Source organism: Mesoplodon bidens (genome assembly GCF_964165515.1).
Source record: "Mesoplodon bidens genome assembly, chromosome: 5".
Taxonomy (NCBI): Eukaryota; Metazoa; Chordata; class Mammalia; order Artiodactyla; family Ziphiidae; genus Mesoplodon; species Mesoplodon bidens.
Window position 1 is genome coordinate 89,251,025 of NC_138161.1, and position 138,193 is coordinate 89,389,217.

At 38.5% G+C, this 138,193-nt stretch overlaps 1 protein-coding gene across 7 annotated transcripts; it reads left to right on the plus strand.

Moving 5' to 3' along the window:
- The first annotated feature begins 363 nt into the window (after nucleotides 1-363).
- Nucleotides 364-63,735, plus strand: ECT2 (epithelial cell transforming 2). 7 transcript variants are annotated; one of them, XM_081234165.1, is made up of 26 exons: nucleotides 364-482; nucleotides 3,717-3,868; nucleotides 4,498-4,577; nucleotides 4,685-4,777; nucleotides 6,321-6,503; nucleotides 7,972-8,061; nucleotides 8,913-9,020; nucleotides 9,975-10,048; nucleotides 10,760-10,890; nucleotides 11,034-11,149; nucleotides 11,250-11,312; nucleotides 12,674-12,809; nucleotides 17,043-17,179; nucleotides 22,469-22,588; nucleotides 30,874-30,942; nucleotides 32,088-32,198; nucleotides 32,846-32,942; nucleotides 34,554-34,635; nucleotides 37,146-37,224; nucleotides 37,619-37,738; nucleotides 46,940-47,078; nucleotides 48,599-48,753; nucleotides 58,198-58,305; nucleotides 59,270-59,416; nucleotides 60,889-61,156; nucleotides 62,416-63,735. In XM_081234165.1, the coding sequence occupies exons 2-25, from the start codon at nucleotides 3,739-3,741 to the stop codon at nucleotides 61,153-61,155; spliced, it is 2,835 nt and encodes a 944-aa protein (XP_081090291.1). In that variant the 5' UTR covers nucleotides 364-482; nucleotides 3,717-3,738; the 3' UTR covers nucleotide 61,156; nucleotides 62,416-63,735. The 7 variants fall into 7 exon arrangements, with proteins under 7 accessions (XP_081090291.1, XP_081090289.1, XP_081090292.1 ...); XM_081234163.1 differs by having other exon boundaries at nucleotides 12,674-12,896; nucleotides 62,416-63,734; XM_081234164.1 differs by lacking the exon at nucleotides 364-482 and adding an exon at nucleotides 508-715 and having other exon boundaries at nucleotides 12,674-12,896; nucleotides 62,416-63,734.
- Nucleotides 63,736-138,193: the final 74,458 nt, after the last annotated feature.

Genomic DNA, 138,193 nt, shown 5'->3' on the forward strand with positions numbered 1-138,193 from the left:
AAGCTCAGGCAGAAAAATCTTACAGCTCACAGGAAGCACTGGGGAAAAATTCATGTCAAGGCACTGATTACGTTTAAAGGATTTGGTGGCGGGGGAAAAAAAAAAGCCAAAGGGACGGAGAATCCTCTCAAACCTTCCTTAGGAAACGGGATGTTTACTGAGTAAACAAACGGTAATCACAGACACACCTGCTACTCCCACAGAAGCCCAGGAGCCATTACTACCACCTCCTGGTCACATCCGGGCACTTCTCTACAAATTCGGGACGTTCTGACGTCGGAGCCGTTGGGTTTATTTGAAACACACGCACAACCAATCGGTTGGCACCTGCGGGGAGGTGGGCGGAGAGCAGCGGCCAATCACCGCCCCTCTGCGGGTAACTTTTTGAATTGGCTGCGGCCGCCGGCGGCGAGGAATGGCGGTAAAAGTGAGAAGGGTCGGTTCTTGAAAAGGTGGAACTTCCAGGGCGTCTTTTGAGAGTGGTGAGGCTCTGTGGGTGCGGGTGGCGGAGGTGGGAGTGGGCCGGCGTCCCTGGAGCAGTGGGCCGCTCTGCTTGTGTCCCACGGCCCCGCCCCGGTGACCGCGAATTCCGGAGCTCCCAGCCTTGGCTTCCCGGCTCTGGGAACCACACCGCCGCGTTCCCAGCAGCGGGGCCGGGATGCGGAGTGGGAGCCCGAGGTCCGCCTGGCTGCTGTGCGTCGTCACCGCTCACCTGGTTGAGTATTTCTTCCGACAGAGTTTCTGGGCAAAGTGGGGAGTTGTCGGGAAGGGGGTCTTGGCAAACCGCAGTGGGCTCTGCGGCTCTGGGGGCCGGCAGCTGCGCCCTTTGGGGGCTTATCTCAGATTACTTAGTGGTTTCACCCTTGGATTCTTCTTGGCGTCTTCTCTTTAGTTTTTAGTATTTAAGGTAAAACGCCAGCTCGTTCCGGCGCCCCACCCCGCGTACAGTGCAGCCTCTGGAATCAGACCGGATTTGAACCCTTGTTTTGCCACTAACACTCTGATCTGGGGGGAATTAATCTCTCCGCTCTAGGTTTCTTTACCTGTAAGAGGAATATGATAATAGTACCTGCCTCTTAGGATTGTTGCAAAGATTAAGTGAATACAAGTAAAAGGTTTAGAACAATGTCTAAACGTTTAGAATAATGCCGCATATTAAGCGTTAAATAAATATTGTTAGTCACAGTGTTATGTAATGTTAACAATGTTATTGTAACACCACCAACATATCCAGGAAGGCATTCAGCTCCTCCACCCTGAAAGATGATTGCCTACAAAAATAAGTAAGAGGAAACTTGTTTAAATGACAAATTTTATCTTTGTGATGAAAAAAAGGCATGAGTTGTATTTAGTTAGAAGCTCCTTGAGTATGTTCTCAGATGAGAAGTAATCTGTATGGGTTTATGAACACTGATCCTTTTGTGTTTGTTATAAAAGCTTACAGAATACATAAATGTGAAAAAGTGATTAGTGTATTTCAGTTTGTAATCAGACTGTTGATATGTGATGGGTTTAGCATGCAGCTTTTTTCTAAATTTTAAAACTGTTTTGGCAGTAAATTGATGACATACAGTGTCATCAGTCAATTTTAATTTTTAATCACCTACCTTTTTTTTTTTTTGGCTGCGTGGGATCTTAGTTATGGCATGCAGGATATTCGTTGCCCTGTGCAGGATCTTCGTTGGGGCCACATGGGATCTTCAGTTGCGGCATGCGAACTTTTAGCTGCAACATGGGATCTAGTTCCCTGACCAGGGATCGAACCTGGGCCCCCTGCATTGGGAGCGCAGAGTCTTAGCCCCTGGACCACCAGGGAAGTCCCAATCACCTACCTGTTTTGATGGTCTTTAAACAGAGAGGCATAGGTGAAAGATGTAAACTCATGGTGTTTTTGATTTATTAAACTCTCCCTCCTCCTACATTCCTTAAGGCAGGTTAATTCATCTCTTGGTTTTTCTTTTTAACATTCTTTTAAGGGGACTTTAAATGAAAGCCTGATTAGATAGAGCCTTTCTTTTTCACTGGAAACATTTAAGTGTGAGACTTAACAAAAAAATAAGGGCTGGATAGAATTTATCATTGATTCTAAGTAAAGGCTCTTATTAACAACTATTGGAGCACTCCCTTGGAGAGCCTTAGAATAATGATTGCCGTGGATATTTGGTAGGACAATGAGAAATGTCCACATTGTGAGTATATATGAGAATGAATAATCGTCACTCATTTAGAGACATCATCTATTCAGTTTTTATCACAATTGGATTTGAGCTGTACTATTATTTCTTTTCCTGATGTAGAAGCTGAGGCTTAACCTACTAAGTGCAGAGCTGAGACAGGAAGCTGAGTTGCTTGTCTTTGAAGTGTGCACCTAATAATTGGGCTTAGGTCTGTTGTTATTAGTATGTACATATTCACACTATTTGACATCACCATGCCGAAATGATGCTAATGATACCTGAAACTATTACTTTGCTAAAAATCTGATGGAAGTTATTTGTATATTTTATTATTCTGAAAAAGTAGGCAAGAGATCAGGCATAGACCTCCAGATAAGATTGGGCTTCCTCTATATATTTGCCCAATATTCTGGAAATTTACTTCAAGATAATAAACTTACGTAAAAACCCCAATTTAAATTGATGAAGATCTATTCAACTTTTTCTTTATTCCCTGCTTGCTTAACTTTTCAACTCTGTAAGTCCTGGAAATTTAAAAACAGATTTTCTTTCATAGTCCAGAGTCTTATTGACACGTGTTAATTGTCTCGTGAAACTTTTGGACATTTGTAAAGTAATATAAAAGTACAGGTAAGGGAGCAGTCCAGTTATACATGAGAGGTTTGGAGAAATCTACAGAGGATAAGTCAAGAGTGGTGGGTCAGGGGTTGAAAGACATGATAGGTGGAGAATTGAGCACTATTAAATACAAGTAGGTGTGGAGTAAATTGTGATCTGTATTTGAAAAATGCTGGGAAATGCTTTGTGGCTGCAGCATACAGTCGATGTGGACTGGGGGAAATACAGGAGATGAGGCTAAATAGGTAGGCTAGGACTAAAGTGTAAAGTGGATGGTGAATTTGAACTTGATCGTATAGGGAGCAGTGCTCATGGAAGTTCTAAGTAGCGAAATAATATGGTCACATTTGTTGTTAGGAGAATACCCTGAAAACCATGTGGAAAGTGACCTCTGAAGAAACTGGTGATAAAGTTGTTTGGAACTGTATTTGACCAAGTGGCCACTGTGGCATTGGCCACAAAAAGGGGGGCTGGGTCCCAGAGATACAGAGATGCTTTGGGGCAGGGCAAATGAGGCAGATGAAAGAGTATGGCTGGATCGTGTTTTTGACTGGAATTATTTGGGGGATGGTGGTATTATAAATGAATACAGGAAGAGAAATAGTTTGGTTGAGGGCAAAGGTATGGAGTGGGGAGGTAGCATAGTATTTATGAGTACCTTTGTGAGTACTTTTTGACTGTCAGGTAATATCTTAGTACTTTTGGTACATTGTTATTTTTACTGTATCCCTGTGAGTCAGTTATTAGTATCTTTATTTTACAGAAGAGCAAACTGAGGCTCAGAGAAGTTGAGTGACTTTGTTTGGTTCAGTATTAAAAAAAAAAGGTAGTGATACTTTTTATAAGTTCTAGGTATAATGCTTGTTTTTGCCCAGTAATTGTTAGTTTCATGTAATTTTATTCATATTTTGTTTTTTTCAGCCATTGCAGAAGAGTACAAATAATGGCTGAAAATAGTGCATTAACATCCACTACTGGGAGTACAAGCTTGGCAGACTCTTCCATTTTTGATTCTAAAGTTACCGAAACTTCTAAGGAAAACTTATTTATTGGATCTACTTCATATGTTGAAGGTAAACATGTTATCTGCTTTAAAATATCAAATCACTATTTTAATCCTAAACTTACTGACTAGTGACTTTCTTATGATTTAACTGTAATACTGTTGAGCTAGGCTACAGGTGTTCAGTAAAAATTTGTTAACAGAAACTCTTTACACTAGATTTTTTATTATTTTTTGGATAATGCTTCCCAACTTTGAAGGTGAAAGCATCTTGTTGGATATTGCTTTTTCCGTACGTGAGGGCAGTCTACCTGCAACATTGTTAGCTAGAATATGGTCATTTATGACTGGTCAGGAGAAGAGCCACTTCTTGCTTTTTCACTGTATAAATGGATCTTTCCTAAAGTTGCATGTGCTGTTGAAGAGGATGACTGTGCAAGTAGGCGAATGCTTTCTTTGGTTAGGAGGAGTGCTGATGTTTGAATACTTTGCTACAATACAATATGTTTCTCTTCTTCTAACATGATACATGATCAAAGTTTTAAAATAAGCTGGGAATTAAGTCATTTTAATTTCAGGGAATGTTATGATCTCAAACATGGAAAACATTCCAGATATAGCCAAAAAAGGGGTTAGGAACTACTGATTTTGATGTTAGTGAATAAAAATGTTTTACTTAAACATTTTTAATTTTAATAGAAGAAATGCCTCAGATTGAAACAAGAATAATACTGGTTCAAGAAGCTGGAAAACAAGAAGAACTTATAAAAGCCTTAAAGGTATGGGAATTTAATTTTTAGGGTTTTTTTTTTTATATTTTTCTTCCATCCGTGTATAAATAAATTTATAGTTTTCTTAACCTCATACTTAAGTCTCTTTTCCACAGACTATTAAAATAATGGAAGTCCCTGTTATAAAGATAAAAGAAAGTTGTCCTGGAAAAACGGATGAAAAATTAATAAAAAGTATTGTTAATATGGTAGGTCAAGCATTTCATTGCATGTGGCATGCTGCACTTCCTTTGATTGTATTTGTAGAGTCCACTTATGGTGATTGGACCTAAATTAGGCACAAGTTATACCCTGAGCACTCTGAAGCTAGATTAATAGAAACTGTTACATTTATTTTAAAATTTGGGTGTTTCTGAAACCCCAAAATATAATGTTTCATAAATAATGAAATCCTTATAAAGTAATTTGGCATTGTTAGATTTAAATGACATTACATTTATGTATTTATGAAGATGACACTTTAAACTCTTTAGCCTCTTTTTTCTCAATAATTTTATATTTATTCTAAATTCTTGCTTTATTTCCAGAATTACAAATCACAATAATTGACAGTCATCAGGGAATTTACCTCAGCATGTGAAATATATCTAACTCTCTATACCAGTTATACTAGATTGTGAGGGCCTCCATGTCAAAATACCACAGACTGGGCAACTTAAACAACAGAAATTTATGTTCTCACTTTCCTGGAGGCTAAAAGTCCAAGATCAAGGTGTCAGCAGGTTTGATTTCTCTTGAGGCCCCCTTGGCTTGTAGATGGCTGCCACCTTCTTGATACATCTTCACACAGCCTTCTGTGCATGCACATCTCTGCTATCTCTTTCATGTGTCCAAATTTCCCCCTCTTATAAGGACACCAAGCCACCACTAATCCAATCTGACTAGGATCCACCCTTATGACTTCATTTAACCTTAATTACATGTTGAAAGGCCATATCTCCATATAGTCACATTCTGAGGCATAGGGGGTTAGGACTTCAGCATGAGTTTTGGATATACACAATTCAGCCCTTCACGTCAGCCTAGCAAATAAATCCCAAATAATTCACTGACCCATTTGAATTTTCTTTTAAATGGTTCTGTTCTTTAAAAACAGGAGTCATATAGATACCGAAATATCTTCATTCTTTTTCATAGATCTACAGTATAAAGTGTTAAACACTAACTTGCCTTTTTATATCCTGTGTTTGCCATGCTGCAACTGCCTACATATTTCATATCTTTCTCTTACTTCCCTTGTAGATAATGAAATGATTAACTGCATCCTTTTTGTAGATGTTGCATGTCATAGTATTTTTTCTATTTTTCTGAAAACAATTTGTGCAGGAAGAACTATATGCGTGGCATCATTTTCTTGATCAGAATAAAGAGCAGTAGTGGATATCTTTCTAATGCATCTTACTATCAAAATAACGTGTACTTAAAAAATTCATCGTCTTTATTTTATATGCATACTAGATGCTTTATAATGACTACCAAGTCATGTCAGAAACTTATGCCTTTATAATCTTCAAAATTTAAGATCTTCATATGGATGGAGATATGTTTATATAAAAACATAAGTAAAGAAATATGATTGTTCACTATTAAGTATAATGCTTATTGTATGATGTAAAACTTATACAAATATGAAAATAAAAATATTGAGTTGATTTTTAGGTCTTATTTAGAGAGACACATGAATTAATTTTATAATATTTTATTTCTAATAACTCTGTGAAAAAAATCAAGGAAATTAAAGTGCCATTTGTAAAGATGGAATCAGTTGAAGAATTTAAAAGTTTGGATTCTCCAGAATTTGAAAATGTATTCATAGTCATGGATTTCCAGGATTCTGTCTTTAATGAGTTATACAAGACTGACTGTAGAGTTATTGGACCACCAGTTGTATTAAACTGTGCACAAAAAGGAGAGGTAAGAAAGAATATATGCTTATTATAACTTCTCAAGGTTAAATTTTTATTAAAGAATTTTTATGCAGAAAAATTTCATTAATTGTTGAGAATATGAATATTTAGGATAGGAATAGTAGTGGCTACTCTAATATAGTCCTTTAATTCTAAACAATATTATTTACATATATTTAGTCTCAATACCTGCAGTATCTTGGGAAGTAGTAGTTTGCTTAAACTTGAGTTCTAAAGATGTGTACATATACATAAACTTTAATTTTCCTCCACAGAGAACTGGTACCACAGTTCCATTTTTATCAGTTTCTGCATGATTTAAAATTAGGGAAATTACTTTAGCTATTTATTTATTCATTCATTCATTTATTTATGGCTGTGTTGGGTCTTCGTTGCCACGTGCAGGCTTCCTCTATCTGCGGCAAGAGGGGGCTACTCTTCGTTGTGGCGCGCAGGCTTTTCATTGTAGTGGCTCCTCTTGTTGCGGAGCACAGGCTCTAGGCGCACGGGCTTCAGTAGTTGTGGCACGTGGGCTCAGTAGTTGTGGCTCGCCAGCTCTAGAGCACAGGCTCAGTAGTTGTGGTGCACGGGCTTAGCTGCTCTGCAGCATGTGGGATCTTCCCGGACCAGGGCTTGAACCCATGTCCCCTGCATTGGCAGGCGGATTCTTAACCACTGCGCCACTAGGGAAGTCCTACTTTAGCTTTTTGTTTTTAAATAGCATTGTAGTGTAAGAGTTGTAGTAGAGTTAATACCTATTCTTTGGTTTTTATTGGTCTGTTTTGGCATTCTTAAGCTTGCCTTAACTTTAAATTGCTTGGGTCTTTGTGCTTCTTTTGTTATAGATACTAGTAATGAGCACATGATAATCTTTAATTCTCTGTTTTGATTCAGAAGTGTTGCTTTCAGAAACCACAAACTTTTTAAAGGCCAAAATTATGGAAAATAACATTCCTGCATAATAGTGGGAATTAAATTTTTAACCATTCTCTTTCATGGATAGATAGATAGATAGATAAAACCATTTGTTAAATTATTTACTATCTCCATTTTTTAGCTCAAAAATTGGAATCATATTTGGTTCAAGTGTGTGTATTATTAGTATTTATTAGAAAATATTTTTGACCTCCTTTAATTTGAAGCATTTACAGTAGTGTATGGAAATCTTTCCTTATAATACTTCATCTGTGTCAAAGTACATTTTGGAAATAAAGGTTTGGGTATGAATATTTATGTTTTATTTGCCAGTAGTAAAGTGTGTTTAGGTGATATGTATCAAACACGATATGGGAATCATGGGAAATTTTTATTGTGAAACTGGGTTTTTGCTATTTGTTGCATATTGAAAGATGGAAGTATATCTTTGGATTGGGAAAGTTAATTGGCAAGAGAGGGAAATACGTTTAGCTTGAGAAAGATGTGTTCTATTTTTACTGTAAAGAAGCTCACAGATTTAAAATTGTTGTATCCTTTAGCCTTTGCCATTTTCATGTCGCCCACTCTATTGTACAAGCATGATGAATCTAGTACTATGTTTTACTGGATTCAGGAAGAAAGAAGAACTAGTAAGTATTTTAAAACATTCTATTCAAAGAATATTTTTTCTAGCAAAATAAATTTAAATTAGCTTTTCTTTTTTTGATAGTTATATCATGGTTTTATTTTTAAAATATTGAAGGAGAAAGTACTATGAATATACTAGGTCTTAAACTTTGTGAAGAAATACTCTGAAGAGCCTTGTAAAGAAACAAATATTTCATCTAGGATAGCTGGTATGTGAATTAGAAAAATTTCATGACTATCTAATCTGTTTAAACTGTCTTTTTGTTAAGTATCACATCAGCCACATTATTTGAAGTTTTTGTTTACGCATTGAGATTTTTTGTTCTGCAGGTCCAGCCTTAAAGCATTCTCATTGCTCTAGAGAATTCATAGAAACTTCTTTCTTTGATCCATAAAATTTTTTATGTTGGAGCTAATGGGGTATTACTCTAATTTTGTGGGAAGAATCTTGGTGTGATGGCAACCTGGTTTTAAAAAAATAATGTACCGGGACACACAGTTTTTCCAGGCATGAGCCCGATGTGTCCCCCTTTGCTTGGCAAAGCAATAATGCTATTTTCTACTTCACCCCCCTCCAAAAAGTAATATATTTACTTTTTTACTTGTGTGAAAGCCAGTTGTTAATTAACTTAGTTTTGTGTGATCATCTTTACTAGCTTATCTCTGTATAATTTTGCCTGTGCCAATAAGGCAAATGAACCTTTAATTTTTTTGACATAAAATTTATCTTTATAAAAATTCTCATATGTACCTTATAAATAGAAAGTATTCAGTAAATGCTAAATGCATTATAAACATAGTTTAAATTTTGTTCAAATTAATCATAAAGTCAATGTTTACATTTTCTTTTGAGGTCAGATTGGTGACATTGGTTCATCACATGGGTGGAGTTATTCGAAAAGACTTTAATTCAAAAGTTACACATTTGGTGGCAAATTGTACACAAGGAGAAAAATTCAGGGTATGTAAACTTTGGTATTTTTGTATATTTCAATATAGCACTGTTTGAGGATGGATTTAATAATAGTGTTCTTATCCTGTCTATTGCCCCCATAATTTATTGAGGATCAGAAATTCAATTTTTGCTATATGTACATTTAGTAAAAATTTTAAATCATAGGAGTGTGGCCGCTGAGGTTTGAAGGAGGCAGTGGAACTTGAGTTAGGTCTTGAAAGATGATTGGGATTGTGGAGGTTGGTAGGTGGATAACAGTTTAGGCAGATGAATAATATTAGCAAAGATTACTATGAGCAGTGGTGAATAAGGAGGTCAGAAGGTGATGAGAGCAGATATCTCTCTCTTATCTAAGAGCAGAATTTTGTTCTTATAAAATGGTTCCAAGATTTAACTTGTGAAAATTGTAAAAGAACAGGAGAAAATACTTTTATTGGGATTAAAGTTTTAGTTTAAGATTGCACTTGAATACGTTAGGAAGAGTTTATCACTTTGTTCCCACCCTCCATCAGTGTATTTATGTAGCAAATGGTAATTTTAGGGTATTGTTGAATTCCTGGGAGGTATACTTACAATTCATATCTAAGGTTTTAGTGACTTAATGAGAAATTTTCTCTTACTGCTGTCTTGGGGGTTAGTACTTCCAAGGAGGTAAACACAAAGAGAAATAGAAATGTAATAAAGATGAACTTAATTAACTTCACAGATGTATTTTTTAAAAATACAGTGAAACAGTTTGGACATCATGGAACTTGTTTCAAAGTTATTTTAACCTAAATTGTATGATGGAAAGAGAGTTTTTTCTGTTAATTTTTCTTTATATTTTGTTACAAAGCAGATGAACAATGATCTAAGACTGTGCAAAATGTATGTATGTAATTGCTTATAACTTGCATGAATGCAGTTATTTAAGGTAAAAATTCACCATATAATTAATGATAAACATGTTTATGTTTTTAGATAGCTGTGAGCCTGGGTACTCCAATTATGAAACCAGAATGGATATATAAAGCTTGGGAAAGGCGGAATGAACAGTAAGTGTTTAGAAATTCAGTAGTTAATTATGTGAATCAGTCACGTTGTGTCATGAAGATAAACCCACGTGCCCAAAATTCATAGATTAGTATATAAAAAATTAATTCAGTCTTTGTGAAGCTTAGGGAATAAAGTCTAGGAGGAGCAAAGTTTTGTTTATAAAAAATTGAAAATGGCAAGACATCTATGATATCTTTGAACTTCACTTTGTGAAATAATTTAATAACCATTAAGAACATTCTAAAATTATCAGGTAATAGCTTAATGCATCTGGATGTTTGGATTGTGCCGTATTTTTTCTTATTTTCTGTTTGTCTGGTTACATTTTAAGTGGTGATTGCATTTCGTAACCTTGTTAAGCTTTACAATCTCATAATTCCTTGCTATTGTACTTCATTATTACTTAAGATTTTATGAAACTATAGAACTCCTGGAATGCATATAAAATTTCATGTACAGAGCAGAGATTTGCATCTTGTAAAGATTACCCGTGATTAAACTTTGTGAGATGTTACTTCTGGGATGACTGAGGACACGTCAATTTTTTTTTTAACTGACATTTTTATGAACATTTCAGGACCAAATGTAAAATATTTTCAGTAAATAGGTTATGCTAAAACCTTGAAAATTACCGTAGATTTATAAATTAATCTGCCTGACTTATTGAATTTCAGTTAAGCTGGCTTTAGAAGAGTGTGTTTTGTTTTTAGGGATTTCTGTGCATCATTTGATGAATTTAGAAATGAATTTAAAGTTCCTCCATTTCAAGATTGCATTTTAAGTTTCCTGGGATTTTCAGATGAAGAGAAAACCAATATGGAAGAAATGACTGAAATGCAAGGTAGAATTTAGCATAATTTAGAAGTTATATGTATTTTATTCCTTACTCCTGTTGATCACTTCCTGGTGAATATGCCTCTTTAAAAATTTGGGCCTGGGGCTAAATAGTTGGGCTTATGTATGCTTGTATGCTTTTCTCTTTAGGAGGAAACTATTTACCTGTTGGAGATGAAAGATGCACTCACCTTATAGTTGAAGAGAATATAGTAAAAGAACTTCCATTTGAACCTTCAAAGAAACTTTATGTTGTCAAGCAAGAGGCAAGTAATTCTAGAATGAGATTGATTTTTAAAAAACATTGGTAATATTGATAGCTTATCTGATGAGATAAATTCTTAATTAAAATGTTCTTTCCCCTAGTGGTTCTGGGGAAGCATTCAGATGGATGCCCGAGCTGGAGAAACTATGTATTTATATGAAAAGGTATGCTTTTTGTCCCTTTTGTCATTTGTTCTGTGAACTTGATTGTATAAAGATGACACTTTTTTTTAATCCCAAAAGAGCATAGTATAATTAGCACACAGGTCATCTTTTTTTTGTCATATTTAGGGGTTTCAGAATAATTATAAACAGTTGGATATTGAGTAATAGTCTATGTAGACTTAATGTATTGGATCTTATTTTAATCTAATACATTTCATTCTGTGCAAATTCTTGATAATACCATTATGAACAGTAACATCCCTATCTTCAAAAACTTAGAACCTTAAAGGAAAGAGAGATGTGCAAACAGTTATAGTGCTGAATGAAATGTGCTATAATGGAGTAATGTATGTATTTTAACTAGCTTCACTCTGAGAGACTCAGGCACGATTGAAAGAGCAAATAAATATTGAGCCAGCTTCCTAGGCTAGCCTGGTAAGGACATTTGTGTGAGATAGCAGGTGGGAGAGGGTATGAAAACTTGAAAGTACATTAAAATAGCAAGTAGTTTAGTATGACTTTGGAAAAGAGTGTGGGAAAGAAGGCCAACAGATAAAGCTGACTAGATAGGCAGAATCAAGTTTTTAATATGTTAAAGGGTTTGGATTTGTCCTGTAAGTATTGGAATCACTGAAGAATATTAAGGGGAGAGATGGCATTTTAAAAATTACTGTAGTAGAAGGAATATAGGCAAGGAAAAATCCAGCCTTCATGCTGGATCTTGGTGAAAAGTAGTGTCATTCACCAAAATGTGACATAAAGGTATAGAAGCAGGCTTTAAGGAAAATTTACTTCAGTTCGAGATTTAATAATTTTGAATGGAATATTTGAAAGTGAAGATGTGGATTTATTGTGTTTCTATAGAATCTGAATATGTACTCTGTTGTGTTCTCTTTGGACTCTTTTATTCTCAATGTAAGGTTCCTGACATAAAGTTTAAAAAATATGCCTTAGATTTCAGAAGAGAACCCCTAAAATCAAGTGGTATTCGACAAATATTGGAGAGCACTATGTACAAGCACCGTGCTAAATGCCAGAGATATGGTGAATGAAATATGAATGGTCTCTGTCTTCCTGGAGTTTATGGCCTAATAGGGAGTAGACAATAAAGAAGCTTACAGACGAATATGTAATAGTAATAGTGCTATGGAGAAAAAGCATTAGGTGTTAAGGGTTAGATAATTACAATGGTCCTTTGATTATTATGTTTCATGAAGCTTCTGAATTACATGGAAGATATAGATGTACAGTTGTTGTGCAAAATCCCGATTTTGTCAGACTCGTAAATATATTTTTCTTTTGTTCCTGTCTCAGTAAAGAACCACGGAAGTAAAATTGAGCTTTTGTGCTTTTGATTGCAGGCTAATACACCTGAGCTCAAGAAATCAGTATCACTGCTTTCTCTAAGTACCCCAAACAGCAATCGCAAAAGACGTCGTTTAAAAGAGACACTTGCTCAGCTTTCAAGAGAGACAGACATGTCACCTTTCCCTCCCCGTAAGCGCCCGTCAGCTGAACATTCCCTTTCTATAGGGTCACTCCTAGATATCTCCAACACACCAGAATCTAGCATTAACTACGGAGGTAATTCACATTTTAAAAAATTGATCTTTAAATTTAGTGGAATAGAATAATTATTAGAATATAGATAAATCCCTACTACAGTGAATATGAAAGGCTCTTTGTTTTACATTAATTTATTTATTTATTTTTGGCTGCGTTGGGTCTTCGTTGCTGCACGTGGGCTTTCTCTACTTGCGGCAAGTGGAGGCTACTCTTCGTTTCGGTGTGCGGGCTTCTCCTTGCAGTGGCTTCTCTTGTTGCGGAGCAGGGGCTCTAGGCACGCGGGCTTCAGTAGTTGTGGCACGTGGGCTCAGTAGTTGTGGCTCTCGGGCTCTAGAGCGCAGACTCAGTAGTTGTGGCGCACAGGCTTAGTTGCTCCACGGCATGTGGGATCTTCCCGGACCAGGGCTCGAACCTGTCTCCCCTGCATTGGCAGGCGGATTCTTAACCACTGAGCCACCAGGGAAGTCCCAGAAAGGCTCTGTTTTTAATGACCTTTGTTCTGTCTGAGGAGAAGGGCACATGAAAATGCTTACATTTAATAGTTGCTTGCTATATACTAACTGTTTATGTGTTTTGTGTACTTATAAGATAGGTTTTATTGTCCCTGTTTTACAGATGACTAGATTGAGGTTAGAGAAGTAAAACTTGTCTGGGGTCACACAGCTAGAAAGTGATAGAACTGTTCAAAGAGCAGGTTCTTAACACAAAGGAACCATAGAAGTTGTCACATAGATTATGGAGAAAATAGGTATAGTGAAGTCAGAGGAAGGTGAATTTACTTTGTTCTCAGCTGATACAGGAAGCTACCTATAATTAGCTCTTCTCCCTTGATCTTCAGTTTTTCCCCTCTGTTTTTTTTAGTCTGCACACAAATTTGTTGTGTTTTCTAATATATGAAACAATCAAAACCTTCCCTGGTCTCTGTAATACTTTCCACTTACTATCCCATTTCCCCCTTCCCTTTCATATAGGTACTCTTGAAGGAATCACCTTGATCCATTGTCTCATTTCCTTGCTTTTTATTTTCCTCTCAATTCATTCCAATTGAATTTCATTCATTCCAGTTGCTCTTGCTGGGGGTGCTGACAGTTTTTGTGTAATCAGCAGCATTCAACACATTAGCAGCTACTCCTTCCTGGACACATTTTTTAAGTTTGGCTTCTGCATATCACTCGTTTCACATTCTCCTTGACCTAACTTCTCTAACTCTAAATGTGGAATATTATTCCTGAGTCGTTTCTTCTCCATTGAATTCTTCCTAAATGATATCATTTAATTCCATGGCTTTTCTATATGCTGTTGACTCCCAAATTTGAGGTTTTCCCTGTCCAACTATATACTTGACACCTCCTTGTTCATGTCTAATACACATCCTAAACTTAACATAATCAAATTAGAACTCTTGATTCTCTCTGCCACTCCAACTCTGTTCCTTTGTTACCCTTCCTTTATCAATGTTTTCTGTAAAAATGGTCTCTCTTAGACAATTGCAGTGGTCCCCAAGGTGGTCTCCCTGTACTCATTTTTGCCTTTCTACATGCAGACTAAGCAGTCTCTAAAAACGTATAAATTAGTTCATGCCATTCCTCTGCATGAAATCATTCAATGGCTTTGTATTACCGTAGCTTTCAGGTTCCTGTGTAATCTTCACCTACTTCTGACCTCATGTGCTTTTGTCCTCCACTAAGCCTCTCTGGGTGTCAGTCATAATATCTTTATTATTCTTCAGATTTTTCTACTACAACCATACCTCAGGAACTTTATATTTGCTCTCCCTGTCTTAAAGAAATCTTATCGGGGTTCTCTTTAGAGTTAAGTCTCTGTCCCACCACTCCTTCCTACCAACCCGTTACCTGGTTGTTGTCTTCAGTAGTAGTTATCACTGTTAGAAATTGTTTGTTTACTGCTTTATTTTACTTGCTTTACCAGAATGTAAGCTGGAAGAGAACAAGAACCTTGTCTAGCTTCTCTGCTTTATTCCCAGTGCCTAGTAGAGAGTAGGTACTCACTAAATATTCATGGAAGGAATTGAAAGTCAATTTAAGGTAGGTCCAGAAAACTGAGGTGGATTTGAGATTATAGGAGGAGCAAGAATACAGGTAACAGCGTACAAAATGAGTTTTTAGGGAATAGTGAGTAGGTCAGTTTGCTTGGAGGATGGAGGAGTAAGAGTCAAATTAGAAAGGTTAATTGGGGCCTAATATTAGAGAACTTTGAAATGAGACTGACATGTCTGATCTGTATATTGTCATCAGCAAGGAACTTTAGAAACTTGAGCAGCAGAGTGATTCATTGAGTAAGTAATTTGTAGTGGATTATTCTGAAGCATGATTAGAAGTTAGGCAGTTTAGAGATAGCCTGACCATGAAGTAATCTCTAGAGACTTGGGCCACAAGGTAATAAGGCCCTAAACCAGGGTTGATGATGTTTGGAAAGAAAAGTGAAAAGCACTGGGGAAATATTGATAGAATGGAGTGATAGGGAGGAAGAGGAGAAGATGGCAAAGTATTAAATGGAAGAAATTCCACCTTAGCAAAAATAGAAAGTTTATATTTTGGAGGAAGGAGTGTAGTTTGAGAGAAAATCCAGGTTAAATTGAGGTAGAAATGTCCAGTAGGCATTTGGAAAAGCTGAACCAGGTGCTTGGGCGGGAGATTATGATTAGATATGTAGATCTAAGAATTTACTGGTTCTATGATCATGGTGGACATAATGGGCATGAGATGGTAAGATATGAACATAAAGGACTGAAGTTTGAATATGAAGTTGAGGGGACAGAAGAAAATGAACCACTAAAGAAAACAGACATGACAACTGTTATATATTAGGTATTCTGAATAATAGAATACCCAGTTTGTAGATCGCTGCCTAGACACAATAATTAAATTAGATCAGTGTATGTCATTTTTTTCCCCCTAAAGTATACCGTAATGGCAGAGGCTCCTGGGTCTGGTGAGTGTAGCCCAAAATAATAAATGGCAAGTGGGAAATTCTTTGAAGCCTGTGTTTTTGTTTTTTGTTTTTTTTAAACATTCAGAACTCCACAGTATGCATGATTGTTTAAATTAATGCTTATGATTATTTATCATTGAGTAAATTTGATATGCTGGGACTATATATTGTCTTCTTTCATGTCATTCTATTATGTGTTATACATTCCTTTTCCTATTGAGAAACTTGCTTTTAGGAGATTCTGTATATAATGTTTAAGTATTCTAACCATATTGATAGTAAGAAAATATATTTTAAGCTTTTATGAAATTTCATTAAAATTTTTTTCTTGAGGTACATATAAAATATACTAATGCATCCTCCCTCCAATTTGGGTTAGACTGAATGTCTTATGTTAAGATACTTTAACAGAGAATTTAGTTAATGTTGTTGGGGGGGGGGGTTTGGTTTTTTTTTTTAAGGGAGTCTTTCTCCATATATATATGAAAAGTTTTCCATTATTGTGACTGTGTAATCGTAACAACCTTTTCCTCCTTTTTTAACTTAAATATCTTTATATATTGCTGTAAAGATTCCTGTACTCAGATTTCCTAAATGGAAATATTCTGCCATATTTGCTTTAGTGTTCATTCATTCATTCTCTCTCTCTCTCTTTTTTTTACATACACGTGTATTTTTTATATCTGTGCTGTTTTGAGAGTAAGTTGGAGATATGATGTGCCTCTACCTCTAAATACTTAATTGTGTATTTCCCAAAATACAGGAATATTTCTTACATAAGTACAGTATAAGTATTGTAATTAGGAAATTAAGATTTAATACTATGATCTACTCTATAGACCTTCAAATTTTACCAGTTATTCCACTAATGTCCTAATGTGCTTTTAAGCAAAAGAAAAAAGTTTTTTCTGGCTTAGGATCCAATCCACGATCACAGGTTGTTGAGTTATCTTTCTCTAGTCTCTTCTTATCTGGAACAGTTCTTTTTTTTAATTAATCTTTGTTTTTAATGACCTCGATATTTTTGAAGAGTATATGACCATTATTTTTTTCTGGCCTTATTGTAGGAGGAAATTCTACTTTAATGAAAATGTGTATGGTGGTATATTTGTAAGAGTAGATATCGTTCCCTTTTTTCCTGTTAAATTTGTACAGTGTTTGGTACTTACATCTGACTTCCATTTTAAATCTTTCCTCCTTTTTACCTTTTAGAAACACCAAAGTCTTGTACTAAGTCATCTAAAAATTCTACTCCAGTTCCTTCAAAGCAGTCAGCCAGGTGGCAAGTTGCAAGAGAGCTCTATCAGACTGAAAGTAATTACGTAAATATATTGGCCACAATTATTCAGGTAAGAGTTTGGAAAAATGATCTCTGTTCCAGTGTTTATAAGTAAAAAAATCTAAGTGGTATTATTTTTTATAAGAAAATTATATAGCATAGAATTTGAACATAGATATTAAAAATGAAAATGTATGACAAAAACTGCTCTTAGGGAAATGGCATAACTGTAAGAGTAGCGTTTTATTCATGCAGAAATAGCATTTTTTTAAAAATAGTGACTTTAAAGAGAGAAGGATCCTCAGTAGACAATCTTAGAGGGGACTGAGTTTAACTCAGAATTTAGCAGCTTCCATGTCAAGATACTGCATTTATATTTGGAAGTGGTAGCTTTTTCTGATAATGTGTATTCTAGAGTCACTGCTTTATTTAGTACTGTATATATATGGAAAAGCAATTAGCAATGAAGCATAACAATATGGTTGTCAGTAATTTTTTTTAGTAATCCTTTACTGTGTCGAGTTTTCTTAAATTACGCAGTGGTCAAATGTTCACTCATTGCTTACTAATATTAAAATGTACTATGGGGGCTTCCCTGGTGGCGCAGTGGTTGAGAGTCCGCCTGCCAATGCAGGGGACACGGGTTCGTGCCCCGGTCCGGGAAGATCCCACATGCCGCGGAGCGGCTGGGCCCGTGAGCCATGGCCACTGGGCCTGAGCGTCCGGAGCCTGTGCTCCGCAACGGGAGAGGCCACAACAGTAAGAGGCCCGCGTAACGCAAAAAAAAAAAAAAAAATGTACTATGAAGTTATTTCTGAAGGAAAACAATTCTAATGAATCCTTGTAGGTTGAGATTGAAGAAGATATTAGGGAATAAATCAAAATTCAAGGTTCTGAAATACACAATAATAGGACATTATTTTGGAATCTGTAGAAAGAAGGAATAACTTTGTTTGTGGTAATGAAGGAAATAGTTTGCCAGGAAAATAAGGTTGATACCACCAAGCTTGACTTTGAATAGAAAAATGATAGTGAGTTTCTGATTTGGGTTTAATTTTTAACTGATCTCTATTTGAAATCTTAATATGTCTCATTAAGGTCGAATATAATGGCCTTTAGTTGCTTGTACCATTGATAAAATGCATGAATAAGAAATGAAAAGACTTCTTTCTTGGTATTCACAGAGAGATTATTCTTCACAGTTAATTTTTTTAGCAGTAGTCAGGGTTTTATGAGGCCCTCTGCCATATTAAACTTCACTTGTTTTAAGTCAGCTCTGCTCTTATGCCTCAAGGGAAATCATCCTAGATGAGTTTCTTGTTGAAGTTTTTATAGTCAGCCAAAATGTGGTTGAGTAGCAGAAAATCCCTTTGGCATAAACTGTTCATGTACTTTGGTAGTATTTATTACCTAGAAATATAAATCCTTTCAGCCCGTGGTAAAGGCACTGGAGTTTCAGAATTTTAATTTGCATATCAATTAAATCCACTACAACTTCTTTTTTAAAAGCACTTGTAATTATTACACTGTAGACAGACTTTCATACCACTGTGCTTTGTATAAACTCACCTAAGTTTACTTAAAAGATTGTGGTCTAAATTCATGATAGTGTTCTTTTTAAGCTTTTTTTTTTTTTTAGTTTGGATTTGGAATAGCTTAATTTTAACTTAGCCCCCAAATTAAATGACTATCCAGAAGCATGTTGATGTATGCCAGATAATACTTAGGTACCTATTAATATAAAGTTTTGTGACAAGTGTTAAAGAGGGTTCCTGTTTTAAAGTAACTTAGACTGGAAGAGGAGTTAAAACATACACACCTATTATAATACCAAGTGGAAGGTTATGAACTTCATGAGGGAGGTTTAGTTAAGGTATTTGGAGATTTGTATGGTGAGAATTTTGCTCCTCTTCCAGCTTAGGGAAGGTTTGGTCTGGAATTTTCAATGGTTGAACATTGGGAAAAGTATCATAAAGAAGATACAAATTGAAGTGAGTTTTAAAGCATAATTATGATTGGTGCACGCAAAGAGTATGGTAGGAAGTGTATTTGAGATTATTCCAACAGTACAAACGACTGAAGATATGTATCATTCAAGGTATTACAGAGTAGTCTAGGGGGAAGTGTATTTGAGATTATTCCAACAGTACAAACGACTGAAGATATGTATCATTCAAGGTATTACAGAGTAGTCTAGGGGGATTAGAGTTGAGGATGGGTTAAGGGGACTGGGATAGTGGTTGGAGTATGGATACAGTGAGAGTTAAGACTGCTTATGCCAGACTGGAGAAGGCCTTTGTACAGTGTGTCACGTGTAATTATAGAAGAATTTTTGATGGGAGGGGGGATGATATCACTTGACTTGTATTTTAGAAGGGAACTTGGTTCACTTTGAAGGAGGTATTGAAGAAGGGGAAATTGTGGAGGCAAGGAGATCAACTTGGAGGTTATTTTGGCAGTCTTGGTTAGAGATTTTGAGAACCTGAACTTCTTAGGATAGTATCAGTGAGAATGAAAAGAAGATAGATTTGAGAAATATTGGAAAGGTAGAATCAATAGTTTTTTGGCTAACTAATTTTATATGAGGGATTAAAACAAACACAGTAGAACTGTTTTAAGGTATTGTGTCTTAAGAATACTGAGAAGTTTTAATGAATCTTGATGTATTTTGGTGTCTGAATATTTTTGTTTAGGAATTTTAATTAAATGTTGACTAGATAAAGGAATGCTTATAAATGGTTACAGATATCTTTGCATCCTCTATTGTGTTTTTTCCCAATTCCGTTTCTTTCCCCTCTCTCAGCGATAACTGTAATCTGGAATTTTGTGCTTATCATTTTCCTTATAGATCTATCACATATGTGTAGAAAATCAAATGTATATATTATTTAGTGAATTGCTTTTTTCACTTGATAGAAATGTTCTTGAAACACATCTGTGTCACTGCATGTAGCAGTAATTCATTTTCCTGTATGAGTATTTCAACTTTTTTAACTTTTATTTTTAATAGACATTGAAATTTGTTTTAGTGTTTCATTGCTGACATTGAAATTTGTTTTAGTGTTTCGTTGCTGTTTGTTTTTACTATTACTAGTAGTGCTGTTGTGAATATTCTTATTCATCGCTCCTTGAGAACATATTCTGGGCAAAAACCTGGAATTTCTGGATCATTGGTTAAACACACTTTTAATTTTACTGCAAGTTGTTAGTATGTTGGAAACTAGGTTTTGTGTTGGTCTCCTGTTCCCACTGAGGCTTTTGTAGGTGAAGCTTAACTTTCATCAGTTTAGGCAAATGTCTTTGGGGCAAAAGGTGATTTAGTATTCAACTTTCTACTTTCACTTAGATTTTGGCCTCCGAAGGTACCTCACTTTCTTGTCAGCTTATCGCTGTATTTAGAAAGAGGTTTTTCTTCAGTATTTTGTTTTCAGCAGGTAGCTTTCACCATACTTACAGAAGTGGAAAGCCTGAATATATATATATAGATTTTTTTAAGGGGGGGATAAACTGTTGTAGAATTGTAGTCATTCTTAAAAATAGGAACAGTTCATAATCTTAATGAAGTTTCTTACTATTTAGAATGTACTTTCTTCCCCCCTTCCTTCCTTCAATCCCCTCCTGCCCTTCGTGCTGTTGTCATTCATTTTACTTCCACATATGCTAAGAACACAATAATACATTATTTTTACTTTGAATAGTCAGTGAACATTTTAAAATTCAAGTCAAATTTTATTAATTATATAGTAAAATTAACTCTTTCTTTGATGTACATTTCCATGAATTTTAACACATGTGAAAATTTGTTTAACCACCACTACAATCAGGATACAGAATATTTCCATCCCCCAAAAAACTCCTGGTACTGTTCCTTTATGTCACACCCTTTTCTCCTTCCACCTCCTGGTAACCACTGATCTCTTCTCCATTTTTATAATTTTGTGGTTTTTGAAAATGTCATAAAATGGAATCATAATACAGTAGTCCCCAACCTTTTTGGCACCAGGGGCTGGTTTTGTGGAAGACAATTATTCCACGTATGGTGGGGGTGCGGGGGATGGTTTCGGGATGATTCAAGGACATTACCTTATTGTGCACTTTATTTCTATTATTATTACATTATAATATATAGTGAAAAAATCATACAACTCACCATAATGCAGAATCAGTGGGAGCCCTGAGCTTGTTTGTTTTTTTTTTCCTGAGCTTGTTTTCACTTGCCACTCCTGATAGGGGTTTTTTTTGTTTTTGTTTTTGTTTTTTTGCGGTACGCGGGCCTCTCACTGTTGCGGCCTCTCCCGTTGCGGAGCACAGGCTCCGGACGCGCAGGCTCAGCGGCCATGGCTCACGGGCCTAGCCGCTCTGCGGCATGTGGGATCTTCCCGGACCGGGGCACGAACCCGTGTCCCCTGCGTCGGCAGGCGGACTCTCAACCACTGCGCCACCAGGGAAGCCACCTGATAGGGTTTTGATGAGTCTGCAAGTCTGTTATGGTCTCTGTGCAGTCACATCTCTCTGCTAATGATGATCTCTATTTGCAGCTGCTCCCCAGTGCTAGCATCACTGCCTCAGCTCCACCTTAGATCAACATGGTTATAAACAGGTCTTCTAGCTTCACATCCAGTCTTTTCCCCCTAAACCAAGTTTTTTTTGCTATCATTTAAAAACATTTAGTACTTACATTAAGTGTATGACTGCTTATTGCTTTGTTCCTTACTTACTTGAATAAAAAAGTAGAAATTACTGTGAATCCTACTAACAATTTTAATGATTTATAGAACTGTGATAAACTTTTATTAGATTCTAATGTAACATTTTATTTTATTTTATTTATCTTTTAAAATTTTATTTATTTATTTTTGGCTGTGTTGCGTCTTCGTTTCTGTGTGAGAGCTTTCTCTAGTTGTGGCAAGCAGGGCCACTCTTCATCGTGGTGCGTGGGCCTCTCACTATCGTGGCCTCTCTTGTTGCGGAGCACAGGCTCCAGACACGCAGGCTCAGTAGTTGTGGCTCACGGGCCTAGTTGCTCCGCGGCATGTGGGATCTTCCCAGAGCAGGGCTCGAACCCGTGTCCCCTGCATTGGCAGGCAGATTCTCAACCACTGTGCCACCAGGGAAGCCCTAATGTAACATTTTATTATAAGACTGTATATATACACAGAGATGAATAAATAAATAGGATAAAACAGACTAGAAAGTGTTATGAGAAAAGGTCTCAAATTTAGGGAGAAGTATTTTTTTTTCAACTTTTTTTTCTTTTCCATTAACATCATAGCTCTCCTTTATCACTGTCTGTATGTAGATTTTTAATTTTTTTTTCTTTTTCCACAATCTACCTAAACTAATCTTTTTTACCTTTTAGTTATTTCAAGTGCCATTGGAAGAGGAAGGACAACGAGGTGGGCCTATCCTTGCACCAGAAGAGATTAAGACTATTTTTGGTAGTATTCCAGATATCTTTGATGTACACACTAAGATAAAGGTAAATTTGTATGTGTTAGTGTGGTAATAATTCTTTTTACATTGTGTATATTTACTACAATTTTTCAGGTAATTCTGACTAGCTAAATAAGTTTTGTATTTAAAACTTCTTAATCCCTCATTTATTCCTTTGAATCCTTTGTCCCTTTGCTCCGGTGCCTTATTAATATTTGCTGTTTGCCTGTTTTTTGATTTTGATTAATTTGAAAATAAGGAATTTAGACCTTATGAAGTCTTTTCTATAGAGACATGTGTTTGCTAGTACTATTTTTCTTATTTTCCTGCTGTTGTTCATCTTAAGTTGTGTGTTTTTGTTTTGCTTTGGTTTGTTTGAAAAACTGTGAAGTTGGAAGGAACTCGAGATCATTTCTTTCATTTCTCTCTATCTGTATGGTCAGATAAATGCGAAAACCGTGTAAGACAATGCTATCCTCTTTTTAATGATTTTCCCTTGATGAAGGGTCCATGAATTCCAGGTATCAGTCTCTCATAGTAATGTAATTTGGGGGCAGGTTTAGCTGGACTCTTAAAAGTAGTTTAGCATTATTTCCTCTCAGTTTTCCTGTGTGATGCCTGAGCAAAATTTATCAGTTTTCCTCTCAAAACAACCCATATTAATGTTTATTCCAGCTTTGTGCAGTGGCAGTATCATAGCCAATGAGGTTTATCTGAGGTGCGCTATTATTGCTAATTGAAAACTTTTCCCTAAATGTTTATTCTATATTACAATAAAAAGATCAATCTGAATTACAGAATGTTTTCAAACAAATACATTAACTTACTTTTGATTTTACTGCATGTTGTGGACAAAAATATAAAAGATCTATAAGTTAATAAAAATGCAATTTATCAAATGCTTTTATTTTGTATTTTATCAAAACCCTTGACCACATTTTACTTATTTCTAGATTTACAAGTAATTTTGAAGGAGTCTTTCTTTTCTTAAAAAGCTAGAGAATCTCAGGCTAGTTTCTCCTTATTTCCAGTTAGGATTCTGAATATTTGAAGAGTAAAATTTTCTTGGAATGGTTTTTTTTCTTTCTTTTTTTTTTCATAAGAAACACTGAGAGGCATAAAGGTAGAGTGGAAAGGCAAGCAGGCTTTCATCTTGGTGTTTTACTACTGATTTGTGGATCACTTTGTGTTAGTCATTTAGCCAGTCTGGGTGTGCAAGTTCCCGTACAGTATAAAACATTACATACTTTTTATGTGTATAAGATCATAATCTCAATTCAGAAAATCATGTTCTCTGATTGACTGGATCTTTTTTTAAAAAAAAAATTTCTTTTTTACTAGATGAAAGAGTCTTTAAATTCTATAGTGCTTTACAGTTTTCAAAAGTTTCATATACATAATTTCATATAATCCCATAATAACCCTCTTTTTCCACACTACCCTTATATTGCCCTCCTCGCTTCCATCTTCCCACCAGTAACCACTAGTTTGTTCTCTATATCTGTGAGTCTGCTTTTTTGTTTGATTCAGTAGTGAGTCACTGGAGCTTTGAAAACGATGGTCACCCTTTAGTTTTCTAATGTGTAACAATTTTTTAAGCTTTTATAAACTTGGATTACCAGTATTTCAACTAGTAGTTGTTTTTTAGCTTATTTCAGGTTTGTCATACGTTTAAAATTTTAAAGCCTATGTTTTTTTCTACAGTGACGGCAATGTATGCTGTCAAACATTTATTTGTAAAATAAAGGAGAAAAGGAAAAAGGAGTAGAAAAAACCTATAATCCCATAACCCAAATACTCCTAAAATTTTGTTGTATTTTCTTTCTGTTTTTTTTATGCATAACATTTTTTTCTTCTTTTGGATGTAGCCCACCATTTATCAAGTATTGTCACATCTATTTTATTTTATTTTTTTTCTTTTTGCGGTATGCGGGCCTCTCACTGTTGTGGCCTCTCCCGTTGCAGAGCACAGGCTCCGGATGCGCAGGCCCAGCGGCCATGGCTCACGGGCCCAGCCGCTCCGCGGCATATGGGATCCTCCCAGACCGGGGCACGAACCCGTATCCCCTGCATCGGCAGGCGGACTCTCAACCACTGCGCCACCAGGGAGGCCCTGTCACATCTATTGAACATTACCAAGAAGTTGATATTATAATTGTCCACATTTTACAGATGTGAAACTGCTACATACAGAGATTAAATAATTTTTCTAAAGTTAGTCATATAATAAATGCTGGACACTGAATTTGAACCCTTTTTTGTCCAACTGTTCTCCTAAACCTTAATGTTGTCTTGCCCCCCCCTTCTAATGAGATAAAATTGACATATAACATTGTATTAGTTTTAGGTGTACAACATAATGGATTGATATATGTATGTATTCCAAAATGGTCACCACAATAAGTTTAGTTCTGCCACCACACATAGTTTTTTTTTTCCTTCCTTTGTGATAAGAACTTTTAAGATCTACTCTCTTAGCAACTTTCAGATATACAAAACAGTATTGTTAACTATAGTCACCATGCTCTACATTACAGCCTAAGGACTTATTTTTGTTATAACTGGAAGTTTGCACCTTTTGACCACCTTTACGCATTTCACCCACCCTCCTCCCCCTGCCTCTGGCAACTACCAATCTGTTCTCTGTATCCATGAGGGTTTTTTTTTTAAAGATTCCACATGTAAGTGAGATCATATAGTATTTGTTTTCTCTGACTTATCTCACGTAGCATAATGCCCTCAAGGTCCATCCATGTTGTCACAGATGGCAGGATAACCTTCTTTTCATGGCTGAATAATATTTCATTGTATATACCACATTTTCTTTATCCATTAATTCATTTATGGACACTTAGTTTCTTTCCATGTCCTGACTATTACTAATGCAGTATTGCTTCTTGATTATCATGCTGTAGATTTATTCTTTTAATATGTAAATGAATAAACTGTGTAAATGTGGCTTAAGTTTATACAGTTTTTCATATCATCTTACTGGTATGGTATTCCTGAGAAGCACTGGTATCTGTATTTTATAGCATTGCGTAGTGCTTTCAGATATGGACTGTGGAATAAAGTAGATTTTGGTTTGAAGTAAGGTAACTTTAATTGCTTCAGTTTTCTTATCTGTAAAATGGGGATAGTATATCTGAATCATGGATGGTTGTGAAATTTTTATTCTCAGTTTTTACATTTTTATAAGTCACTAAGCATAGTGCCTAACACTGAGCATTCAATAAATAACAATAGCAAATCATATTACCAATAAACTAAATTCAGAAGGCAAGTAAACTAATGTTTAGATGTTTTGTGAAGGACTAAAATCATTTTTTACCCACTGTGTTTACAACCACTGTCTGGCACTTAGATTTCTATCAGTAAATATTTGCTGAACATTGGTCATGCTACTTTTAAATGTCCAAATCAGGACTGGAACTTAGTGTATTTTGTCATCCTAGATATCATGTGGATACCTTTAGCCTTATTCTTAATTTGCCTCCAACTTTTAGCATGCTAATATTTAGATTAATTTGAGATTTTTTTTTTTTTTTTTGTGGTACGCGGGCCTCTCACTGTTGTGGCCTCTCCCGTTGCGGAGCACAGGCTCTGGATGCGCAGGCCCAGTGGCCATGGCTCACTCCGCGGCATGTGGGATCTTCCCAGACCGGGGCACGAACCCATGTCCCTTGCATGTCCCTTGCATCAGCAGGCGGACTCTCAACCACTTCCCCACCAGGGAAGCCCTAAGTTGAGAATTCTTGAGATTGTTATGAACACCTCTTTTCCTATGTGTGAATTTTTCCTTTTCAGGGCTAATCACCATTGGTCCTTGATGTGCAAATGCCTGCTTTTGTATGGAACTATGATGAAACAAAAGAGAAAGGAAAGGGTTGGAGGGAAAATGTTTTCTTTCTGTGTTTATGCTTTGTTATTTGTTAATTTAGTGTAAGTCCTAAGATACCTTGTACTTGTTTCAGGAACAGGTGTGTACTGGGAAATCTGCTAATTTGGTGTATTGTGAGCTAAGCAAAAGAGAAACCCATCTTGTAAAAAAATAGATGGTAACAGGACAGAAGAAATATTAGCGAGGAAGAAGAGAAGGAAGGAGCTTAGCTTTCTTAATCCCATCTGCTTAAAAAACTTCCTCTACTTTTGCAATACGCTTTGGGAGCTATGCTCTATGTCTTAGAACTATAGAGTTCTTCTTTCTTATGGCCAGGAGGTAACTTTGGGAGCATCCGATGGAGAATTGTGTAATGGACAAGGAGGAGACATGTCCCAGGGTCTGTCCAAAACTGAGTCAAGCATATTCCTACAGAAACATTGTAAGAAATGGTGGCACTATGAATAATGCTCTTTGGAGCTCGCCTGCCCACCTGACTCCCCGTTTCTGATGGGGAGAACTGTGGTATAGATCAAGTAGAATGACATAGAATCAGGAGTCAGACAAACCTGAGTATGAATACTGGGTCACAACTGTGTGATTTGGGACAAATTAATGTCTCTAAGCCTTAGTTTCTTTACTTAGTCCCTGAGCTAACAGTTGATTAGGGCAGAGATCTTTATTTAATCAACAAGCACGAGGATTTAAAGGTTAACCAGAAACAGTAGACTATTTTTTTGAATCCCCTAGAGATTATTTTGCTTTCTGGTAACAATATTCTTATATAAGTATATGCAGCCATCCTGTAATTTTTACACTTTAAAAATGTACCACTAGATTATATTGGCAGAGCTATAAGGTTTTTTTTTTTTTTACATCACAGTTTTCCAAATATCTCCCTTATTTATATTAAATACATAGGAAAATATAGTTAATAATAGCTTATTGATCACTACTATAGGGTTAGGGTTAGGGTTTCTTCTAAGTGCTATACAAGTATTAACTAATTTAATCCTTTATGAGATAGGAGTCATTACTGTCCTCATTTTTCATAATAGAAAATTGAGGCACTTTAAGGTTAAGTAATTTGCCTAACAGCACAAAACTAACAGGCTCTAGAACCAGTATTTAAAACTAACTAGTCAGTGCCAGAATTCACTACATTATATTGTTCCAAGATTAGTCTTATTTATAATCTTTTTCTTTTGTTTCTTTCAAGTGCAGTTTTAAACAGTTAAATCTTAGTTCTTGACTCTGTGAGCTGTTAAATTATTCTTGCTTGAGTTCACCTTTTTGCTATTGGAAGTAAATTTTTTCCCTTTTGGCTTTTCTGAATCTGCAGAATATAGGGTAGTGGTTCTTAAATTATTTGGTCTCAGGGTCCCTTTTCATTCCTAAATATGACTGAGGAACTTATGTTTATATGGTTTTTTTGTTTGTTTGTTTGTTTGTTTGTTTTTTGCGGTACGCGGGCCTCTCACTGTTGTGGCCTCTCCCCTTGTGGAGCACAGGCTCCGGACACACAGGCTCAGCGGCCATGGCTCATAGGCCCAGCCGCTCCGCGGCATGTGGGATCTTCCTGGACCGGGGCACGAACCTGCGTCCCCTGCATCGGCAGGTGGACTCTCAACCACTGCGCCACCAGGGAAGCCCTATATGGGTTTTATCTATTGGTATTAACTGTTTTTGAAATTAAAACAAAAATTTAATAGTATTTTTAAAGATGCCTCAGTTTTTTTTAACAGCTTTATTGAGGTACATTTTACATCTTTAAATTCAACCTTTTTAAAATATATGATTCAGTGATTTTAATAACTTCACCAAGTCATGCAACCACCACCATAAATGCATTTTAGAGCATTTCACCTTCCCCATTAAGATCCTTCATACCCATTTGTAGTTAAACTCCATTCCTAGCCCCTGGTCCAGGCAACCACTAATCTACTTTATTATGAATTTGCCTTTTCTAGACACTTCATATAAATGTAAATATATAATATGTGGTGTCTTATGTCTGGCTTCTTTCACTTAGCATATTTTTGAATTTCATCTATGATTTAGTATGTTAGTAGTTTGTTCCTTTGTGTGGCCGGATAATAGTCTATTATACGGCCATCCTACATTTCTTTATCCATTCACCAACTGATGGAAATTTAGCTTGTTTTCAGTTTTTGGCTGTTATGAATAATGTTGATATGAACATTATGTGCAAATCTTCGTTTGGGCATGCTTTCATTCTCTTCCGTAGATACTTAGGAGTAGTAGAATTGTTAGGTCATATTGGTAGTCTTATATTTAAAATTTTTGAGAAACTGCCAGGTTTTTACATCATTTTATATTCTCACCAGTAATCTATAAGAGTTCAGATTTCTACACATTCTTTCCAATACTTATCCTTTTTCTTTTATAGCCATTCTGGGATGTGAAGTGATTTTGATTTACATTTCCCTAATGATTAATGATGTTGAGCATCTTTTCATGTGCTTGTTAGCCATTCATATATTACCTTTGTGAAATGTGTGCTTAGATCTGGTGCCTATTTTTTGGTTGGGTTGTTTGTTGTCTTACTGAGTTGTAAGAGTTCTCTGTAAACTATAGATACAAGTCCTTTATCAGCCATGTGTTTTGCAGATATTTCCTCCCAGCCTGTCGTTGCTTGTCATTTCATTTATTTAGTGATGTCTAAAATTTTTAATTTTGATGAAGTTCTATTTATCCATTTTTTAAAATGTAATGTGCTTTTGGTGTCATATCTGAGAAATTTTTTCCTAACCCAAGGTTTTGAACATTTTCTCCTATATTTTCTTCTAGAGGTTGTATTGTTTTAGCTCTTACAATTAGGTCTAGAACCGATCTTGAGTTAATTTTTGGCTGAGATGAGGGTTTAAGTTCATCGTTTTTTGTGTGGATATCTAATTTTAAAAACGTACATTAATAAATTTAAAGTAATAATGACTCATTATATGATAGCATAAATAACATGTTCTTTTTGAAAAATAACTAATTTCCAAAACAGAAATAGTGAGGAGTGATGTTGATTTATGTTTTTTTTTTCTGTCTGGATTAATAGAAGACTATTTCTCCTGCCTACTTCTTAATTCATTCTGTTGCAGTATCACACATCATATATATATAGCCTCTAGAAAACTCTGTTGTATCCTTATGAGAGAATTAGAATAAAAAAGTCAAATAATGCCTTAGTATTGTAATAAAAATAGTTTAATCTCATGGATCCCACTAAAAAAGTGTGTTTGGGGGGGTCTGCATATAACACTTTGAAAAGCTCTTGTATAAGTTTATTGATTAATTTCTACTTTAAAGTCACTTGTAGGATTTCAGTTAGGGCATGTCATTTCTTGGTATCTCATTTTATCATCTGATTTGTGTTTTATTTTATTATCCTAGAAAGCTTTTAAGTGTCTTCTAAATTTTTGCAAATATGTAGTATTTTAGGATGATGATTGAGAAATTTTATAGGCCAGGGATTAGCAAACTATAGTCAGTGGACCAAATCCAGCCAATTTAGGATTTTCGTAAAGTTTTGCTTGTTTTGGTAAGGAAAGTTTTATTGATACACAGCAACACACAATCATTTATGTATTATCTATGGCTCCTTCCACTCTACAAGGACGGAGTTGAGGATGTGTGACAAAAATCATGTGGCCTGCAAGCCTTAAAATACTTACCTTCTGGCCCTTTAAGTAAAGTTTGCTGACCCCGTTATAGATTACAGTTTCTAGTGGCTGATGTTTCAGCAGCAAGATCAAAAGTAGTTTTCTATAATTAATTAATTCTATAATTAATCACACCATCAGCTTTATAGTTAATAATTAGAAAAGATACTGAACTACCACATCATACTGGGAAGTTAGACTTGGTCTTTTTTTTTAAAAAAAATTTATTTATTTTTATTTATTTGTTTTTGCCTGCGTTGGGTCTTTGCTGCCGTGCACGGGCTTTTTCCTAGTTGCAGCAAGTGGGGGCTACCCTTCGTTGCTGTGCGCGGGCTTCTCATTGCGGTGGCTTCTCTTGTTGCGGAGCATGGGCGTTAGGTGCGTGGGCTTCAGTAGTTGTGGTGCGCGGGCTCAGTAGTTGTGGCCCACGGGCTTAGTTGCTCCACGGTATGTGGGATCTTCCCGGACCAGGGCTCGAACCCTTGTCCCCTGTATTGGCAGGTGGATTCTTAACCACTGTGCCACCCAGGGAAGTCCCTAGACTTAAGTCTTATTGACTTGACATTCTTTATATTTTCTTAATTATTCTTCAAAGGATATTTTCCCCGTAGTCAAAAAGTTGACTTCTTGTTGAGGAGAAAGAATGTTATTAATTGTTATACACATCAAATTAAGGTACATTGTAAAGTGCATCTTTCAAATGAATATCTTAAATATAAAAAGATGTTAAAGGGATTGTCAAAATCAATCTCCTTGTCCCGTTTTGTGTTTTTTCAGGATGATCTTGAAGACCTTATTGTTAATTGGGATGAGAGCAAAAGTATTGGTGATATCTTTCTTAAATATGTAAGTATTTTATTTCCTTTTTAAGTTTTCAGATTAAAGTATCATCTCAACAAGGACTGGCAGGGAATGAAAGTTACCTGTTTAAATGTGAGAGCTTTTTAAACACTTTGACATAGTTGTGTTTGTAAAATATATTGGAAGTGTCCTTGTCTTCTGAAACATGCCTTCTATATATAGTCTAACACTTTCTTGATAGCTCAAGGTCATCATTAGGAACACTAATTGTTGTATTGTGCTACAAACATTTTACTGTATATCATGTTATTTGCCTCTTATAAATAGCCACAGATTAATGATTTTTTTGAAATTTTCAGTAATCGAGTTTTAGTCATTTCTTTCCTTAGTTGATAGCAGTTTTTACTGTCTTTGTGTCTGCATAAAAGTTTCTAATGAACTGTTTCTTCTCCAAGATAAGAACAACATAGTTTATCAAATAAAGTATATTAATTTTGGATGAGATGCTGTGAATAGGATTTATAAATTTCTTTCAGTCTCTTTGGATATGATTTCTAAGTTTCACTGCCTTGGATTCTTGCCCATTTACTTTTGTTTTCCGAGGTCTCCTAACTAATCTTTACCCTATATCCCTTAGATTTTTTTTTCTGGTTGGTTGAGAATTCCAACTATGCAAATTATTGTCCCATATCTTTTTGATACCTGTTAGTCTCAATTAGTCAAGACATTTTCCTTTTTTTAATTTTCATTTTACCTAAAAATTACCCAGTACAGTTGGTCTTTTAATGGTGGTTTGGATCCTTCAGTAGATAATAGCATGTTCTTGGATTCTGCATAGATCAACTATAATTACTATATTCTGAACTTATAAAAGTTTTAAAACTTTGTCATGTTTATATCAATACTATAAGCTTTAATATACTTATTTTTCTTTTTGAGTCTTTATTTGCTTTTCGGGCCTTAGGCTCTGGGTACCTATTTGATGCATTTTGTTTAGCAGTTAACTCAGTAGTTAGTGAAAAGTTTATAAAATAAATTCCTGTATTTAACTTGAGAAGAAACTTATTTTAAACTTTTATTTTGGGTCCAGTATGTCAGATTTTGACTATTGGTTATTCAACTTTAAGTTTCATTGACTAAGGGTAACATCCATTACCAATTAATGTGTTTTTTTTTTTAATTGTTGCTAGTCAAAAGATTTGGTAAAAACGTACCCTCCCTTTGTGAACTTCTTTGAAATGAGCAAGGAAACAATTATTAAATGTGAAAAACAGAAACCAAGATTTCATGCTTTTCTGAAGGTAATGTGCATTTCTTTCAAATAAAAATCTAAGGAGTTCATTAAAATTATATTTTTAGTAAAAATGTATCCATGTAAGAACACCTGAATGTTATCTGTTAACTTTAGTTTTACCTGAGAGTGGCAGTGATGTTTGGCTTCACAAGTTTTGACATGCTACAAGCAGGATCCAAGAGGCAGCTGAATGAATATGAATGTTGTCTGTGTTCTTTTTTTTTTAAATTTATGCATGTTTTAGTTCTCAAACACCTAAAAATTTTCCAGTGAGTTTTGTTTTGCTTTTAATGATTTTTTTTCTTACCAGTGCCTTACTTTGTTTATCCAAATGGTATCAGCATAATTAATATTTTAAATTTGTTTTTTTTCTTTTGAATGGTGTAGATGTAAGAGAAACTCAAATGAAATGTATAAGAGTGCTTAGAGAACTCACTCTCTGTTTAAGGTGTTAGTCCTTGGCTTGCCAGGAGGCCATTTCAGGCCTTGGGGGATTATTTAGCCACAGTAATCTGCCAGAGAACAACTGCCACCCTACTTCTCCTGTTAGTTCTTATCAGGGCACAAATGATAAAAGTGTAATCTAATAAATGTAATGTCTAATCTTTGCAGAAAACCTTTTAAATAATTATTGAATAAATTAATTCCTTTCAGATAAACCAAGCTAAACCAGAATGTGGGCGGCAAAGCCTTGTTGAACTTCTCATCCGACCAGTACAGAGGTTACCCAGTGTTGCATTACTTTTAAATGGTACTTGTCTGATCTGTTTCCAGACAATTTTGGATGCTTCTATGGAATTGTTTTGTTCTAAAAAATTTGAAAAATTTCTCATTTTCAAAATGCTCTTAGGTTTCAGCTTTAAAGCTTATATCTTTTACATAGGAAATATCTTTATGGATAATCTGAATAATCACTGGTGCTACAAAAATTCACTCTGGCCTAAAATGCTTTATTTGTTGTGATGTCAATTATATTGACTGGTATTGTACTTTTTGTCTCTCTACTAAAAGTCTTCTTATATTTCACGGTGCATCACTAATTTCACAATCAGTTTACATCCACACGAAATTCACCCACAAAATCACAAGATCAGAGATGATTAATACGTCTCAAGTTATTTAGTCTTTTTCTGAATCTTAGTAAAAGTTCTTTATGCTTCATTTTATGCTTTTTTTTTCTTACATTATGCAGAACACTCTTGAAACATACATCCGTTTATTCTAAAACTTAAACTATAGATATCAATGAAAGGGATTTTTATAACAGAGTTAATTTTTATGAATAAATATGAATAAATTATGCCTGCAAGAAAAGAAAGGCATATTTATATGCTTTTATATTACCTGACTAAAGTAGTGAATAGTTATAGGACAGTCAATTTTTATATTTTTTAAATTTAAGTATGAAAATTAAATTACAAATAGGAATAAGTATAATAAAGCATTTTGGTCCCCAAACCTTAACTACAATAGTGTGTGTAGCAGATAAGGAGGCTAAGTTTGTGACTGTTTAATCTATTTTCTTTAAAGTGTATTGGTTAAACTATGAGTTTTGGTTGCAACTACAAAAATTGATCATTTTTATTCTCTTTGAGGTTATGTAATGTAGTTTAGAATTACTAACATATAAGATGATTTCCCCAGTCTTTAAAAGCTATCCTGTTTTACAGATTATAAGAAGAATATATGAACACATGAACTTTTAACTTTACAAAGCAGGGTATTTTTTTTATTTATCTTCATTATTGTTTCATTAAGTACTTATAGGAATCCCATCAAATGTTGTCATGACTAAAATGAACTTGATTTCTAAGCCTTTCTTCTATCATTCCACTTAAAAGATTAGGTGGGCCTGGTATTAGGGAACAAACAGTTAGATGGAACATTATAAGCAACTTGGATAAGAAGAGTCAAAGTGTAAGCATCTCATGAACCTACAAACTAAACAAAACCATCTCTTGAGGACACCAACTGCTCTCTGTGATGGAGCCATGGACCCCGCTATGAAATATAGCATATATAACGATTTCTTAGCTAATTGAGAATCATGTGTTTTCCTTCAGCACTATGGAGAGAGTTTGAAGAATCTAGGAGTCCTCAAGCTTTACTAGAAGGGAATTGAAATAGTGTAAGAAAATCTGTTACATATTCTGGAAATTTAGTCAGTGAAAAAACATGGAAACTTCATTACATTTAAGAAGAGAGCTCTTAAAAGGGAACATTACATAAAACATTTTTTAAAGTAAAAGGTATTATTTTTAAAAATTAACCTGTATCTATCAAAGTGGACAGCGTTTTTAAGTCATAGTTGGAAAACCACTGAATTTTTTTTAATCACAGAGAAAACATTTTATCATTACAGATCTTAAGAAGCATACAGCTGAAGAAAATCCTGACAAAAGCACTCTAGAAAAAGCTATTGGATCACTAAAGGAAGTAATGACGTAAGTACATTATTTCAATTTTTTATTGCTCCTTAGATTTAGAATGGAATTGGTAGAACAATTAGAATCATAAATGGTGAGGAAAATATCAATAGCAAAATTCTGTAATATTATCTAAATTATTTTATAGTAGCGTAGTCACACATTAAAATGTTAGAAGTATTATTAAGCATACAATAAATAATTAAAAACATATTTCTGAAGGTATTGAACTATCATGCAGAGAGTAACAATGGTTTAGAAATTTGAAAATGTTATAAATACACTAGTAGACATTTTCTTCATATACCTCCAGTCTTAGCTTGTTTTTGTCTTCATATTCTTACAAACTACCCAAATGGAAATTGGGAATTTGACCATGATGAAAAGAAGAAGTTTATAATACTTTTTTCACATTAGCTTTGACTTTTTGTTTCTTACTTTGAATTCTATGGAATTAAATTGATACGGTTTGTTGGAGATGTATTAGAAGTATAAACTCAAAGAAATTTACTAGGGAACTTGATTGTTAAACTTAAGCTGTTTACTGTAGGTTTAACTTGGAGACATAGCACTGATCAGAAATGATATTTTCCTGACTAATACTATCAGAATTGAAAACTCTGTTGCTGTTAATTGTTTTGCTTCATGAAGGGCGAGGGCATTTCACTTCTTTGAGCTTTACATATAAGCATATTCAATAGATTTAAATGATTTCTGAGATTCCATGAGGTGCTTCTATGTGAAATAGCGTTTCTTAAAAATACTTGCAAAGGAGCTCCTAGAGAGAAACATTACTATCTTTAGTGAAAGGACCCAGCAGTAGTATAATGCTCAAATTAATGAATACCAGCTTCTGTTGCTGCTGAAAGCATTATGCATATTTTGGCTTTTGCTTATGTTTATATATTATATGTTAATCAGCCAGCCTTCATGCTTTTGCTTTGTTATTTTGGGATCAGGATAATAGTGTTTTTCAACACTTTGTGGTTTAACGTACTCACACATTATTTACCTTGATCCTTTCTACAAACTACGAATTAAGCAGTGAGTGTTAACGTATTTTCATAAAAGAAAAAAGCTTTTAGTTTTGTTGATTTTTTTCTATTATTTTTATATTCTCTATTGCATTCATTTTCACTCTGATCTTTATGATTTCCTTTTTTCCTGCTTGGTTTAGATTTAGCTTGCTCTTTTTTCCTCCCCAGCGTCTTACAGTAGAAGGTTAGGATACTGATTTGAGATCATTTTTTTAATTGTACACTTTTTTTTTCCACTTCTTTTTATTTATTTATTTATTATTGGCTGCACTGGGTCTTCGTTGTTGTCTGCATTGCTGTGCGGTGCACGGGCTTTCTCTAGTTGCAGTGAGCGTGGGCTACTCTTCATTGCGGTGCGCAGGCTTCTCATTGTGGTGGCTTCTCCTGTTGTGGAGCACAGGCTCTAGACATGCAGGCTTCAGCAGTCGCGGCACGTGGGCTCTAGAGCACAGGCTCAGAAGTTGTGGCGCACAGGCTTAGTTGCTCCGCGGCATGTGGGATCTTCCTGGACCAGGGCTCAAACCCGTGTCCCCTGCATTGGCAGGCAGATTCTCAACCACCGCGCCACCAGGGAAGCCCCTAATTGTACACTTTTATAGCTATAAATTTCCCTTTAAGCATTGCTTTAGTCATATTCCATAAATTTTGTGTTTTTGTTTATCTGAAAGTATTTTCTAATTTCCCTTGTGATTACTTCTTGACCCATTGGTTGTGTAGGAGTGTTTTGTCTAATTCCCACATGTTTGTGAATTTTCAGTTTCCTTTGTTATCAATTTCTGATTTTACTTCATTGTTTATGGAAAATATACTTTATATTATTTCAGTCCTTTCAAACTTTTTGAGGCCTATTTCATGGCTTAACCTGGAGGACGTTCCATGTACACTTGAGGAGAATGTATTGTGCTCTTTTTCATCATTTTACTTTCGGTCTATTTATGTCTTTGTATGTAAAGTGTATCTTTTGTATACAGGATATAATTGGCCTTGCATTGTTTCCTGAATCGCAGGAATTGACTTCCAGTGACTTGAGAACCCTGTTTCTTTATACTTTAATGGTTTTTACTTTTTTAGTTGTTTCAGGCAGAGTATATGTTTTTCCTCCTTATTCCATCTTGTCCACTAGTCTTAATTTTTATTTCAGTGAAATGATTAGCATATGACTTAGGAATGGTTTGCATAAAACCTTACCTGAACTTACAGTTAGATTATGATAACCTGAAGTTTATACCAGTGTAACGTATTTTAGGAAGTGTGTAGTGAGTATAGTTTAAAAAAAAGACAATATAGTAAGGACTAAAGCAAAATATACTTCTCTGAAGGGTTGTATGAAAATTTTTTTAATGTAGTGGGATACTTTTAGGGAATATTTTAACTGATACAGGTATCAAAATTAAGATAGACTCACATGGAAGGATTTTTGTTTGTGACACGAGATGTATGTATATACAGTTTTTATAGTCTGTTCTAAAAGTAACCTTATTAATTTTTCAGCCATATTAATGAGGATAAGAGAAAGACAGAAGCTCAAAAGCAAATTTTCGATGTTGTTTATGAAGTAGATGGATGTCCAGTAGGTATTCATTTTCGATGATTGTCAACTTATTTTCTCTTTCTTGTTAATAGTTGACCCTTGAACAACTGGGAGTTAAGGGCACCAGCCCCACCAGTGCAGTAGGAAATCTGCATATAACTTTATAGTTGGCCCTTTGTTTCTGTGGTTCTGTATTCATGGATTCAACCAACCATGGATCGTGTAGTACTGTAGTACTTATTTATTGAAAAAAAAAAACTGTGTATAAGTGGACCAACACAGTTCAAACCTGTGTTGTTAAAGGCTCACCTGTATTTAGATTCTGCAGTTATAATATAAACAGAATCTCAACACAACTTTCTTTTAAATTATAACTTTTAAAAATTATTTGATATAAAGTAATCTCTTTTATTAATGTTTTCAATCTATTCAGGCTAATCTTTTATCTTCTCACCGAAGCTTAGTTCAGCGAGTTGAAACAATTTCTCTAGGTGAGCACCCCTGTGACAGAGGAGAACAAGTAACCCTCTTCCTCTTCAATGACTGCCTAGAGGTAAAGTCGTCCTTAATACAGTATAATAACACTGCTGTTTTGTGTGACTTCACTGAATGTTTAAAACCAAACTTTGATTTAATTACAGTAACTTTAATTTAATTAAGTGATTAAAGTAAATAAGCTTAAAGTAAAGTGAACTTAATCACATTTTTTTGATGAGACTGGTTGTTGACTTAATACTATTAATTGAATGCTTTTAGGAGAAGGCCTAATATTAAGAAATGTGATGATTTTTCATGACTTCAGATCCAAGTCACAGTGAAAATTTAGTTTATTTCCATGCAAATAAATGCTTAGGTGAAGAATTTTAGGAACTTCTTGTATCTATGTATAGTTCTTCAAGATTTACAAAATAATTATGAGTTCTTTTTGAAATTTAAGTAGATTTTTCCAGCAAAGAAATCAGTATTTTGTTGAAGAAGGAGATAACTTGATTATTTAATACAATGAATTTATAATCCCCTGATTTCTTCCTTAAGTCTACAGGTTTTAGAGTGAGTTAATGGTCAGTTTGTCAGATGTGGTGCAATGATTCTAATTCTAAAATTCTTATCTATCCAAGTTAAAAATTTTCCCCATATTACTCCTACAGGCAGATTGAATTATATTTATGTGCTTTTTCAACCCCTTTCTTTCATTCTTTTATTTGTGTATTTTTAATCAACTCAACAGTCTAATTGGGGGATATAAAGGAATGTATTTTCCTTCATCTCAGAAGATAGAACACATTCTATCTTCTAATGATAAAGTAATTAACCAGGAGACTCATTTGACATTTGTATTATTGGGTAACTTTTTGTTCCATTCATTGAAGTGATTTGATGAGTTGCCTTTTGCTTTAAAATTTATACTTCTTCCTTTTATTCCTTTCTACTTCACTTCTTATCTAGTGCTACCCTCTTGTATCATGCACATTAGTTTTTTTTTTAACATTTTTATTGGAGTATAATTGATTTACAATGGTGTGTTAGTTTCTGCTTTATAACAAAATGAATCAGCTATACATATACATATATCCCGATATCTCCTCCCGCTTGCGTCTCCCTCCCACCATCCCTATCCCACCCCACTAGGTGGTCACAAATCACCAAACTGATCTCCCTATGCTATGTGGCTTCTTCCCACTAGCTATCTGTTCTACATTTGGTAGTGTATATATGTCCATGTCAGTCTCTCACTTCGTCCCAGCTTACCCTTCCCCCTCCCCGTGTCCTCAGGTCCATTCTCTACGTCTGCCTCTTTATTCCTGTACTGCCCCTAGGTTCTTCAGAACCTTTTTTTTTTTTTTTTTTTTGGTATTCCATATATATGTGTTACCATATGGTATTTGTTTTTCTCTTTCTGACTTAACTTCACTCTGTATGACAGACTCTAGGTCCATCCACCTCACTACAAATAACTCAGTTTTGTTTCTTCTTATGGCTGAGTGATATTCCATTGTATATATGTGCCACATCTTCTTTATCCATTCATCTGTTGTTGGACAGACACTTAGGTTGCTTCCACGTCCTGGCTATTATAAATAGAGCTGAAATGAACATTGTGGTACATGACTCTTTGTTTTTTGGGGGGTTTTGGGTTTTTTTTTTAATTTTTCAATTTTATTTTATTTATTTTTTTATACAGCAGGTTCTTATTAGTTATCCATTTTATACATATTAGTGTGTATATGTCAATCCCAATCTCCCAATTCATCACACCACCACTCTCCCCCTTGGTGTCCATAATGTTTGTTCTCTACATTTGTGTCTTTATTTCTGTCCTGCAAACTGGTTCATCTGTACCATTTTTCTAGGCTCCACATATATGCATTAATATACAATATTTTTCTCTTTCTGACTTACTTCACTCTGTATGACAGTCTCTAGATCCATCCACGTCTCTACAAATGACCCAGTTTTGTTCCTTTTTATGACTGAGTAATATTCCATTGTATATATGTACCACATCTTCTTCATCCATTCACCTGTCAATGCACATTTGTGTGTATTGAAGAATCCTTGCATTCCTGGTATAAACCCCACTTGATCATGGTGTATAATCCTTTTAATGTGCTGTTGGATTCTGTTTGCTAGTATTTTGTTGAGGATTTTTGCATCTGTGTTCATCAGTGATATTGGCCTGTAGTTTTCTTTCTTTGTGACATCCTTGTCTGGTTTTGGTATCAAGGTAATGGTGGCCTCGTAGAATGAGTTTGGGAGTGTTCCTCCCTCTGCTATATTTTGGAAGAGTTTGAGAAGGATAGGTGTTCGCTCTTCTCTAAATGTTTGATAGAATTCACCTGTGAAGCCATCTGATCCTGGGCTTTTGTTTGTTGGAAGATTTTTTTTTTTTTTTTGTGGTACGTGGGCCTCTCACTGTTGTGGCCTCTCCGGTTGCGGAGCACAGGCTCCGGACGCGCAGGCCCAATGGCTATGGCTCACGGGCCCAACCGCTCCGCCGCACGTGGGATCTTCCCAGACTGGGGCACGAACCCGTGTCCCCTGCATCGGCAGGCGGACTCTCAACCACTGCGCCACCAGGGAAGCCCTGTTGGAATATTTTTAATCATAGTTTCAAATGCAGTGCTTGTGATTGGTCTGTTCATATTTTCTGTTTCTTCCTGATTCAGTCTCGGAAGTGCACAACCTTCCATTTCTAAGAATTTGTCCATTTCTTCCAGGTTGTCCATTTTATTGGAATATGGTTGCTTGCAGTAATCTCTCATAATCCTTTGTGTTTTCTGCATTGTCAGTTGTTACTTTTCCTATTTCATTTCTAATTCTATTGATTTGAGTCTTCTCCCTTTTTTTTCTTGATGAGTCTGGTTAATGGTTTATCAATTTGGTTTATTTTCTCAAAGAACCAGCTTTTAGTTTTATTGATCTTTGCTTTGTTTCCTTCATTTATTTTTCATTTATTTCTGATCTGATCTTTATGATTTCTTTCCTTCTGCTAACTTTGGGGATTTTTTGTTCTTCTTTCTCTAATTGCTTTAAGTGTAAGGTTAGGTTGTTTATTTGAGATGTTTCTTGAGATAGGATTGTATTGCTATAAAGTTCCCTCTTAGAACTACTTCTGCTGCATCCCATGGGTTTTGGGTCGTCGTGTCTCCATTGTCATTTGTTTCTAGGTATTTTTTCATTTCCTCTTTGATTTCTTCAATGATCTCTTGGTTCTTTACTAGTGTACTGTTTAGCCTCCATGTGTTTGTATTTTTTACAGAATTTTTTCCTGTAATTGATATCTAGTCTGATAGAGTTGTGGTTGGAAAAGATATTTGATACAATTTCCATTTTCTTAAATTTACCAAGGCTTGATTTGTGACCCAAGATATGATCTCTCCTGGGGAATGTTCTATAAGCACTTGAGAAGAAAGTGTATTCTGTTGTTTTGGATGGAATGTCCTATAAATATCAATTAAGTCCATCTTATTTAATGTGTCATTTAAAGCTTGTGTTTCCTTATTTATTTTCATTTTGGATGATCTGTCCATTGGTGAAAGTGGTGTGTTAAAGTCCCCTACTATGAATTTGTTACTGTCGACTTCTCCTTTTATGGCTGTTAGCACTTGCCTTATGTGCTCCTATGTTGGATGCATAAATATTTACAATTGTTATATCTTCTTGGATTGATCCCTTGATCATTATGTAGTGTCCATCTTTGTCTCTTGTAATAGTCTTTGTTTTAAAGTCTATTTTGACTGATACGAGAATTGCTACTCCCGTTTTCTTTTGATTTCCTTTTGCATGGAATATCTTTTTCCATCCCCTCACTTTCAGTCTGTATGTGTCCCTAGGTCTGGAGTGGGTCTCTTGTAGACAGCATATGTACGGGTCTTGTTTTTGTATCCATTCACCCAGTTTGTGTCTTTTGGTTGGAACACTTAATCCATTTACATTTAAGGTCGTTATCGATATGTATGTTCCTATTCCCATTTTCTTAATTGTTTTGGGTTTGTTATTGTAGGTCTTTTCCTTCTTTTGTTTTTCCTGCCTAGAGAAGTTCCTTTAGCATTTGTTGTAAAGCTGGTTTGGTGGTGCTGAACTCTCTCAGCTTTTGCTTGTCTGTAAAGGTTTTAATTTCTCCATCAATCTGAATGAGTTCCTTGCTGGGTAGAGTAATCTTGGTTGCAGGTTTTTCTCCTTCATCACTTTTAAATATGTCCTGCCAGTCCCTTCTGGCTTGCAGAGTTTCTGCTGAAAGATCAGCTGTTAACCTGATGGGGATTCCCTTGTGTGTTATTTGTTGTTTTTCCCTTGCTGCTTTTAATATTTTTTCTTTGTATTTAATTTTTAGTAGTTTGATTAATTTGTGTTTGGCGTGTTTCTTCTTGGATTTATCCTGTATGGGACTCTCTTTGCTTCCTGGATTTGATTGACTATTTCCTTTCCCATATTAAGGAAGTTTTCAACTATAATCTCTTCAAATATTTTCTCAGTCGCTTTCTTTTTCTCTTCATCTTCTGAGACCCCTATAATTCGAATGTTGGTGTGTTTAATGTTGTCCCAGAGGTCTCTGAGACTGTCCTCAGTTCTTTTCATTCTTTTTTTCTTTATTCTGCTCTGTGGTAGTTATTTCCACTATTTTATCTTCCAGGTCACTTATCCATTCTTCTTTCTCAGTTATTCTGCTATTGATTCCTTCTAGAGAATTTTTAATTTCATTTATCGTGCTGTTCATCATTGTTTGTTTGCTCTTTAGTTCTTCTAGTTCCGTGTTAAACACTTCCTGTATTTCCTCCATTCTATTTCCAAGATTTTGGATCATCTTTACTATCATTACTCTGAATTCTTTTTCAGATACACTGCCTATTTCCTCTTCATTTGTTTGGTCTCTTGGGTTTTTACCTTGCTCCTTCATCTGCTGTGTGTTTCTCTGTCTTCTCATTTTTCTTAACTTACTGTGTTTGGGGTTTCCTTTTTGCAGGCTGCAGGTTCGTAGTTCCCATTGTTTTTGGTGTCTGCCCCCAGTGGCTAAGGTTGGTTCAGTGGGTTGTGTAGGCTTCCTGGTGGAGGGGACTGGTGCCTGTGTTCTGGTGGATGAGGCTGGATCTTGTCTTTCTGGTGGACATGACCGCATCCGGTGGTGTGTTTTGTGGTGTCTGTGACCTTATGATTTTCGGCAGCCTCTCTGCTCATGGGTAAGGTTGTGTTCCTGTCTTGCTGGTTGTTTGGCATAGGGTGTCCAGCCCTGTAGCTTGCTGGTCGTTGAGTGGAGCTGGGTCTTAGCGTTGAGATGGAGATCTCTGGGAGAGCTTTCGCTGTTTGATGTTACGTGGAGTCGGCAGTTCTCTGGTAGACCAGCGTCCTGAACTTGGCTCTCCCACTTCAGAGGCACAGGCCTGACACCCAGCTGGAGCACCAAGACCCTGTTAGCCACATGGCTCAGAAGAAAAGGGAGAAAAAAAGACATAAAGAAAGAAGGAAAAATAAATAAAATTAAGTTATTAAAATAAAAAATAAAAACCTTATTAAAAATTAAAAGAATAAGTAATTTAAAAAAGAAAAGAAAGAAAGAAGAGAGCAACCAAAGCAAAAAACAAATCCACCAATGATAACAAGCGCCAAAAACTATACTAAAAAAAAAAAGACAGACAGAGCCTTAGGACAAATGGTAAAAGCAACGCTGTACAGACAGAATCACACAAAGAAGCACACACATACACATTCACAAAAAGAGGAAAAGGGGGGAAATATCTATATATTAAAAAAAAAAATAGGAAGAGAGCAACCAAAGCAATAAACAAATCTACCAATGATAATAAACTCTAAATACTAAACTAAGATAAACATAAGACCAGACAGAAATGAGATGCAGAAAGCAAACCCCAAGTCTACAGTTGCTCCCGAAGTCCACCTCCTCAATTTGGGATGATTCGTTGTCTATTCAGATATTCCACAGATGCAGGGTACATCAAGTTGACTGTGGAGATTTCATCCGCTGCTCCTGAAGCTGCTGGGAGAGATTTCCTTTCTCTTCTTTGTTCCCACAGCTCCTGGGGTTCAGCTTTGGATTTGGCCCCAACTCTGCGTGTAGGTCGCCTGAGCGCATCTGTTCCCACCCAGACAGGATGGCGTTAAAGGAGAAGCTGATTAGGGGGCTCTGGCTCACTCAGGCAGGGGGGAGGGAGGGGTACGGAATGTGGGGCGAGCCTGCGGCGGCAGAGGCCCACATGACGTTGCAACAGCCTGAGGTGCGCCATGTGTTCTCCTGGGGAAGTTGTCCCTGGATCATGGGACCCTGGCAGTGGCAGGCTGCACAGGCTCCCGGGAGGGGAGGTGTGAGTCGTGTCCTGTACTTGCACACAGGCTTCTTGGTGGCTGCAGCAGCAGCCTTAGCATCTCATGCCCGTCTCTGGTGTCCACGCTGATAGCCGCGGCTTGCACCCGTCTCTGGAGCTCATTTAGGCGGTGCTCTGAATCCCCTCTCCTTGTGCACCCCAAAACAATGATCTCTTGCCTCTTCGGCAGCCCCAGACTTTTCCCGCACTCCCTCCCGGCTAGCTGTGGCGCACTAGCCCCTTCAGGCTGTGTTCACGCCGCCAACCCCAGACCTCTCCCCTGACCAAAGCCCGAGCCTCAGCTCCCAGCCCCCGCCCGCCCCGGCACGTGAGCGGACAAGCCTCTTGGGCTGGTGAGGGCTTGTCGGCACCAATCCTCTGTGTGGGAATCTCTCCACTTTGCCCTCTGCACCCCTGTTGCTGCGCTCTCCTCGGTGGCTCCGAAGCTCCCCCCGCCCCGCCACCCGCAGTCTCCGCCCGGGAAGGGGCTTCCTAGTGTGTGGAAACTTTTCCTCCTTCACAGCTCCTTCCCATTGGTGCAGGTCCCGTCCCTATTCTTTTGTCTCTGTTTTTTCTTTTTTCTTTTACCCTACCCAGGTACGTGGGGAGTTTCTTGCCTTTTGGGAAGTCTGAGGTCTTCTGCCAGCATTCAGTGGGTGTTCTGTAGGAGTTGTTCCACATGCAGATGTATTTCTGGTGTATTTGTGGGGAGGAAGATGATCTCCGTGTGTTACTCTTCCGCCATCTTGAAGGTCTACTGCACATTAGTTTTTAAAGTATAAATACAAGGGAATCTTAGAGAACAAGCCAAGTACAGTTACAGGTGCAGTAAAATCTCACCAAAAATTTACTTGTGTTAAAGAGTTTTGTTGTTGTGAGGTTAGTGAAATATGGTATTTTCATTTGGTCAGTACTGTCACAAAACACAAAATTAAAGGCAGTGAAAATACTGTACACAATTGACCTTACCCTGAACTGAGAAAGTTGTAAAAAACCATGAGGCAGATAATTCTGAACTACTTGTCTCCCCCGTAATGAGAGCTTTAGCCTGCTCTACTTTTGAGAACAGGGACTAGGTAGAGTCAATTTTTGATCATATTTTATTTGAATCTGCAGTATCATGCTCACTGAGTACCATGTAGCTGCTTAGTAGTTCTGTTTGTTTGCTTGTATTAAAGCTTTTGTAAGTTTTCCTGTTCGTAGGTCAGCTGGCTCCATTCATCTAATAGGTTAGGTTATCTGTACTACCTTTGCTAATCCATTCTGGTCTTTATCCTCTTAATCCTTAGATAGTTGAGGCTTACTTTAAATTTTTTTGTATTACATCCCCTTCAATTTTTGTGAAGTCTTCTACAACTGGCTCATTGACTTACCTTCCATTTTAATTCCTGCCATTGGTCATTCCTTGTAGCCTCCAAGTCTGTTATCTGATACCCTGGCTTCTCACTTCCTTCATCTTCCTGAATTCAGTGACTTTTTGTTCTACTCTCTCTTAGTCTCCATGTCAGAATCACATTAACTGTAACATTTCTATTTCTAACATTAAATTTGAACTCCAAACTTATAATTTGGACTTTTAGATTTATAAACTCTTATTCTTTAGCTTGTTTGTTTAAAAGAAAAACAGAACTTGGAGCAAATTTGGAATGAAGAGAGTGGTAAAAGTTAGAAGCATTTAAAATAGATAAGATCTAAACTGACTTCACTTAAACATGACAGGTGATGTATCTGTATTTTGAGTTTTTACCTTGATGGACTAACATTTGTATCATCAATATTAGAACTTGTCATTGTTTTTCCTTTTTAAAAATGAACCTTAAAATTATTTATTTTGCTCAGCTAAATTAAAAGTATATTCAAATATTACAGTGGAAATAATTATTTAAAGAATCTGCTTTTTTCATATATTAATGTAAATGGGCTTTTAATATTTGATATGTATCATAAATCTGTGTCATATTTCTGCATCAATGTGAGTATGATACTGACTGCCTTTTGGTCTTTTCTCATTAGCCAACACAAGCTATCAACAGTACATTTTTCAGCCTTACTTTGTCATATTCATGATGATGACCAGTCAATCTCAATTCATTAAGTAGCTTAATCTAAATCATTTTGTGTTAATATCTTTCAGTTGATGATTATAACCCCTAAAGAAATGTTCTTTTAAAAAGGCAAAATAATATACTAGGATTTCATGGAAATGAAAACAATAAATTTAAAGACCTTATAAAATTCACAGAACTCAAATACATCATGAGTCACAGGGTCCTTTCTGATTTTGCTCCTGTCTTCTCCAGCATTACTTTTACCTATGTCTTCCTTTGCATGAGTTCCCAGTTTAGGTAAAGTTATATCTTAACATAGCACCTTGACTTTATAATTTGTATCAATTTTTAATGTATTATTTAGTTACTTTAATTTTCCTATTTTTCAATAGTATGTAGGTATCATGAGAGCCAGAACCATTTCTGTATTATTCACTCCTTTATCCTCAGTGCCTTGCAAAGCATCTGAGATAATTGTGTATTCTGCACTTACACTGAAATCAATTATCTTTTGAACACAAGGCAGCAATCCCAGAGCAACTATTCCCCTTTCCGAATTCAAGGCCTTTTACTGAAGGTTCCTTCATCCTTTGATCCTGTTACTTCTCACAGTGCTTCTAAGTTCTTTCACACCTCTGGGATCTTTTCCATATATCCTGTTTTCCTGACTTTTGAGCTCTTCACATATAAACATGAGCATTTCTGCTACATAGTTACATGTATGAATTTGTCACATAGTAACTATGCTTCTTATCAGATAGTAATTTTGGAATGACTGGTAGTTAAATAAGCTGCATATAGATTTATGTGATTAGTACCATTTTACTTTGAAGCATTTGGTGTTTGTTTTTATGTTACTGACGATGACTTTTTTTTTTCTATAATCAGATAGCAAGAAAACGACACAAGGTTATTGGCACTTTTAGGAGTCCTCATGGCCAGACCCGACCCCCAGCTTCTCTTAAGCATATTCATCTAATGCCTCTTTCTCAGATTAAGAAGGTGCTAGACATACGAGAGACAGAAGGTATGGTCATTGGATAAACTATTGGCTAGATAAAAATAGTTTATATTCATTGAAAGTTTGATTCCCTTATATATATTTTTTAAACTGGTAAATTATCTTTAAATATTGTTGGTTAGTTCTGGCAAAGTAATTGTTCTTATACTTCAACTACATCTCTAGGAACTGGGAGATTTTTAATATTTTTTCAAATGAAAATACTATCTCAATCTGAAGGATATATTCATCTCTTAAGGGACAGAGAGCTTTTAAGTGGTTACATATCAAAATAGTGCCCATTCCCACACCAAAACTTATTTTTATTCCTTCAGAATCCAAAGGCAATTGTAGTCTGTTACTTGTGCCCCACAGCTTATAACCTTCCCTGTTGCCAATGGCTGTATTGTTAGGGATACACTTAGGATATGACCAGGAATAGATGTGCATGAGTAAGTACACCCAAAGTAACTATGGTAGACTCAACATGGGCTCAAATGTGTATTAAGGAAAGCTTTTACTCTATACTTTGGGAGCGTTAGAGAGGATTCTTTGAAGGCCTGAAATTGGGAAAAATTTATACCTACTGACGCAGTATTAATTTTTAAAATAGTACCTAGTGATGTGCATGCCTGGCAATATTTTGCTTGTTTAGGTATATAGTTTTACAGTGTAAAACTGGTTCCATTACTGATCCCATCCTCAAATGATGAAAAGCTTTTAATTTATGAGAAACAATTAAAAAAAACTTGAATGGCAACTTATATTGCTATCTTTACTCAGTTGTGAAATTCTGGATTTATTAAAGGTTACATAGAACATTTACTTAAATGATCTCTATATTTTTGGATTATAATTATGGAAGACTTCATTGTTTAAAATAGGTTCTGTTTTAGCATCTTGGTCATAAAACATTTTTTAACAATTTTAATATTTGAGTATTTTATTTATTTGAACTTGATTTAAATAGGTTGAATTATTGAATTCTTACAATATCACTTTATTTTAAAACTTAAATTCTGGAATTCTAAGAAATGATATAATCTAATTTTTAAAAACTCCATCAAAGAAAATATTAAGTGTCATGGAAAATACTGCTTACTTAACAATATCATTGTTGGTTCCTCACATGGTACATACTATTATAATTCTTTCCAGTGTTTCAACTTAATATGATGCTATTCTTTGTCCAGTTAAAAACAGAGGGGAGGGCTTCCCTGGTGGCGCAGTGGTTGAGAGTCCGCCTGCCGATGCAGGGGACACGGGTTCGTGCCCCGGTCCGGGAAGATCCCTCATGCCATGGAGCCGCTAGGCCCGTGAGCCATGGCCGCTGAGCCTGCGCATCTGGAGCCTGTGCTCTGCAACGGGAGAGGCCGCAACAGTGAGAGGCCCGTGTAACGCAAAAAAAAAAAAAAAAGAGGGGACAGAAAAGGTAGAGAAGAGATAATTTTTTGGAATTTCATTGCTCTGAGGGAACTTAACTTGTGTTAAGTCTGTCATTTTCCAAGGAGTAACATTTAATGTTTGTGATTATTCTGGAACCCTAGATTGCCATAATGCTTTTGCCTTGCTTGTAAGGCCACCTACAGAGCAGGCAAATGTGCTGCTCAGTTTCCAGATGACATCAGAGGAACTTCCCAAAGAAAACTGGCTAAAGATGCTATGTCGACATGTAGCCAACACCATTTGTAAAGCAGATGCTGTAAGTTCTTAAACCACTATTATAATGAAAGTTTAAACTCCATGGTAATGTACAGACTAAACGAGTACGTTTCTAATGACTTGTTAATTATGAATGAAGGAGAGTTTGTGTTGTGTTTATTGAGGAAAACTGATTTAAAAGTTGTTTTGGAGGAAATTTTTAAAAATATAGACGCATGAAACATTTCTTTGAGTCCCTAGCTTACAGACAGGGCCTTATATATAAGGCCTCATAGCCTTACAGCTCCTGTGACTCTGCTTTAGTGAAGGTTTTGGGACTTATAATGTATTTTCATTAGTGCTCTTTGACTTGGCTATCTGTGAGAGAGTGTTTTGTTCTATTGTTCTTTTATCTTATTGAGAGCAATAGGTGAGTTGTAGCAAGTTGCTTTCCCTGTCAGGCAAGTTGCCAATGCAGTTTTCTTAGTCCACTCTCTTAAAATCAAATGCCATTATGAATATATAATCATTTTTATCCTGTACAGATTAAAGTGAAGATATATGAGAAAATCAAATTATTGAAGTTAAATGACTCACCAGAAATCAGGTAGCTTGTAGTAGATCTTGGATGAAATCTAGGTCCATTAAAAGATAGATTTCTTCATTATATATGGGAGAGACATGTGATAGATATAGATCCTTTCATCTTTGCACAAATGACATAGATGGAGGAGAATGTATAGACAGATAACCTTTTTCAGTATAGTACTTGGACATTTCCTGTGGGAATAAAACATTCAGTTTATTATAGTTAAATCTGATCTTCAGAGACATTGAGGTATAATTATTATTGCTTATAAAGTAAATACTTTATTAAAAGTATTTACCTAACTGTTTAGAAAAATTAACAGACTTTTAAATTTTATGTTTTTTAATTGAAGTATAGTTGATTTACAGCGTTGTGTTAGTTTCTGGTGTACAGCAAAGTGATTCAGTTATACATATATATATACACATACTCTTTTTCATTATGGTTTATTATAGAATACTGAATATAGTTCCCTGTGCTATACAGTAGGACCTTGTTGTTTATCCATTTTATATATAGTAGTTTGTATCTGCTAATCCCAAACTCCTAAGTTATCCCTCTCCCACCCCTGTTCCCCTTTGGTAACCATAAGTTTTTACATTTTCTATGTCTGTGAGTCTGTTTCTTTTTCATAAATAAGTTCATTTATGTCATATTTTAGATTCCACATATAAGTGATATATGGTATTTGTCTTTCTCTTTGTGATTTACTTCATTTAGTATGATCATCTCTAGGTCCATCCATATTGCTGCATGGCATACTTTCATTCTTCTTCATGGCTGAGGGGTAGTCAGTCCATTTTTTTAAACTTTTTCTTCTTTTTAAATTAATTAATTATTTATTTTTGGCTGCATTGGGTCTTTGCTGCTGCGCACGGGCTTTTTTCCTAGTTGTGGCGAGTGGGGGCTACCTTCGTTGCTGTGCGCAGGCTTCTCATTGTGGTGGCTTCTCGTTGCAGAGCACGGGCTCTAGGCACGTGGGCTTCAATAGTTGTGGCTTGCCACCAGAGAAGTCCCTATTCCATTTTGTATATATACCACATCTTCTTTATCCATTCATCTGTCAGTGGACATTTAGGTTGCTTCCATGTCTCAGCAATTGTAAATTGTGCTGCTGTGGACATTGGGGTGCATGTATCTTTTGAATTATAGTTTTCTCTGGATATATGCCCTGGAGTGGGATTCCTAGGTCATACGACAACTCTATTTTTAGTTTTTTTAAGGAACCTCCATACTGTTTTCATAGTGGCTGCACCAGTTTACATTCCAACCAACAGTATAGGAGGGTTTCCTTTTTCTCCACACTCTCTCTGGGATTTGTTATTTTTAGACTTTTTAATGATGGCCATTTTGACTGGTGTGAGGGGTACCTCATTATAGGTTTGATTTTCATTTCTCTAATAATTAGTGATGTTGACCATCTTTCCATGTGCCTCTTGGCCATCTGTATGTCTTCTTTGGAGAAATGTTTATTTAGGTCTTCTGCCCAGTTATTGATTGGGTTTTTTCTTGTTATAGAGTTGTATGAACTATTTGTATATTTTGCAAGTTAATCCCTTGTTGATTGAATCGTTTGCAGATATTTTCTCCCCTTCTGTAGCTTGTCTTTTCTTTATATGGTTTCCTTCCTGTGCAAAAGCTTATAAATTTGATTAGGTCCAATTTGTTTATTTTTGCCTTTATTTCTATTGCCTTGGGAGACTGACCTAAGAAAACATTGGTACAATTTATGTCAGAATGTTTTGCCTATGTTCTCTCCTAGGAGTTTTATGGTGTCACATCTTATATTTAAGTCTTTACCATTTTGAGTTTATTTTTATGTATGGCGTGAGGGTGTGTTCTCACTTCATTGATTTACATGCAGCTGTCCAGCTTTCCCAGCACCAGTTGCTGAAGACAATGTCTTTTCTCCATTGTATATTCTTGCCTCCTTTGTCAAAGATTAATTGACTGTAGGTATGTTGGTTTATTTCTGGGCTCTCTGTTCTGTTCCATTGATCCATATGTCTGTTTGGGGGCCAGTACAACACTGTTTTGATTACTGTAGCTTTGTAGTATTCTCTGAAGTCTGAGAGGGTTATGCCTCCAGCCTTGTTATTTTTCCTCAGGATTGCTTTGGTAATTCTGGTTTTTTTATGGTTCCATATAAATATGAGGACTGTTTGTTTTAGTTCTGTGAAAAATGTCATGAGTAACTTGATAGGGATTGCATTAAATCTGTAGATTGCTTTGTATAGTATGGCCGTTTTAACAATATTAATTCTTCCAATCAAGAGCATGATTTCATTTCTTTGAATCATCTTCAGTTTCCTTTAACAATTTTCTAGCATTCTCAGCATATAAATCTTTCACCTCCTTGGTCAGGTTTATTCCTAAATATTTTGTGTGTGTGATGTGGTTTTAAAAGGGATTTTTTCTTTTCTTTTTTTTTTTTTTAACTTTCTGATATTTCATTGTTAGTGTAAAGAAATACAACAGATTTCTGTATGTTAATCTTATATCATTACCTTGCTGAATTTATCAGTTCTGATAGTTTTTGTGTGGAGTCTATAGAGTTTTCTGTATTTAGTGTCATGTCATCTGCATGTAATGACAATTTTACCTCTTTTCCAATTTTGATATCTTTTATTCCTTTTTCTTGTCCATTGCTGTGGCTCGGACTTCTAATCCTATATTGAATAGAAGTGGTGAGAGTGGGCACCCTTGTCTTGTTCCAGATTTTAGTACTAGGGGAGGCTTTCAACTTTTCACCATTGAGTATTATCTTGGCTGGGGGTTTGTCAAAACAGCTTTTATTATGTTGCGATATATTCCCTCTATACCCGCTTTGGTAAGAGTTTTTATCATGAATGGACATTGAATTTTATCAGATGCTTTTCCTGCATCTATTGAGATGATCATGTGTTTTTTGTCTTTTCTTTTGTTGATATGGTGTTATCACACTGATTGATATTTATATGTTGAACCATCTTTTTGACCCTGGGATGAATCCAACTTGATTGTGGTATATGATCTTGTTTTTATGTGTTGTTGGATTTGGTTTGCTAATATTTTGTTGAGAATTTTTGCATTTATATTCATCAAAGATATTGGCCTTTAATTTTCTTTTTTGGTACTGTTTTGGTATCAGGGTGATGGTGGCTTTCTAGAATGCCTTTGGGAGTGTTCCCTTTTTAATCTTTTGGTGGAAGAGTTTGGGGAGGGTTTTTATAAGTTCTTCTTTGTATGCTTGGTAGAATTCCCCAGTGAAGCCATCTGGTCCTGACTTCAGTTTGCAGGGAGTTTTTTCATTACATATTGTATTTCATTTCTAGGTGAGTGGTCTGTTCAAGTTTTCTTTCTTCTTCATTCAGTTTTGGTGGGTTGTATGTTTCTAGAAAATTGTACATTTTTTCTAGGTTGTTGAATTTGTTGGCATATAATTGTTCATAGTATTGTCTTATGGTTTTTTTAATTTCTGTGGTACTGGTTGTTATTTCTCCTGTTTCATTTCTTATTTTGTTTATTTGGGTCCTCTGTTCTTGATGAGCCTGAAGAGAGGTTTGTTGATTTTGTTTACCATTTCAAAGAACCAGCTCTTTTCTTTATAAGAACTTCTTTTGCTGCATGCCATAGATTTTGTATGGTTGTTTTTATGTCATGTTTCAAGGTATCTTCTGATTTCCTCTTTGATTGCATCATCAACCCATTGGTTTTTGTAGCATGTTTTTTAGTCTCCATGTAATCATTTTTTTCTCATTTCTCTTTTTGTGGTTGATTTCTAGTTTCACGCCTTTGTGGTCAGAAAAGATGCTTGAAATAATTTCTATCCTCTTAAATTTGTTCAGGCTTGTTTTTTGTTCTAGTATATGGTTCGTCCTAGAGATTATTCCATGTGCACTTAAAAAGAATGTGTATTCTGGTTTTTTTGGATGTAATGTCCTGAAAATATCAATTAAGTCTAACTGTTCTATTGTATCATTTAGTATCTCTGTTGCCTTACTGATTTTTGTATCTGGAAGATCTGTCCATTGGTGTGAGTGAGGTGTTAAAGTCTCTTACTATTGTATCCCTGTCAGTTTCTCCCATTATGTCTGTTACCATTTGCTTTTTGTATTTAGGTGCTCCTATATTGCATATGTTAACAAGTGTTATGTTAACGAGTGTAATAGCCTCTTCTTGTATTGACCCTTTTATCATTATAGAGTATCCTTTTTTATCTTTATTACGTTAGTTTTAGAGTCTGTTTTGTCTGATAGGAGTATTGCTAGACCCACTTTCTTGTCATTTCTGTTTGCATGAAATATCTTTTTCCATCTTATCACTTTCAATCTATGTGTGTCCTTCGCCCTAAAGTGGGGTCCCTTGTAGGCAGCATATTGTAAGCTCCTGTTTTTTTATTCAGTCTTCCACTCTATGTCTTTTTATTAGAGAATTTAGTCCATTGACATTTTAGGTAATTATTGATAGATGTATATTTATTGCCATTTTAAATCTTGTTTTCCAGTTGATTTTGTATTTCTTCTTCGTTCCTTTCTTTTTGTTTTTCATTTTGTAGTTTGATGGTTTTCTTTTGTATTACACTTTTTTTTTTTTTTTTGCGGTACGCGGGCCTCTCACTGTTGTGGCCTCTCCCGTTGCGGGGCTCACGGGCCCTGCCGCTCCGCGGCATGTGGGATCTTCCCTGACCGGGGCACGAACCCGCGTCCCCTGCATCGGCAGGCGGACTCTCAACCACTGCGCCACCAGGGAAGCCCCTCTTTTGTATTACACTTTTGTGCTGTTCTTTTTGGTTTTTGTGAATCTGTTGTATATTTTTCATACTCTCTTCCCCCACATTTTATGATTTTGATGTCCTCTTTTACATCTTCATGTTTATTCTTTTGGTGTTCATTGTAGTTATCATCGCTTTCACAAAAATTTATTTTTTTAATATGTATACTGGCTTGTTTAAGTGATTTACTCTCCAATTGAGATATTTCTGTTTCCTCTAGATTCTTGCTTCTTTTCTATTTAGAGAAGACCTTTCAATACTCCTATTAGGGTAGGTTTAATATTGCTGTATTCTTTGAGTTTTTGCGTGTCTGAGAAATTCTTTATCTCTCCTTCTATCCTAAGTGATAATCTTGCTGGGTAGAGTATCCTGGGTTGCAGCTTCTTCCCTTTCAAGACTTTGAATATATCTTGCCACTCCCTTCTGGTCTTCAATGTTTCTGTAGAGAAATCAGCTGATAGCCTTATGGGGTTTCCCTTGTAATTAACGCTTTTGTTTTTCTCTTGCTGCCTTTAGAATCCTCTTTATATCGTTTAACTTTTGCCATTTTAATTATAATATGTCTTGATGTAGGTCTGTTTGGGTTCATCTTGTTTGGGGCCCTCTGTGCTTTCCTGTACCTGGGTATCTGTTTCCTTTATATTTGGGAAGTTATCAGCCATAATTTCTTCAATTTTTTTTTTTTTTTTTTTTTTTGCGGTACATGGACCTCTCACTGTTGTGGCCTCTCCCGTTGCGGAGTACAGGCTCTGGACACACAGGCTCAGCGGCCATGGCTCACGAGCCTAGCCGCTCCGCGGCATGTGGGATCTTCCCAGACCAGGGCACAAACCCGTGTCCCCTGCATCGGCAGGCGGACTCTCAACCACTGTGCCACCAGGGAAGCCCCAAATAAATTTTTGATCCCCTTTTCTCTTTGTTTTCCTTCTGGGATCCCTATTATGCATAGATCTGGATACTTTATATTATCCCATAGGTCTCGTTTATTGCTTTCCTTTTTTTTTTTCATTTGTGTTTCTGTCTACTGTTCTGATTGGGTGATTTCCATTATTCTATCTTCCAGATCACTTATTAGTTCTTTTGCATTATCCAGTTTGCTGTTGATTGCCTCGAGCTCAGCTTCTGTTTTGGCAAATGAGTTTTCTAATTTAATTACCTCCTTTTTATAGTTTTTAGTTCTTTTTTTACAGTAATATGCATTTCTATTGATAGACTTGCTTAATTACTTCAGTATTTTCATTACCTCCTTTTTGGACTCGGGATCTGCTAGACTGCAGATGTCTGTTTCATTGTTCTTTCAGGGGAATTCTCTTGGTCTTTTTTTTTTTTCTTTTTCTCTTTTTTTTTTCTTTTTTTTGCGGTAGGCGGGCCTCTCACTGTTGTGGCCTCTCCCGTTGCGGAGCACAGGCTCCGGACCTGCAGGCTCAGCGGCCATGGCTCACGGGCCCAGCCCCTCTGCGGCATGTGGTATTTTCCCTGACCGGGGCATGAACCCGTGTCCCCTGCATCGGCAGGCAGACTCTCAACCACTGCGCCACCAGGGAAGCCCTCTCTTGGTCTTTTAATTGGGAGTGTTTCCTCTGCTTCATTTCTCTGACTCTGTGAATTAAGGAGAAATAGTTATCTGCTCTGGTCTTGAAGGGCTGTTTTTTGTGTTTCCCTGTGTAGCCCTCGTGAGTGTAATATTTTTGTGCAAGGGCTGTTTTTATTATGGATGTCTGCCACATTTTTCTTTAGTGTGTGTTAGCCGTTATCCCCTTGATAAGGGGTATGATTGTTACCGTGATGACCAGAGCCTGCACTGATGTTGAGAGTGGCCTCCTCTTTGCTCTTTGGTTGTCCCAGCTCTGTCAGGGGCAGGGTCTGTTCCCCAGTTGTTGGAGTAGATGCCACCAGCTCTGTTTCTGGACTGGTGTGAGGTAGGTGGGGCTTGAATGCCCCTGCTGGGAGAGGAGCCCCTGATTATTCCTCTGCAGAAGCTGTCTACTGGGAAGTCGCTCTGTGGTTTTGCCTGTTACCTGTCTTGTTGGCCCACCAACGTATACTGTCTTTGGCACTGCCCTCAGTCCCACCTCAACCATGGGAATTCAGGCAGTAAGCTTGGGTATCCCTCAGGTGCTGTGCTCACAAAGCCACTAGCATAGATCTTTTGACATGGAACCACTGAGTTCAAGCACTGGTACGCCATGGTCGCGCACCTGGACTGGGTCGAGCACTTGGACCCACCGTAGGAGCTACTGAGTCAGCCCAGACCCCGGCCCCGCCTCTGTGTGTGAGTGCCAGCAGAGCCTGCTATCGCCAGACCTGCCCCAGCCATAGGAGCGCCAATAATCTACTCTGATGTCCTGCAGGCACTGGGTTTACAAAGCTGTCTCAGGTGCACAAATCCACAGATACCTCAGCTGCTAGAACACTCAGATTTCAACCCTGCTTCTGAAGTTGTGCAGCCGCTGGCCATAGGCTAGGGTTTCAGCCCTGCCTCCATGTGTGGGCAGCTCACCCAAGCTTGTTCGCTCCCAAAACACAGAGGCAGAGCCTCACCCTCTGTGAGCACACTGAGAATGAGGCTGCTGTTCCAGGCCCCGCCCCTCCCTTCGAGCTTGCAGGTTAACAATGGGGCATCAATGACAGATCTGGGATCCTTCTTGCGCATGCCCCCGTTTGCAGCTGTGGACCACACTCCAGCCCCTTCAGGCTGTCTCCATGCAGCCAATCCCAGTCTTCTCCTCAGGTCTGTCCTCTGAAGCCCAAGTTTTAGCACTCAGCCCCTGTGTGTACCAGCAGATGTGGGTCCTAGGCTGGGGATTGCAGTGAGATGGCCAGGGCCTTCTGTGCAGGTCTCTCTATGTTCTTCTTGTTGCACACTGGCTGCAGCACTCTCCTCCAAGCTTCTGAAGCTCCCTTTCTCTCCCCACTGATCTCCCCTGCTGGTAAAGCGGCTTCCCAGGGTGAGGGAACCTTTCCTCTTTCATAGCACCCTCCCAGGGGCACAGATCCCATCCCAATTCCTGTTTTCTTTCTTTCACCCTGCCCTGTTAAGTGGTGATCTTTCTTGCATTTTGGTTTTATGAGCTCTTCTGCTGGCATTCAGCAGGTATACTGTAAGAATTATTCCACATGTAGATGTATTTGTGGTATATTTGTGGGAGGAGGTGAGTTCCACTTCCTTCTATTCCACCACCTCCTCTGGTCCTTGATTTGTTTGTTTTTTAAAAATTTCTGTGGGCCAAGAATATGTTGTTATAAATAAAGGATTGTTCCACAAAAAAGTTCATGGAAGGAAATACAGTGCTAGTGCGTACAACAGAGTGCTGACGAGAAAAGAGATGCAGACAGCTTTTTGTAAAGCCAAAAAACTGCTCATTATAAGGAAGAATTTTTTCTCATAGTTCTAGATATCCATATATAAAATGGATTTCTGCAGTATAGTGATTTCCTATTATAGAGATTACTCCTGCATTTATTACAATGTCTGACTACATGGCTTATGCAGTCCTTTCTAAATTCATAACCATGATTCTGAAATGTAAACGGTTAATGGAAAATTTTCCTTAAAATAAAATCTATTGAATTACTAGCCACAGGATGGCTAATAATTCTAGAACTGAAATATAAACAGTTAATGAAGATATTTCATAAAGTAAAATTAACCACAAGATGGCAGCAAACATTTAACTATATCCTGGTTTATACTGTGTTAAACCACAAAATTCTTCCCAGTTGTGAACTTTTGTTAATAAGAAATGTTTGTAAATTCAGATACTAGGCAACTTCAGTTGAGCTCTCTCCTACATTTCAAATATTATGCATAGTAAATTTTTTAAAAGCCCTGAGTCAGTGTCTTATCATTTGAGAACTTTTGCCATGTTGAAGAGAAAATATTTCTATACTCTCTCTCACACACACACACACACACACACACACACACTGTAAAAAATATAAAAATCTGATTCCTTGAATCAGTTTTTGTTCTTGTTATATACTTTTTGAGGCCTTAAGTAAATTTCAGGGTAGAAATTATGTCAAACACATCAGAAATCTTGAGTAACTTCATTTATATATGCTCCCTATGTGTGCATATAAGTTCTTAAAGGTTTGATTTTAGGAACAGTTGTGTATTTTTATTTTGTTTATTTTAAAATAAAAATATTAATTTTCGACAGGAGAATCTTATTTACACTGCTGATCCAGAATCCTTTGAAGTAAATACGAAAGATATGGACAGTACATTGAGTAGAGCATCTAGAGCAATAAAAAAGACTTCAAAAAAGGTGAGTCTTAGTGAAATTATTATTCAGCATATCTCCAAAATGTATTTTTCAGAGTATATTAAAATAGTATTGCCATAGATATCAGGTAGTGTATAAAATAAAGCTGTTATTGGTTCTAGGAAATGGCCTACAGAGATAATAGTCTAGCTCAGTGAATTCTTTGGCACAGTAATTATAACAACTTGTTATCCTTCCCATTATACTTACTATGATACTTCTGATGGTGTTTTAGGTATAGATACGTGTGCATTCATGTTAGAAATTGCCTCAGATACTTTTCAGCAAAGGGCACACAGTAGAGTCAGGAAACCTGGGATCTATTCCTTACCATAAGTGTGTTTCAGACTTCTAATGATGAAGATAGCTTTGCTACTTACCTTACAGTATTGAAGTTGTTGAGGACTACACAAGAATGTTGGTAACAGGGTTTTTTAAAAGTAGAACTAGACTTTTAATTTTACAGGTAAAATTTTGCAACTGTAGTCTACTTGCTAGGTTTATAAGTTTTTTGGTTGTTGTTTTCCTTGCCTTTGAGGGGAGGCTTTATACTTTAATCACCATTGTATCTCTGCATTTAACATACATGATGTATAGTAGATAAACATGTTAACAATGATTTCAAATAAACTCCTACACTTTTTCAATTAAAGAAATTGAGGTTTAAGTGACTTTGGATCAAAGATCTCACAACTAAATTGTAGCAGAATCAGATAACACCCAGGTTTCTTCTCTCATGCCAAATTTTCCCTCCCACTTTCTCCTGCTGGACTAGTGCCCTATGAAACCAAGATGGAGTAATCTACAATGTACTACATTTTCTCACTGCTTTGTCCAAAGAGATTCTAATTTTGCTATATACTTTTTATAGAAAAACTTTTGGTGTGAATTTGGCTTTGTTTACATATAATTGTTCTCATCAGTTAGATTTGTCTAGGTTTTTTAATTAATTGTAATTTAACTCTAGGTTACAAGAGCATTCTCTTTCTCCAAAACTCCAAAAAGAGCTCTACGAAGGGCTCTTATGACATCCCAAAGTTCAGTGGAGGGAAGAAGTCCTTCTAGCAATGATAAGCATGTAATGAGTCGTCTGTCTAGCACATCATCACTAGCAGTAAGTGATTTTGGTTTAATGGGCTAAATGACTCCAAATTTATGAAGTTGGTGTGGAATTTCTTAACTTTTTAAGGATGGAAATATTAATATCTCCATCAATTTTTTGGATATGTCTAAGCATCTGACCTCTTTACTGGGTTAGGTAACAGAAAACCTCACTTAATGAACTAGAGACTTACTTAATGTGTAGTTTGATATGAAATTTTATTGGGATTGAGATGTAGATCTCTAAGAAAGAAACATGTTTCAATCTGGCCTATCACTTACTGATGTAAATAGTGATAGTTCTATTTATAGATTGGCTCCAGTAATATAGCAGAGACTGAGTTTTATTTCTTTCATTATTTCTGTGATGAATATATAATCTCTGAAGCTGTGAATATCAAAGGATGATATGGGTTCTAAATTCATATATATATTTTTAAATGTTTCCTGAGCAATCCAAATTCCCAACAGTGTCAGAATTTCAGTCATTTAAGTAATATTAAGGGCATTTCTAACATTTATTACTGTCACTAAATAGTGATGTATCTGTCCCTTGTAAAAATTCTTAACCTTACCTACTAAGGTTTAAGAAAAACAAGTGACTGTCACTACTTAGCTGTATGTCCTTCAGCAAGTTTCCTATTCTCTCTTATCTCCATTTTTGCAGATGAGAGAAAAGAGGTTAATAGTACTTACCTATGGTGTTATTGTAGAGAGTAAATACACACACACACACACTCACGTATGATGTGATTTTGTACTCAAAAGCAGTTTGAGTAGTGGTTAAGAGCGTGAACTCTGGAACTCTCATGTTCAAATCCAGGTTCTGCTATTTGCTAGCTGTGTGACTTTTGTCAGCTTATTAGAGATCTTCCTGTTTCAATTTCACTGTCTGTAGAATGAATCTAAAGTAGTAGTTGTAAGGATTAAATAAGTTAATATACACAAAGTGCACAAAGGGAGTGCTTTGGTGTTTTATAAATGGTTACCTTTAATTGTTAAAGTTTATACAGAAAAGGCACATAATGCTTAATAACTTATTTTTTTATAAAGCTAGTTAAGTCATTAGTTAATATACATCAAAGGTTACAGCTAATATGAGTATGTTTATACACAACTTTTAATCAAGATTAACCTTCCAGTGAGAGAGAAGGTGTACTTAGTTGATATAAATTTTTACAAAGAAATTTGATTAATGAAAAATATATTGAAATTGACAAAATTTAGCATTCATTTACTAAAATCGGACTGTAAGCTTTCGGAAAGCCAAAGTACTATCCCTTGTTTATTTCCTGCATTTATAGTAACTATTATAAACATTATTGCTTTTCAAATGAAGATAATTGGATTTTATAGAAGAATTTTGGAAAATTAATATATATTATTTATGGTTTTGTCAATTTTATGTAGACAACATAAGAAGTACCTAAAATATCTTTAAGACATTCATGTCCTCTTCTCAATTGCCTATTTCTGTTCTAACAGATTACCCATTCTGTTTCCACAAGCACTATAATTGGATATACTAAGCATGGTTATGTTCAGTGCTCAAACTCTACTGGTGGGCGCTCTCAAAACTCCTGGTTTCGATCTATACGTCATTCTGCCTCACGAGCTAGTTTTTCAGAGATGCTAGAAGGAAATACTGAGTTTTCAAATTTCAAAAAAAGTTCTGTCCAAGTCATCTTTGACATTTGTGAAGAATTAGGAGATATGCCAACCAGTAATGGAAACAAGCCTCGTGAAGTTTAATGTGAGCTTACTAGCTATTTGAAGTTTGCGTTTGTGAAAAAAGAAAGTATTTTTCTCCACTGAATTACTTTTTAGGTGGGTGGGGACTTTTGAATTCACAACTTTATAACTGCTTTGAATTCACAACATAGGCTTAGTAGAATTTCTTTGCTTATTGGCACATAAAGATATGTTTGCAAGATAATTTACTCATAAGTCCAGAAAAAATCAGTCCCATTACCGATTTTCTTATTTATGGAAATGATTATTTAAAAAATAGTAGTAATTGTCCTGTGAAGTGGATTTATATTACAGATCTGATTCTTAATCTTAGATTTATGACATTTATGTAAAGTTTATGCTTTTAATATGGCAAATCATAAAGGTTTTACCTGAGGAAAATGTAAACTATTATACTATCTACTTAAATCATTGCTTTGCTATCACTTGAATGGTAATACTTTACCAACCTAGCTCTTTAAACACTTCATTTTATTTACTACCTAGTTGATGAGAACTTATAGCTAGCTACCTTGCTGGCTCTAAGTTTAGTTACAGTTAGGCATTAATATCTGCTAAAATAAAACAGTACATTTATAATTTGTTTTGATTTACACCCCCTCTTGAGTGTTTGGTATTCATGTCTATGTTTCTTTGTTATTAAAAATCTGATGATATTTAACTTTGACACTCTGAAACAATAAGTTTAGACAGCTTAGTATATTAATAATCTCTATTATCAGAAGCACTGCTGTTTTGCTCAATTTTTATATGGAGCAAAATCATACATACACACAAACACATACAGACATATAAATATGGGTTGCATACATAATATAAAAACTCTTTCAGAGTTTTTGACTTTTAATTTAGAAAATTATTTCCCATGAAGTAATTTTACTCCTCTTAATTCTGCTTTATGATTAAGTTAAGAAGAAACCACTAGGGTTTGTCTTTTTAACCTCAAAACTTATCTTCTAATTTATAATTTTAAAAAACCTGAAACACTAAGCATATATCTGTTTCAACTGAGTTCATATGTAGTAAACTAGTCCATCCATTTGTTTCTTGTTTTCAGAATACTAAAATAGTTTTGATTATGTGTTCTCCCCACCCTTCCCCTAATTTTAAGTTTCTGTTTATTTAAAGAGTTTAGATTTTTCAGATGTCTTAATTGTTATGATAATTTGTAAAATGTAAAAATGACATGTCTGATACTAAACTGTATATTACAATTTTTAAAAGAAAAAACTTTAAGTACAAAATATTTTGTCTTTACAGGGCATCCCATCTCCTTCCCTTGTCAGCCTTCCTTCCTTCTTTGAAAGGAGAAGTCATACTTTAAGTAGATCTACAACTCATTTGATATGAAGCTTAAAAAAGTCTTAATTTGTAGAAACTTTTAAACAACCTCATATTCAGATAAGAAACTGACTTAAATGGTACTTGTCGTTAGCACTTGGTGAACGCTGGAAAGAAGGTAACACTAAACTATGCCATCTTATTTTCTTCTTGAAAGAGTAAGGTAACCTCTTACAGTTTTTGAGTTAATTCATGTAAAAAATTATATTGATTTTGATGTAATTTTTCTCTTTGTTGAATCCAATTGAAGACCAATCATTTAAGTTATTCATGATATTAGTAACTTTGCCACGTGATACAGTAAATAATTTTATTGGCTGACGCCAGATACTGCTGTGAATCTCTTTGTATAGTGTCCATGAATGAATTTTTGGAAATAATTATCTGTGTATCTCAATTTGTTCAGAAATTAATTGATACCACAGTACTTACTAGATAAAAACCTGCATAGATCTCTGAATAGTGGGTTCTTGGTCCACATGTGCTATTTAAAGTAGTTATTTAACTGCTCCCTTTGCAGTTTATTTTATAAATAAAGATACAGCATGTGGATTTTAAAAGATTTGCCACTATTAACAAGAATAACAGTTAAAGGAGATGGTTTTCAAAATACGCTTGCAAATTGAGATAAGGGCAGAAAGATTAGAAAATAATGTATATTTTGCACAAACATGATACTGGTGTATACTTGTAGCTGTTTAAGGGACAATATACTTATGATGATTTTAGCCACTAGCAAATCTTGATTTAGTTTGATAGTGTGTGAAATTTTATTTTGAAGGATAAGACCATGGGGAAATTGTGGTAAAGATTGTTTATATTCTTTATGAAATAATTCTAAAGTTGGCTAACCTGCTGTAAAATACATAGATATGTGTATGGTCAAATTTTTATCATGGCCTCGTAATTAAGTGTAAAACTGAAATACATTTATTTGCTTTTGTAAAATATTTTTCAAACCCTGATGTTATCTTTCACAGTAGTCTTTTTTTTTTAAAGTCAGTAATACAAATTAATCAAGTTCCTATGAATAAATCCATTTTTATTTCCTACCTGTTTAGGGAGTACTGCAAATGTTTAATTGTCACTTAACAATTTTCAGTTATCAGTTATAATAGTTTAACTGACTATATAGATTTTTTTCTGTGCCACATATGTACCACTTTTAAATAGTAAATGATCCTTTATTGCTATATTATAAAAGCAGTTGTATTAGGAAGAACTTTGTAAATAAATACTTAAAACTCAAGTATATTTTATGTTTCATGTTTTAAACAGTTCTTTCAGACAAATTTTCATAGGCCAGTATGAATGCTTATATCAACCTTTGCTCTGTTGTGTATTTGCTTGCATATTTATTACTTATTCCTCCCTTTATTAGTATTTGTAAGCATTATGTATACTGGGCAATGTGTAAGTTAGGAGTCTTTAGTCTGGAATCTACTTTGCAGAATGGAGGTAGTGAATCCTATGATAGTTTATATAAAAGTTTGTGTTTATGTGCATGTATGCATTTTTTTCTGGCAGAAAATACACAACTTTTATCATTGTATTGGGATGGAGGGAGCTATGGTTGCCTCCAAAGATGTGGGTTTTCCAGGGAGAGGAAGTGATGTGAGAAAAGGCATGAAGTTGGAAATGTATTGGATGTTCACTGGCAAAGTGTAGCAGGTAGTTAATTTTAACTTCAAAGGGAGCTTTAAAGTCAACGTGGGAAGGTACTATTACCCAGGAGTGTGGATGCAGGAAGATGTGAGCAAATTGGAACTCATTACTGCAACAGAATACCACAATTCTCATAGACATATTTCTAGAAAAATGTAACTTATTAATACTATAGGAAGAAATAGAACACATATAAATGTTCCTATAAACACTCTAGAAATGGAATCCACATTTAAAATTATTCCTAGAGAAAAATCACCGGACCCAGATGGCTTCACTGGATAATGCTATTCAATATTTAATGAAGAATTAATACCAATCTTATACAAATACTTAAAGAGAATAGAGGAACTTCCCATCTCATTTTATGAGTTCTGGATAACTTTGGGCATTTTAAGAAATGTTAATCCTATTTGTGAAAATACATGCAATATTTCAAAATGTTAACAAATGAAATATTGTAATACATAAGAAGAATAGTATGTCATAACCAAGTTGGGTTTATGCCAGGCACACAGGGTTATTCTAATTTTAGATAATTTGTCAGTATATTTTCCTAATAGGTTAAGGGAAAAAAATTATATTACCTCTATAGTTGCAGGGAAAACATCCGATAAATTTGTCTCTTGTGATCAAACTTTTTGCAGATTAAGAGTAGAATGGAACATCCTTAAACTGATAAAAGATTATCTACCAAAAAAACTGTAACAAACATCATACTTAATGATGAAACCTTGGCAACATATTCTTTGTGATCAGAAAGGAGAGGGGTGCCTACTTCACCTTTAATCAACATTTTAATGTAGTCCCTCCCAGTGCAGTATTGTAAGAAAAAGAAATGGTATAAAAATTAGAAAGGAAAAACCAATGCTGCTGTTATTCACAGATGATATGATTGTGTAGATAGGAAATCCTAAAGAATCTACAGATAAGTTACTAAATTAAATTCTGATTCAAAATCAGTATACAAATATGAATTATATTAATACCAGCCACAAACAGGTTGAAAATGCTTTTTCTTAAAAGATACCTGTTACAATAGCATAAAAACCACTGAAGTACTTAAGAATAAATCTAATAAAAGATGTACAAGATCTTACAGAGAAGACCATGGGACTTTATTTACATTAATTAAAGACCTTAATAGAGATATTATACCATAGTCATGGATTGGTTACTTTACTTTTGAAAAATGTTTTCCCCAAATTGAATTATAGATTCAAACAAAGCCAGTCAAAATACAAAGTGTGTGTGTTTGTGTGTGTGTAAAATGACAAATTGTTTTAAAAATTTATACGGAAATACAAGAGTTATGAATAACCACTCAGTTGAGGAAGCTTTATTAGAAACAAGGTTTATTATAAAGTCGTAGCAATCAAGATGTTGAGGTGTTTGAAGTTTTGGTGTACTGAACACAGATTAATGGATTATAATTGAAAATACATAAACAGACAAAAGTAGCACTTTAAAACATTGGGGAAAAAACAGTCTGTTCAATAAATGGTGCAGAGAAAAATGGGTATCTTTATTAAAAAAAGAAGAGAAGGAAATTAATTTCTTCAATGCTATACAAAAATGAATTTTAAGGGAATTGTAGACCTAAATATGAAAGGTAAAGCTATAAAGATTTTACTAGGTAATATAGGAGAGTATCTTTAATCTGTTGGGTTGGAAAAGAGTATTTAAACATGTTACTTTGTTTAAGCTAATTATAGTGGGAAAGATTGATAAATCTACATTAAAATTAAGAACTTCTAGTCATGAAAAGACATCATTAAGAGAGTAAAAGTCACAGAGTAGATGTTTGCAATTTATGCAACTGACAAATGACTCATATCCAGAATATGTAAATAACTTAAATCTGAAAAATCAGACATCTCAATAGAAAAAAAGACATTTTACAGGTGAGAAACCCAAATGGCTAATAAGTTTATTAAGAAATGTTCCTCATTCATAATGCAGAAAATGAAAGTAAGATACCATTGCACATGCACCATATTTGCTTAGTTAGTACAAATGGGAAGCAGAGAAGTCTCTTCCACTGCTTGTAGGAGTGTAAATTGTATAATCATTTTACAAAACGCTTGGGCATTAAGCAGTAGGTTTAAGATATGCACACCTTAAAACCAAACAGTTGTAATCCCAGATATTTATTTCAGGAAGAATAGGCACACGAATACCAGAATCCATGTACAGAAGAATGTTCATAGCTACATTATACATAATAGCCTGAAAATGAAAAATCAGAAATTTATATCAACATTATAATGGATGAATATACTGTATTATAGTCATGCATTGAATGAACTCCTGAACATGCAATTACCTGGATAAATCTTGAGAGTATTGAGTGAAAGAAAGCAGATATAAAAATAACTTTTTAAAATTCTATTTATATAAAGTTTAAAAATTGACAAAGTGATACTTTATTGTGTAAGGTTGTAGAGTTATCTGGTAAAAGTTTAAAGGCAAACAAGAAAATTGTTACTCTAAAAGCCAACATAATATAACCTCCATGTGGGAAAATGAGGAAGGGGCACATGGGAACTTAGGTACTCTGGCAGCATTCTATTTCTTAACCTTTATGTTATACACTTGTTCACTTCATAGTAATTTATTGTTTTATTTAGCTTTTTGAGAAGACCAATAACGTTGACAAACATCTTTCAAGGTTGAGAGAGCAAATATAAAATGTTAGATATGATACAATACACTGACACATGCATATTATATTATGAACAACTTTCTGCCATTCAAATTGCAGACTTAGTTGAAATTGATAAATTCTGAAGAAAATACAAAAATAAATGACTCAGTAAGAAAAAAAAAATCCTGGTTGGTTCTATAATTATTAAAGAATAGATTCCAAAGTTAAAATTCTTTCTTACAAAGAAAATGCTTTGGCCTAGATAGTTTCAGGGTAAGTACACCCCAAATTCAAGAAACAGATTGAAGAGAGAACATTTTCCATTTATTTATTTATTTTTTAATATTTATTTACCTATTTGTTTTTGGCTGCATCGGGTCTTAGTTGTGGCACGCGGGGTTTTTCATTCTGGCACACAGGCTCTTCGTTGCAGCGTGTGGGCTTCTCTCCAGTTGTGATGAGCGTACGGGCTCAGTAGGTGCGGTACACGGGCTCTCTAGTTGTGGCATGCGGGCTTAGTAGTTGTAGTGCGGGCTTAGTTGCTGCGTGGCATGTGTAATCACAGTTCCTTGACCAGGGATCGAACCCACGTCCCCAGCACTGTAAGGTGGATTCTTAACCACTTGGACCACCAGGGAAATCCCAACATTTTCCATTTTCTAATGAGTTTTTAACATAACCTTGATATCAGAAAAAAGAGAAAAGGAAAGGAAAATTATAGTCTAACCTCATTTAAGACTATCAATGGAAAAATTCTAAAATTGCTAATACTCTATTAACAATGTGAATTCAGCATTGCATAAAAAAGATGTGTCATTACTAACTTGAGTTTATCTCTGGAATGCAAGGTTGCTTTAACAATGCAAAATCAATTTTTAAATACAAAATGTAATTCACCACATTAACAGTTAAAGGGGAAAATCATAGGATCATCTCAATAATAAATAAAAAACATCTGAAAAACTTAATGCATAAAAAAGCACTTCCTTAAGGTACTAAAGGACTTTCACCAAGAAAAACTACAGCACACATCTTCTTCCTTAATGATGAAACTTTAAAAGCATTTCCTTCAAGATCAGAATACAAGGATGTCATTATATTGGAGGTCCTAGCCAGTGCACTGACAATAAAAAAAAAAAAAGAAAGGTCTAAGAATTCAAGAGGAGGGACTTCTCTGGTGGTGCAGTGGATAAGACTCCACGCTCCCAATGCATGGGGCCCAGGTTTGATCCCTTGACAGGGAACTAGATCCCACATGCATGCCACAACTAAGAGTTCGCATGCCACAACTAAGTAGCCCTGGAGCCGCAACTAAGGAACCCGTCTGCTGCAACAAAAGGAGCCCATATGGGGCAACTAAGACCTGGTGCAACCAAATAAGTAAATAAATATTAAAAATAATAATAAAGAGAATTCAAGAGGAAAAAATATATTCTTATTCACAGGGGAGTTATTGTCTGCATAGGCCCATCTTCCCTCCCCACCTCCACAAAGAATATGCAGATGAATTGGTAGAATTAATAAGAGTTTAGTAAGGTTCTGGAAACAAATAAAAATCAATTTTATTTCTATGTACCAGCAAAAATCAAAAGCTATAGTAAAAAAATAAAAAGGTAATTTGCAAGAGTTTTATGCAGAAAATTAAAACTTTATTAGAAGTCATTAATCTAACAGTACAGAGTATATTCTTAGATAGAAATTTCCCAAATTGATTGTCCATCCTCAATAAGAATTTTTAATTTATTAAACTGGCTAATTCTAAAATAGACTTGGTAGAGCAAATAGCCAATAAAGTTAAGATACTTGTGAGGAGGCACAAGGTGAGAGCATTTGATTTACTAGATACCAAGACTTATAAACGAAATGGTATTTGGTGCAAGGATAGGTAAATTGGCATGTTGATGAATTGATTTATTGCACAGAAGTCAGTTTGTCATTACGTAGTAAAGTTGTACATGACCAAACCTATATCCATTCTTAGGGAAGCCATTGCACACGTGTGTCTCCTGGTGTACAGGTGTGAGAATGCCTACAGCAGCATTGCTTATAGTATTCCCAAATTGGAAACAACCCAGTGTCAACAGTAGAATGGATATGTAAATTATAGGATAGTCATACAATTTAATGACATACAGTGATGACATGAATGCATTTTATCTTCGTCCAGTAACAATTTCAGGAACATACTGAGTGAAAAAGCGAGTCAGAAAAATAGATACAGCATTATTCTGTCTATATAAAGTTCAAAAACAATATAAACTTCAAAAACAAGGACAGTTGTTTAGGGATAGATAGCTGGTAACATTTTAAAGAAAAGCAAGGGCATAATAACTAGCACAAAATTCTGGATAACAGTTACCTCTTGGGAGGGTGGGTTTAGGGAGAGAGATGTGGTCAGAGAGGAGCACAAAGGGAGACTCTAAGGTACTGGTAACTTAATATGGCATGGTGTATACATGGGCGTTTATTTTGTTATTCTCATAATATTCATTTTAAATTTTAAGTTGTATTATATATTTCACAATAGAAGTTTTTAAAGAGGAAAAAATCCTCAAAATAAAATAGCAATAGAGGGAAATCATCTAAATGTAATACTTTGTAAGAGCTGACAGCAAATATCATGTTACATGAAATACACATACCATTGCATTAAATTAGAAAAGATAGATTTACCCTCCCCCACAACTGTTTGTTCGGTTTTTAAAGCTTTAGCTAATTCAAAATATAAAAAAATTAAGTGATTGATATACATCATAAAAAAGAATAGGGAAATTATTAATGATGTGGCTGTATACTCCAAAGACTTCCCTAAAAATCTTAGAATTAATATTTGGCTGGTTACATGATAGGTAATACAGAAATCAAAAGCTTTTCCTCAAGTTGACAATATCCAGTTAGCATCTGAAGCAACAGATAAATTCTCCTTACAATAGTGACAGACTTTATAAAATCCCTTGGAATAAATTTAATAAGAAAGGAACAGACCCTGTGTAAATACAGACCCTTATTAAATAAAGGGCATAAAGCAATCTTGAATGATCATAGAGACTTCTTTTTCCTAGATGTGAATACCTAATATTTAAAATAAGTCTAAATTAATATCTAAATTCACTGCATTTCCATTTAGAATCTTGTTTATAAATTTTTTATTGAGATATTGGCATATAACGTTATTAGTTTCAGTTATAAATATGATTCAATATTTGTATATACTGCAAGATGATCACTACAATATGTCTAGTTAACATTCATCACCACACATTGTTACCCGTTTGTTTTCTTGTGATAAGAACTTTTAAGATCTAGTCTGTTAGCAACTTTCAAATATACAATACAGTATTACTAATTACAGTCACCGAGCCGTACATTACATCCCCATGACTTATTTAATACTGGAAGTTTGTACTTTTTGACCCATTTTGCCCACCCTCCACCCCACACTCCCCACCTCTGGCAACCACCAGTCTGTTCTCTATGTCCATGAACTCATGTTTTGGGGGTGTTTGTGTGTTGTGGTTTTTATGTTTTTTTAAAGATTCCACATGTAAGTGAGATCATAAAGTATTTGTCTTTGTGTGACTTATTAAGTTAGCATAGTGCCCTTAAGTAGTTCCCTCCATGTTGTCAGAAATGGCAAGATTTCCTTTTTTTAATAAAATGGCTGAATAATATTCCATTTTGTGTGTGTGTGTTTGTGTCACTTTTTTTTTTTTTTTGAGGTACGCGGGCCTCTCACCGCTGCGGCCTCTCCCGTAGCAGAGCACAGGCTCCGGACATGCAGGCTCAGCGCCCACGGCATGCGGGATCCTCCCAGACCGGGGCACGAACCCGTGTCCCCTGCATCGGCAGGCGGACTCCCAACCACTGCGCCACCAGGGAAGCCCTGTGTCACATATTTTAATCCATTCATCTAATCACTGGACACTTGTTTCCATGTCTTGGCTTTTGTAAATAATGCTGCAATGAACATGGGGGTCACACATCGTTTCAAGTTAGTGTTTTCTCTGTCTTTGGGTAAATACCCAGAATGGATCATATGTAGTTCTATATGTTTAATTTTTTGAGGAATCTTCATGCTTTCCACAACAGCAGCCCCAATTTACATTTCCAACAACAGTGTACAAGCATTCCCTTTTCCACAACCTCACCAGCTCTTCTTTTATCTTTCTGATAATAGCCATACTAACAGGTATGAGGTGGTATTTCATTGTGGTTTAGATTTGCAATTCCCTGATGATTAGTGATATTGAGCACCTTTTCATGTTGCCTGTTGGCCATCTGTATGTCTAAAAATGTCTAGTCAGATCTGCCCATTTTTAAATTGGATTTTTTTTTTTTGGCTCTTGAGTTGAATGAGTTCTTTATATATTTGGATATTAGCCCCTTATCATATATATGATTGCAAATATTTTCTCCCATTCAGTAGGTTGCCTTTTCATTTTGTTGTTAGTTTCTTTTGCCGTGCAGAAGCCTTTGAATTTAATGTAGTCCCACTTGTTTTTTTTAATTTTTGTTTGCTTTTTTTTTTTTTTTTTTTTGGAATAGTACAAAATGATTCTAATACTAATGTCTGTAGAGGAGAGTAGGCATCTGAGACTAGCCAAAATTCTTTTGCAAGTTCGGGAGGACTTGCCTCCCAAAGTTTCTATAATTAAACCCACTTAGTACTGGAATGGTATAGACAACTAGATTAGATAAATAATATAGAAGATCCAGAAAAAAAAAAGATCAGAATATATATGAGAAACTAATAAATGATAAGAGTGTCATTTCAGTTTGGATGTAAAGGATGGTTTATGAATATACTGGCATAATGGTGTGTTTGGAAGAAAACAAAGTTACATTTATAGCTTATATCATTTTGAAAATAAGTTCCATTTTTAAATATAAAAGCAATAAAATATAGGAAAATATCATCATAACCTCTGTGTGTGGGGAAAAGAAACAAGACAAAAACGTCAAGATAGACATGTTTTACTTCATAAAGATAAGTTGTTTGTATATGGTGAAACATTACATATACAGGTCTACCTTGGAGATATTGCAAGTTTGGTTCCAGACCACTGCAATAAACTGAGTATTGAAATAAGCCAAGTCACATAAATTTTTTGGTTTCCCAGTGTGTGTAAAAGTTGGTTTACACTATACTGTAGTCTGTTAAGTGTGCAATAGCATTATGTCTGAAACAAAAAGACAATGTATATACCTTAGTTAAATAATACTTTATTGCTAAAAAATGCTAACCATCATCTGAGCCTTCAGCGAATCTTTGTGCTGGAGGAGAGTCTTGCCTCGAGTTGATGGCTGCTGACTGATACAGGGTGTTGTTTGCTGAGGGCTGGGGTAGCTGGCAGTTTCTTAAAATAAGACAACAATGAAGTTTGCCTCTTCAGTTGACTCTAAGGAACGATTTCTCTGTAGCATGCAATGTTGTTTGATGGCATTTTACTTCAGAAGTTTCAAAATTGGAGTCAGTCCTCTCAAACCCTGTGCTGCTTTATCAACTAAGTTAGTGTAAATCCTCTGTTGTCATTTCAACAGTCTTCACAGCATCTTTACCAGGAGTAGAGTCCATCACAAAAAAACACTTCTCTTTGCTCATCCATGAGAAGCAACTCTTCATCCGTTAAAGTTTTATCATGAGATTGCAGCAATTCAGTCACATCTTATGGTTCCCCTTCTAATTCTACTTCTCTTGCTTTTTCTACTACATCTGCAGTTATTTCCTCCACTGAAGTCTTAAACCCCTTAAAGTCATCCATGAGGGTTGGAGTCAGCTTTTTCCAAACTCCTGTTAACTTTGCTATTTTGTCCTCTTCCCATGACTCATGAATGTTCTTAATGGCATCTAGAATGGTGAATCCTTTCCAGAGGTTTTCAACTGACTTTGCCCAGATCCATCAGAGGAATCACTATCTATGGCAACTATAGCCTTACAAAATGTATTTCTTAAATAATAAGACTTGAAAGTCAAAATTACTCCTTGATCCGTGGGCTGCAGAATGGATGTTGTGTTAGCAGGCATGAAAACGTCATTCATCTCATTGTACATCTCCATCAGAGCTCTTGGGTGATGAGGTGCATTGTCAATGAGCAGTCATATTTTGAAAGAAATCTTTTTTTTTGAGGAGCAGGTCTCAGTAAACCATGTTGTAAACAGATATGCTGTCATCAAGGCTTTGTTGTTCCATTTATAGAGCACAGGCAGAGTTGATTCAGCATAATTCTTAAGGGCCCTAGGATTCTTGGAATGGTAAATGAGCACTGCCTTCAACTTAAAGTCCTCAGGTGTATTAGCCCCTAACAAGAGAGTCAGCCTGTCCTTTGATGCTTGGAAGCCAGACATTGACTTCTTTCTAGCTATGAAAGTCCTAGATGGCATCTTCCAATATAAGGTTGTTTTATCTACATTGAAAATCTGTTGTTTAGTGGAGCCACCTTCATTAATTATCTAGATCTTCTGAACAACTTGCTGCAGCTTCTACATCAGTACTTGCTGCTTCACCTTGCACTTCTATGTTGTGGAGATGACTTCTTTCCTTAAACCTCATTAACCAACCTCTGCTAGTTTCAGACCGTTCTTCTTCAGCTTCCTTACTTATCTCAGCCGTCACAGAATTGAAGAGAGTTAGGGCCCAGCTCTGGATTAGGCTTTGGCTTAGGGTAATGTGGCAGCTGGTTTGATGTAATATCCAGACCATTAAAGCTTTCTCCATATCAGCAGTGAGGCTGTTTCACTTTCTTATCATTTTTCACTGGAGTAGCCCTTTTAATTTCTGTCAAGAAGTTTTCCTTTGCATTCACAGATTTACTATTTGGCTCAAGAGGCCTAGCTTTTGGCCTATCGGAGTTTTTGACATGCCTTCCTCACTTACCTTAATCATGTCTAGCTTTTGATTTAAGTGAGAGACATGCAACTCTTCCTTTCACTTGAATACTTAGAGGCTTAGGGTTATTAACTGGCCTAATGTCAATGTTCTTGTGTTTCAGGGAATAATGGCCTGAGGAGAGGGAGAGAGGTGGGAGAACAGCTGTTCAGTGCAGCAGTCTGAACTCATACAACATTTATAGACTAAGTTCACTATGAACATGGACTGTGGTGCCCCCAAAACAATTACAGTAGTAACATCGAAGATCACTGATCACAGATCACCATAACAAATATAATAATAATAATGAGAATGTTTGAAATGTTGCAAGAATTACCAAAATGTGACACAGAGACACAAACTGAGCAAATGCTGTTGGAAAAATGGCAACAATAGACTTGCTGGATGCAAGGTTGTCACAACCATTCAATTGTAAAAACTGCAGTGTCTGCGAAGCGCAGTAAAGCCAAGTGTAATATAACAAGGTAGGTCTGTATTAAAACTTATGAGGGGAATAGAGTCAAGATGTTGTACTAGGAGGATGTGGAATTCGCGTCTCCTCACAACTAGGGCACCTACCAGGCACTGGTGGGGGACCCCGGACTCCTAAGGGGACAGGAGAAACCCTCAGCGACCAGGTAGGACGTGGGGCATGGGGGGAGTGAAGGGGGAGGAGAACTGGAGGCGGGACGGGACTGGTGCCCCTGAGGGGCGGCTGGGGGAGGGGAAGGGATCCCACGCCCAAAGGGGGAAATTGGGGAACCACTGGGAGGGCAGAGGGACAAAAGGGAGCATGGCCAGGATTCCCCTGCCCACTTGGGCCCCTAGGAACCTGCTGAGATGCTGTGCCTGATCCTCTGCCCACCTAGGCCCCCTCCAGCTGAGTGGGTCCTGGTGGAGTGGGAGGGAGGGAAGGGGGAGCAAAAGTAAAGGCTGAACTAGGGGACCGGCACCCCTGAGGGGTGGCTGGGGGAGGGGAGGAGTTCCTACACCCAGCGGAACCCACCCACGGTTAGGGGTCCAGCGGAGATGGGGAGACTCTGGGAGAGATGGGGAGGGGCATGAGGGAATGGAAGAGAACAGGGCCAGTGCCTTCCCTGTCCACTTAGGCACCGGGGAGTCTGTTGGGCTCCCGGGCCTAAACCTCTGCCCTCAGAGCCTCCTTCCTGCTATGCAGAAACCAAGCCCCACCCCTACACCCCCACCCAGGGCCCCACCTCTACCCTCGGAGACCCCCTCCAATGCTCTGGGCCTAAATCCCACCCACACGCCCTCAGGGCTCTACCTCCAAACTCCACAGCCCCACACTCCAGAGGCCCTCCTTCCATGTGCTACCTCTCCTTTCCAGGCACGTCCTAAGCAGAGGCCCCACCCCATGCTCAAGCGTCACCATCCCCCCAACCTAGGTCCCGCCCCACCCTAAACCCTGCCCTGCCTAAGTTCCACCTCTGCCTAAACTCTGCCCCCATAGCCAAGGCTTTTTTTTTTTCCTCTTTTAGATGGGGTTCTGTTTTACCTTGTTGATTGTTGTTGATTCTTCTATATTTTTATTTTTCCTAATCTTTTATATTTCTAATTTTATTCTTTATACTTTGTAAGTGATCACTCCTTTTGGCTTGTTCCACTCCCTCTTTTCTCTTTTTCTTTTCTTTTTTCTGTTGTGGTTTTAATTTGCCTTGCTGCAGTTGTTTCAATTATACTTTTATTTTTCCTAATATATATATTTTTTCTTTTTTCTTTTTTTATAAACATCTTTATTAGAGTATAATTGCTTTACAATGGTGTGTTAATTTCTGCTTTATAACAAAGTGAATCAGTTATACATATGTCCCCACATCTCTTCCCTTCCTAATATAATTTTTATATTTCTAATTTTACTTTGTTTTTCATTCTTTGATATTGTACTTCTCCTTTTTTTTCTTTCTTCCTTTTTTTTTTTTTTTTTTTTTTTTTAACTGCCCCACAAACCTTGCAGGATCTCAGTTCCCAGGCCAGAGGTCGGGCCCGAGCTCCTGTGGTGCGAGCTCTGAATCCAAACCGCTGGACCAACAGAGAACCTCAGACCACAGGGAATATCAATTAGAGTGAGGCCTCCCGGAGGTCCTCAGCACCAAGACCCAGCTCTATCCAACTGCCTGCAAACTCCAGTGCTGGACGTCTCAGGCCAAACAACCAGTAAGACTGGAATACAGCACCACCCATCAAAAAAAAAAAAAAAAAAAAATGAAACGACAAAAAAAAATATGTTACAGACAAAGGAGCAAGGTAAAAACCTACAAGACCAAATAAATGAAGATGCAATAGACAACTTACCTAAAAAAGAACTCAGAATAATGATAGTAAAGATGATCCAAAATCTCAGAAACAGAATGGAGAAAATACAAGAAACATTTAACAAGGACTAGAAGAACTAAAGAGCAAACAGCAATGAACAACACAACTACTGAAATTAAAAATACTCTAGAAGGAATCAATAACAGAACAACTAAGGCAGAAGGATGGATAAGTGAGCTGGAAGATAAAATGGTGGAAATAACTGCCAAGGAGCAGAATACAGAAAAAGCATGAAAAGAATTGAGGATAGTCTCGGAGACCTCTGGGACAACATTAAACGCACCAACAGTCGAATTGTAGGGGTCCCAGAAGAAGAAGAGAAAAAGAAAGGGTCTGAGAAAATAAGAGATTATAGTCAAAAACTTCCCTAACAGGGGAAAGGAAATAGTCAATCAAGTCCAGAATGCACAGAGAGTCCCATACAGGACAAACCCAAAGAGAAACATGCTGAGACACAATATTAATCAAACTATCAATATTAAATATGAAGAAAAAATATTAAAAGAAGTAAGGGAAAAGCAACAAATAGCATACAAGGGAATCCCCATAAGGTTAACAGCTGATCTTTCAGCAGAAACTCTGCAAGCCAGAAGGGACTGGCAGGACATATTTAAAAGTGATGAAGGAGAAAAACCTGCAACCAAGATTACTCTACCCAGCAAGGAACTCATTCAGATTGATGGAGAAATTAAAACCTTTACAGACAAGCAAAAGCTGAGAGAGTTCAGCACCACCAAACCAGCTTTACAACAAATGCTAAAGGAACTTCTCTAGGCAGGAAAAACAAAAGAAGGAAAAGACCTACAATAACAAACCCAAAACAATTAAGAAAATGGGAATAGGAACATACATATCGATAACGACCTTAAATGTAAATGGATTAAGTGTTCCAACCAAAAGACACAAACTGGGTGAATGGATACAAAAACAGGACCCGTACATATGCTGTCTACAAGAGACCCACTCCGACGTAGGGACACATACAGACTGAAACTGAGGGGATGGAAAAAGATATTCCATGCAAAAGGAAATCAAAAGAAAGCTGGAGGGGCTTCCCTGGTGGCACAGTGGTTAAGAATCCGCCTGCCAATGCAGGGGGTACAGGTTCAAGCCCTGGTCTGGGAAGATCCCACATGCGCGGAGTAACTAAGCCACAACTACTGACCCTGCATTCTAGAGCTTGCGAGCCACAACAACTGAAGCCCGCATGCCTAGAGCCCCATGCTCTGCAACAAGAGAAGCCACCGCAATGAGAAGCCCGCACTCCACAACAAAGAGTAGCCCCCACTCGCCACAACTAGAGAAAGCCTGCACAGAGCAACGTAGACCCAATGCAGCCAAAAATAAATAAACTTATTTTAAAAAAAAGCTGGAGTAACAATTCTCATAGCAGACAAAATAGACTTTAAAATAAAACCTGTTAAAAGAGACAAAGAAGGACACTACATAATGATCCAAGGGATCGATCCAAGAAGAAGATACAACAGTTGTAAGTATTTACGCTCTGACATAGGAGCACCCCAATACATAAGGCAAATGCTAACAGCCATAAAAAGGGAAATTGACATTAACACAATAATAGTAGGGGACTTTAACACCCCGCAATCACCAATGGAAAGATCATCCAAAATGAAAATAAATAAGGAAACACAGCTTTTTGTTTTTTTTAATTTTTTTCTTTTTTTGTTTATTTTATTTATTTATTTTTGGCTACATTGGGTCTTCGTTGCTGCGCACGGGCTTTCTCTAGTTGCAACGAATGGGGGATACTTTGCATTGCGCAGGCTTCTCACTGCAGTGGCTTCTCTTGTTGCAGAGCATGGGATCTAGGTGTGTGGGCCTCAGTAGTATGTGGCATGTGGGCTCTAGAGCGCAGGCTCAGTAGTTGTGGTGCATGGGCTTAGTTACTCTACGGCATGTGGGATCTTCCCAGACCAGGGCTCAAACATGTGTCCCCTGCATTGGCAGGTGGATTCTTAACCACTGCACCACTAGGGAAGCATGGAAAACAAGCTTTAAATGACACATTAAACAAGATGGACTTAATTGATATTTATAGGACATTCCATCCAAAAACGGGAGAATACACTTTCTTTTCAAGTGCTCATGGAACATTCTCCCGGACAGATCACACCTTGGGTCACAAATCACGCCTTGGTAAGTTTAAGAAAATTGAAATCATATCAAGTATCTTTTCCAAGCACAACACCTTAACACTAGATATCAATTACAGGAAAAAAACTGTAAAAAATACAAACACATGGAGGCTAAACAATATGCTACTAAATAACCAAGAGACCACTAAAGAAATAAAAAAATACCTAGAAACAAATGACAATGAAAACACAACGACCCAAAACCTATGGGATGCAGCAAAAGCAGTTCTAGGACGGAACTTTATAGCAATACAATCCTACCTCAAGAAACAAGCATCTCAAATAAACAACCTAAACTTACAGCGAAAGCAATTAGAGAAAGAAGAACAAAAAATACTCAAAGTGAGCAGAAGGAAAGAAATCATAAAGATCAAATCAGAAGTAAATGAAAAAGAAATGGAAACAATAGCAAAGATCAATAAAACTAAAAGCTGGTTCTTTGAGAAGATAAACAAAATTGATAAACCATTAGCCAGACTCATCAAGAAAAAAAAGGGAGAAGACTCAAATCAATAGAATTAGAAATGAAAAAGGAGAAGTAGCAACTGACACTGCAGAAATACAAAGGATCGTGTGAGATTACTACAAGCAACTATATGCCAATAAAATGGACAACCTGGAAGAAATGGACAAATTCTTAGAAAAGCACAACCTCCCAAGACTGAACCAGGAAGAAATAGAAAATATAAACAGACCAATCACAAGCACTGAAATTGAAACTGTGATTAAAAATCCAACAAACAAAAGCCCAGGACCAGATGGCTTCACAGGCAAATTCTATCAAACATTTAGAGAAGACCTAACACCTATCCTTCTCAAACTCTTCCAAAATATATCAGAGGGAGGAGCACTCCCAAATTCATTCTACAAGGTCACCATCACCCAGATACAAAACCAGACAAATATGTCACAAAAAAAACTACAGGCCAATATCGCTGATGAATATAGATGTGAAAATCCTCAACAAAGTACTAGCAAACAGAATCCAACAGCACATTAAACGGATCATACACCATGATCAAGTGGTGTTTATCCCAGGAATGCAAGGATCCTTCAATATATGCAAATCAATCAATGTGATACACCATATTAAGAAATTGAAGGATAAAAACCATATGATAATAGATGCAGAAAAAGCTTTTTTTTTTTTCTTTTTTTGCGGTATGCAGGCCTCTCAGTGTTGTGGCCTCTCCCGTTGTGGAGCACAGGCTCCGGACACGCAGGCTCAGCGGCCATGGCTCACAGGCCCATCCGCTCCACGGCATGTGGGATCTTCCCGGACCGGGGCATGAACCCATGTCCCTGCATTGGCAGGTGGACTCTCAAGTACTGCGCCACCAGGGAAGCCCCCAGAAAAAACTTTTGACAAAATTCAACACCCATTTATGATAAAAACCCTCCAGAAAGAAGACATAGAAGGAACCTACCACAACATAATAAAGGCCATATATGACAAACCCACAGCCAACATCATTCTCAATGGTGAAAAACTGAAACCCATTTCCTGTAAGATCAGGAACATGACAAGGCTGCTCACTCTCACTGCTATCATTCAACGTAGTTTTGGAAGTTTTAGCCACAGCAATCAGAGAAGAAAAAGAAGTAAAAGGAATCCAAAACAGAAAAGAAGAAGTAAAATTGTCACTGTTTGCAGATGACATGATACTATACATAGAAAATCCTAAAGATGCCACCAGAAAACTACTAGAGCTAATCAGTGAATTTGGTAGAGTAGCAGGATACAAAAGTAATGCACAGAAATCTCTTGCATTCCTATACACTAATGATGAAAAGTCTGAAAGAGAAATTATGGAAACACTCCCATTTACCATTACAACAAAAAGAATAAAATACCTAGGAATAAACCTACCTAAGGAGACAAAACACCTGTATGCAGAAAACTGTAAGAAACTGATTAAAGAAATTAAAGTTGATACAAACAGATGGAGAGATATACCATGTTCTTGGATTGGAAGAATCAACATTGTGAAAATGACTATACTACCCAAAGCAATCTACAGATCCAGTGCAATCCCTATCAAACTACCAATGGCATTTTTCACAGAACTAGAAGAAAAAATTTCACAATTTGTATGGAAACACAAAAGACCCCGAATAGTCAAAGCAATCTTGAGAAAGATAAACGGAGCTGGAGGAATCAGGCTCCTGACTTCAGACAATACTACAAAGCTACAGTAGTCAAGACAGTATGGTACTGGCACAGAAACAGAAATATAGATGAATGGAACAGGATAGAAAACCCAGAGATAAACCCAAACATATATGGTCACCTTATCTTTGATAAAGGAAGCAAAAATACACAATGAAGTAAAGACAGCCTCTTCAATAAATGGTGCTGGGAAAACTGGACAGCTACATGGAAAACAATGAAATTAGAACACTCCATAGCACTGTACACAAAAATAAACTCAAAATGGATTAAAGACCAAATATAAGGCCAGAGACTATAAAACTATTAGAGGAAAACATAGGCAGAACACTCTATGACATAAATCACAGCAAGAACCTTTTTGACCCACCTCCTAGAGAAATGGAAATAAAAACAAAAATAAACAAATGGGAGCTAATGCAGCTTAAATCCTTTTGCACAGCAACGGAAACCATAAACAAGATGAAAAGACAACCCTCAGAATGGGAGATGATATTTGCAAATGAAGCAACTGACAAAGGATTAATTTCCAAAATATACAAGCAGCTCATGCAGCTCCATATCAAAAAAGCAAACAACCCAATCCTAAAACGGGCAGAAGACCTAAATAGAAGACCTAAGTATCTTCCAAAGGAGATATGCAGATTGCCAACAAACACATGAAAAGATTCTCACCATCACTAATCATTAGAGAAATGCAAATCAAAACTACAATGAGGTATCACCTCACACCAGTCAGAATGGCCATCATCAAAAAATCTACAAACAATAAATGCTCGAGAGGGTGTGGAGAAAAGGGAACCCTCTTGCATTGTTAGTGGGAATGTAAATTGGTACAGCCACTATGGAGAACAGTATGGAAGTTCCTTAAAAAGCTAAAAATATTAGTACTATATGACCCAGCAATCCCACTACTGGGCATATACCCTGAGAAAACCATAATTCAAAAAGAGTCATGTACCACAATGTTCTTTGCAGCACTATTTACAATAGTCAGGACATGGAAGTAACCTAAGTGTTCATAGACAGATGAATGGATAAAGAAGATGTGGCACATATATACAATGGAATATTACTCAGCCATAAAAAGAAATGAAGTTGAGTTATTTGTAGTGAGGTGGATGGACCTAGAGTCTGTCATACAGAGTGAAGTAAGTCAGAAAGAGAAAAACAAATACCGTATGCTAACACATATATATGGAATCTAAAAAAAACCAAAAAGGTTCTGATGAATGTAGGGGCAGGACAGGAATAAAGACACAGACATAGAGAATGTACTTGAGGACACACGGAGGGGGGAGTGTAAGCTGGGATGAAGTCAGAGTAGCATTGACATATATACACTACCAAATGTAAAATAGATAGCTAGTGGGAAGCAGCTGCATGGCACAGCGAGATCAGCTCAGTGCTTTGGGACCATCTAGAGGGGTGGGATCAGTAGGGTGGGAGGGAAACGCTAGAGGAATGGGATATGGGGATATACATATGCATACAGCTGATTCACTTTGTTATACAGCAGAAACTAAGACAACACTGTAAAGCAATTATACTCCAATAAAGATGTTTTTTTAAAAAAAAGCTAATGCACTATTTTCAAAGGTATGTGGAAACAGTGCTTTTATGGAGCACTTGTGGTATAAACTTTTGGTGCATAGTTCTATCAGAATCTTTAAACAAACCAAACATATCTTTTGATAGAGTCAGACTCCTTCCAGAAATTGATCATAAGTAGATAGGCATGCATAGCTGTATTACAGGATTGTCAGTACAACGTTTTATGTCCTTTAATTGGGCATTGGTTATGTAAATTGTGATACATTCATTCAGTGGAATACTACAAAGTCATTAAAAATGATGTTTTAGATATAGATTCATGGACATGGAAAGATGTTTATTACCTATTATATGAAAAAAGGTTATAAAATGGTATATAGAATATGATCACGTTTTTGCTAGAAGTATTACATATGATTAGGAAAATGTCTAGAAAGAGACATACCAAAAGAATAGTAGTTAGTATCTATGAATGAAACAAAGTGATTTTTAAAAGTTATTTCTTCTCTATTGTCTAAATTTTAAAATAATGAACAGATGATCTGTCTATCACATAGGTAGAACAGATCATCCATCTATGCAACTATCTGTCATCTTTCTATATATCTCTGGTGGGGGAAGGAGCAAATTCTATGTTGTTATTTTTTCTGACTCTTATTCCTCTTCCAGTCACCCTGTAACCCACTGCTATTTGGCTTTTGCACTTACTGTGCTGCTGAAACTTGTTTGCCAAGGTCACCTGTGACTTTCCATTTGTCAAATCTAATGTATACATTTCAGTTCTTATCAGTTGGACCTCTGGTTCTGTTCTTGTAAACCATCCCCTCCTTTTAAAAACTTTTTCCTCCTTTGGATTCTGTGTCATGTTTTTTTTTTCTTCTTCTTACTTATTGAACTAGATCTCAGTATATTTCGTTGAATATATAGAGAATCATTGTCCACTCCTTATATGTAGGTGTTCCCCAAATGTTCATCTTTGTTCCTCATTTCTTTGTATTTTATGACTCATACTATACTATTTTATGTATATCTCTATATCTATATCATATATATATCTATACCTATTTACGAAACTGCACACAAGATGTCATCCCCTGGATGATTTTAAACCATCTCACATTTCGTATATTCACATCTGAAGTCTCTTCTTCCTTTACCCCTCCAGTACTGTTTCTCTTTTACTCTACAGCTTTCTGTGAAAGGCAACCCTACCACCTGAATCAGACACCTGGAATCATCCTAGGCCTCATCTTGGTTCTTCTCCTCATTCCTCATAGCCATGCTGCTGACCCCACATTCTTAAGATCTTATGAATGAGTCCATTTCCTCATCTCCTTTCCCACGGCCAGGCTGTATTTCAGGCACACATGACTTTCTCCAGAATTTATGTAGTAGTCTTTAGTCTTAGCTTGGGTTCCACAAAAGCAGAATCTGAAAAAAAGACTTGTGTTCAGGTTTACTTGGGTAGTTCATCCTGGGGAGTAGGAATGAAGAAACAGAGAAGGAGGGAAAGCCAACACAGTCTGCTTTACCAAGCTGGCCACCACCACAAACCACTCTTGCTCAGTCGTGTAGAAATTTTCCATCTGTTATGTGAAAGGAGGAAGCTGAGCATTGATTTCTCAGCTTCCATTCCAGTTTTCAAGGGTGGTGCCATGGACATAGGGTGGTTTCATGATCATCCAGTCCCCAGCAATTCCAGACTGCACTTGGCATGAATGCCCAGCAATGATTTGGACACCCCAAAGCCTCAGGAATCCCTGGTGCAGCAAGTGAGAGGTAAGTAGCACATACTCCATACTCCAGCAGTGGCTTCCGGAAAAAGCGGTGGGTCCGAGAGGGTTTGAAGTGGCCCAGAGGAAGTGTCTGATTCACCTTCTAACTGATATTCATGTCCTCCTTTTGAAATCCATCGTTTAGAGCAGAGTAACCTTCCTAAAACAAAATGATTATGTTATTGTCCTGCTTAAAATGTTTCAATGTCTCTCCTAGAGAATTCCAGAAAAATATATGTTCCTTAGCATATCGTAAAGGCCCTCTCTTTATGACCTGGCTCCTTCTTACCTCCCACTTCCCCAAATAAACCCTTCCCAGACATGTCTGACTCTTATTCCAGCTCCTTATCTATAGTATCCTGTACCTTCTCCCGAGAATGCCCTTCCTCTCCTTTTTTGCTTAACTATTCTCTCCTTCAAGAAACCCTACTTGTCACTCTACTATACTTCCCAGGCTGAATTAGTCCCCCTCCTAACTGTTCCAGCAGCACCCTGTGTTTACCTTCATCATAGAACTTATATTCTGTTACGTTTTGGGGGGTCTAATTTATCTGTTAAAACTACATTGTCAATTCCTAACACATAATAAGTGCTAAATAACTGTTAAAATTGTTCCAAAATCTATGGGAAAGCTGCATATCAGGGAAAGTGAACCAACTGCATTACTGAAATGAAGAATAACCACATTCATGTATGTCTAAATACTTTTGATGTTTTAGTTCCTCTCAGAAGGTGTTAATCTAACGTGTCTGTTAGATGTGCCTTAGCGAGAATGCAGATTTTAAGCATTGCATGAAGGAGTAGTAGGTGAAGAGATGAGAGAGGTGGCAGCTCTGATATGCTGGAATGGTCCAAAGAGCAGTCTTGTTATTACTGATGGAAACACCACTTCGTGGCTCACCTGCCTGCAAGAAGTGTGAAAACTGATAATCGGTGTAACAATTTGCTAGAGGAAGTAGTTCAGCCCTGCAGATACGTTGCACCCACACACTGGATCTGGCAAAGCTGTCACATGAGTCTGGATGAAATTGGGCTGTGGGCCAGGATGACTTTTGTAGAGTTCAAAAATGTGACAAAAGGCACTAATACTGTACTTCCCCAAGAACTGAGTCTTGCCATCAAGAGGTGTGGCATTGCTATAACCCTGGAAAGTGTGGCAAAGACTCAGGAAAATATCATAGGCTGAGAGATTATTTTTCACTTCCCAATAAATCTGCCAGGCTGAATTCATTTGCAAAAGAATAGATTCGGCTTGATTTGTTTGGCTTTTGTAGTTCAGCTTTCGTAGAATTAATTTGGGCCAAATATAACTCTATTTTTTAAATGAATAATTCTTTACTTGATTAGAAAAATAATAAAATGCTTATAACTATTTCTGGTTTTAGTGTTTCTAATGGTTGCCTTTCTAACTTCAAATAATACAAAACGGTGCTGTTTCTTCAACTGTAAACTTCAGGCATTATTTATTAGCTGAACTTCTGAGAAGTTGAAAGGTATTGTGTCTACTTAAGCTATACTTTCTCTCCTCCCCTTCCACCTCCAACTTAAAACAGCTATTATTTTTGTTTTATTTTTAATTTTACCAAGACAGCATCTCATAACTCCCAATGATGTTAGATAGCATTAAACATTTATTTAGTGCTTACTGTATGCCAGGATCTGTTCTAAACACTTTATATAAAGTCATTTATCCTAAATTGGACCTATGAAATAGAGATTATTGTCCCCATTTTTCAGACATGGAAACTGGGGCACAGAGCAGTTTCTTGCATAACTTGTGAAAGGTTACCACTTAATAAGTGGTAAAGCTGGGATGGCTTTATTAACTGTGCTATTAATTATTATGCTCTACAGTTTCCCTTGGAGGAAACTATTAGAACCATGTGTCTACTGACCCCCCTGCATCTAACAGCTCTGTTTCCCTTTTCACTCTCCACAGACATCCTGTTCACCTTCTAGAGTGGGAGTATCATTCTTCCTTCTTTTTGCTCTCGGTCTCTTCTCCCTCAGAGCACACCCTCTTTTCTGTCTGCCTGTAGGTCCCTGAAGTGAAAGGCAGCCCCTTTGAGTCCTGGGCACTGAGGGTGGGAGAGGTCATGCTGATGGTGGGCGTGCTCTCATGTGCACTGTACAGGCTCCAGTGCGAGGGGTGTCCTGGGGCAGGGGGCGTCATGGAGGCCAGTGCGGGATGGCCATGTGGGTGGAGAGCATTAAGCTGTCTGCTCTGAAAAAAGTTTTAAATTTTATGTTGTCAAAATTGATAACATTTTCTTCTGTTACGTAACATTTTAAAGTTTTCCAGGTTCAGTTTATAGATGAATTCAAAGGTTAAACATTGATAAGCAGCATTCACATTATTATGACCAAGTGAATACCGTCCAGTGTAGAGACAAGTAAGTCATGTGTTAGGATTCAAAACTCGATATTTTGGGCTTCCCTGGTGGCACAGTGGTTGAGAGTCTGCCTGCCGATGCAGGGCACACGGGTTCGTGCCCCAGTCCGGGAAGATCCCATATGCCGCGGAGTGGCTGGGCCCGTGAGCCATGGCTGCTGAGCCTGAGTGTCCGGAGCCTGTGCTCCGCAACGGGAGAGGCCACAACAGTGAGAGGCCCGCGTAGTGCAAAAAAAACCCCAAAACACCAAAACCTCGATATTTCAACTTTGGTACCAATCAAAGCCAAATGATCCTTGTATCCAGTTTAAATGGATTTCCATTTCTTATCAGCAAGCCCTCTTCCAGATGCTCAAAGTCAGGTCACATTTTAGTTTACATGGTTCTGAGGACCTTCTTTCCTTCCTTCCTCTCTCCCTCCCTCCCTTCCTTCCTTCCTCTCTTTCTTTCTTACAAAAAACAAAACAAAAACACTTTTAATGTTCCTTTAAAAAGGCACCATATAGTGACAGAGTCATTTCTTGCCCCACTTCTCTCCCCATCCCCTACCCTATCCCAGGAAAAGGGAAGAGGGTGACCCACAGCTGACTGAGTCAAGACACTGCCCCCTGGCTGAATAGGGATTGCAAATGGAAGTTATCTTCTGATACAAATAGTTACAAAATGCACATGCCTTCTAGACAGGGATTTTGCGGTTCTCCTTCTCATCTGTATAACATAAACAAATTTAGAAGTTACAGGATTATAAAACCACAAATCAATACATCGCAACTTAATCATCCATATCCAAACAACTCACCACTTGTCTGGATCCCCCACTTCCTTCACTACTCTGGGTCTCCACCTCTCATTCTGTATACCTATTTCTCTCTCTCTCTTTCCATCGTTTTTGTTCCCCTCTACTCTCTGGCTCTTCCTGCCCTTTTCTCTCTTTCTGCCTTACGCCACCGGTCCTGCCTCACTCTGCAGACTTGTTCCCCTCTTGTTGCTCTTTCTCCCCGACCTTTCTGATGGGACGTGACTTTCTTGTAAGGTTCCTTCCCCTCACCCGCTGCCACCTCCCAGAGTGTTGTTTATAGAGGAATTTGAATCTCTCTTCAGCTGCCTATCTTCTGGTCCTCATCCTTACCTCTGACCTTGAATTTGTTGTCTCTCTGGGGTTCTGCATCAAGATTAACAGTCTTTTTTTCGCTGCATTTCTTCCTTCTATGAATTCTAAGTCTCTGCTTCCTCCGTTGATTTTATCCTTCAACAGGCTTTTATTCTCTTTCCGTCTTTTAGAAATGTGTTCAAACCTCTCCTCTATTGATGTTTTCCCTTCTGTCTGTCCACTTTTTTTTTTTTTTTTTTTGTCCACTTTTATTACATTATTTCTTCACTCTTTCTTGTTGAAGTCTTTACTGGGTAATCATTTGTGATTAAGCTGCATTTTTAACTAGAAATCCTACTTGGCCCACATTATAAATGTAATAGTCAAAGTGACGTATATATCTATATCTGTATGTAAAATCTTGCACGGGTACAAATAGCACTGTTAGACAAAAACAGCATTGTTTCTTTAAAACTAAATGCCTTTGATATAGATGAACATTTACTTAGAAATACCTAAGAATTAAAGATGATTTCAGAATATTATTCTTCACCTCCCACCTACCCCAGGCTAGTAATACAGAGAAAACTTTGTTATTGGATCAACCAATAATTAGACTCCTTATCAGCTTAATCACATGTATAGCACAATAATAATTGATGTTCATATTGATGGCCTTCAGGCAATGCAAGATGCCAAAGCACCTTCATAATTACCAGAACAAAGTTAAATTATGTTCAAGATTAATTTTAGTGCAAATTATTTTTATTATTTGTGATAAATATATTTATTGCTCTACCAGATTACAGAAAGAGCTTGAGGTGGTTTGCATAAAAGCATGCTACACAAAAAGATAAAAGAAAACCATGGGGAAAAGAGTAGGAATGGTAAGTGGAAACTAGGGTTGAGGTTAGTACTCAAAGTGCCTGCAGAGTGTCTGGCGTATTATTAGAAGAGCACCACACGTTTTATTCAGGATTCTCGAACAGCTGAACAAAAACCAGTTCCACTGCCAGCAGGACTAGTTCCTTGATTTCCAGTGAGCATAATACAAAAACAAACACTTCGCTGTGGAGGACAGCTACTGCTGGAACAGGGCTGGGGCAAATTACTTCCTGTGGGCAGTGGTTAAGAAGTTATGCTTGGTGTAGAGTGTGATGTTCCCCATAACTTCTTCACAGTAAACAGTAGCAGTATGACACATATTGGAGCTTTAATAAATACGACAAATGGAATTCAATAGGGTACAATTATAAGCAACTTTATTCTCCCGCTCCCACACTACCATCATTTAATACCTGTTGAGTTCCCCCACTCCTTGTGTGAAATTTAGGACAGGTCCCTCAGGTTTTCTTATCATTCTCAAAAGATGAAATGTTTCTGCTCGCTTCTGGTCACCAGAATAGTCTTTTAGTTTTTATTATGTTCAGGCCATGAAAATAATAAAAACTCTGAACTTCATTTGAAGTTGAACTTTTCTTCTCCTTCCAGGCTGGGCTGGAAGTCTGTGGTGATAACGGAGGGCAAGGTCTTACTTCTTACTTCTTTCTAGGTTTTGAAATGTTCTTTCTCTCTTTCCTTACTACGCCCTCCCTTCCTACCACTGTGACTAAGTTGTCCCGGATTCCTCTGCTTTGGGGAAGAGTGGGGAAGTCAGCATCAGGAAGCATCTTATCAATACTTAGCAGGTTGTGCTGTACCCCCACTAGTAGGACAAGGGTAGCTAGAGCCCCTTGCCACCTGGGCTCTTTCCAGGCTCTTCTCCCTCGGGTGGAGGATCCTTTAGGGGATGCCAGACACCAGTCTCCTGTGCCCTCCACATTCCAGAAAACACATATCAAGTTCTTGAAGTGTTCTCCTTAATGCCCCTTTCTGCAAGCTGAGGTAAACCTGAAGGAAATATCCTTCTTCCTCCCAAGGGAGGGGTGAGTGAAAAATGTCACAGCACTGCAAGTTTTCTTTCCCACCTCTTCTACAAAACCTTTTTATACCCATGACATATGGGGTTCAGCTAAAGGTTGAAACAACTGCTTTCTGACACCTCCTTTGTGAGTCTCCTTTGTCATCTGTTGTTTGGCTCTCAGCTTCTTGGTGGCCTCTGCTGAAACTGATGCAAAACAGAGTCCCATTTTAATATCTTGCTACATTTTTGATAAAGCTTTGCAGGGAAAGTGGATGGGAAATATTGTTAAAGTGCTATTCTGCTTAGAGAACGAAAACTGTGTTTCAGGTGTGAGGTACTCTGCTAGTCCAGGTAGATGGCATTTTATTCTATTATCTACTTTCCCCATTTAACTATAAAATTGGTAGATATTCATTTTCAATAGATTAGAAGCATTGATAAACAAAACTTGTTAAAATTACTCTGTCCCGTCTTTCAGGGATAGTTACTATTAACCTTGGTTACTATCCTTTTATATTTTTCTTATAATGGATAATTCTTGCCATCTGAATCTCACTACCCAAATCATTATTTAAATGACTTATAACATTTTTTCCAAAATTCACCATCTGAAAGGAAGACTTGTTATAACAAATCCACATTATTACAGCAGCAAAACTGTCTGATTTGTGCACAAATTCAGGAGAGAAAATAGAATGTTGCAGTAGATTCTCAGCTCTTCTTCTGGCAATACTGAATCTTGTCTTACACAGTTTAAACACGTTGTGCATTATCTCATCAGACTTCCCCACATTATTACATGAAAATGTCTTCTAAGAATGCTGGAAAGCCTATGAAGAAAGTAGATGAGCCCATGAATTGGAGAAAACTATTGACAAAGGTGATTGAACTGCAAAGCAAATTTTTAACGTTGATGAAATTGGGCTATTTTGTAAACAAATGCTATCTTGTATGTTCATTTCAGAAAAAGGAGACAAAAGTCCTAGAACATAAACCATCCCAAATAGGCTAACACTGCTTTAAAGTGAATTTGTTTCTAAGCTAAAAAACCTCCATTGGTGTATCACTTTAAAAACCCCAGTACCTTTTAGGGACTATTGAGTAAATTGTCTGCTTATGTGATAATCAACTCATAAAGATTGGGTGACCAAGGCTGTATTCAGTCATTACATGAGGATCTAACTGTCTCTATTCATCAAAGGGTACACAAAGATGGAAAACTTGCAAACAATGCTTTTTTGATAATAGACAATGCTCCCAGATGTCCTTCTAATGTTGACAATTACAGTGATAATATCACAGTGGTCTTTATGCTTCCCAACATTATGTCTTAATGTAGACTCTGAGAGTCCTGCAGCCTTCAAGGCATATTGTTTACAGATGGTGATGCACTATGTGGCGCTTATGTGCTGATATATAGTCTGGTGATGCAGGCAAAACTGCTTCGATTAAGGATTTATGGAAGAGTTTTGACATTCAGAAGGTCTTCAAATTTATCAACTGGGTTTGTCATGTATCATAACAAACAATGAATGGAGTATGGAAAAAACTGGTCCCGTAATTGTTGCTGACTTCCAAGGTTTCAAGGAAGTGATTAATGCAAAGCAAAATCCTAAATCTTGTGCAGGAGGCTAGATTTAGTGAAGTGGATGGTACAAAGAACTTACAACCAAGAAACTTGTTCACCCTGATGTTCATTCTAGGTCAAAGGAAGAGAAAGAAGGGGAGCCATAAATACCTGTTGCTGGATCTTTAGAAAACTTGGAATTATGCAGATAAAATATTTGTTTTTGCAAGTTTTTGTTTGTTTGCTAGTTTTGGTTCTTGGCTATCTGCTATTTCAGATAATGGTTTATAGCCACCCACTTCTAGAGACTCAAGTGCCAAAAAGAGATGGCTGTCCACAAGATCCTTGGATTTGAATATATGTGCACTGCAGGTGTGTGCTGTTTCATCTGCTCTCTGCTAGCTCATTCCCTCACCACACCCACCCCTGAGTAGCATCACTGTCTACCTAACTGAGGCTCCATCTTCCTCTCCATAAATCCCTCCTTATTTGGTAAGTAATCATTTTTAAAATGTTTCATGTTTGTTTATTTAAGTTCTATCTATATTCATTTTATAACTTTAAATATATAGTAGTTTTTAGTTTACATTATAGTATATGCTTGTTGTACAGAAGAAAAACTAATTTCTACTCTATTGTTGCCTATTACATGAAAATATATCCACTAAAAAGCCCATTAAATAATTATGTGGTTGACATTTTACCTAACAGATTTATGCAGAAATCCTTGGGGTTATTATTATATAGGTGTTTATATCATGAGTGTGCCCCTCCTACCGTCTCGTTGGATTTCTTCTTTATGTCTTTGGATGTAGAATATCTTTTTGGTAGATGCCAGTCTTTTCTTGTCGATGGTTGTTCAGCAGTTAGTTGTGATTTTGGTGTTCTCACGAGAGGAACTGAACTCAAGGTCTTTCTACTCCACCATCTTGTCTCCCTATATAGGTGTTTAAGAATATCTAGTTAAATTTTGAATAATTGGTTGGGGTTTTGGGATGGGCCTGAAACAGATATAAGGCCTATTCTCCACTCCATCCAAATTCGATATCCAACATATCAAACCAAGAAAAGGATTAGATTCAAATCACAAGCAATGCCTGTATATAAATTTATTATGAAAAATGGGTTACTATCTTACTGATTTAAACCTGCTTTTTCACAATATATTGTGACCATATCTCTATGTAATTTAATGGTATATGTTGAAATTTATAAAAATAGATGATTTTCCCTGTTTATGTAATGGATAAGCCAAGCCTCAGAATGTATGTCACACCCATATCTCCCTTCTGAAGTTTTTCTATATCCATGGCCCCTGCTGAGGGAGCAGGACCATATCGTTTCTTACAAACAGGGAGCTGTTTCTTGTCACCTGACTCCACCTCTCTGGTCACAAATGATTGGAGCAGAGGAGGGTACTTCCTCAGGGATTGCAAACTCAAAAGCCAACAGAGGCCAGGCAAGTGAGCAGGCAGATGCGTGAGACAATAGGGAGAGTTCACTGGAGACAGCAAAGAACTGGAGACGGCATGTCCTATCTTCAGGGAGAGGTTGATACTCAGCTTTTGCCAACCGTTGTCATCTAGGAATAAAGACTAAGGATAGTCCAGATCTTTAGATTTTCAAGAAGATCTAAAAATTCCTATTTTAGATGAAATTCCCTGAAGCGAAAAATGATTTTAATTTGTGTGTCTTTAATTTCTGGTTAGGCTAAACCTCTTTTGGTATGTATGTGTTTCTTTTTTTTAGTAAATAAACTGAGCTGTTGATAATTATTGAAGGGCAAAGAGATTAAGATTTTAATCTTCTAACAGTTACTTAGAGCCATTCTGTGTTTCTAGTGAAATGTGGAGACCTGTGCTTTCATAGTCCCTGAGAAGGGTCACTGCCGATTTTTGTGGAGATTATGCTCCAATTGACCATGAGAGGTGAGTCAAGACTGAAGAACAGCCTTAAACTTATCAAGGCACATGCCCTGGCATGGAGCTCCATCAGGCTGGAGGGAGGGGAACTTGCTTGTAACTTTTTAGGCTGTATTTCTAATAATTTGCTTAAAAGCGTGTTTTGTTCTAATGACTTAATTTATTTAGGGATGGGAATACTGTTCTCCCTACTTCTCCCACCTCCCATAGCTGAGTCATCTGAGAAAGGGGACTTTTCCAGATTTCTGCAGGGACCTCACCACCCTACCCTAAGGTACTCAGACAAGGTGTGAATTGGTGGAGCAGAGAACCAAACCACTATTACTGATATCAGTGTATTGCATCCCATAGGGATGTTGGGACAAAATACAAGATGTAAACTAATGCCATAGTGTATGGCAGTAATAATTTTAGCCTTGAACATTGTTCTTTTATCAGATATTTTATAAATACCCATAAAACCTCCTTCCCTAGACATACCAGGTCACAGAGCAATCATGGAGCATCCTTTAGAGAGTCCCTATGTGTTGCGAACTCCCCAGGGATGCCTCTTCCAGAGAGAGATGCCATTTATCCATCTTCTACTTATAACAGTTGAGTTTGTTCCCGTTTTGTGCAGAATCCCAGTATTTCCAAAATAACGTATACAGATACATGTCCATTTTGTGAATTACATAATTTAAAATATTGGAATAATTCATATTAATATGAAACATATCATTGATGGCAAACATTTCATGTATTGCAATGAACATGTTTTTAAAAATCAAAAGACCAGAATTCAAATCTCAGCTCTACCACCTACTACCTATGATATCCTGAGTAAATTTCTTTTGTAATTTTATCTGTATCCCCATTTAATTTACAAAATGAAGATAATAATGTTTTCTTTTTTTGGCTGTTGTCAGGAATAATTAAAATTATGCATGCAAAGACAATAGCCCCAAAATGTTAATTAATTCCATTCCCTCATATGTGTAATAAACATATCAATACCTTCAAATGGTGACCAAATTATGAAAGCTTCAGTGGTTAAGATCATAACCATGATCCACCAGAAATAAATATTGGGAGTCAAAAAAAAGTAACAGGTACTTGTATAATATATTTTCATTTTTATTAATATTCTCACTCAGATCATCGTGTGTCATAAAGTCCTTGTTTCTCTTAAAGTCATGAGGCATTCGTCCTGTAATAATTTGCCTGACTAGACATATGTAACTTTTTTTTTCCTAAGGGGTAAGGAACTTTTCAAATCTTTCATTCTCACCAAGTACCTAGGGCACAAGGCATGGGTTAGGCCAGAGGCCTCATTTTACAGATGAGGAGATTCAGTGACTTATTCCTAACTGAGACCGATCTCATAAATCCTCATAATGTGGGCAAGAGAATAGGACTTTCAGCAGCTTGACCAGAAGAGAATCTGATAGGCTTGTGTATTATGTGAAAACTTTGACTAACATTTTTGCTACAGTGCTCTAAAGCTTTTATCACATTAAACTATGAATTAACACTAATGATGCTCATTAGGCAGAGTTCACCTCTTATTCTCAGTATACATTTAAGGGATTAAAAAAATAAAATGTACATGATTACTCCACAAATTTCCTAGGACAGCTTTTTTTTTTCTAACCTCACAGATTTGAATTACTAAATTTTTTGTTCTCTCTGAACCTCAATAGTCTCTCCTGGGAGTAAAAGAGCTAATATGACCCATGTTTCCCCACTTTGCTTTCTCTAAGGGAATAGGTGAATGATTAAAGAGATAATGAATGTGAGAAGAACTTCCTGGAGGAAAGACATTTCATAAACATGAAGTGAAGACTTGGCTGACTCATGAATTCTAACAGCTCAGAGATATGGATAAATCTTTTGGTATGAACCCTCGCTACTTAGTCTACCCACCTCACAAACACCTTAAAAGTGGATTCTGGAGACTTTCCAAAATGTCAAACTGATCCTACTTACAGCAAAATTCATCATACAGTTTGTAATTAACACCAAGTATTTATGAAATTCAGTGATTCATCTCTCAATGTTTTTGCTGATTGGGAAGCAGATTAGTACTCAGGTCTAGCATGGAGTTGGAAGGCCTATGTAATGTAGCCAAACCTGCTTACTTGGCTTTTTATGGTCTTTTAGAATAAAAAGTGCTGTCCCAGAACCACTCCCTTTAAAACAAATTGATGTTTTTATTTTCTGAAGCTTTTTTAGGAGAATGGAAGTGAATTGGTAAAATTTTAAAAAGCCAAAAGCAAAATATAAAAACTCACAGCTGGAAAAATTGAATGACTACTATATCCAGCTGTTTTCCAAGGACCTAGAGTATGTTGGGGATGTCAAGATGTTATTGTAGATGTGGCTGGAAGCTCCTCATTATGCCTCTGGCTCTGTGGGGTGAAATGGAAAACAATTTCAGAAGAACAAATAAAAAAATGATTTTCCAACCCAACTTTTGTGTTAAATGAGAGCCATAGCATTTTGTTAGATTAGATAATCAGTCAAGAGACACAGTACAGTTACACACATTTAAGATTGTTATGTATTCTTGATGAATTGGCTTTTAAAAAATCATTATAAAATGTCCTTCCCCTGTATGAACTTCCTTAGCTTGGCTTCCTCTGTCAGTGCTCTTCTATCTGCTTTTTGTAACAAATAATTTTTTGAAATGTCTTGTCTGTTGCTAATTTTCATAACCTCTTCATTGTTGGAGATTTAGAAATTATCAGATGGCCTCTCCAATCATTGGGATAAAGCTGGACTTTTTAATGGTGCTGGACAACTGGGTAATCATTTGGAAGAAGTTAAAATTAGATCCACATCTCACATTATACCCAAGAAGACACTCCAAAGGAGTGAGGGATCTAAATGTAAAAAATACAATCGTACAAGTATGTGAAGAAAACATGGATAAATTCCTCTTTAACATTATTAAAGACACAGGGGCTCTAACTGTGACTCAAAATCCAGGGTCAATAAAAACAAAGATTAAGAAATCTGACTACATAAAAGTTTAATAAAAAAAGGTTTTGTGACCAAAAAAAAAAAAAAAAAAAACCACATATCATAAACAAATCCAAAGGAAAAACTAGGAGAAAATATCTGTAACATATACCACAGACAAAGATTATATATATATAAAAATACATATATATATATATATATAATCTTTGTCTGTGGTATATGTATATATGAGAGAGAGAGAGAGAACTTGTAGAAATTGAGAAACAAAGGACCAAAACCTATTAGGAAAATGGGAAAAAATCATGAGTAAACACAAAAATATATAAGGAACATTCGAACATATGGAAAGATGTTCAGATTCACTTATAATTAGAGAAATGTACATTAAAACAATACTGAAGTATAATTTCTCACATCAAACTGGCAAAAATAAAAAACTATGTCAACATGTTTTGTTGGTGAGGCTGTGAGGACACAGACACTCCCTAGTAAGTACCTGGTGAGAATGTGCACCAGTACAGCTCTTCTAGAGGGAAAGTTGGTAATACTTAACAGAACTACATATGCACTTGGTCTTTGACCCAGAAAATCCCACTACTAGGGCTCTACCCTGAAGATGTACTTCCAATATGTACAAAATACATATGCTAAGGTTATTTAAGACAGCGTTGTTTGTAATTAGAAAATATTGACAAGAAGTAAATTCCAACAGATTGGGGAGTGATTGGATAAGTTATAGTACACCTAGACAATGGAGTACTCTACTACTGTAAAAAAAGAATGAGAAAGATCTCTGTGAACTGACATGCAGTGATTTATAGGACATATTTACTAATAAGTGAACAGGAAAAGTACAAAAGAATATATATAGCATGATACCCTTTATGTGAGAAGGAAGGGAAATTAAAAAATACACATGTATCTGCACATGTATACAAAAGAGATACAGGAAAGATAAATGAGAAACTAAAGAGATTGGTTATCTACAGAGGTTGGTAGGAAAGGTGCAGGAAGAAGGAATGAATGGGGACAGGTTAGTAGGGATGAAAAGGTAGAGATACTTTTCTGAGTATTTTTTTTATAGGTTTGACTTTTAGAACCATAGTGATGTTTCACATACATACCTTCTCCCCATTTAATAATTAAAATCAACCAGGAACTGGGAGAAAATCCAAAATGGAATGTAATCAGTAACAAATGAACCTAACTGTATTACAAATGGATGACATTATTGCACTGGGGTTGAACGGACAGAAAAGCACAAACCTAAATAGCTTTGGAAAATAATATTTTGGCTGGATGCTGTGAGGCTAAAGATAAAAAGAACTGTATGCAAATACTGTTATCTAGTTAGTAAATCTGTTTCTCATAGGGGTATAGATGAGCAATTGTGTAACTACTTTATTTGTATACTAGTATTGAACAAACAAATTAATATATTGTAGAAAATGAGAGCTGGGTCTCTCACTGTTGGAGAAAGAAGTTAGAGATAGGTCAAGGGAAAAAGGTGGAATGAGCCTCATGGTGTTGGATTGGAATCATAGGTATGATTCATGAATATGAATTTACAGATTTTATATATGTATAGACACAGATCGATATATGTAGAAATAAATGTAGATGTGTGTATGTGTGGGCTAGTAGTCATATGTATATTTCCCATCTTTGTCCACTGAGAGAGCCCAGGAGTAATGATACTCTAGTAGCCATGAGTACTCCTGGTGGCAAAATCTCGGTTTATAAATTCGCTTGTCCTATTAAAGAAACCAGAACTCTTTGGAAAACTTGGGGAGGAAAAAAGTAAAAGATGAGACTGGAACATCTTGTGATGTCAGAAAAAAGAAGTATTCAAAAAAAGGATGACAGTGTGTCATAAGGACACAGGAGCTAAGGTGGAACTCCCAATGGCCAAGAATGGAATGATTCAAACAATAAAAATATATAACAATAACATTGGATTATGACCAGTAGAGTAAAATAAGTATTCTTGAGTCAATATGGATATAAATACATAATGAAATAAATAAATTTCATTTATTTATGAAAGGAAAACTCTTTATGTAAGGAGAAGGGACAGCTCTTCCCTATAGAAAAATTTCAATTAAAAAATGTTGAAATGGGCTTCCCTGGTGGTGCAGTGGTTGAGAGTCCACCTGCCGATGCAGGGGACACGGGTTCGGGCCCCAGTCCGGGAAGATCCCACATGCCGCGGAGCGGCTGGGCCCGTGAGCCATGGCTGCTGAGCCTGCGCGTCTGGAGCCTGTGCTCCACAAGGGGAGAGGCCACAACAGTGAGAGGCCCGCGTACCGCAAAAAACAAAAAACAAACAAAAAGTGTTGAAGGAATGAAGGAAATATAAAATCATTACTGGGCAAACCCAATAGAAAGAGCCACTAAGTAAGATAGATGCTAAAATTACTGGGCAAAAGTTTGAGGAGAAACAGGGTTTAGGCACGGTCTCAAACCATCTCCATTAATTACAAAGGGAATAATAGTAACTTCAGAGAGGAAAAACTTCACAGACACCACCTTGGTCAAGGTTAATATCACCAGTAATAAGGCATGACCCTCTGATACGCACTGAGAAGGACAAAACATTACTTCATGTAGTATTCTTGCCCAAAAGGCTTAAGGTCAATCTAATTATGAGAAAATATGAGAAAACAACCAAATTGAGCACCTGTGAAATGTATCATGTATTCAAAGAGTACATTATATATATACATAGACACACATATGAAACACAGATTAAAGGATAATAAAACAAATATTCACTTCTTACCATTAAGCTTAAATAGTACCAATACCTCAGAAGTTCCTATGATCCCTTCCTCAATTTTATCCTCCATATTCTTCTACCAATGGTAACCGCTTCTCTCAATAGTGTGTTAATAATTTCCCTCTTCTTTTTTTATGGTTTTACCACATGTATATATTTTTTTCCTAAATAATGTACTGTTTAATCTAGTAAACAATGAATTCATATGGTATATGGTATATTAGCTGGATCCAGCTCTGCAAAGTTACAATCAAGGTGTTTGGAGCTGAGCCATCTCAAGGCTCAACTTGGGGAGAATCTGCTAACAAGCTCAGTCACGTGGCTGTTGGCAGGACTCGTACTCCTTGGTTGGTGACATCAGTTCTTTATCATGTGAGCTTCTCTGTTGGCCAGCACATAACATGGTGGCTGGCTTCCCTCTGAGTGAATAAGGGAGAGAGGAAGAGAGAGGAAGCAAGAAGGAAGTCACTATCTATTTTTGCCACCTAATCTTGCAAGTACTTTGTGCCATATTCCATTTGTTAGAAGCAAGTCACTAACCCACACTCAAGGCAAGGGGATGACACTAGGGCCTGAACAGGAAGTGGAAGTCATTGGGGCCCATGGTTGGGGCTGCCTCTCCCACAAACAACGAATAGCAACATGGAAGGCAAGAGGAAGAGCAGGATTGGAAGCTGGAAAGATAAGCAGTTCCATTTTGGATCTTGAATATAAAGTGTTGGTGAATATTTAGGTGAAGAGGTCCATCTGGAAATGAGATGTTGTGCCTGAGGCTCAGGTATAGAATCAGAACAAGAGGTAAAGATTTAGGTATCTTCAGCCTGCCAGTGGCAATTAAAACCAGAGGCTAGAAGCAAGTAACACTCAGGGAAAACGTGCAGGCTGAAGTGGGGAGCACCAATATTTAAGACACATGCAGGTAAAGAGAAGCTCACAAAAGAGATAGAAACAGGATGATCAGAGAGGCAGAAGGAGAATCAAGAGCTAGGCACCACAGAAATCAAGGATGAGAGCTTTTGAAGAAGAGGGGAGAAGTCATCAGTGGCAACAGCCACAGGGCCGTCTGTTAAGATGAGTACCAGAAAGTGTTCACTGAATTGGAAATTAAGAGGTCACTGGAGGCCTTGGTAAGGCTAGTTTTGATGGAATGGTGGTAATGGAAGACAGATTCTTTGGTTGAGAACTGAATATGAGCTGAGGAAGTAGGGAAACTGAATGAGTTTAGACTACTCTCTTTAAAAGGCTAGAAGGAAGTTATATACTACCTCTGTTACTGAACCAAACTTGGGTCCCCTCGCCCACTGTGCAGCAAAGCCAATCCACTGACACTGGGCTGTGGTGAAGGAAAGTATAGCATTTATTGCAGGGTGCCAAGCAAGGAGATTGGGCAGCTGGTGCTCAAAAGACCTGAACGCCCTGATGGCTTTCTGGAAAGGGTTTTTAAAAGGCAAGATTTGGGGTGAGGGTTGCAGCTTGTGGACTTTCTTCTGATTGGTTGGTGGTGACATAACAGAGTGATGTTTTAGAAATCTTGATCATCAACATTCTGGTTCCAACCAGTCTGGGGTCTACCTGCTTGTGGTCAGCAAGTAGTCACCTGGGTATGGGTGGGGGGCAGGTCTCAGTTTCTGCAGAATAACTCAAAGTTATGCATCAGATTGTTGTGTATACCCCTTGAGGATGAACTAGGACTCTGTTTTATACCTGAACTCTTATTTAAGCTATCATTACTTTTCTTGCTTGACTGCTTTACCTTTGTTTCTGTGTTCCCTCACTTCCCTAATTAGTAACCTCTTCAGTCCACTCTTTGGAAATAGGGGAAGGCCTAGGAGACTAAAGCCTTTTTCTACAAAAAGAAAATGGGGGACGTAGAGGGGTTTTTATAGCTGGGAGGTCCCTGCAGCATCCTGCTCAGTATCAATTCCCCCTTTTCTTTGATACTCTTCATTGCTGAGGGGGACAGGAGTGGGACAAGAAAGGGAATAAAATTTTGGATAAAGAGGCTACCATAAACTCAGCAGGGGAACTCAGTTTTAGAGGGCCTTGGTTTTGGGGGGGATTCAGTTTCACTCTTGTGTGAGTGTGTTACACTCAAGCAGTTAGTTGAGATAGATGAGAAATTCTCATTCTGCCAATTACCATCCAATAAAAGTCTAGATTTTAAAACATTTTCTGTTAACTCCTTATATGTAAAAGATGACTCTATATTTCTTGAACACGTACTTGTTCCTATGCTCTTTAAGAATGGTAGAATATTTCCACAATTGCTGACTATATGAAATGCATTTCCCATCATCAATCTCATAAATATTCAGCTATTGTACTTTTCCCCTAACAGCCAGAGTTTTATTCATTATATTGAATTGCAATCTCACCCTTCCTTTCTGCTCCTTTGTAAAGAGAAAGAATATTTTGGCAGTTTTTGCAACGCCTCAGCCTTGAGTGAATATAAATATAAGCATGATTGATTTTCTGAACTTGCTTTTTTTCCATGTTCCAGTGCTTTATTCATTATAGGTGGGATGACTGACAAATCAGGTCTGATTGCTAACTGGAAAGCAAAACATATTAAAAGCATAGCACATATATCCAGTTTGCTCTCAGTGCAAACCCTGAAAATGTGATGCTTCTAGTGCTCTAGTGCATGCTATCTAATTACCTGCTCTTTTGCTTTGACTCAGCCATTCAGGAATTACACTAGCAGTGTCTGGCAGGTCAGGGGTGATTGCTAATTAAATGGTGGAATTAACTTTGCCTCACCTTGACTCGTCTTTCTTCCCCCTCCCCACTCTGCAGTGACACTCTTCCTCAAAAAGCATTACATCTCTTCACGTGTAGGCCAGAAAATGAAGGCTGGTGCTCTTATCCCTGTTTGAAGCCCAAATTCTCAAGGTAATTTTACTTCAAGGATTGGTGAAATAGGAATTCTGTCCTCTCCTCTTTCTAAGTCCTGGTGTAAAGAGGTCTTTTTGTGTCAGTGCCCTTGATGGCAAGGCAAGACCCCTGTGGTTTCTATTCTTCCAGCATCACCTCAGCAATCAACTAGTGGCCCTGAAAGGAGAGGCCATCTTTGCCTTTGTGTTTGAGTTCACGATTCACACCAGGAAATCAGTGGGCACGTGCAGGCTGAAAAGGAAGAATTGATTTCCTTTTATCCTCCCACTAATCTGAATGTCACCTCAGAAATGCCCAGGATTTAACTGATCTGTGACAACTTCGTGGCAACCACAGCCCCTTATTGAATGATTAAGAATATTAAGGAGTAGCACAGGGAGATCAGCTTTGTGACTGCCTGGAGGGGTGGGATAGGGAGGGAGGGAGGGAGATGCAAGAGGGAAGGGATATGGGAACATATGTATATGTATAACTGATTCACTTTGTTATAAAGCAGAAACTAATACACCATTGTGAAACAATTATACTCCAATAAAGTTGTAAAAAAATGAATATTAAGGTGTTTGGAGGCACTAGCAACACTGAGAGGTAAGGATCTGCTTCTCCTCCTGGGACCTTATCACTAAGCATTTGAATAGAATTTGATTCTTATAAGTGCTTTAAAATAGTTTCTCTCTGTTTATCTGAAGGTGGCTTAGAAGCATCATGGGAGACTGAACCATATAAAGTAGCCAAAATCTGTGTGTTTTTCCACTTTGAAGATGGCATTTTCATATGGTTCAGCTTAATATTAGCTTCTGTCGGAGAAATGCAAGATTGAAGCCCGGATAGATGAAATGAATTCTGAGTTCCCATCCAGAACTTTTGCCCTTATACCTAATGGATTAGTAAAGTCACTGGTCTATTCATTAACAAACATCTGTTGCCTATCTTTTCTTGTCTTGAGCGTTGAGACAAGAATGCCAAGGGTTGGGTATGTACTAGCTCTGCTTAATTACCCAGTAGGCAAATTAGGCACACCTGTAAAGCCCTGCGAAATGTTATATAGTTTGTAATTTAGTTTAAAATTATTCAACATAGAAAGTGTAATACATATGTGTGTGTTTAGTTAGTTTAACCTACCTCTATGGGCAGATTGCTGATGTTTGAAGTACCTTAATCAGAAATACACACTCCAAGGGAGGTTAGTTAGCATCTGAAAGACTCTACTCAGGTAATTACTGTAAATGTTTAACTCTCTGCCATTTCAATTAGCACTAGAGGGTTTATTAGGTAGCCTGAGTGAAATAAGTACTATTCAAGATAAATATATTGGCTAGGAATGTGGCACAGGCACCACTGCCCTTGCATGAACGAAGTATAGGAATCTAGGGTGCTCTTGACCTAGGGCTCTGATTCCTATTAGAGAAGGTTGGCTGAATCCTGTTACGGGTATGGTTGCATTTGCCTTGAGTGAATCTTTCATGAAAGGTGCCTGTTGCAGTGCTTTTAAGGACAGAGAAAAGGGAAATTCGTGGACTTTTGATACTGGATATATAACTGTACGTGATTGGGTTTGTTTTCAGAAAAAAAAACATTCTGACAGCAGTGTAGAGGCAGCATTGGGGTGATCTGGGACTGGAGAGAGAGCGAGAGAGGGAGGCCATGGTAGTTGTAGAAGGATGAAGGCCTCAACTAACGTTGCGGCCCTGTGAGTAAGTGGAATAGAGAAGATAGACTTGAATGATTTATAAGAGAAAAATAAATGGAGTTAATGAATAATTAGATATAGGGGAGGGCATGTAGGTGAAGAGGGGGTCATAAAGACAACCTCCAGTGTGTCTGATTTGCATGGTGCCATTTACTAAAACAGAGAATCAAAGGTAAGGAAGAGGTTGGGGACCAGTAGAGAATAGCTATTTTTCAAAAAGATAAATGTGAGATGCTTGTAAGACATTCAGGTGGAGTAGTCCAATAGGTAGGTATATAATATGTATGCCCACATATACATATATACATATTTATTGTCTGGGGCTCAGGAGGAAGACCTGGGCTAGAGATGGGTATTTAATGCATTCAACAAACATCTATTAATTATTTTCTGTACTTCAGGCCAAGATTAGTGGGATCCTTGCTTTCATCATGATTAGAGTATTTGGTAGACACAGTATAATGGACCTATTTGAAGTCTTGGGGATGAGGTTACCTAGGAAGAGTGTGGTTAAAAGTGCAGAAACAGAATCCCAGGAATGATTCATATTTAAGATGCAGGAGAAAGAAGGAGGAATGATATGAAAGATTTTATATGTATAAAAATGAGGAGGGGGCCTCCCTGGTGGCGCAGTGGTTGAGAGTCCGCCTGCCGGTGCAGGGGATACGGGTTCGTGCCCCGGTCTGGGAGGATCCCATATGCCGCGGAGCGGCTGGGCCCGTGAGCCATGGCCTCTGGGCCTGCGCGTCCGGAGCCTGTGCTCCGCAACGGGAGAGGCCACAACAGTGAGAGGCCCGCATACCGCAAAAAGAAAAAAAAAAAAAAAAAAAAAAAAAAAAATGAGGAGGATTGGCCAAAAAGGAGGAAAATGAGAAGAGAAGAAAATTATACCAAGGAAGTCAAGGGATATAAAAGTTTCAAGGAGGGAAAGGTGAAGAGAATCCCATAATGCAGAAATCTAACAAATAAGGAATGGAAATATCCATGCTACGTGACTCTTTGGAGGTGCAAGTGTGAGATCATTTTCCTGTAGTAAGGGGAATAGTGGATTGAAGGCTGAGTACTGAAGAAAGAATGAGAAGTGATAGAGCAGAAAAGAATCTTTAAAAAGCTTGGCCAGAAAGGGGCACTAGAAATTTTGGGGCAGGGGGTTTTTCAGAGAGAAAGTGTCCAGAGCTCTGCTTCCTGCTCTGTGTGATATAGGACAGAACTCTATAAAAATGACTTACACAAATGGGAATTCCCTGGTGGTCCAGTGGTTAAGACTCCACGCTTTCACTGCTGAGGGCCAGGGTTCGACCCCTGGTGGGGGAACTAAGATCCCACAAGTGGCGTGGTAAAACAAAACAAAACAAAACAGAAACTTGCACATAAATGAAGTAGGGTAAAATAACCCCAAAAATGAAATGCTAAAAATAGTAAAGGAGACAAAATAAATTATTAAAAATGAGCAGACTTTGTTCATTTTGAAGAAAACAAATGCCCTGGTAGCTACATAGTTTAGGATACAACCTGAGAAGTGCTGGGTTCTCTAACACAAACCTATCGCGTGAGTATCAAGCAGACAGAAGGTGTCCCATGAACACCTTGGCTGGAGTGAAGGGGAAGAGGTGCTATGATCACAGAGGCCCTCTTGGGTCTGCTAGAGCTCTGACAGGCCACTTTATGTGGGACATGGTTCCAGGAATGATGTTCCATTACAAGTGAGTCAGCATTTCTGGGACTGTCCCAGTTTTACTGGAAGTAAGTACCACCTTATCTTTCTGAGCAATTACTTTCAAGAAATATGATGGGAAAAAATTTCAAAGCTCTGACCTCTTCAAATTTCCTCTTCACTTTTTCAAATTCTCTGTAGAGTTGTTCATAGTTGAGAATTGTTTTCATTAGAAAGTGCATGTAGAGTCTACTGGCAATTAAAAGCAGCCAAATCTAGCCCCGGGACCAAAGATGAGATGCTACCTACTAGTCTGGAGCCAAAAACAGGGTCTTGAGGTCAGATAGACTTGGGCATAAGTTCCAACTCTAAAATTCATTAGCTGTGTGACCCAGGGCAAGTTACTTAGCCTCTCTGAGACTCAGTTTCCTCAGCTGCGTAATCAGGGATAATAAAAACAAGTTTTACAGGAATGTTGTAAAATAATATGTGTTAAGTGTTTTGGAAGAAGTAGTTTGCTCAGTAGCCTGTGTGTGTGTGTGTGTGTGTGTGTGTGTGCACATGTATAAATCCCCTTGACTTGATTGGTTAAATTTGAACATTTGTTCAGCATCTATGATAAGCAAAGTACTCTGTCCACATACACTGCAAAAAGGTAAGGTAGGGCCAGTATAAAAGATGGTAAATGACTCTTTGTTTCTATTTACACCAATAGGTCAAGAAAGAATGGAGTGAAATTGATGCAGGAGGGATTTAGATTAAAGTGCAGCAGAATACAATTTCAAACCACAGTGAAATGCCATTATAAAGAGAGTCAATAAGAAACCTTTAGTGAAGATTTAAAAGGAAAGAGTAGTTACTCTGAGATGATTTAAGGGCTAGAAAACAATGATGTCATTTTGGTTTCATGCTATCTTTATTATTTTATACTCTGAGACGCCTGAGCTACTTCCACATTTTGAGGTAGCCAGTATGTTTACAAATGGAGAAATGCTAAAATAGGGCTAAAAACTGTAGAGTATTAAAAATATGTGTATACCTATTTATCTATGATCAATTAATTCTGTTAAGACAAAAATACAGTGCAATATAAATAGGGTTTTCACAAGATAGTCACAAGATTTATAAAAACTTGTTTCAAAGTCCATTCCAGGTACTATGAAGAACATCTTTCAATCTTGCCAATGTATCCTTGGGTACCACAAGTGTACCAGAGCCCACATTTGTCTGGACTACACTGGCCTTAGTGCATGTGAGTTTTGGGCCTGTGGCCTTTTGCCATAAACTCTTAGTAATGGGCTCTGTCCAGCACCTCTGAAAGCTCAATCCCTGACATAACATAGATGCTCAAGAAAAGTCTGTTGAGCTAATCAGTGAATTCTTTTGCACTGATTACCACCAAGGAAGCTTGCTGAAGATCTTTAAAACTGGTTGCTGCTAGATTGGTTAAAAGCTTGAGATTTCATTCATTGTGCAAAGGGAAATAACACATTACCTGTGTTGGGCTTCTACATTCTTTTTATAGGTGACTGCTTTTTTTTTTTTTTTTTTTTTTTTTTTGCGGTACGCAGGCCTCTCACTGTTGTGGCCTCTCCCATTGCAGAGCACAGGCTCCGGACGTGCAGGCTCAGAGGCCATGGCTCACGGGCCCAGCCGCTCCACGGCATGTGGGATCTTCCCGAACCGGGGCACGAACCCATGTCCCCTGCATCGGCAGGCAGACTCTCAACCACTGCGCCACCAGGGAAGCCCTAGTGACTGCCTTTTAATCAGAGAGTGCTCGGTGCAGAGCAGAAGAGGGGAAGTGGAAGATGGTGAGATATGTGGACAAAGGAGTTCCTTCAGCTCCAGTTTACTAAGGCTGTTACTGATCAGAGCATTTAAGGATTTTGGATTTTTATAAAGCACAAATGACACAGCATCAACCTGCAGTACGTGAATAGAAGTCAATTCTATCAGCAGCAGCATCTGGGCACTCCTAACTTTCCCAGAAATTAAGAGAAACCCACCTGTTTTTAAATGCAAGGCTTCTTTCTAATCCCTGTTCCTAATAACTCAAAGGTGCACTGACTGCAGAGACCCAGTTGCCATCTTCACATTTCAAGTATCTAGGATAGACTATGCCAACAGACCTCAAGCCAGGGCTTGCTGTCATTGCTAGGCTTCCTTCTCATGGCAATGTGATTCATTTCTGACAGAGAGAAAGCTGGGAAGAGCATTTAAATCTTCCTTAAACTGATGCAGCTTAGCAGGCTCAGCTTTGAAGCCCTCTGTAATCCTGAGGCCCCGGTTTTCCAATTCTAGATGGGATAATGCTTCTGTTAATTCCCCCCAGGTAGGTAATTAATTCTTGCTGGTGTTCTAGAGAGAAGGTGAAGGCTGGTGCTTTAGTTTTTTTTTTTTTTTTTTTTTTTGCCGTACGCGGGCCTCTCACTGTTGTGGCCTCTCCCCGTTGTGGAGCACAGGCTCCAGACGCGCAGGCTCAGCGGCCATGGCTCACGGGCCCAGCCGCTCCGCGGCATGTGGGATCTTCCTGGACCGGGGCACGAACCCGTGTCCCCTGCATTGGCAGGCAGACTCTCAACCACTGCACCACCAGGGAAGCCCTGGTGCTTTAGTTTTGAGTCTTTAAAAGACTCCAGTCTCCTTTACCCATGGGAATCTTTAAATACTCCTGGGCACAAGAGATAGGAATAGCAGCAGTAACAGTAACAGTAATAGTAGTAATAGTAATGCTGCTGCTGCACTTCCCCCTGCTGAACCCATTCTAATTTTGAATTTAGCAGTTACCCATCTATAAAAATCTGTGGATTTTAAAAATTATGGCTAGCCTACCCATCAGCCTCCCTAAAGTGAAAGAAAAGAGCAGACTCACTGCACTGAGGAAATTCAATTTAGTGAAGCTTTATTGTGTTTGATTCCATATTAGGCATTTTGGCTGGAAGAGCATATAGAGGATTCTAGATTATGATCTTTGTTCTTAACCTCAAAATCTAGAGTGGAGGCAAACTTGCACCCAAGTAACAGAGCCTGGCAGGTCTTAGTGCCAAAGTTCTGTGCCCTGCCATCCTGCTGCCCTCTTCTCCCTCCCTTTTCTCCTTCCCTCCATCCCTGCCTTCAGCCACCATTCGTTGAGCACCTATTTGTGTCAGGCCCAAGGCCAGGTGCTGGGGAGTTGCTTTGCGACCTTGGGAACTTCGCCGGGTGAAGTCTGAAACTGGCCCCAGTACAAGGAGGGCAAGGAAAGACTGAAGAAGGAAGCAGCCGCCCACTGCAGACTGGTAGGTGGCAGGTTTAATAAGCAGGCTTGGGCTGCCTCTGGACAAGCAGATCTCCACACCCACTCGCCAGAATCTTAAAAGTTTATACAGTGGCTTTACCTGGGTTCAGTCACGTACACTGTCCAGATGGTTTCAACACTACATTGCTCTCTCCAGGCTGCATCCCTGAAAATGGCTCTGGTTGTGAAAAAGAGGGACAGAACATAACATCCGAAGGACAGGGGAGGGGGTGAGGAGCCTTTGATTGCCTGGGTTCAGCTTGCAGGTCAACTGGTGGTCGTGTCCTCTCGAGGCCCTCTTTCAACACTCCTCCCCTTGTGCCCGGCTCTTACAATCTCACATGCTGCCCTCTTCTGCAAGGCGCCCTGAGTGATCAGCAAGGGGTTTCACTAGCATGGAGGTGGCTCATTTGGCGGCTGTCTGGCTGCACTGGAGGCAGATACCACAGTGACAATACAGGCACATGCAAGAGAAAACACAGATTAAGATAATAATTCCCCAGTAACAGTTCTCTCCACCTAGAGCCCCATGATGGGAGCCACTGATCTACTAAGTCCCCTAGGCTGGGGGTCGGATCACTCTGGGCCTTCACTTGTGTCCTCATATTTAATAAAGATGATCCCTGAGCAGACTCATCAGGTATGAACACGCAACATTCTGCTTGGACAATGGCACAGGTGCCTCCTTGCAACGAAGTAATAATGTTCAAGGCCCTTCTATTTTGGAGGACAGCTTTTCTCATTAGAGACATTTCAGTGTTAGGTAAGGACAAGCTTTGCTGGCTATTAATGAAGTGTTACTGGGTGAATTAATAAGGGCTTCTATGTGTGCTATAATGTCCTCCAGGCCAATGGAAGGAATAAAGGTGGTGGCCAAATGATTGTACCAGTGGAAAACAGAACATGCCCATCTGGCCCTGAGGAGAGGTAGGTGGGCAGATTCTGTTACCATGGGGTGGATTCTCCCCTGTGCCCAGGGAAAACCCAGGGTGCAATGGTCCAACCAGCCAGGTGGAAGCCATGGCCAAAGATTTGTGCCACACACCCATTGGGCCCCATCTGGGGCTACCTAATAAATACCTGGGCAGCATGACCAGTCAGTGCCAAACCAGTCATCAGGTGCCCATTCCAGTACCCAACACCACAGGAGAAGCAGAAGTCTAAGGTCAAAAAGACAGATAGTTAGGGACTTCCCTGGTGGTGCAGTGGTTAACAATCCGCCTGCCAATGCAGGGGACACGGGTTTGAGCCCTGGTCCGGGAAGAGCCCACATGCCACGGAGCAACTAAGCCCGTGCACCACAGCTACTGAAGCCTGTGTGCCTAGAGCCCATGCTCTGCAACAAGAGAAGCCACTGCAATAAGTCTGTGCACTGCAACGAAGAGTAGCCCCCACTCACCGCAACTAGAGAAAGCCTGCATGGGCCAATGAAGACTGAAAGCAGCCAAAAATAAACAAACAAATAAATAAATAATGTAATTAATTAATTAATTATAAATAAAAACTCTTCCCTGAAAACCAAAAAAAAAAGATAGATAGTTAGTAGGAACTTGGATGGGAGCCTCTTTCCTTTCTATAAGAATTACACTATGGCCTGATCCTTGGATGTAAATGTGGCTGCAGCTTTAGGAATTTGACCTGGTTGTGCACACCATACATATTGGCCAGGGGAAGCAACACTGTCAGGCTTGAGGAGATGGATGGGGATGCGATATGCCAGACCAGGACCCCCAATAGTATGTGTTCAATTCTAGGTATAGTGCATTTCAACAGGTCTGGCCTGCACCAGGACAATGGGATCCCAGCGGAGTCTGAGTAGGTCTCTCACCCAGTGGTGCCTGATAACTCACCCATCCCATTGCAAATTCTAGTAGATAGCGCCTTTCTCAGTCATGATGGGGCTTGGTATTCTCAGCAGCATAGCACATCCAAGGTGAGAATCAGGGCAATGGCTGTTTCCAGCAACTTCCATACCTTTACAGTGTTGAGTGCCTCGGCAGGGGTCCCCAGTCTGGTGTATGAGGCGACAGGTCCTCCTGGTTGATCATTCAAATGTATTAAAGCGTGAGATAGTGCTTTAGTCCAGCTGGCCAATGTGGTTTTACCTGTAATTTAATCTGCTGCTTTAATATTCTGTTCTTCCTTTCTACTAACCCTGCTGCTTGTGGGTTATAGAGGGGATGAAAGCTCCATCTAATGTCATGTTCTTTGCCCTTTGCATATCATGACCTTTGAAATGTGACCCCCAATCATTGTTGATTCGATAATGGTATCTATACATGGTACTCAGTTTCTCTAAACCCCTTATAGTGGCAGCCTGGTTTGTGCAGCAGCAGGGGAAAGCTTGGGTTAGGCTATACACAGTGTCCACACAGATCCAGGCATATTTAGAACCCTCACCCAGAGGGAGGGGGCCAATATAATCAACTGGCCAATCCCTCACCAGTTGGGAACTCCAGTGGACGGCCCTAGACTCCTTTGGCAGTGGCCTTGGGCCTTGTTTAGAACACATAGGACATGCCATTACTGCATTAATCAAGTCAGTGTATTTCAAGGGCAACACAGCATCCTTGGCAGTATGCCATCCCACCCAACCTGCTGTATCTACCAAAGGGTCAGTTGCTAGGGCTTGTACCCAAGCTAGGACATCAGCTTGCTGATTGCCAGTGGGTGTCAGTACCTTATGAACGGGAACGTGGAAGACAGTGAGGACAGTTTAGGCCCTTGGAGGCGAACCCAAATGTCTTCCCACATATCCCAACCCCCGAGGGCTTCTTCATGGTTATCCACCCCTCATTTTCCCATTGTGCAAACCATAGGGTTAATCCCTTTAGAACAGCCCAGCCATCAGTGCAAAGAGTTAACAGTCAGGGCTCACGAGTGATCACCAGTTTATTCCTGTTTCAGCCAGATGGCGTCAGTGTTGGGTTGATTCAACAGTGACTGCAGTCCACGTGCAGAAGCTGTTTGCCCTACTAGACCCATCTGTATACCAGGCATCAGTGGGAATTTCCCCCAGTCCCTTCCTAACAGGCCGCAGGGGTTGCCACCGGAATAGGGGTGGAGGCATTTGGAGGATCTACATACTCTACAGGGCCAAATAGCCCCTGTATTTCTAGAGAGAGTGGGCTGGTAGACAGGATGTTCCTCTGTTGCAAATAGGCATGCCTCTTAGTCAAACTGGGAGTTTGAGCCATGGCAGAGGTGGGTCACTGGAAGATATTCTCAACTTTCCCCTTGCTAGGAAGGGATATCCTTATACATGACACGTGTTCCTTTGGGAGAGGCTCTGCTTGAAGGAGCACTGTGTACCCTGTCAGGAGCTGTGCCCTATGGTGGTTTATCAGGTTCCTGCCCCCTTCCACAGCTGGGACCCTCTCTTTTGTGGTCTCTGCCATAGTGCCCAACCCATACCTTCCAGATTCACAGACACATCTACCTCAAATGGTGGCCCTGCTTGGGAGATGATGCCCAGGTCTGTTTCACAAGTCTTTTTCTCTTCTCAAAGGCAGCTTGCTGCTCTGATCCTCAGTCTCAGCCATGCCCTTTCTTTACCAGGCAGTAGAAGGGATAGAGGCACTGTGCCAGGTGGGAAATAAAAGTCCTCCCAAACCCTTGAACTCCTACAAAAGCTTGTACTTCTTGTGTTCTTAGGGGCCATTTAGGCTTGCACCTTATCAATCACAGCTTCTGGGACAAGTCACATCTTACCTGACACAAATGACTCCCCAAAACTTTGCAGTGGTGTCTGTGCCTTGAATTTTCTGTGGGTTCACTGCCCATCGTCTCCCTCACAGATGTTCCAGTGAAGTCTGCAGAGTGTTCTGCAGTACAGGCAAGTCTTCATGTTAACAGTTCAGCATCAATGTAATGGGCTCATTTTACTGATGTGGGGAAAGAGAACAGGGACAGATCTCAAGCTACTGTCCCATGCCATTTGGTGGGGCTGTGTTGGTAATCTTGGGGAAGTTCCTTAAAGTCCCTTGCTGCCCCTCCCATGTGAAGGCAAATTGATCTGGTGACTCAGTGGCCAGGGGAACACCGAGAAAAGCATTTGCTAAGTCTAGTGCAGCATGGTCCACTCCTAAGGTGGCGGCCAGGTATCTAAGATGGTGCAGTGTTGGGTACAGCCACATGGATGACTTCTTCAATTCTTGGGGGGCTTGCTGAATTCTTGGTAGTCCATGGTCATCCTCCATGAGCCATCTGGCTTTTTTACTGGCCATACTGGGCTGTTGAAAGCACTAGGGGCAGGGTGCACAATACCCACTCAGTGCACTTCTTGGATAGTTTCTCCTATTTCCTTATGCTGTGTCCTCGGCAATTTATTTGTTTGACAGTTATTACTCTTCAAGGGGGCAGTAGACCAACTGGTTCTCAGCTGGCATCTCCCCTCAACACTGGTTTGATTACTTTAACCTGGATGTGGAATTCACTGATAGAGGTTTGCAAAATTCGACCTTGTAGGATATCAATGCCCAATACGTTCTCTGGTACTGAAGAGAAAAAAACCTCATATTCTAGTGCAAGAGAACACCTGATTTGCAGTGCCAAAGGGACCTTTCTGACCATAACCATTTGCCCTCCATAACCATCAATGGCTGCTTCTGAGGGTTACCATGATATTAGAGTACATTTGGTTCCAATGTCAACCAGAGCCATCACCTTTTGTTTATTTCTGGGGAACAGTGAATGCGAGCTCAACATGAGGCCTCCAAGCGTCCTCACCTGGAGGCAATCTTGGCTTGTATCATGAATCCAGAGCGTGAATCCCCGAAGCCTCTGCGGGAGCAGGCAGGGCGTCAGGCATAGCAGGGGCAGGTGAGGCAGATCTGAATTGTTGTTCAGGTTTTAAAGCTTTCCATAGGCTGACCAAACAATGTTGTGTTGCCTGTATCTTTTCAGGTGGGGCCCCTGCAGCAGTGAGGTCAAACCACTTTTGCTTCTGGGTTACTTTTACCCAACCCTTTACAGGTGATTGGGATAGCCTTTTGGCTTTTTGAGTTCCCTCCATCTTGGGTCTTGCCCACAGTCCGGACCTGTTCCGGGGATTTGTCAGTTTCCCCCCCCCCAAACCAGCGATGAATTGCCCAACACCATAAATGTCTTCTCCCACGACTGGGCTTGGCATGGATATCAGCATCCCAAAGCAGGTACTGGGGTTGGATTGGAGTACCTTGACTTAAATTCCTGTAGTGAATGTGGCCAATTCAGAACCTTCAAAGACAGGGGTGCAGATAGCCTGTCTCATTCCCAAATCCCTAAGAATTTGTTGTACCTCCTCTATAGATTTCCAGGGTTGCACAGGCCCAGGGAGGGTTCCCCCTGCAATCATTGGGCCAAGCCTCCCTGTAGGCTAGAATAATCCAATCTATGAGGGACTGAGTTCCTAGAACACCCTCCTCCCCCAACCTTAACACCAAGCAGGCACTGCCGGAAGGCAGGGTGTGTTGCTCATTTTTTTCTGCCTGCTGCCCAATGACATTAGAGAAATGTCACTGTCCTGTATAGCACAGCCCCACGAACCATGCCTGGATAGTTTCCCTGGCCTTTTGCTGGAACTTGGTAGCTAGATCAATAAGCTCAGTGGGAGAACATTCTCTCATCATGAACGTTTCCTGAACTGGGGGATGCTGTCTGGCGTTGTTGTAGCTGTGCTCTCGGTTTCCTTTGTTTTAGGGGCTATACAGCTGGAGGCGTTTTGTGCATTTCACTGTCAATCACCGCAACATCCTTCTTTTGCTTTCCTCACTTTTCCAGGGGTTCTACCTCTTACCGTCCCAATCCGCTTTGTTACAAACACTCAGACCTTAATTCCTGGCAGCTTGCGCCCTCCTCACTTCACAGGACCCTCACGCTAAGGCCTCCAAATTACCACCTGGCTCTCCCACCTCGCCTGCCAGCACTGAAGCTAGCCGAGCCGTGGACACTGCACGTCCTTCTCCATCCTCAGCTCTTCTTCCAATTTTTTAACCTGAGCTTCAGCCTCCAGTTGGGCGTCGGGGTCCAGCCCGTCTGCCCACAGTTAGAGGCCTGCCCACTGGGGCAGCCGTTTCTTTCCCTTCTCTGTGGCGGTTTGCCCTGCGCAGTTCCTCAAACAAACGCATTACAGCAGCCAGCGTTTTGGGGTTTCTCCCCTGACTCACTCGATGGCCCACAAGCATCTAACATACGGGCCACCCTTCCCCACATAGAAGTCAATGGCCAAGTCGGCTTCCCTGCCCCCAGGATGTCTCCTTCCCAAGGCCCATTTCTTCGGTCCCCTGGCTGCCTCACCAACTGTTGGTTCACAACCTTGAAATTTCCCCGGTGAAATTTGAAACTGGCCCCGTAACACGGAGGGCAGGGAGAGACTAAAGAAAGAGGAGACCACTCCAGTTGGTACGTGGCAGGTTTAACAAGCAAGGAAACTTACGTAGGAGACTTGTCTCCCGCAGCTGCGGGTAGTTCACCCCACCTGCCTGCCAGATTTTAAAAGTTTCTGCAGAGGCCTTAACTGGGTTCAGTCCCACCGTCAAGATGGTCTCAACACCACAGCGCTCTCTCAAGCCTGTGCCTCTGAAACAGGCTCCAGCTGTGGGAACCGTGGGCGGAACGTACAATCCAAGGACAGGGAGGGGCTGCGGAGCCTCCGAGCGCTCAGGTTCAGCTCCAGGTCAGCCGGCAGTCGCGTCCTTCCCGTGACCTCCGCCCACAGCGGGGCACAGGCCTGTATAAGGAGCTGGGCGTACTCTGCAGAGATTCGCAGCCTCCGAGGGGAGCAAGAGGCAGAGGTTCAAGTGCTGGTGAAGGTCACGGGAGGTGTGTACGTGTCTGTGCTCTGGAACCTCACAAACTTCGGCTTCCACACTCTTCCTCTGATTCCTCTTCCCGAATACCTTCTAAAGGTTCTTGGTAAGTCACCTCCATGTTTTTAGCTTCTCTTTCTTTCTTTCTTTTGCTCAATAACTGTTACGGACTGTATATGGAGTACTGTCATAGACCACACTGCATATAGGAGTACGAGCAGAATTGAGAAGAGCAGATGTTTCTGTTTAATCTTTCTGAGGAAATTCTGAGATTGAAAGCTAAGGTAGTTAAAGGCGGGAGATGGTTTAGTTTTCCAGAGATCAGGAAGAGTTCTGGGATCTTGGACGACCTGGTTGCTGAAGGAATTGCAAAAGGGTTAATGCCAGGAATTAGGCACCTTAAAAATCAGCACAGCTGGGCTTCCCTGGTGGCGCAGTGGTTGAGAGTCCGCCTGCTGATGCAAGGGACACGGGTTCGTGCCCTGGTCCAGGAAGATCCCACAGGCCGCGGAGCGGCTAGGCCCGTGAGCCACGGCCGCTGGGCCTGCGTGTCCGTAGTCTGTGCTTCGCAACGGGAGAGGCCACAGCAGTGAGAGGCCCGCGTACCAAAAAAAAAAAAAAAAAAAAAAAAGTCAGCACAGCTGACAAAAGTTTATTTAGAGACTTGGAGAATGAAGGGGTCTGAGTAAATCAATTGTGGCTGGGGTGAAAGATGCTTATCGGTGTGGTAGTGATTCACCACTTACTACTATCAATAAATCAAGTTCAAGTTCTTTTGGGGGAACAGTTTTTACGTAAAATTTTTTTCCAGCTTTATTGAGGTATAATTGCCAATTTAAAAATGTGTATATATATATATATATATATATATTTTTTTTTTTTTTTTTTTTTTTTTTTTTTTTTGCGGTATGCGGGCCTCTCACTGCTGTGGCCTCTCCCGTTGCGGAGCACAGGCTCCGGACGCGCAGGCCCAGCGGCCATGGCTCACGGGCCCAGCCGCTCCGCGGCCTGTGGGATCCTCCCAGACCGGGGCACGAACCCGTATCCCCTGCATCGGCAGGCGGACTCTCAACCACTGCGCCACCAGGGAAGCCCAAAATGTATATATTTAAGGTGTACAACTTGATGATGTGATATACATATATATTGTGAAAGAATCACCACAATCAATTTAATTAACATATCCATCATCTTGAATAGTTACTAGTTTCTTTTTCTGGTGAGAGCATTTAAGATCTACCCTCTTATCAAATTTCAAGTATTCAATACAGAATTATTAACTATAGTCACGTTGTTGTACATGAGATCGCCAGAAGAAATTCGTCATGCATAACTGACACTTTGTACCCTCTGACCAACCTTTCCCCATCCCCCCTCCCCTCAGCCCCTAGTAACCACCATTTACACTCTCTGCTTCTGTGAGTTTGATGAGTATTTTATATTCCACATATAAGCAAGATCATACTGTATTTGTCTGTCTGTGTCTGGCTTATTTCACTTAACATCGTGTCCCCCAGGTTCATCCATGTTGCTGCAAGTGGCAGGATTTCCTTCTTTTATCTGGCTGAATAATATTCCATTGTATGGAATGTAGGCCACTTTTTTTATCCACTCATCTGTTCATGGACATTTAGGTTGTTTCCACATTTTGGCTATTGTGAATAATGTAATGAACATGAAGGTGCAGATATTTTTTCAAGATACTGATTTCATGTATTTGGGTATATACCCAGTAGTGGGCTTGCTGGATCATGTGGTAGTTCTATTTTTAATTTTTTATTCTTTTTTTTTAAGATGTTGGGGGTAGGAGTTTATTAATAAATTAATTTATTTTTGCTGTGTTGGGTCTTCGTTTCTGTGCGAGGGCTTTCTCTAGTTGCAGCAAGAGGGGGGTCACTCTTCATCGCGGTACGCGGGCCTCTCACTATTGCGGCCTCTCTTGTTGTGGAGCACAGGCTACAGACATGCAAGCTCAGCAGTTGTGGCTCATGGGCCTAGTTGCTCCGCGGCATGTGGGGTCCTCCCAGACCAGGGCTCGAACCCATGTCCCCTGCATTAGCAGGCAGATTCTCAACCACTGCGCCACCAGGAGAGCCCTATTTTTAATTTTTTGAGGAACCTCCATACTGTTTTCTATAATGGATGTATCAATTTATATTCCCACCAACAGTGCAAGTGTTCTTTTTTTCCATATGCTCGCCAACTCCTGTTATATTTTATCTTTCTGATAATAACCATTCTAGCAGGTTTGAGGTGATATCTCATTGTGGTTTTGATTTGCATTTCTCTGGTTATTAGTGAAGTTGAGCACCTTTTCATATATCTTTTGGTCATATGTATGTCTTCTTTTGAGAAATGTCTATTCTGGTCCTTCATCCATTTAAAAAATAATTGAAGTGTAGTTGCTGTACAATATTATATAAGTTACGGTATACAATATAGTGATTCACAATTTTTAAAGGTTATACTCCATGTATAGTTATTATAAAATATTGACAATATCCCCCATGTTGTACAATATATCCTTGTAGCTTATTTTATATCTAATAGTTTGTTCATATTTTAAATTGGGTTGTTTGGGGGTTTTTTTTGCTATTGAGTTCTATGAGTTCCTGATATATTATGGATATTAACCCCTTATCAGATATATGGTTTATAAATATTTCCTTCTGTTCTGTAAGTTCGCTTTTCATTCTGTTGATGGTTTCCTTTGCTGTGCGAAGCTTTTTAGCTTCATGAAATTCCATTTATCTATTTTTGTTTTTGTTGCTTGTGTCTTTGGTGTCATATCCAAAAAATTGTTGCCCTGACCAATGTCAAACTTTTTTTCCCTGTTTACTTTCTTTTTTTTTTTTTTTGCTTTATAACAAATTTAATCAGTTATACATATACATATGTTCCCATATCCCCTCCCTTTTGCATCTCCCTCCCACCCTCCCTATCCCACCCCTCCAGGCGGTCACAAAGCACCGAGCAGATCTCCCTGTGCTATGCGGCTGCTTCCCACTAGCTATCTACCTTACGTTTGGTAGTGTATATATGTCCATGCCGCTCTTTCACTTTGTCACAGCTTACCCTTCCCCCTCCCCATATCCTCATGTCCATTCTCTAGTAGGTCTGTGTCTTTATTCCTGTCTTACCACTATGTTCTTCATGACATTTTTTTTTCTTAAATTCCATATATATGTGTTAGCATACAGTATTTGTCTTTCTCTTTCTGACTGACTTCACTCTGTATGACAGACTCTAGGTCCATCCACCTCATTACAAATAGCTCAATTTCATTTCTTTTTATGGCTGAGTAATATTCCATTGTATATATGTGCCACATCTTCTTTACCCATTCATCCGATGATGGACAGTTAGGTTGTTTCCACCTCCGGGCTATTGTAAATAGGGCTGCTATGAACATTTTGGTACATGTCTCTTTTTTTTTTTTTTTTTTTTTTTTTTTTTTGCGGTAGGCGGGCCTCTCACTGTTGTGGCCTCTCCCCCTGCAGAGCACAGGCTCCGGACGCGCAGGCTCAGCAGCCATGGCCCACGGGCCCAGCCGCTCTGCGGCATGTGGGATCCTCCCAGACCGGGGCACGAACCCGTGTCCCCTGCATCGGCAGGCGGACTCTCAACCACTGCGCCACCAGGGAAGCCCCATGTCTCTTTTTGAATTATGGTTTTCTCAGGGTATATGCCCAGTAGTGGGATTGCTGGGTCATATGGTAGTTCTATTTGTAGTTTTTTAAGGGACCTCCATACCGTTCTCCATAGTGGCTGTACCAATTCACATTCCCACCAGCAGTGCAAGAGTGTTCCCTTTTTTCCACACCCTCTCTAGCATTTATTGTTTCTAGATTTTTTGATGATGGCCATTCTGACTGGTGTGAGATGATATCTCATTGTAGTTTTGATTTGCATTTCTCTAATGAGTAAAGATGTTGAGCATCCTTTCATGTGTTTGTTGGCAGTCTGTATATCTTCTGTGGAGAAATGTCTATTTAGGTCTTCTGCCCATTTTTGGATTGGGTTGTTTGTTTTTTTGTTATTGAGCTGCATGAGCTGCTTATAAATTTTGGAGATTAATCCTTTGTCAGTTGCTTCATTTGCAAATATTTTCTCCCATTCTGAGGGTTATCTTTTGGTCTTGTTTATGGTTTCCTTTGCTGTGCAAAAGCTTTTAAGTTTCATTAGGTCCCATGTGTTTATTTTTGTCTTTATTTCCATTTCTCTAGGAGGTGGGTCAAAAAGGATCTTGCTGTGATTTATGTCATAGAGTGTTCTGCCTATGTTTTCCTCTAAGAGTTTGATAGTGTCTGGCCTTACATTTAGGTCTTTAATCCATTTTGAGCTTATTTTTGTGTATGGTGTTAGGGAGTGATCTAATCTCATACTTTTACATGTCCCTATCCAGTTTTCCCAGCACCACTTATTGAAGAGACTGTCCTTTCTCCACTGTACATTCCTGCCTCCTTTATCAAAGATAAGGTGACCAAATGTCCGTGGGTTTATCTCTGGGCTTTCTATCCTGTTCCATTGATCTATATTTCTGTTTTTGTGCCAGTACCATACTGTCTTGATTACTGTAGCTTTGTAGTAGAGTCTGAAGTCAGGGAGCCTGATTCCTCCAGCTCCATTTTTCGTTCTCAAGATTGCTTTGGCTATTTGGGGTCTTTTGTGTTTCCATACAAATTGTGAAATTTTTTGCTCTAGTTCTGTGAATAATGCCAGTGGTAGTTTGATAGGGATTGCATTGAATCTGTAGATTGCTTTGGGTAGTACAGTCATTTTCACAATGTTGATTCTTCCAATCCAAGAACATGGTACATCTCTCCATCTATTTGTATCATCTTTAATTTCTTTCATCAGTGTCTTATAATTTTCTGCATACAGGTCTTTTGTCTCCTTAGGTAGGTTTATTCCTAGATATTTTATTCTTTTTGTTGCAATGGTAAATGGGAGTGTTTCCTTGATTTCACTTTCAGATTTTTCATCATTAGTATATAGGAATGCCAGAGATTTCTGTGCATTAATTTTGTATCCTGCAACTTTACCAAATTCATTGATTAGCTCTAGTAGTTTTCTGGTAGCATCTTTAGGATTCTCTGTATAGTATCATGTCATCTGCAAACAGTGACAGCTTTACTTCTTCTTTTCCGATTTGGATTCCTTTTATTTCCTTTTCTTCTCTGATTGCTGTGGCTAAAACTTCCAAAACTATGTTGAATAAGGGTGGTGAGAGTGGGCAACCTTGTCTTGTTCCTGATCTTAGTGGAAATGGTTTCAGTTTTTCACCATTGAGGATGATGCTGGCTGTGGGTTTGTCATATATGGCCTTTATTATGTTGAGGAAAGTTCCCTCTATGCCTACTTTCTGCAGGGTTTTTATCATAAATGGGTGTTGAATTTTGTCGAAAGCTTTCTCTGCATCTATTGAGATGATCATATGGTTTTTCTCCTTCAATTTGTTAATATGGTGTATCACGTTGATTGATTTGCGTATATTGAAGAATCCTTGCATTCCTGGAATAAACCCCACTTGATCATGGTGTATGATCCTTTTAATGTGCTGTTGGATTCTGTTTGTTAGTATTTTGTTGAGGATTTTTGCATCTATGTTCATCAGTGATATTGGCCTGTACTTTTCTTTCTTTGTGACATCCTTGTCTGGTTTTGGTATCAAGGTGATGGTGGCCTCGTAGAATGAGTTTGGGAGTGTTCCTCCCTCTGCTATATTTTGGAAGAGTTTGAGAAGGATAGGTGTTAGCTCTTCTCTAAATGCTTGATAGAATTCACCTGTGAAGCCATCTGGTCCTGGGCTTTTGTTTGTTGGAAGATTTTTTATCACAGTTTCCATTTCAGTGCTTATGATTGGTCTGTTCATATTTTCTATTTCTTCCTGATTCAGTCTTGGCAGGTTGTGCATTTCTAAGAATTTGTCCATTTCTTCCAGGTTGTCCATTTTATTGGCATAGAGTTGCTTGTAGTAATCTCTCATGATCTTTTGTATTTCTGCAGTGTCAGTTGTTACTTTTCCTTTTTCATTTCTAATTCTATTGATTTGAGTCTTCTCCCTTTTTTTCTTGATGAGTCTGGCTAATGGTTTATCAATTTTGTTTATCTTCTCAAAGAACCAGCTTTTAGTTTTATTGATCTTTGCTATCGTTTCCTTCATTTCTTTTTCATTTATTTCTGATCTGATTTTTATGATTTCTTTCCTTCTGCTAACTTTGGGGGGTTTTTGTTCTTCTTTCTCTAATTGCTTTAGGTGCAAGGTTAGGTTGTTTATTCGAGATGTTTCCTGTTTCTTAAGGTGGGATTGTATTGCTATAAACTTCCTTCTTAGAACTGCTTTTGCTGCGTCCCATAGGTTTTGTGTCGTCGTGTCTCCATTGTCATTTGTTTCTAGGTATTTTTTAATTTCCCCTTTGATTTCTTCAGTGATCACTTCGTTATTAAGTAGTGTATTGTTTAGCCTCCATGTGTTTGTATTTTTTACAGCTCTTTTCCTGTAATTGATATCTAGTCTCATAGCATTGTGGTCGGAAAAGATACTTGATACAATTTCAATTTTCTTAAATTTACCAAGGCTTGATTTGTGACCCAAGATATGGTCTATCCTGAAGAATGTTCCATGAGCACTTGAGAAAAATGTGTATTCTGTTGTTTTTGGATGGAATGTCCTATAAATATCAATTAAGTCCATCTTGTTTAATGTATCATTTAAAGCTTGTGTTTCCTTATTTATTTTCATTTTGGATGGTCTGTCCATTGGTGAAAGTGGGGTGTTAAAGTCCCCTAGTATGATTGTGTTACTGTCGATTTCTCCTTTTATGGCTGTTAGTATTTGCTTTATGTATTGAGGTGCTCCTGTTTGGTGCATAAATATTTACAATTGTTATATCTTCTTCTTGGATCGATCCCTTGATCATTATGTAGTGTCCTTCTTTGTCTCTTCTAGTAGTCTTTATTTTAAAGTCTATTTTGTCTGATATGAGAATTGCTACTCCAGCTTTCTTTTGATTTCCATTTGCATGGAATATCTTTTCCATCCCCTTACTTTCAGTCTGTATGTGTCTCTAGGTCTGAAGTGGGTCTCTTGTAGACAGCATATATATGGGTCTTGTTTTTGTATCCATTCAGCCAATCTGTGTCTTTTGGTGGGAGCATTTAGTCCATTTACATTTAAGGTAATTATTGATATGTATGTTCCTATTCCCATTTTCTTAATTGTTTTGGGTTTGTTATTGTAGGTCTTTTCCTTCTGTTGTGTTTCTTGCCTTGAGAAGTTCCTTTAGCATTTGTTGTAAAGCTGGTTTGGTGGTGCTGAACTCTCTCAGCTTTTGCTTGTCTGTAAACGTTTTAATTTCTCCATCAAATCTGAATGAGATCCTTGCTGGGTAGAGTAATCTTGGTTGCAGGTTTTTCTCCTTCATCACTTTAATTATGTCCTGCCACTCCCTTCTGGCTTGTAGAGTTTCTGCTGAGAGATCAGCTGTTATCCTGATGGGGATTCCCTTGTGTGTTATTTGTTGCTTTTGCCTTGCTGCTTTTAATATGATTTCTTTGTGTTTAATTTTTGACAGTTTGATTAATATGTGTCTTGGCGTATTTCTCCTTGGATTTATTCTGTATGGGACTCTCTGTGCCTCCTGGACTTGATTAACTATTTCCTTTCCCATATTAGGGAAGTTTTCAACTATAATCTCTTCAAATATTTTCTCAGTCCCTTTCTTTTTCTCTTCTTCTTCTGGAACCCCTATAATTCGAATGTTGGTGCGTTTAATGTTGTCCCAGAGGTCTCTGAGACTGTCCTCTGTTCTTTTCATTCTTTTTTCTTTATTTTGCTCTGCAGCAGTTATTTCCACTATTTTATCTTCCACCTCACTTATCCGTTCTTCTGCCTCAGTTATTCTGCTATTGATCCCATCTAGAGTATTTTTTATTTCATGTATTGTGTTTTTAATCGATGCTTGATTCATCTTTAGTTCTTCTAGGTCCTTGTTAACTGTTTCTTGCATTTTGTCTATTCTATTTCCAAGATTTTGGATCTGGGAAATAGAATCTTGGATCATCTTTACCATCATTATTCTGAATTCTTTTTCAGGTAGACTGCCTATTACCTCTTCATTTGTTAGGTCTGGTGGGTTTTTATCTTGCTCCTTCTCCTGCTGTGTGTTTTTCTGTCTTCTCATTTTGCTTATGTTACTGTGTTTGGGGTCTCCTTTTTGCAGGCTGCAGGTTTGTAGTTCCCGTTGCTTTTGGTGTCTGTCCCCAGTGGCTAAGGTTGGTTTAGTGGGTTGTGTAGGCTTCCTGGTGGAGGGGACTAGTGCCTGTGTTCTGGTGGATGAGGCTGGATCTTGTCTTTCTGGTGGGCAGGTCCACGTCTGGTGGTGTGTTTTGGGGTGTCTGCGGACTTTTTATGATTTTAGGCCGCCTCTCTGCTAATGGGTGGCGTTGTGTTCCTGTCTTGCTAGTTGTTTGGCATAGGGTGTCCAGCACTGTAGCTTGCTGGTCGTTGAGTGAAGCTGGGTGCTGGTGTTGAGATGGAGATCTCTGGAAGATTTTCGCCGTTTGATATTATGTGGAGCTGGGAGGTCTCTTGTGGACCAGTGTCCTGAAGTTGGCTCTCCCACCTCAGAGGCACAGCAGTGACTCCTGGCTCCTCAATTTGGGATGATTTGTTGTCTATTCATGTATTCCACAGATGCAGGGTACATCAAGTTGATTGTGGAGCTTTAATCCGCTGCTTCTGAGGCTGCTGGGAGAGGTTTCCCTTTCTCTTCTTTGTTGTCACAGCTCCTGGGTCTCAGCTTTGGATTTGGCCCCGCCTCTGCGTGTAGGTCGCCGGAGGGCGTCTGTTCTTCGCTCAGACAGGACAGGGTTAAAGGAGCAGCCTCTTCGGGGACTCTGGCTCACTCAGGCCGGGCGGGAGGGAGGGGCACGGAGTGCGGGGCGAGCCTGCAGAGGCAGAGGTCGGCGTGACGTTGCACCAGCCCGAGGCGCGCCGTGCGTTCTCCCAGGGAAGCCGCCCCTGGATCCCGGGACCCCAGCAGTGGCGGGCTGCACAGGCTCCCGGAATGGCGGTGTGGACAGTGACCTGCGCTCGCACACAGGCCTCTTGGCGGCGGCAGCAGCAGCCCCAGCGTCCCACGCCCGTCACTGGGCTCCGCGCTTTCAGTCGTGACTCGCGCCCGTCTGTGGAGCCCCTTTAAGCAGCGCTCTTAATCCCCTCTCCTCGCGCACCAGGAAACCAAGAGGGAAGAAAAAGTCTCTTGCCTCTTCGGCAGCTCCAGAGTTTTCCCGGACTCCCTGCCGGCTAGCTGTGGCACATTAGCCCCCTTCAGGTGAGTTCTCGCCGCCAGCCCCAGTCCTCTCCCTGCGCTCTGACCGAAGCCCGAGCCTCAGCTTCCAGCGCCGCCCGCCCCGGCGGGCGACCAGACAAGCCTCTCGGGCTGGTGAGTGCCGCTCGGCACCGATCCTCTGTGCGGGAATCTCTCCGCTTTGCCCTACCCAGGTATGTGGGGAGTTTCTTGCCTTTTGGGAGGTCTGGGGTCTTCTGCCAGCATTCAGTAGGTGTTCTGTAGGAGTTGTTCCACGTGTAGCTGTATTTCTGGTGTATCCGTGGGGAGGAAGTTCCCTGTTTTTTTCTATGAGTTTTATGGTTTCATGTCTTACTTTTAAGTCTTTAATCCATTTTAAGTTGATTTGTTTATGTTGTGTAAGATAAAGGTCCAATTTCATTCTTTTGCATGTGGATATCCAGTTTTTCCAGCACTGTTTATTGAAGAGACTATCCTTTCCCCACTGTGTGTTCTTTTTTTTTTTTTTGCTGTACGCGGGCCTCTCACTGCTGTGGCCTCTCCCGTTGCGGAGCACAGGCTCCGGACACACAGGCTCCGCGGCCATGGCTCGCGGGCCCAGCCGCTCCGCGGCATGTGGGATCTTCCGGGATAGGGGCACGAACCCGTGTCCCCTGCATCGGCAGGCGGACTCTCAACCACTGCGCCACCAGGGAAGCCCCCCCACTGTGTGTTCTTGCCACGCTTGTCAACAATCAGTTGACTATAGGTTTATTTCTGAGCTCTCTATTCTATTGCTCTTCACGTGTGTTTTTCTGCCAGAACCATAATCTTTCAATTACTGTAGCTTTGCAGTATATTTTGAAATGGCTCCAGCTTTGTTTTATTGCTCAAGATGCTTTGGCTATTTGGGGTCTTTTATGGTTCCATGTGAATTTTAGGATTGTTATTTTCAATTTCTGTAGAGAATGAGATTGGGGTTTTAATAGGGATTGCACGGACTCTGTGGACCATTTGGGTAATGGACAATTTTAACTATGTTACTTCTTCCAATCCAGTAACAGAGGATGTCTTTCCACTTATCTGTGTCTTTTTAAATTTCCTTCATCAATGTTGTATCAAGTTCAAATTCTTTAACCTAGATTTTAAGATCCTCTGTGGTTTGGTCTTTGATGACCTCTCTAACTTGATTTCCTACTATTCTCTAATTGGCTGTCCATGCTTTGGCTGAACTGAACTGCCCCCTGAATACATTTTCTCAATTCAGTTCTTTTTCTTATGCTAGAGGAACGCCTCTATGAGGAAGCCTTTCTCTACCCTCTTCCACATCTTACTGTTTATCTAAGTCCACACCTTCCTATCTATCTTTCATGCTCCATCCCTCTGCCTCCATGAAATGCTAATTTATCCTCAGCAAGAAGCCATCTCCCTTTTTTTTGAAAATTTATTGCACCTAATTTGAATCTCTTTCAAGCTTGAGTGACAATTTCCTTTTTATGTCCTCTTCCGTAATGGACCATAGGCACATAAAGACAGGGACCATATCCTAACCATTTTTGTATCCCTTATAGTCCGTGTCTTGCATAAAAACTCAAGAAATATTTGGTCAATGAATACATACTCTCAGGATTTTAAATTGGGGAGTTTGGATATTTTTGGCCATTATCTTAAAGTCTCAATTGTTTCATTTCATTTCCTAAAACTCCTAAAACCGATTCTCATCTTCTGGTGCCTTTTTCCCATCAGTTCTTTCCCACCTAGGCTCCTTGGAGCTAACTCTGACCATTTCTTCTTATCACCTCCATATCTAGTCAGTTTCTATATCTTGTTAATTTTTCATTTATTGGGATCTGTCTTTGTCTGATGTTTTCTAACGGTCTGCTTAATGATCCTCTTGACTGTAGTCTTTCACTTTCTAGTCTCCCTTCCTACCACCCCACAAAGCCAGGCTTACTCCTCTAATGAGTAATGGTAATAATAGCTAATATATATTGAGCACTTGAGAAGCACTAGGCGTTGCATTTACATACTGTGTCTCATTCTATTTTCCTATGAGATAGTGTTATGGATTGAATGTTTATGTCCCCTCAAGATTCATATGTCCTATCCCCAATGTGACTTTATTTGGAGATAGAGCCTTTAAAGAGGTAATTAAGGTTAAATGAAGTCTTAAGGGTGGGACTTTGATCTGGTAGCATTAGTGTCTTTATAAGAAGAGGCATTAGAGAGCTTGCTTGCTCTCTATGCCCACACACCGAGGAAAGGTGATGTGGAGATGCAGTGAGAACGTGGCCATCTGCAAGCCAGATAAATAGCCCTCCCCGGAAACTGACTATACTAGCAACTTGATCTTGGACTTCTAGCCTCCAGAACTGTCAGAAAACTGTTGTTTAAGCCACCTACTCTACGTTTATAATGGCAACCTCAGCAGACGAACATACGTAGATTACAGTATTAATCCATTTTCCTCATTTATGAATGAGGATAATGAGGCTTAGAGTAGCTAAATGACTTACAGCTTGTAGACTGTGCAGTTAGGATTTTAATCCATCTCTCCCCAATTCCAGATCCCTGTTCTTAACCACTACACTGTATTTTTCATGCTTTCATATTTTTCAGCAGTGTGCTACAAAATGGGCTTTCTGGGGGGGGGGAAGAAAGGCTGATTTATAGTGTTTGGCAATTGCTGAGGTGCAAATACTCCCATATTTCAACTACCAATGGTTTAGCAACTAGTTCTGAATATTTTATTAATTGGCTCTTGCAAGCCAACACACACTGCCTCTGGCACACCATTGGCTGCTCCCTTGCTCAAAAACCTCTTGAGGGAAAAAAAAAACCCTATAAAAAGTAAAACTCCGTGAAGACAGGAACAATGCTTCTCTTTTTAATTAGTGCAGTAGGTTTTCCATAAGCATTTGTTGAATATTAGCTTCTTAAAATATTTCATGTTTATTATTTCAACCAGCTAATGGTCTGTGGGGTAGGTATTATTATTATTATCATTTTAAAGATTAGAAAAATGAGGTTTAGTAGAGTAAGTACCTTGATATCTTTCCATTCTCATCCTGGGGCAAGGATTTTGTCTCCCCTGTGGTTTCAACAAAAGCAGAGTTTTAGGTAAGAGCACTTAAATACTTGATGGATGATTGCTTGCATCATCCTGAGAATTCTGGCTCCCAAATCTGTGAAATGACAACCATTCCTGTTAAAATGGTTAAATCTTGTTTTACCTTGATGATCTAAATGTGTGTGTGTGTGCACACGTACACATACCGAGAGCAAAATAATAGTGGTTTTCTTAAATCCACCTGGAAATATTAAATCTAGAAACAGAGCAAGAGATGTTTTTCTTGGCGCTACTCTAAGGGTTAAAAACATACTCTTCAGTACCCCAAAGGAGCCACATCCAGGGGGCTATCTCCTTTTGAGGAGAAAATAAAAGATACTGTTAATTGGAACAACATTTAACGCTACTCCAGGGATTTGCCCGCATCCTCTCACCCAACCTGAGACAGATTTCTGTGCCAGACGCGGGGAATCTGGAGTGAAGACATTCAAGCCTGATTAATTTATAGACCTGCATTAAAGTATGTATCTTAGGGACCCAGAACCAGGTCTAGAAGAGGAAGTGCTGGGTCTCAAAAACCAGCTCCAAGAGGAACAGCTCAGCTCAAAGGGCTGTATGCAGTGAGTGGGAAGTCTGATGCAGGAGGTAACTACTACATGTGTATTATATTTGAAAATACCATTGAGCTCTCTTGAATCTACCTAATAAATGGAAGTTTATTAAAAGGCTCAAGGATAAAGTTGGGAAAGACATAGTAGTGATGTCTCAAATCCAGTCATAATGTCTTCTTTTTTTTTTTAACATGGATTTTTTTTCTTTAATTAATTAATTTTTGGCTGTGTTGGGTCTTTGTTGCTGCGCATGGGCTTTCTCTAGCTGCAGCGAGCAGGGGCTACTCTTCGTTGTGGTGCGCGGGCTTCTCATTACAGTGGCTTCTCTTGTTATGGAGCTTGGGCTCTAGGCGCACAGGCTTCAGTAGTTGTGGCACGTGGGCTCAGTAGTTGTGGCTCGCAGGCTCTAGAGTGCAGGCACAGTAGCTGTGACACACGGGCTTGGTTGCTCCACGGCATGTGGGATCTTCCCGGACTAGGGCTCGAATCCGTGTCCCCTGCATTGGCAGGCGGATTCTTAACCACTGCGCCTACCAGGGAAGTCCCCATAATGTCTTCTTAATATCTTTGTGTGAAGTAGAAAAAGGTACCCTTTCCCCAAGACAGTTTACTGACATTTTGTCTGGAAATTTTCACAGTGAATGGACATATGTATGATAAACAGGATATGAATGTCACCCCCTAGAGTAGTACAGTGCATAATCTATACACCCACACATTGTGGTAATACAGGGATTATCCAAAGTGTATAAAAATATGATGGTGTGGAGGACAAGGAATCAATCAGTGAGGGATACAAATTTAGTCAAATGAAGAAAGGATTCTTATCTAGAATCTATAGTAAGATGTAATATTTATATAACCTCCTTCATATTCTGAGTGGCATGAAGTTAAAATCTAATTAACCTTTAATGTACTAATCTGAAGGTTATTCTATCAATTTTAAATGGATCAGGGTGAAGCAGGGAGGGCAAATGCCTGGCCCAGGCTGTTGAGTGGGGGGCGCAGGTACAATTTAAATGGAACTTTCTCCAGTTCTCTCTTGGAAGGATGAGTATTTTTCTCTTTTTTCCTTAGCCATCTAGGTTAAATTTTAAATTTTAAAGCAAAGCTTTAATACAAGTGGAAAGTGGCAAAGACTAAACATACAAATAGATTTGAAGAGGATTTAGATAAATTCATAGATGACAGACCCATAATGGTAACCAAGGGAGATAAGGATGCCTGAGGAGCATCCCTAACTATTGCACAGGGTATCACCAAGAATGGGTCCTAAGGGGGCCACTGTCAGTTGGTAAACTAGGTCGGGGTGGGGCGGATACCTGTTTCCTATCCCATGGGTCACCCTAAATTTCTTATTAATGTTTGCCCACTGCCTTCCTTCTTTCCTTCCTTCCTTCTTTTCATTATCCATTTTAAAATTTCCTACAGACAGAGACTATTACAGCAAAAGAACAGAACTGGGGCTGTATTTCCAACTGCCTCAGAACCATAGAGTGTTCAATGGAAAGCTCTTTTCCTATCTGTTTCTTGGAACATCTATGATAATCCTTGCTCCTACAGTTGGGATCTCCTTATTGGATGGTAAAAGTAGAAAGGGAAGGGCTTCCCTGGTGGTGCAGTGGTTGGGAGTCCGTCTGCCGATGCAGGGGACACGGGTTCGTGCCCCAGTCCGGGAAGATCCCACATGCTGTGGAGTGGCTGGGCCCGTGAGCCGTGGCCGCTGAGCCTGTACATCCGGAGCCTGTGCTCTGCGACGGGAGAGGCCACAACAGTGAGAGGCCTGCGTACCGCAAAAAAAAAAAAAAGTAGAAAGGGAAGGCCTACTGAAATCCCAGTTTCAATTTCAGCTTCCAGATTTTTCTTCCTTCATTAATTGATTACTTTATTGAGTCATTCATTCACCAGAAGTAGAAAATAGTTTTGTATGCAAAATATTTGACTAGGGTCCATAAAGACTAACAAATCATGGTTCCCAGTCTAAAAGTGTTAATACTGATAATAATGATGATGATGACAAGCTAATAAAAATAACAACCACAACATGTCAGACACTAAACTAATTTCATTACATATGGATATTAATCCTACTCACAATGATTATGTGAAATGGTTATTATTATCTCCTTTTTGGAGATCCAGAAACTGGAGCATAGAGAGGGGATGTGACTTTTCTCATTACAAAGCTAGTGAGGAACGGGATACAACATAAAAACTATGAACGAAGGAAGAAAGTAAGGAGGACTGAAAGAGAGGAGCACATTCTGAACTGGAAGCTCACAACGAAAGAGATGGGCTCTGGCTTCAAAATGATATCTCAGCTGGGTCGTGAAGAATGGGCAAAGAATGGTACGTAGAAAATGAATATTCCAGGTGGAGATAATGTGTCATAGGTATTTGTTGCTTTTGGTTGCCGGGCCTCTGTTATTTGTTCTTCTGGCACTAACGCTCTGACTTACTTTTGAAGACTTCTCTTCTCCCATTGAATAGTGTTTGTAAAATGATCCATCAAGGTGCTCTGATTGCCTGCAGCCAAAGCCAGTTCCATTCGATGCTGTCTGGAGTTGGAATGTGAGCAGAGCGGCAAAAAACAAAACAAAACAAAAAACTCAAAAATCTGGGGCTCACTTATTCACTTTGGCTGTGCCCCGAAGAGATTGTCCAACAGTTCCCGCTACTGAGCAACCTCCTGAACAGCTCTGGTTCCTGTCCTTTCTGTGCTTTGCTCTTCAGAGTCTGTGAACTTCCACACATCCTTCCAGCCCATCCCCTTGCTCCCAAGGTAGCCAAAGTCAGTTTCTGTGGCTTGCAACAAAGAACTCAAAGTGGCAAGAATAGAAGCATGTGTGGGGTACACTGCAGAGTGCCGGACCACCCAGATTGTCAGCAGCGCAGAATGCATGAAAAAGCTACATCTGGAAAGGGAATTTGGAGCCTGGTTGTATGAGGTTGAATGCCAGGTTGAGAAGACTGAACTTCACCTGGTGAAAAATGGAGAACTATTGGAGCATCTAAGCTGGGGCAATACGATTGTATCTCTCCTTCAAGAGTAATGTGATGACAGTGTGCTTATTCAAATTGTCAAATGTGGATAATGGAGGCAGGGTGATTAGGTAGGAAACTCTTGCAGTGGTCCAGGTGGGGGGTCACGAAGGCCTGGGGTCATGATGTAGAGGTGGCAATGCAAAGGTGTGCATGTAAGAAAGAGCTTCTTGTTCTTCTAGACAAGAACCAAGATGAGAGAATGCGGATTTGTAACCGAGTCAGTGGAGAACACATCCCATAGGCATATAGAGCTGATGAAGGCTGTTGCGTTGTAGCTTAAGCATCCCAGAGAAGGAGGTTGGGCTCGTAAAGAGGGATGCAGAAACAGTCTGGAGAGTAAGTCAGTTGGATTTGGACCAAATGAATATCTTGAGTTGTTATGTTGAAGCTTTGACCAGTCCCTTGACAAATAATTTTTGGTTGAGGCAACAGACAAGAAAAGTTCCCATTTGGAAGATTTGGTATTTCTGTGGTTTCTTCTGTAAAAAAAATTAAAATATAATCCCCATTTTTTTTAGTGTTTCATGAAAAGTTGCAAAAGGGAAAGCATTATTGAGCAATAAAAGGTACGTTTGTGTGTATTCATAAGAAGTGGGCTAGAGGCCAACTCCCATAAATGTGTTCGACTTGAACCTCAGTACTGAACAATTACAAGAACACTGGAGGTTCCTCTTTCACTCAGAGGGTATGATAGAGGCAGCCTTTGCAGCCCTATCAGGCTAATCAACTTTTAAAGACCGAACTGGGGAGCCTGCCCCTTTAAGTGTTGAAAGTAAGCAAAATTGTGATATTAGCAAAGATCGCCTTGGAGCCCAATTCTCTCTCTTTTTCCTCCCTGGCTTGGAAAATACCTGTGTCTCATGCATCCCCTTGTGTTTCCAGCCAGTACCACTGGCTCTGAGCCTATCTCAGTTGGCGACATCCGATGCTTATCAGGTTTGGAGACACCACTTTCAAGTGACATTTTTGTTGTGCAGGCACTACAGCAAGTGGTTTTCCATTGTGAAAACTAGACCCTTGATATCCATAGATATAAGATTTCCTTACAGAGAGCAAGGAATGGTACCCTGTTCAACTGGCTGCGATACTACTTTTCCTGTTCTCAGGGTCCAGTGGGGAAGGAGGAGGGACATTTTTGTGGAAGTAGGTTGGGAAACCTTATCCTTCCCCATGAAATAACACTACAGAGGCAACTGCTCATTTCATATGAGAGCAGGGCTAGCTCTGCCTTCCACAATAGGTATTACCTGAAACATGCAAGGGCCTTGGAGGCCAAAGAATTTGCCGTATAGTCACTTGACTCCTTCTTAGTCCCTATCACTTAGAAACTTTATGGTCAAACAGGACTGAAGGCCCTCTTCAAGGCAGAAACTCTCAGGAAGAAAATGCCTCAATATTAAACTTTCCTCCCTTTCGTATAAGTCAGGGATAGTTGAATCTGTTTGTTTATGGGTTCTGCAACAATTTTTCATAAATTTGGTGGCTTAAAAACAACACAAACTTATTATTGTTCAGAACTAAGCTAAAAGCAAGGAGTCAGGAGGGCTGCATGTCTTTCTGGAGGCCCTGGAGAATTTTTCTTGTCTTTTCTAGCTTCTGCAGGCGTCCCACATTGCTTGGTTTGTGGGCAATGGCTAGCAGAGTCTTTCTCACATAGCATCACTCTGACACTGTCTTCTGCTTCCTGCTTCCACTTTCAAGGACCTTTGTGATTATGTTGGGTCCACCTAGATAATCCAGGAAAAATCTCCCTCTTTTAAGGTCAGCTGATCAGCAACCTTAATTCCATCGGCAACTTTAATTCCCCCTTGCCATGTAGCATAACATATTTGCTTGGTTATCTTTGGGAGTAATATCATTCTGCCTATCCCAGTAAGGAAGGATTTTAAAATCTGCCCCATTCTCCTCTGTGTTCTGGTTACTCTTAAAAGTTTTTAAAGTTCTTAAAATGCATTCGAACTAGTTCACAGGCTTCAGAAGTAGCACAGCAAAAAATTTTTTTCAAATGACTTCAGGGTGGAAGGCCCTGTGCTAGGAGCTATTGGAGGTCCAAAGGAGAGTATGTGGGATTAGACTGCCTTTAAGGAATTTTTACACCCTCGTTGAGTGGATGAGGTAGACACACACAGAGAACAGAGCAGAACAGGATTTGATAACTGCCAATGACTGGTTCAGCCAATTGGCTGAACCGTGGCGCCACCGGAGTTCAGAAGAGGGAGCGTCACTCTGAATCCCATTGACCGAATGTTTCCCCTCCTGACCTACAGTCGCTCCTCCCAATGGAAAATTTCAATAAGACTTCATGGGAGCAAGTTTTCTCTACTATTTTTTATTACAGCAAGTATCTTCCAGCACAGGGGGGAGAGATGGGGAGAAGAAGGATAGAACAAATGCTAAGTATCTGCATAAGTTGACCCCAGACAGCTATAACTTACATGATCCTCTCCTTATACTACATAATGCTGGAGAGATTTCTTCCCTTTCCTCCTAAAGCAGCCAATTCCTTCAGACTGATAACAAGAGTCGGCAGAAATCTGAAAGAGTGCAGCTCACTTGCACAGCTGCTGTGGTAAATGAGGAGAGAGAGAATCATTTCATGAAGAAATAAGAGGGAAAGTTGGAGGATTTACGAGAAACCTGTAAATGTGACCACTAGAAAGTAAACAGCTATAAATAATTTCCACCAGAAATATTTGGGGTCTTTTCAGCTGCCTTCATCTTTGAGTCTTGATATAGTTGGTGAGGAGATCATTGAAGAGGGGATGGTTAGTGTCTTTGGGGATAGCCCGTGTAACCACTTTAAAATTGGGGTTTTTTAGGACTTGCTCCTGTCCCTCCTTTGTTTGTAGAACAGTATACCTGGTAATGCAGGAAATGTGCTGAGATGACTGCTGAACTTGACTGATGTGGTGATGGGAGCACCTTGCCCCCAGACCTGCCTTCCTTGGCCAGTTTCCTGCAGCAGCACTTTCTCCAGAATAACACGATGCAGGAATGCCTTTTCTCCTCCTGACGCAGCAGTTCCTTCCTTAATCTACCCAAAGGTACATCCTCTAGAACTGAAAGTATGGAAGCATGCAGACATTTCAGCCCTCCTAATGAACACCAAATGAATGTACACACATGGCTTTACTTCAACATTAAAAACATTTCATGGTGTGGCATTGTAATATGTGAAAATGGAATGATTTCTGAAAAGGAATTCTTCTTCATCCAGAGTGCTTCAGTTTGAGAATTTTTCATTCCAAGTAAATAACCGTGCTAAAGGATGAAAAAGCAGCTTTGGAGACTTGACCTCCAATGATGTTGAGGAGAGTCAATAGAATAAAGCAAGCAGAAGAGGTAATCTTGTAGGTGGCTCCCTTTCCTTTCCACTGTGACCACATAGCCTCATAAAGAACAGTAAAGGCTGAAGGGCTGCCCGCTGATTAATACCTGTGGTCCAGAGGGAGAGCCTCATTTTAAGTCTGTTTGTAAGTCCTTGGCTTCCTTTGAATCTTTCCTGACTTCTTCCTATGATAGCCTCCTGGTGATGCTTGAAGCCAAAAACATATTTCCTTCATTATTCAGAGTGTAAACTGTATTTAGGAAGTCGGGTGCATTACCTAAACCATGGCTGTATATGTGATAACTTCCTCTTCTATAACTAGTATTACTGAGCTAAGGTTTGCCTGTTTGCTGCTTGAAAGCCAATACTCAAGAGACAAGTGTTAGCTGGAAAGGAAAGGTTACTTAATTCAGGAGGCTGGCAACCTGGGGAGAAGGCAGGAACCAACTCCAAAGATTCTGCTTGCCCATGAAAGTTTTTAAAGGCAGATCGTTTGGGGAGGGGGTCAGAGTCTTCATTATCTTCCACTGTGTGCAGACTTTCTTCTGATTGGTTGGTGGTGAGGTAACAGGGTGGTGTTCCAGGAATCTTGTGCTCAGCCTGAAGTTGCCATCCTCTACTTGGGTGGGACACTGAAAGGATTTGAACCCGGGATGGAGGGGTGGAGGGTACAGGTCCTGCTCCATTTCACTAGCAATACTGCCCATTATAGAACTGTCAGTGAAAGACAAATTAAAGTATGATGTGCCTTTGTCATAGAAAAGTAGGCCTATAATCACAGACCTGCCCAGAGGGGAGGACATTTAAAGGTAACCATTCTCTCTTTTAAAGACTATATTCCGTCCACTTCCTGGACAGGCCCAGCCTTTACTTGAGTATTTCCTGCAATGGAAATCCCACAACCTCATTACTAGACCAGGGGCCAGCAACCTTCTTCTGTAAAGAGCCAGATAGTAAATATTTTAGGCTTTGCAGGCCCTAGGGTTTTTTCTTTTTTTCTTTTTTGGCTGCACCATGAGGCTTGTGGGATCTTAGTTCCTTGACCAGGGATGGAACCTGTGCCCTTGGAAGTGAAAGCATGGAGTCCTAAGCACCGGACCACCAGGGAATTCCTCGTCCTTGGGTTTTGTTGCAACTATTCAACTCTGCCTTAGCCTGTGAAAGCAGCTATGGACAATATGTAAACAAATGGGTGTGGATGTGTTACCATAAAACTTTATTTATGAAAACAGATGGTGGCCTAAATTTGGCCCAAAGACATAATTTGCCTAACCCCACAGGGAGCATTCTTTTGTGGGACAGACCTAGGTGTTAGAAAGTTCTACCTTGAGGCAAAATCTGTCTCCCTTTAAATTAGTCACAACTCTTTATGTCCTTTACCATGCATTTATGTTTAAAAAAATTTGATTGATTTGCTATAACTCTACCTTCTATATTTAAGTTATTTATAACATATAACTTTTCCAACCTGAATCCTTTTGTTCTAAAGACAGTATGGTTTATTGATTGTTTCATTCGTCTATTTATTAATCACTTATTGAATAGGGGTGGGGGATATAGAAATTAAACAAACAAAAAGTTTGTCCACTAGGAGTTAACAGTCTTGTGGCAGAAGATAACAAGCAAATGGCCAAAAAAACAATGGTAGAGATATTCACTGGGGTCTATGGGAGCACATCAGAGTAGCACCCACCCAGATGGAGAGTCGGGACGATGGGGAGGCTTCCTCAAGGAAGTTGTGCTTTGAGCTGAGTTTTAAGCAGTCGGTCAGGTGGAAATTAGTGCATTCTGGGAGTCATATGTGCAAAGGTCTGCAACTGAGAGTGACTGCAGCTCTGTGTTTCAGAAACCACAGGTCGTTTCCTATGACTGGAGTGCAGTGGATTGAGTGAGTGTCAGGTTGGGGATGAAGGTGGCAATGTAGGCAAGGGAGGGACCTTGTCTGTCGTCTTAAAGGGACTCAATCCAGGGAAATGTAATCCTGCTACTGTTGCTGAAAATATTTTAGCAAAGAGTTCTCTGAATTGGTAAAAAACTTTTTTATAAGCAGGACATCCTGACCTTAAGTACCTAGCCTATGCTCTGAAAATATTGTAAGTTTGAATAACCATGACAGAACCTTACATTCATATCTAGCATATACATTTGCAGCATAATTTGTTGGATTTTTAGTTTGGTTCTGGAATGTTGAAAACAGACATCTACTGGCCCTGTCTAAAAACAAGTTGCAGGGAGTTGCCTGGAACTTATCAGAAGATTCCAAACTAAGTGTCGGATGCTTGCAGGTTCTCTGGTTTCATGCCACGCCAAACTATGTTGGGGCGTATGTAATACAGACACACAAGCTTTCCTGACACATTCTCTGACATCCCTGGAACCTCCTTATTACAGATTATACTTTTGACTTCTGTGGAATGGTGCCTTAGGTCTTTGCACCTGTTCCCTTTCTCTTCCAAGGAATCTTTTTCCTTTCACTTTACAACTGTCCAGTAAACTTGCACTAGTCCTGCAGTGCTCTGAATGGTTCCTCAGCTCTCCTCTCTTCCTTGTTCATTCCCTGACTTGCCCCTGGGTTCCCAAGGCTCCCTGTGCACACACTGGAAAAGAATTCAAGGCATTGCACCATTATTGTTTTACTTGTTTCTTCTCAACTAGACTCTCAAAAGCAGAGACCTCTTATTTCATTTTGTGTTTCCACAAGAAGCACTTAACTTGGCACACAATAACAGTTGCTGAACCAATGTTTATTAAGTGAATAAATGAATGAATGAATAAAAGAACCAAGGATAGTTACTATATGTCCTCAGCCAGAGTCTTGATTAACCCTAGCTAATGCTTTGGTTATTTGGGTATTACTATCAATACAGAGTGTGCAGGGAAGGGAGGACCACAGACAGCTAGCTCCTTTGGTGTAGAGCTATGCTGTCCAGCACCATAGCTGCTAAAACACTCATGGCTATTGGGCACTTGCAGTGTGGCTAGTCTGAAGTGAGATGGGCTGTCAATGGAAAATACATACTGGATGTCAAAGACTTAGTATGAACAAAAAAAGTAAAATATCCTGGGCTTCCCTGGTGGCGCAGTGGTTGAGAGTCCGCCTGCCGATGCAGGGGACACGGGTTCGTGCCCCGGTCTGGGAAGATCCCACATGCCGCGGAGCGGCTGGGCCCGTGAGCCGTGGCCGCTGGGCCTGCGCGTCCGGAGCCTGTGCTCTGCAGTGGGAGAGGCCACGACAGTGAGAGGCCCGCGTACAGCACAAAAAAACAAAAACAAACAAACAAACAAAAAACCAAAAAAACAAAAAAAGCAAAATATCCTAATACTTTAAAAATACTGTTAACATTTTAGAATTATAATGTTTTGGACAGATTAGGTTAAATAAAATATATTATTAAAATGAATTTTACCTTTTTTTTAGTTTTTTTAATGCAGCTATAAGAAAGTTGAAAATTACATGTGGTTCATGTTGTGACTCATATTGTTATTGGACAGGAATGGTATAAAGAGCAACTCCTCCTCAGAGAAGTGGTTGCTGCGCCCTTCTGTCTTGGCAGTTTTTCAAGAGGGTCTTGCCTTCAGATACTAGGTGCTGTTACCAGACCGTATGTTTTCATTTTATCTTCAGAAAATATAGTCCCAGTACCACTTCATTGCTGTGGCAGTAGCCAACTCCTTGAGAAGTCGTCTTGTCTACCACGTTGTGGTACAGCCCTGCTGCAGCCCTGAGAAGGCAGGAGCCATGTGCTTAGCTAGTCCCTGCAATACAGCTGCACAGCTGAGGACACTGTGGTTTGAAATCTTGACTGACCCCCTTGAAAACTTCTCATGCCCTGGTGCAAACATTTAGTCCCAGTTCCAAGCAGGCCTTAGTCAGCCGGCGATGCTCAGTAAGCCTGGTCTGATTATTTCCTAAGACCCATGAAATCAAGGGAGACAGTGATGTGAAAGAGCACGGGACCAAACTTAGTTGCTGTCTTTGTGATCGTTAGTAGCAAAATCTTATCGTTGTTCATGAGAATGGAGAACAGAAGCAGAGTCCCAAATTATTTGTATTGGAATTTGCCTGTGTCCTGTGATTTGGGGAAGGGGCAGCAAAGGAAAGTGGATTGCCCCTACTTAATTAATTTTAATTTTACTTAATTTTGCTGAGGCCAGCACTAACGCTGCATTCTATTTATTTATTTATTTTTGGCTGCATTGGGTGTGTTGCTGTGCGTGGGCTTTTCTCTAGTTGTGGCGAGTGGAGGCTACTCTTA

What these genes read in the sequence shown, in the direction of transcription:
- ECT2 (XM_081234163.1), top strand. Translation starts at nt 3,739, where the DNA reads ATGGCTGAAAATAGTGCATTAACATCCACTACTGGGAGTACAAGCTTG. An exon ending in CTATGTATTTATATGAAAAG is followed by an intron (nt 11,313 to 12,673) that starts GTATGCTTTTTG and finishes TTTTGATTGCAG; the next exon opens with GCTAATACACCTGAGCTCAA. An exon ending in ATGAAGTAGATGGATGTCCA is followed by an intron (nt 37,225 to 37,618) that starts GTAGGTATTCAT and finishes CAATCTATTCAG; the next exon opens with GCTAATCTTTTATCTTCTCA.